This window comes from Diadema antillarum, unplaced genomic scaffold (genome assembly GCF_040938485.1).
Source record: "Diadema antillarum isolate AM-2024a unplaced genomic scaffold, OU_Dant_1.0 scf00000134, whole genome shotgun sequence".
NCBI classification, from domain to species: Eukaryota; Metazoa; Echinodermata; class Echinoidea; order Diadematoida; family Diadematidae; genus Diadema; species Diadema antillarum.
In genome coordinates, this window is record NW_027271023.1 from 3504131 (window position 1) to 3606446 (window position 102316).

Consider the following 102316-nt stretch of genomic DNA (forward strand, 5'->3'; position numbering starts at 1 on the left):
ACACGGCAGCACTATTCAGAGTACCGTCATTTGCTCCAGGCAAAAGAATGGATTCACGAGGAATATCTCGATCTCTTTCACTCTCCAAAGCAGCATATCATTGGATTATGAATTTTTATTGCATTGTGCTATAACGTGTTTTCATCTTTACAACTGATATGAATACCACTTCCATGCACGTGTATAAAATGACGAGGCAGTTCAGTTTCAGTTCGCCTGAAGGCGTCCAAAGGTTTTGTTTGTTTTCGATCTTGGATTAGAAGCGTAATCGTAAAACGTGTGATAGTGTCAATTGAACGGATCAATACTTGTAATTCTAAAAAGCTTCGGGAGACCTTTGTACGATCTCAACCTTACGTAGTCTCGATTAAAGGTAATGAATACATCGCATTTGACATCACATTGTTGCATTCTCAACCAAGTACTAAAGTCATTCCACACCGGAAACTATTGTCCTGTATTATGAAAGTCATTCACTCTATATTCGAAAGCCTACAAAATTAATGCTTAGCAAAATAATGGATGCTACTTTATGGGCAGCTATAAACATTTCGGAGTCCTTTCGCATCATGACATACCTTCAACAAACTGTACAATAATAAAGCAATCAAAATAACTTTGTTGCCGTTTTGAGGTTGGATATAATCACGTTATTAGAGAGGAACCTCATAACCCTTGTCTATAATACATTAAGAAGACTGCTGTCCGGTCTAGTCAAAGACATCAAGACATTGAACGGACGGTGCTACATTTTGCTTTTCCTTCTCTTCGTTTTCCTACTGGTACATTGCAATCTCTGAGCATCCATATACAAGTATTTCCCATATCGAATGATTATATCATAATACCACAACTGCAACCACGGCGGCAGATTCTAACAGTGCGTCGTTCGACATAATACAGACGACCGTGAATACATGAACTGGACTGGACTGATAGCCATAAGCATACATTCAAACAGTAAACACGCTGGAAAACATGCAAGCAGTTTACACATTACTCACAAACGACTATGTGCATGATATATCATACCTCCTGAAACGTCGTGTGGTTGACGAGTTCATTAAACATGTTAAAAAGAAAATGTGAATCGAAATTAGCAACGAAAAAAAAAGCTGAACAATGAAAAACGATAACCGTTTGTAATTGCACTCATTCAAATTACGTCATTAGGGTTGATTTCAGTGAATCAAAATGATCATATCGAAACTATTGTCATTCTGTCTTTATGATGGCGCCTCCACGTTTGTTTTTGTTAGTTAAAGCTTGTGATTTGTGGCATAGACCTACCAACAATACTATATTCGGTTGTTTTGACAAATTTTCTTTCACAGCCCTGGTCCATGTGACAAAAAGAAGGAATTAGAGAAGAAGGAAGAAGAGTGAGGAGGAGGATAAGGAGGAAGAAGAATGAGAAACAAACAAAGAACAAACATGGAGAGAGTCTCCACTCTCGGAAAATAGCATTCAACACAGACATTCAACACATACGTTCAACACAGACATAGCTTTAGTATGTCTGTATTGAATGCTATTTTCCGATTTTGCAGTACCAAGCATTTATTCAGTCTCCACTCTATTGCACTTCGTATTATTGATGATACCCCATTTTCAACTCACACTGGATGAAACTCAACCGAACGTTTCGTTGTTAGCTTTAATGAATGCAGTGAAAAAAAAAAAGAAATCGATAAAATGTTCACTCATTATATACTGATTTGCAATGATACTGTTAGAACAACTACACACAGAGAAATTAGGGTTCTTTTAGGGTTCTTATTTTCACCCTACGAGCAAATCTAACTACGTGGCACCTTATAGGGTTCGGGATGGATGTAGGGGTGCAAATCCGAACCCTAAAGGGAGCCAAGTCTTAAGGGTTCGAATTTGGAACCATTCCATAGTCTTTCCCGAAAGCTGACATGTGGGTGTTGAATGGTGTTTGCTTAAAATGCCACACTATTTTTGGATATTATCGTATATTTTTATTTGAAAATATAACTACACGTTGTTAAAGAGTAACAGTGTCATCAGTAATACCGTACTCAAAAAATTACTACTTGAATTAAACATTTGTTTTTTCTTCTCGCACCGGGATCAAGAATATCATTTCAATGACGTTATCATAGAGAGAAAGCAAACGAGTACAAGTACACGTATTATGCGTGCACGCGTGGACCATTGAGCACTTGGTCAATGGCAAAGCTAAAATTGCATGCGCACGCCACGCCGTAGGTCGCGCGGTATACGTACGTGCATACTACTGAAGTTCCTCGTTTGGAATGGACAGACGACCGTGAGGTTGGGGTGATGAATTAATCTTTTTGATGAGCCAAACGTTGTGAGTAGATAATTGTACTGTAATTCCGTTGAAAATATTTCACAGTAATCGATGATGATATGTGTGAATTATGCTCATAGAATGCTGAGTGGTGAAAACTGATGCGAAAGAGTTGTATCGAGGTACATGTGTACTAACATGTCAGAAGTGCGATCATACCTACAGTAAAGCATAGCGAATAAGTCAATGAAAGTTCACGGTAATACGGAAAGCCTCAACCAAGGTACTAACTACGACCAACAGCCCCATACGCATAGCGTAATTACGCTATGCGTATGGGGCTGCTGGACGCAGTTACCAAGGTATGTACGTAAATAGGTGACCGGATATAGTCGCATCATTTTCGTTAATGGGAATTATTACGTTTGAGCCGAGTTGAGGCTCAGTTGGATATTGGTTTCTGTGAAGTTGACAGAAAGAACGATGTATGCATGTATGATGTGCCTAATGAAGAAAAATAGTGTTCCTGGTTCATTTAGGAGAATTTAAGACATGTATGAAGATTGAAGTCAGAAAATTTAGGTTGGCCTTAACTCCTTGTTGTCTATCAATGAAACTAGAATGTGTGTTATAAATTAGCAATGCCATAGTCACAGAGCATAAGCAATGATACGCAATATGTGAATTTAGATAATATCCACTGGAGAAGTTGCATGTGCTAGACATGACATAAAATAAGTCACACAAACAAGGTATGTAATGTAAACGGTAAATCACTTCAGAAGTACAACCACTTGATCCCATACTTTAGCAGGTAGATACATGTAGGCCTATTCCAATATTGATTGTATGTTGAACTTTGTTTTATTCAATTACAGGTTGAACCTTGCTGATCCATGCTGATGCATGGTGTTAGCTTGGTCTCATACTGGGCCAAAGGAACCTGTGTTTGATTGATTATTTATCATCGAGTTCGCTATGCATCAAGTTCAATAATGGTCTTCAGGATGAGTGATGCAGGTCAACCTCGAGAGACTGGTGAGCCATATAGGATGCCAGAGCTGGAGATGGAAGATGTTCAGGATGTCAATCCTGGTTCCTCGTTGAGTCAGTGTGGAAGCCATGCCAGTTCTTCTGAGAGTGATGGCCTGAAGGGCATACTATTTGGCAGCTGAAGCAGCTGCTATAGAAACGCATCAAAAACTAGAGCTCGAGGAGTTTCGACTTATGCAGCGTAAGATGAGATTAGCTATGAGACCAAGCTGCAGGTTGCTGAAGCAGAGGAGCAGATATACCTTGACTACGAGAACAAGAAGTTGGGAGTCGGCTTTCCTGTGAAAGCAGAGGATGAAACCTTGCTGTATCCAACTGAATGCGCCAACCAACCAGTACACACGAGTACACCGATTTCCCTGACTAGAGAAGTAGCAAAAAAGTTATTTTCAAATTTTCTTTGACTTTTAGCAGATATAGTCCAAAAGCCAATTAGATCATCAGCATCATGTAGTATCCCTGAACCAGGTTTGATGAAAGCCCATCAATTTTTCCGTAGATACATCCGTACAGACCGGGAGACAGACAGGCAACCTGAAAACATATGCCTCCGGCACCATTCAGGGCGGAGGCATAATAATGAGACTCCTATAATATGTCATGTATGTTTAAACCATAATTTGAGACGGGTCACATTGAATCTCCCCCCTCCCCTCCCCCCCCCCCCCCCCCCCATTAGAATTGCTAAACACCACGGCTCTAGAAACATCTTTCCATTTTAATCCAGAAAGTAATCAACTCCCTGTTTTTAGCCGAGGGTGAGCATGAAGCCACTCCATGAAATGAAGATTAGCATTTTTTCTTTTGCAAAATATATGTGAAAATGTTTAATTTCATAGATAATGATAACTATTTATTCTGTCTTTTAAACTGTTGTCAGGTTATTCCCTTTCTTAGAATGCACTGGCCTTGAATATTTACAAGAATACTCTAAAGAAATATATAATAGAAAAATACAAGAGAACGAACTTAAGAGAACTTGACTTCTATTCACTTTTATCTTCTTCTTTTTTTAGGGGGGGGGGGAGGGTGGATTATGGATGAAAATATGAATCTGCTAATGGATATAAAATACTCAAAGTATGCTTTCCATTATATTTCATACTACATAGGGTTAGTTTGTATTGTTCATATTTTAGATATTTCTTCACCATCGATAGCCTCAGTGCTTCAACAACACCTGCACACTTTGAATTGATTGTTTAAGTAGAGAACAAAAAAAAAATAAATAAGTCGCCTGATGTTTTTTGTAGTAGACAGCCACACAATGTATGTCAATTTTGGGCAATCTCTGGCAATGCAATGTCATAAGTGGAGTAGCTTTGTGACACTTGACAAAAGCATGATTTTCTCACAAACCCTTTATGTATGATATAAGGATTGAAAAATAGAGTTTGTTCCAAAACCTGAGAAAACTCAACATATCATATCTACTTTTTTGCATATAAAAGAACACTGGACTTCACTTTTTAAGAAGGCAGAAACTATTATCATTGCCCTTACGTCAGTGACTTGTCGAGGAAATGTGCATGTTTTTCCTAAGAGAAAAGAAATGTGAAATTCTCTTTAGGTTTTCCTTGAATTGTTCTACGCATGCGACTGCACAAAGGATTTAAAGATTATTAACTTTTGAATTGAATGTCTGCTTTTCAATTTTTTTACTGATGTGTTCTAATCGTATAAGCCAGTTCGGGGTACCAGTTTGAGCATGTGCGAAAAAAAGGTTATTTGTACCGAGAGACAGGTTGTTTTTTTAATTTCACTGAGATAAGCATCTGTAATGCTAGGATTATTCATGGAATCCTTATAAATGGTGCCTGCCAGTACATCCACTTGACAGCAAGCCTGGTATTTGGCAATGTTAACACACAAAAAAGTTTGTTAACATATTCAAAACAGCACTTGATAAAATAGATGATTCCCTAAGTGTTGATTGACGAACCATACTGGTCACTTCATCTACACTGGTTAGGTTCATTCTTTCTTTGAATATGAGTTCCATAAATGGCTATGGTGGGCAAGCTGCTGCATTATGTCACTTTGAGTTGAGTGAAGTGCCTAACCAACTGAGAAAAATGAAAGGTCATTTGTACCTTTGTGCACATGAGCTATCTCCGGACTGGCTTATTGCAGCGCATTCACTCAATCCACATGTAGGTCTATATGAAGGTGGACTTGCCCTCTAACTCTGATTATGATTTTAAGCTTTCTTTAAGTAGGTTGTATAAAGTGCTGATATATTTGTGTAAGGTTTGGTGAAAATTAAGTGTTAAAATGATTGGAAGAGTTGTGAGACTGTATACATCAACACTTGAGGTATTTCTCATGCATGATCATAAATCTGTAAAATATTAATGGTAATAGTAATAATGATAATAATGATAATAATAATAATAATAATAGTAATAAAAATATATTTTGCTCCTGATCATTATGCTTGTGATGGTGCCAATACCAATACCTGCTTTATGAATGTGAAAAATCGACTGCTCTTTACAATATTTTGAATGTTGGAGCTAAACTGCATACATTGTGTAATTATATTTATGGTCTACTGAGTACAATGTGCTTCTTGTTTCCATCGCTTGAAAAAAAACCACAATGTATCAAAAAATTTGTTTTTAAACTTGTCTCACAAGACATATTCCTTCCTCTTTATGTCCAGTTTGTAATACCACTGATTGGTTAACCTTATTTTCCCTTTCTGAATTAACATTTTCTGTGGAATTGTTAATGTTAATGTGATGCAATGAAAAGTGTTTTCAGATGTGCTATTCTGCCCAAGATTTATAACTGGGACATATCTTTAGCTGTGTGCATAAAAAAGTAACCAAATTTAGATGTGCATTCTTCATTTTTTTAATTCTTTTTTTTCACCTTTCTTATCATTGGTGTAATTATATATGAAAAACAAAATGTGAAGTATACTAATTGTATAATGGGGCACATTTGCAAGCTCTCAAGCTTGGAATTGGATGGAATATGTCAGTACAAGTAGTGAGTTTCAAATATATATGACAGAACTTTGCCTTACCCTTCATTGTTTTGGCAATAACTTGTGTACCAGAAATCAGAGTTGACATATCGCTGTTAATGTCTAAGAGCGTCATAAAGGTGCTTTTGATTACCGTAAGATGTACCGGTAAATTCAAGGTGCATATCTATGATCCATTCTAGAAGTAGAAGGACAATGTGAAAGATATTTGTCACATAGTTTACTATTACTCTGCGCAAGCTTCAGGGATTTTTTGAGTAAAAAGAATTAGTGCTTTTTGTCAATGTGGTAACTTCCTTTAAAAGAAGAAAAGGTAATCATGTGATGGAAAGAACGAATATTATTTTTCTTATTCAATGCACTGACCAAATTTCATACATTTTTGATTTACATTGCCCTTTTTATGACAAAATATGCATCTGGTATTAGAATTTGTAGAAATACAATGTATATTTCATGTTCACTTTAAAGTAAACCATGAAAAAGAAAATCGCTGTTAACTTGTCCCTCTTCCATGAGACATATATTAAAATGTTAATAATCTATATGTAAGTATGCACTGTATTCATCATGTTTACGTTCTATTTGTTGTTGAATTGAAGTCTCTGACTTCAGTTTTCGAAAGATTGTGGATTTAATTGACTGAGAAACTGTGTGTAAATCTACTGTATGCATGCTATTTTGCTTCATGTCTGGAGTGTTACTTTAGTTAATTGTGAAGTCAGTGAAGGTATCCAGTAGACCTTAGGTAATTGTTTGTGAAGTTAGTGAAGGCATCCAGTATATGATTATTTTGGTTTTAACAAAAAGGTTATAATTTTCACCATATGGGGTGCAGAAAGGTAACTCTATATAGAGACGTGTGCAAATTGTATTGCATCCTATATTGCGGTGACTTTATCACCCCATAGGGTGCAAAATTACAACAATAACAATATGAACCATAATGGGTGCAGGTATGAGGTGCAGAAGAGGAACCCTGCATAGAGGTCTATATTTGCACCTTTTTGGGTGTTGAATATAGGGTGCTAAATAAGAACCCCCAAAAATAGAACCCTAAATGGAGCCGCTGGTGTTACAACGATATGAACCAGAAAGGGTGCAAATTTGCACCTGAATTTTTGTTCACCCTATGGGGTGCAGAAAGGGAACCCAATGGAGGGGTGCAAATATGCACCCCAAAAAATAGAACCCTAAATGGAGCCGCTGGTGTTACAACGATATGAACCCTATTGGGTGCAGAAGGGAACCCAATGGAGGGGTGCAAATATGCACCATATATGGTGTTAAATATAGGGTGCTAAATAAGCACCCCCAAAAATAGAACCCTAAATGGAGCCGCTGGTGTTACAACGATATGCACCCTCTAGGGTGCAAATTAGAACCGTAATTTCTCTGTGTGTAGCACCAGAATTCATTTTCTGTTCTTTTCTTTGTTATGTGAAATCACACTGGGACATTAGGTATGACAAACAATAGATCGCAAGAGCGGGGCATACAAAAACAAGTTGTACAAGTTGGACTTAATATTGGCATTTTGTACACATTCATCGACCAAGGCCACATCTTGATTGCTATATCTCCATTATGCTTTAACACATTGTCTCGGCATCCCTGCACACGATAGAGTGACGTCATCCCGCCATGAAGGAAAAATATGGCGCTCTCCGCACTAGACTGCAAACGTTGCCGTGGTTTGCTTTGAACTGCTTACGGACTGTTGAGAACTTGGTTCGGCCTTCTGACCGCCATCGGTCTACAAACAGGAAAAAAAAATGGAGGAAAGTTGTTATTACAATGATTTGATATAACTTTATTGCATGATACACTAAAGAATAGATGGGTCGTCAAAGATCAAGAGTAACAATCAAAATGTCTGAGAAGCATGTCGATAACGGTGTATTTATTCCTTAGTATTTCTTAGGTTCATTATTTTTGTTACAATCTGGGAGAAAAGAGGGGATATTGTGCAACTAGGCTAGTGCGAATTGTTGATTTCAATATTGAAGTACGTAAATGCCTATATGCTTGATAGTGCAACACTGCCATGGAAATGTCTTATTATGATACCTTGACTCCCTGGAGCTCCACGCCATTTTTTCCGTTGGGATCCTTGCTGGACCGCTTCCAGCTCAGTCCCTTGGCCGAGGCGCCGGCCTGCACCGCTTTCTCCGTGGGAGGAATGTTTTGCTCATTACGCTTCTTCTTCTTCGCCTCGGTGCTGCGCTGGCGAGCTAACCAGTTCTGGTTGATCTCCTCACACTTAGCCTGAAATAAAGAGAAACAGTCGTGAGAGAGCGGGGGGGGGGGGGGGGGGGAGGAGGAAGGAGAGAAATAGGGTGAGTTCAGTATCATAGGAGATGTGTTTGATTTCCCGGAATATTTCGATGGGTAGTTGATACGAGAAGACATAATGATTATGGTATAAACCTGGTTAAATTGTTGATAACTAAAGCGTTAATTTAGGCACTAAATTTCCGTGCTAAAGTCTGAATGTCATTATGATATCAAGCACTGGGCCGCCACGTGTTTGAGCAAAAACTTGTAGTGGCGATCCTTCCTCTGCACAATTTCTTAGTTAAGTCTTTACGTACCACGTTCTCATATCCGACTAAGACCATGGCTTGCTAATTTGTTTTATGACATAAATTTTAAAAGTGTAATTAATTACATTTATTTTCTTTCTTTGTATCTTGTACATTGTAATCCTAATCCTTTTGACATTTCCTGTTTTATACTGAAAATAAATTTGATAAAGTATGAGTTTATGTTGAAGAAAAATAAAGTCAAACAAGCAAACAAACAAATCAGAGAAAAAAAATATATTGTTGCATAACATTAATTTATGAAAAACCGGCAAACTGTCAGTACAATCTTGTATTACTATATAAAGAGGATAATCAAGAATGGAGACCTATGTTCTGATTTTTGCATGAGGTAGGAAAAATGAATTAAAAATGTGCTTGTGCTTACGTCATATTCTGCTGTTGCTTTCTCCATCCTTTTCCTGGCATTATTTTGCTGCAAATTGAAATGAGTGAATATCAACGACATTAATGGCTACAAGACTTAGTGTAAGGACATAGAAAATGAAAAAGGAGGGAAATTACAAAGTAAGACTTGATTTGGATCATAATGTCCGTTGACTGGCAAAATAACAACTCCACATTGAAGTACAATATTCGACGGAGTAACTTAATAAGTCAGTGTCCTTTTACCCATTTGAGCCATAAAAACATAGATTAATAAAAATGCGTTTTTTATTTCACTTTGTAAGACCGTGATAACAGATGTGTGGCCCTTTCATAAGCGGAAAATGATTCTGCAGACCTGAAAATTCATCAGTATCACTGTTCCACTACTTCATGCAATTTTAGTGCTAGTAAAACTTGCAGAACCATCGAAAGTTCACAATAGGGTTAAGATAACTTCAAATTTTCTTCATTATCATTATCTTATTATTGCTATCAACATTATAAATATCAATAACATCAATTACGAATTTACTCATGCAATCGAGGGTGCGTCTTTCTTTCCAGATGTTTGGATTACTTGTGAAAATAATTTGGTAAGGGTGAAGAGATTTTACCTTGACGAAGCTCGTGAGAATGAACCCGACTGTGATGTTGAACACCATACCAGCCAGGATGATGATTGAGATGAAGTCGAACCACTTGGCCCAGTCCTTGTCGGCATCGGGGTCGTTGAGCTCGACGACGGAGGAGAGGGCATTCTGACCGACGACCAGACAGTGGAAGATCAGACAGCAGAGTACGAACTTGTCCTGTATTGATATTTTGATTTGAATAATGATACTGAACGCTGAAAATGATATTTTCAGTTTTGTTTCTACAGGCGATGTTTATATGGCTACTACATGCATCCTGGGACTGTTTGCAATGGGACTCTCGCATACAGTGGCATATATCTATTCAGGTAGACTGTGTGCAATGTTTATGAATTAGTTTACATCCCAGTTATATTGGATTAGATTCAACGTTTTTACTTAGCATTTGAAAGTCCTATTCTTATAAAAGACTTAAAAGAATGCAAATGACAATAGCAATACACAAGAGCAGGCAGGACACAAATTCTCTCCGATTAATTCATTATCGCTTGTACTTCTTTTTTTTTCAATGAATCGATAGTGAAGTTTTGTACGGGCTCAGTAGTCGGCAACAGAGAAAAGAAGAGATTGATAAAGACTACAAAACGGAGGTGAATTTTTATCCTGTGTTGAGTTGGTCATTAATTCATCAGTCCCATGCGGGATTCCATTAAAAGTCAATGAGAAATACGAGGTGAACGTCAGAGGTGGGGGGGGGGGGGAATATCCGTGATGAGTGGACAGGGCAATTATTGTGACATTTACACTTTGTCTCTACCTGGATAAATATATGCGAGAGGAGACAATAGAATGGATCCTTTTTCACTGACAGAGGATAAAACCAAAGTCATACTTACTAGCAGCGTAAGATATGAGATGAGCGGAAGCGACTGGCTGACCACATACTTGAATGCCACAGCTGTGAGGAGCAGGGTGACCGTGACGCTGAGTCGATCAGCCGGGAGGGTGCGGTCCACGACGAAGGACGAAAACGTCAGGAGGACTATGAGCAGCTATACAGAAGAGAATAAAAACAGTGTGCAATACATTGCACTCCGTTATAACGAACGCGGTTATAACGATTTTCAAGTCACAACGAAATAAACATTCAGGCCGGTACATTATCGGCTGTATGTATTTTCATTGTTTATTTGTTTGGTCCTAACGAAATTTCGATGTAACGAAAGAAAAATGCCGGTCCCGAGGACTTCGTCATAACGGGAGTCCACTGCATATGAGAAATGAATACATGTCAGAAATAAACGGATTTTCAGGTCTTGACCATACGAGCTATAGCTCAATCATTCTAGTAAAACACTGATCGGAACAGGATCCCATTAGATAAAAAGCTGCAACTTTAAGCAAATTACCCAAATCAATAAGTTGCAAGAGTTCAGCTTTTGATACGTACTGCAGATCGAATACGCCATATAGGCAAAATCATATCCATGGTATCCACTATAAAAATATTAATTTTCTTGATAAGGGTGATGGCTGACTCTGAGAGATTATATAATTCAACCTTTATATTCTACCTCTATTCACATCCTGCTTAATACTGTAAAACTTGCACGTCTCTCCACTTACAAAAACAAAGACAATAACATTTACCTGCTGTGTAAGACGTAAAAAAGTTACCGTTGTAATTCACCAACGTTGATTTGTGTAGCAGTTCATGATTATGAAAAAGATTCATGTGAGCGTGATCTAATCATTCAATTTGTGGGATACCGAAACGTATGAAACAACTCTCACCCAGAACAACATTAACAACAACTCACCATTATGAGGGCAATGTTCCAGATGTAGAATCCAGGTTTCCGCTGGACGTGCGTCGTGATGTGGTAGATTGGATAGCTTCGGTGAGCGCCAACCAGCGACTTGTCTTCTTCGATAGGCTGGGCGATCACGTGTTTCCACAGCTTCCATTGTTGGTTTCCTGACAAGTTTTAGTCGGTTTAGATCAATCTATAATCTGACAGAATATCCACTATAGTTCTCACCGTCACGATCCCTCTATAGTGAATCTAACCACATGCATCACAAGGTTGCGAAGTCTGTTCTATTTGAAAAATCTCATGGGGGCGGGGGCGTAGGCTCTATAGGAGGGAATCAGGCAAACAGAAGTGATACAGGTTTCACCATACACAGATTAGAATTCTAGACAGATTTGTGTTTACATCTTCCTTTTGGTACTTTTCTACTTGACACTCATGAGACGAGGGACGCAAATATCAGACAATATTATAATATCATTTATGGTAAGTCACATTATAAGTTTCATACGATCAGCTTGTGGATCCAAAAAGGTTCATGTTTTCTCTTGTATTTTTGTATTTGTTTATTTGTTGGAACTGCACTGTATGAAAATGATGTAAAGTACATATTATGCTATTGATCCATAATGAGAACACTGATACTCAATAACACTCATGGATTTTTTTTTTTTACAAATAGTTGTGCTGCTGTATACAGCTTAGTCCAGTTTAGACACTGTCAGAAGGCAAAAACAAAATAGAAGTTAAATAATGTATAAAAAAACAATGAAAATTTCTCCTAAAGATGCATACAGAGATTAAATCATATCTAAACAATTACTTTGATAAGGTTCTGGAACTACAAACCAACCCTAAACTGACGAGTTATCTTATATGCTTTTAAGATATCTCTTGTGAATGTGAGTTTTCATAGTGAATTTGTAAAATGACCCAAGGTAGAGAGTGCAAAGATATGTTTTCAGTATATATTCCAACAGGCTGATGCATTAATAAAAAAAAAATGATATCGTAGGATCACATTTATGAATAACTTCTTTTGAAAAGGTAGAAAACAGACCATCAGTGATCTCTCCTGCGTGAGTGGGGAAAACACTTTTCCTCCTAGAAAAAAAAAACACCCCAAAACAACAAAAAAAGTCCTGCTTTAGACCGCACTCCTTGCACATTGACGTCATCAGACGAAAGGCCGGAAGCAGAACGAGATATCACTTTCAGCGAACCCTCAGTCTCTCTTTCCTCCTCAGACTTAAAGCTCAATTTCAAAATGAATGATGCGTTAAAATTCCTGGCTCGCACAAGGTCGATCCATTTACATCAATGTGCAGTATTTTGTTTAAAGACCATTTAAAAGGCCTTCACAGCCAGGGGTCCGTTTCAAGAAGTCATCGCATAAAAGTCTTTACACAAATCTCAATATGGCCAAAGTCGTCCGTAGCTATCACGAGAGACTTTTGAGGAGAAGTAAAAACAATTTCATGAAGTCTCTCATAAGACTTTCATGAAACGGACCCCAAGACTTACAGAGATTACATTACATCGGGGAATATTTGAGAGCTTCATACTTCTGTCATTATAATTGATGCTAGAATAGTCACGGAACTTCCTCTTTCCACTGTGAGAACAGGTGATCACGTGACATTAATGATAAAAAAAAAACGCTCGAAGTGTAGACTTAAGAGCAAAGTCATATCACCATTGACAATTCTATGTCACAGCTGATGAGTAAAAGTGAAGGAGAAAACAGTAATCAATTTGACTCCAGATATTTGCTGTGCGGATGACCACGAGCAGACGAGAATTATCGTTTGTCAACAGGGAACCTTTTCACGCAATATATTTTCATCATTGTATCGTTTGAAGAAATCTAAAGTAAGCCCACAGCTCCAGTGACCTGGTGACCGTCTTGATCATCATGTGCTGTCCGGTGAATAGTGTGTAATGCAATAATTTCAGTCTGCTCACCTGTAAATGTGTCAAGTCGGATGCTGTCCTTGATATTCATATCCTTAACAAATTCGACATCCTCAACTGGCCAGTCAGACATCAGTTTGATCGTCAATTCCTTTGAAAAAGAAATTCATGATTACCAATGATTACCATCATATGTATATATATGTATATATATATATATATATATATATATATATATATGTGTGTGTGTGTGTGTGTGTGTGTGTGTGTAAAACACATAGGCCTATTTATTTTTCAGCTGATGGTGTGACAAATGCGTATTATAGATGTATAGACATCTCTCACCAAAGCTAAGCTCTGCTTGTTGACTGTGGGCCCCTTGTGTATTCTTCTCCACATTGACATGATCTTTAAAATTCTTGGTCTTCTTTTTATCTATAATTTTGCAATTTCTAGAAAACAAACAATGTTATGAAATGGATTATGTTCAGGTTTTGAGTAGCATTACGTCTTATTTTGCCATTTGGTTGTCACTTTGTAGAAAAGGGGGCACTTCTCGTCAAATCGAGTCAAATTAAATCAAATTAAATCAAAGTGAATCAAATGAAATCATATCAGACGAAATGAAATCAAGGTCAAGCATTCCTCACCCCACCATCCGCTTTTCATAATATAGGCCTACCTGGTAGTCGAAGGGGAAATCCTTGAGCTCCATGCTACACTTGAAGGTGCCCTTCATCCGGATCGAGAGTCGGACGTCTGGGATGCCGCCAGCTTCGTCATCGTTGTTTGGGACGATGTAATGGTTGGTCTGCATCTTGTCGATGCTGACTGCGTTGAAGAAGTAGAATCGAGGGTCCCACATTTCCTCCCATTTTACTTCCTATAAAAGGGTGGAGCAAGAAAATCGAGGATTTTGAGGGGAATTTTTTTTTTGCTTTGTTTTACTTTTTAAGAAGATAAGAAATTACAAGTTTTTTAAGAAGATAAAAAGAAAAAAATGGATAAAAGGTGGCAATGTGAATGAGAGAAAGAGGTGATGAGTGTATCTCAAATGTTTGTAATCAACCGTGAAAGAGATGGGAAGGGTTGAGGGAAGACCTGAAGAGACATATACATTGTACGCGATACCTTATTTCTTTTTGTTCAAAATTACAGTTTCTCAGAGCTTTCAGCTCACTAACTGATACATGTTTCGTCAACCCAGATACTGTCTGTCTTTAATACTACTTTCCATGGCTTTTCACAGAAATACATGTCAATCAACCAGTGATTTAAGTGCTAAGGGTAATGTCATTCATATTTTTCTCGATGGCAATGCATCATAGAGCGAACTTGTCAACGACGTAAATCCATGGCTTTATAGGCACTGTTCATTCAAAGCTCGAAAAAGCCACATCTCCGCAAGTATAGTCCTGACACTGCTCTAAGATTCTCCTTTTAACTATTGTGATTCTGCAGATGCTTTTGTCGTTTTATTGTTGGCATTACAACTCACAGCATGGATGTTTGACATGTACTTATTAGATCCACATCCAAGCCAAATGACGATTCGGCGTAAGAAGTACCTTGGATTGCTTATACTACACCATGACCGTCGTCCATTATGTCATTAAACAAGGATGTCGATCGTGAGGTTGCAAGCTACTGATGAATTATAACATACCTCTCTTTTGAGACCTTTGACCTTTGGCTCCTTCCACGTGACACTGAGGTAGATCTCGGCAGTGAACTGTTGAGTCACCGTGTCGATGTCACCAACCGTGATTATGTTGCACCTTATCCGCGCGAAGACCTGCCGATTCGAAGTGTAACGGGGGAAGGAAAGAGAGACCCATCCCATCATTGCATGAAGTAAAAAGGGTATGCACAACAGTCATGATTTGTGATCGATTGAGTTAATCCCGTAGGACATTTTTATTGAATTACACGATCGGTTGTTGATGTGTTTTTAATGAATAAAAGGAACAAAAGTGAAATGTAGGCTTGAATACGCACTAGTTTAGTAGCCGATTGTATGAAAGCCAACTAATAATAAATGAACACAATTGCACTTGTGTAGTATATGGACTTGTATTCTTACTGATGCAGCAAAAATCACGCATTTTTAATCGGTATGATCATAGCCTTGCTCTCTTTATTTTCATATCCGTATCCATGTACTCCTCTAATTATTGCAATATACCAAGTGATTACCTTCGCAACTATACCCACTCTACCAGTATAATACCCTGCCACATATGCACTCTGTGCGTGCAACATTCATTGTATCGTATGTCATGAATTAATAGAGCCGTTCAGGATGTGAACTTTCATGAGGTCAGATTTTCTTCAAGGAAATAGGTAGGCGAGGTATCAGACTTCCTTTCTTCCTCTCGGCTGAGACAAAAAAAAAAAGAAAGAATAAGAAAGAGAAAAAGAGAGAATGAAATGACAGCTTTATGGGCTTAGCGCATGCTACTGTGACGAGTATAGACACGAACGGGTGTATATTTTGCCAAATTCGAGGATTCTAATTATCGAAGAGAGACTTCCCACCGTAAACTCGACTTCCGTTGATAGGACCTTTATGATTATGTAATCATGATAATCAGTTCATGATTTGTAAACAAACATGTTTATTGACATGAATATCGAGAGTAAACAAGGCCTAAAAAAACCGTATTGATAATGGTCCCTCGGTTCAATAGCTCATACTGTAGTTCGATCGCTATACTGGCTTTCGAAGTAAAAATTTAGGCCTAGGCATAATCATCTCGATTCACCATTACAAATTTATGAACTATAAATTACCTATTATCTGGATGTTCGTTCAGCTGTATGACGTATGGTCATAAACATTCATTTCCTTATTATTTGGTACATTTCGGTCACGCAGACTTCTTTGATGAACATATCAAACACGAATGCACACACACACAAACACACACACACACTATAGGAAATGACGCGAGGGCACACGTATATAATTCGTCTATCTGTCTCTCTATGTCTATCTATCTATCTATCTATCTATCTATCTATCTATCTCTATCTATCTATCTATCTATCTATCTATCCATTTATCTATCTATCTATCTATCTATCTATCTATCTATCTATCTATCTGTCTATCTATATCTATCTATCTAACCTTCTTCATACACACATGAACACTATCCCATAAGCAAATAGACCTACATAATCAACCTTCACATAACACTGCGTATATATGAATCTAATTGAGTGTATAACATCTGACTTTCAGAAAACACAGTTTGATACCTTTCAACAATTGCTGACATACAATGTGTTATTGTTATGCATTGTGACCCCATGTATACGGCCCGCCTTATAGGTATACGACCTAATTGAAATTAGTCGTAAAAGCCCTGCAGTCTTGCGGTCCTAGTATTTTACGTTTGATTGCAAATGCATCTGATAGAAGTTGCATTGTATATCAATCTCAGCCCGTACCCTGGATTCGTCACAAATCTGTCAACAGTTGCATTTGATTTCAAATCAATCACAAATTGTAACTTCCATGGAATTTTGAATAAAATGGTTCCAGTAAGTCATTATTTACATCAAAATTATTGATTTTGCGCGAGTTTTAAGCCCTCTAGATTAACGATTATTGCAGTGTACTATAAATATTTATACATTTTGTAATCTCACCTTTGATTTAGATTTTAAACCCTTGCTTTATAGAGTGTAGTATTGCCCGATTAAATCTGGTTGCGTACTTGCAACTGTATTTTGATTTGAGAAATCGGTATAATCCCGGCTTCGGGGACCAAATCAACCGACGGGGAATGCTCTGAAATGTGAAATTTAAGGAATAAAATAGGTGCATTTCAGGCTACTAGAAGGTCCCGTATTTGTGATCATTAATTATTGATGGGACCGCTCCATGGACAATTATTTACAAGTGTCTTTCATTTGGCTTACAAACGCAGGGCACCTGCTCTTTATTCAGTCATTTGGTTTGATGACGGATTTACAAAAGTAACAAAAGGCAAAACAAAACTGGAAGATTTTTCTCTTTAACAATTTGTACACAAATCCCTCACAAGCGGTGAGCAACCCCCAAAAGAGTTGGCAAGTATTTTGATCATGGATCCATATAGACTTTAATCGAATAAAGGCAGATACCGTACTATTAGTATCATATTGACGCAGCGGAAAATAACGAAAAATGCGACACATAAGGAAAAAACGATCTTGCTTGATAGCGTGCTTTAAAAGAATGAAATAAGAGAGGAAATTTTGTTCCCCAACGTTTCATTTAATACTCAAACTAAATAAAGATACTATCACAAGTTATCACCATAAGGATCACGTATCAAAATGATCAAGAATCAAATAAGCACACACATCGTTATTTTATTAACCATTAACGTAAAAAAACCCAGCATGGACAAATCTTACGCTGATTGCTAAAGTCCTTCAAATTTCCCTTGTCACATTTAGGGTCTAACCAAGATGGAAATCGTCCAAGGCAAAATTAGCGGTGACATCCTATAACATTGCAAACTCTCTCTCTCTCTCTCTCTCTCTCTCTCTCTCTCTCTCTCTCTCTCTTTCTGGGTGCTTGCCAGAACAGATAGATTGCGTGTGTGTGAAAGTCACATTCGCTCAAAGAATGAGAATGATAGAGAGATTAGAGAGACTTTTGAGTAAGGAGGAGTCATTTCTGCGTCCAATTCCTAGCCAGGTGAGACGCCAGTTAGCAAATGCTAGAACGCAAATACTGGCCGATTCTTGCTCACCATTTGTTCTTGGGCCAGTAATGCACTTTCGTTTGGTATATTTAAGAATACCGGTCTAATTCTGAAAAGCCAGATAGAATAGTACATTGAAGTATCGAAGCATGTATCATTATTTTATTTTGACATGATAAAGAAAGATGCAGAAATCAAAACTAACAATGAAAAGAGATGTCGATAAACAAATACGAAGCTGACTGGAAGTAACACTAGATGGAAATGGTGACAATAAGTTGCTCGTACATGAGAAGTGCCTGATTCTCAGCTATATTATAGGCACCAGAATATTCCAAAATGAAGACTACTGGATGATGGCTTGAAGTGGAAAGGTAGTCTTAGGACCTACATGTATTACACAATGGGAAAATATAGGTCATACACGGGTACACGAGGACAAATGCACATATACAAGCACAGGCGCCGGAAGTGGGGGGGGGCAGGGGGGGCGGCCGCCCGCCCAATCCAAAAAGTGGGGGGGCAAAACGCATTTTTGCCCCCCAAAAAGCCCCCCCCCCCAAAAAAAAAAAAATAATAATAATGATAATAAAAATAAATGAATAAACAAAGAAAATAAAATAAATATGTATATGAATAAAAGGGAAAAATTATGGCTACAAACGGCAGCTTTTGGACTGTAAAATGTCAAAATTTTCAAGCTCGCTCGCTTCGCTCGCTCGCATCCAGCAGTTGAGCCCGGTGCGTCTCCCCCTTAATTTCTAAAGCGATAAACATAGCTACGACGGCAGTTGTTGGACTCTAGAATGTCAAAATTTTCAAGCTCGCTCGCTTCGCTCGCTCACATTGAATCGTGATGCCATTCTCCTAATGTTGCTGATAGTAATTGCCAGTAGTTGCGCCCGATGCCCCCACCCCTTAATTTCCAAGGCGAAAGATAAATATAGCTACAAACGAGAGTTTGGGGACTGTAAAATGTCAAAATTTTCAAGCTCGCTCGCTTCGCTCGCTCGCATTGAATCGTTATGCCACTCTGCTAATGTTGCTGCCAGTAATTGCCAGCAGTTGCGTCCGATGCCCCCCTTAATTTCCAAAGCGAAAGATATAGCTACAAACGGGAGTTTTTGGACTGTAAAATGTCAAAATTCTCAAGCTCGCTCGCTTTGCTCGCTCGCATTGAATCGTTATGCCATTCTCCTAATGTTGCTGCCAGTAATTGCCAGCAGTTGCGCCCGATGCGCCGCCCCATTTATTTCCAAAGTGAAAGATAAAGCTAAACCCCAGTTTTGGGACTGTAGAATGTCAAAATTTTCAAGCTTGCTCGCTTCGCTCGCTCGCATTGAATCGTTATGCCATTCTCCTAGTGTTGCTGCCAATAACTGCCAGCAGTTGCGCCCGATGCGCCCCCATTTATTTCAAAGCGAGATATGTAGCTACAATTAAAACTCCAGTTTTGGAACTGTAGAATATCAAAATTTTCAAGCTCGCTCGCTTCGCTCGCTCGCATTTTATTGTTATGCCATTCACCTTATGTTGCTGACAGTATCTAATTTGTCGATCGTTTCACACCGTCATTCCATAATCCATGTAAGGAAAACTTACAATGTTCCTCAATGACTGCGTTGTTGAATGTATCACATTCCGTAATGTATTGTAGTCCCATTATTGCTCACGCACACACGCACAAGCATACAGACCGTCAAAATTACTTTATGGTTCCCCCCATGTTTCGACCCACCGTACGCCACTTTACATATATATATATATATATATATATATATATATATATATATAATAGATGTATGTGTGCGTGTGTGGGTGTGCGTGTGTGTGTGTGTATGTGTATATTGTGTAACATATGCATGGTCTAATCTTGAGCCCCCTCCAATGTTTGCCCCCCCCCCCCCCCCAATCCAAAACTGCTTCCGGCGCGCCTGTATACAAGAACGTGGTGAGTGCTCATCTTTCCAAAACACACACGCGCACACCAAAGGTGACGGAATGTAGTTATTATACAGCGTAAATGTGATCCATTGAAGACAATCCATAGCATGCACATCCAGGTCACGCACTTGATACAAGTTTACAAAGCTGCAAGTTGACCCATGCGTGTTATGCAGGACAATATACTATTATAACTTGTGTCCAATAAATCATGATTTTCACCCCACCTACTTTGCCGTATTGTTCAGCATTTTTCATCAACAACAAATGCCGCGGCAGCTTTCAAAATAGCGAGCACCATACATGTATCTACATACACGTCACCACTGACACGCAACCAGCCAGACAGGTTTGTGGCCACGCGCATAGAGTCTTCTGTGTTAGCACTGGAGAAATGTGTGCGGAAATACACTGGGGTACGAGAAGTGGGATCGTTTATCACCAAGAGGGTGCATGGAATGAGTAGTAAATCCAAGGAACTGAATCACTAGAGCCAAAAGGAGCCAACGCCTGCCCTTTTTTTAGATAATCATGTATTATATGAATGGATTTCACTGTCGTGATCGTGTTTGTCGTGTTATGACGTGTAAGGGCAACTGTTTACGAAGACTATGATGTGTTGATTGCATTTCTAATTTTCCCGACAAATGTGGATCTATCAACTCCTCAAGCTGCTGCTGTCATGACACGTCCATTTTTGTCTTTTCTTTTCTTTTATTTTGCTGTATCATTAGTACTCTACTGACGATGAACCTTATATTGACGATTACTAGCGTCATTCTTTTTGTGCTACAAACTTGTACTGATACTTGAAAAGTTAAAAAAAAAGAAATGTTAGGTATAGATAGATAGATTCAGACATCATACTATAGGTGAATCGATTAATTTCTTATCTAAATCTTGATCTTAATGGTTTCAGTTTTCAAGAGGCCATTACCATACCATAGACTTTTTTAGGTATAGAAAGTGTCCAAAGTCACTGGTCTAATGTACTCATACACAAGCATGATTACAGCCTTGCTCCTATCTACTTGTAAAATCTTACACAATTCCTCATGACATCATGTCAATGAACTATGGGGCAGCTTCAAACAGTCTTCGATAAATTAATACTAAAATAGTAAAACAAGAGCGCTACACAGCCGTACAAGTAGTCTTTGTATTTCTGTACCATCATTTGTAAACTCTAACATTTGGAAGATTCATGGTGTACAGCTATCCCGAAGAGCCAGACGAAACTCAAACGAATTATAACTACATGTGTATGTCACAAAGTAAAGCATATCATTCAAATCTAGTTTTCATTATCCATGGGTATCATTTTCGTTGTTTGATAGTACTGTTGCTTCATGACTATTTCCATGTTTTGTTTACTTCTAATGCATATTTGTTTCTTCTTCGAATGAAATGATAAACACACACACACGCACGCGAATATAAGAACCGTGGTTGTTTTATCAAGAATATTCCAACATTTTAGTTTAGTAAAGCGTTTCATATCGTATTTGTATACTCCTTGCATTTCCCGAACAAAATTACAGGAAATTACGATTAACGTTTCGTAAACCATGAGAATCTTTGGCTGTCTTTCTGGAGTATGAAGCAACATCTTCCGTTCTCCATCTACTTCCTGTGTTGACAGGTTACCACGCAAACATAACTACTAAAGGGAATTATTTGCGTCAAGCCGAAACTCACATGGGAAACTCACATACACTGACGTTATGATACGTGCGGAGTGGCATGTACTGAATGGAGACATGAATAGCATGCAAATTTTGATATTAACAGCCTTAAAGGGTGATGGATGGGAAGCAGGCATGGCACAAAAGCGAGCTACAATACCGAAAAAGATATTTGCAAGCTGCATATTTTGTGGCACTTTGAAAATTCATACTGTGTCAACAATAATGTTTTTTGTTCTGCTTGTTTGTTTGCCTGTTTGTTTGTTTGTTTCATTTTAATACTGTTTAAAGAAAAATCAACTGTACTATCGCCCTAGAAAATGGTAACGATAACAGTAGTTTCTCGCAACGAGGATAAATGCTTTGGCGTTACACACCTCTGCATTTACCATTGCCTTCCAATACCAGTTGAAAAAGCAAAGCTGTGGATCAAAACGAATGGAAAACATTTTGTGCAAGAACAGGAATCGAACCAATGATGATCCACCATTCCCGGAGTGCTCTCACCTGTGAAGAAGATTGTTGTATTATGCATATGGATTTCAAGACCATCTAGCCAAAATGCATCGACAGTGTTTCAGGAAGAATCCCACAAATATTGTATTCATATGGAATTATCATTCTAGAATCAGTGAGAATTATCAATCCTAGAATCATTGTATACGTATGAGCGATTTGGATGTATGTTGGCGTGCTTCAGTTTGAGATGTCAGGGTACTTTGCACCCACGGTATATATTCAAGTTTTGTTATGTTTGGTTACCTGAAATAAATCAGAGATGTTCTTACACGCAGTCAATATAAACAACCGATATGCTTGATATAGAAGGACAATTAGAAATCCTTCAAAGCTTCCTTTTTGATTACTTATAATGCTATTTAGTTCTTTTGGGGCGGGGGTCGTAAAGAGAAACACAATGGCAGCATCACACTCAATAGAATAAATGCCAGCTTCTGAAGTCGATTTTTTTTTCTTTTTAGGAGAGCAATCAAGTAAAGATATTTTTATATAGTTAAATTTCCATGATCTTACAAAATCAGATGCATTGTTAAAATTCCCTTAATTATACGTTTCCACAACTGTAACACCACAAGACCATAAAGGCTTTGGATATGAATTTGAACCCTTCTAAAATATTGAGTTGCCCCATGATTGGAGTTATAAGGTCCAACGCTCGACTTCACTCTTTGTAAGGTCTTATCTCAGTAGAATTCCAACTTGTAAGAGCATAATCATTTACAATGACGTCTTAGGAAAGTTAAAGAGTTACAAGATTTTCCATTGCAGTAATAATTTGCAATAAAACAAGTAAAAAACGGAACTTATTCACTCTGTTGGACTTTATCATAATACCACAAAATGACAGATGCAGCATCTTGATTATACGATGAAAGTGTCATATTTTATGACATTATGAAATGTATACTTTATCCAATTATTGTGTGACTGTTGCATGAATTATTAACAGTTATGGCAAAATACCACTGATACAAATTTTACTTTGCAAAGATACATTATGTTATCTCGTCATGATGGTACGAAAGTTGGTGACATCTTACCTGAATAGATCTGATCACCCGACAAACGAAAGTTTTTTTTTTTTTTATAATAGCATCATGTCATTTTCTTGCAAAAGACGGTACTCACGGAAACAACAAATGAGAGACAATAAAGAAAAAAATTATCAGCTAGGTGGTTATGATTTTTAGATCTCATCTTGCTATTTCTAAAGGCCCTTGGATGAGATTGCTGTCAAGCGCTGCTGTCAGGACCCCTCAGTTGAGACGCAGAATGTCGATCCATCAGCGCTTCCGTTTGAAAAACATCCTCTCCCTCCCACGCGGCTGGCAAGCGCAAATCTGATTGGCTGGCTGGAATTCAATTATCACCATTTCGTTGAGGGAAGAGGAGACGCTGGCATCCGTGCCTGTTTGTTTGCCACTTCTATTTCACTACGTTGAATGCAAAGCAACAACAAACAGAACACAACGACAACAAAAAAAAAAAAGGCCATTGATCATAGGTAACTATAATACACTGCAAAAGTTCCATGTCACCACATGCACTATAGTTCATTTCGGTTATCGGATCTTTGTTGCATTATTTGAGGATTGATTGCACAAAATAATAATAATAATAACAATAACAATAATAATAATAATAATAATAATAATGATAAGAACAATGATAATAATAGTAATAACAACCACAATAATAATAATAATAATGATAATAATAATAATAATAATAATAATAACGTAATCGCGAGAGAAAAAACTCGTTTATGCCCTTATGCATATTATATAGATCAATATTATTCTTCGGTCGTCCGGTCATTGCGTGACCCTACTGAAAAGGCCTATAGGAGTCGACAAACCTCTAAATACATGAAGTGGTTTTATCATTATCTGTAGTGTGTCGTATCAGCACGGTAATTAATATTATTAACCTATCCAACCTGCTGCGAGAATAAATTAAACGTCTCTGTCCATGTACAATTGGGCTACGACGGCACGAAACTTAACGACTACCCATCGCGATGTCTCTGTATGATCTGACCCAGCCCTATTCATCTAGTTATATACGCCGTCAGGAGTAATTTTAGGTCACGGTTTTGAAACGACACTTGGGTGTAGCAGCTCATTTCTCAATTCACTCTATACAGTCGGCTTGTTTTCCCGAGCACTAATTGTTTAATATTCACTCTCAGTGCAAGTCCCTTATTTTATATGTCCAACTGATTTACAGTACTCCGAGATGCTTTACATTGTGTCTCTTTGCAACTCTAAATGCTGCTGTACACATTTTTGTCGTTTGTCTTTACACACCTCTTCAACATTTTCGTTTTTTGTTTTTGTTTGTTTGTTTGTTTTTTTATCAGGTGTGGTCATAAAGATGGGTGCTTCTGGAATAGATGCAAAATAGGTTCAGAAATACTATGATATCCCATGAAATCAATTGGTTGCCAACTAAATTGATCGATTGGATCATAAATGAATCTGTAGTATCAACGGATGGTGTAATAACCTTTATTGTGGTGGAATTTCAAGGTGCTATCTTTTTTCTGATCAAAAGAATAGTCTCAGATTAAGGTCACCTTGATATCCACTCTTATAGTAATCGACTCTAGAGGAGGCCGTGTTATTGTTATAGCCATTGTTACTGATGCTTGAGGGCCTCGTTTATTTTTGTATATCAAGGTTCATTATCTAGAGTCAAATTAGCCACAATTGTGAAATTTTGAATTTGATTCTCTCATTGATAATGATCTAAATAGTGAAAGAAGAGAAGGCTTGATAAAAACACAGAAAACATCAAGGAAAAAAAATAGCAACAGATTCTTGAAATAAATAATCCTTTCCTTGGCATGTTACTGCCAGGAAATACTTGGCACCTTTTCACGCTTATGCAAAAATAAAAACATAAACTAAAGAGAAGCAAACCTGGAAAGGTCACCTAGGAATTCATTTTATCTAGGAAATCAATATCATAAAGATGGTTATCAAGATTTCCTGTAAAGAAAATGTTGATATCTATAGACCAAAATTTCGCTATTATTAAATAACACTTGGCAACGGCTTTGATATGAGTTGTCCATGAAAGGGCTGTACAATTTGGATCATTCCCAACTAATTACCTTTGTGAAAAAAATTGTGGGAAATCCTGTACTTCAGAATGGAAAAAAAGCAAGTCGCGCTAGCTATCTGTAACTATGACGCCTGTTGATTTGGTCCATTAATGTCTCTCATAACGAGGCTGTAGAACGCAGAATATCTGTTTACGTCATCTGAAGTAGCTTGCTGAGGAAATTCAGTGTTCGCCTGTGACATTCTCTTGCTCTTGTGTAACATATAGCAGACGTATATATATCATATAATTGTATAAATATACTGCAGTCAGAGGATGCCTCCAATACCAATTTTCTGTATTGACCAGCCATTCAGTTCCATTAACCGTTTTCAGGAATGTGTATATGTAGGCCTATAGGCCTTTTGAATGATAAATTATTCTTCTTTATCCACAGGTTAATGCAAAACTAAATCTCTGACTCGAGCCTTTTATACATTTGTGAGTTAATGGTCGTTTGTGAAAGTAAATAATCCAATATCTAGATGATGTGATAATGAACCACGCCCAACAAGAACAGATCCCAACAATTGAACTTTGTTGATTTGCAGGATGTTGGACTGTTTCAATGCTTGATGTTTTTCCTGTTTAATTATATGCAATGACCAAATCACAGTCACATTCCCTTGCAATCCGATGTCCGCACCTAGTTTCAGAATTACATCTAATGATTCTCTAGCAATCAGGAAATGATGGCAAATTTCCAATCGCTTTAACTTCGGAGGATGATAAGCATGCATTCTATTTCTGAGTTCTCTTCCCACATTTCGACGTCCCCTCCGACAATGTCTGAAGGACTTTGCAATGAGTTTGAACTGGTTGTCTGTGAGTACAACTAATGTTGCCGCTTGACTTGAACCAGGAACTGTTTAACAATGTTCAATATACTCTAACGGTTCTCTTGTAACGTTGTTTCACTGTCGTGCAGATCTATCGTGCAGATGTAGTGAATATTATGATATGACTTGTTTTTTCAATTGATTTCATTAATTGTGTTCATTCCTAGATGTCATTGTGCATCTCAAGCTGGACCCACGGCCAAGTAGACACCGATAAGTTTATTGCACCCCTTCATTTTCCCCTAGCTAATGATGGTTTTGATAGTGTAGTATCATTATCCTGCAGCTGTGATTTTACAAATAAACATAAATAAAAATAATGATAAACAGGCAAGCACAGCTCATCCCATTTGCATGTAGCAATCTTGAAACTTTAAGAATGTCCCATATCATGTGCTTTATTTTTTTGTTGGATTTCTATGAAACTTGAAATATTCCGTTTGTTTAAACTCATTGTAAACGACACATTCACTTATACAAGAAAATCTACAGGGGATGTTGTCGAAATAAAGTGTTGTAATAGAACACCTTACCAAATGGTTACGTCATGACAAAGAATACGAAATGACATCAGCTAGAGGAACGAACAGCCGTTGTATATGCCTACTCTCCGCTTTTTTGCATTTTTACTCGGCGACTATAAGATACAGTACTAGCTATCACGAAAGCATCGCGTCTGAAGAACTATTTGCACATCGCTAATGAAGAAAGAAAATATGTAGCTTCTCTACATTTTTTACTCTTAATATCTTTGATGGATGATCTTTCGCTAGCATTCACCCTACTTTTGGCAAAATTGCTTTGATATGATTACAGTCATTAAAAATGTAAACTATCGTTTGTTATTATTATTTTTTACCATCTTGAATGACTGAATTTGATGCGATTATAATGGGGATTTGAGAAAAATATTTTTATTTGACAAAGGGATTTCTAAACAAATAAAATTGTTTATCTATGGATCGGATAGGGATCAGGGGACATTGCTGCCTGTTCATTGTTCAGTCCATGAATTTTTTGTAATTTCTCATTAATGAAGATTCATCAAACACCAAATAGGCCCACGAGACAAATTATATTATGGTTTTTTCTGATGCATAAACGCAAAATTTGACAACGTGACGCAGTTTACTATGTTACAATCTTATACATCAAAAATTAGAATAATCATGATACAAACATCTTATTTTTTAACTATAGCATAAGTTGACAAGATGGTCATTGGCTCAGAAAATAGCAGGGTCCAATGATATGGTGGGGCCTTACAAAACGTAAAGTTTTATTTTCCTTGCAGTTTCCATTCAATCCGAGGTGTTTTTGAGGTATACGAAAATGGAAGAGTAATGACATCAAAGTACTAATAAATTCAAAATAAACTAATACAGTTAAGAACAGACATGAAAAGTACGCTTTCCGTAGTTGCTTAATACTAGTAGTCCTCATTTCAAATCTAATGTATTATTACATTTGTGAAGTATGTAAGCGCATCATAGCTCCTTGCCCGGGATACGCAAGGAATTATCCAACGCTGTCACTTCTTAAAGTACGACCTACATTAAGGACATTATTCTCATATCGCGCGATATCCTGTGTTGCACCCTGTGGTGTGTTGCATATCATGAGACTGTGCTGAAGCCATTGGTTGGTTATGAGATTATGGTTTATCATGCTGCACGAGTACCAGTTCTTTATGTCTTTGAAATGTACAACCGCAGCGAACATTATCATTCAATCTTCGAACAACTAGAAGACCAAATGCAACAACACCGACTTTACAATAACAACAATGATGACACGTTTACTGGTATAGGCACCATAATTATGCTGATACTGTTATTTCTATTTCAACCACTGCTGCTTGGTTATACAGGTATATACACTGTACTCCTGCTGCTATTGTTACTGCTACTGCAGTCGCCGCCAGAGCGGCTGCAGTGACCTGTTCTTTCGGCTAGGGATACTACTGCTGTACTGCCTTTGCAATACTTTCCTTCTTCTAAAATATTTATAGCGACGCTACGGAATAAATGACTGCAAACCTTGAAAACTAAAAGCCAACATGTAAGAAAAGAAAAAGATTTTGCTATCAATATTCCTCATAGTCGCATTCTCCCTGAAGGGTGCAAGCCCATGCAGACACAAAACAACATTAACCAAAAAACAACATCAGCAAGAACAAGAGTTATGGTTTCATCTTTCGCGCTTTTTTACGTCCTAGTAGTTCACTATCGAGTTATAATAAGCACAAAGTACCTACTAGTGCAATCCCTTGCATGAGGCTGAAGCTGAATTATTTCAAAAGAATGACACCGATACCTTCTGTTTGTCATCTCTTTGAACGTGAAAGTCCTCGGTCTCTCCCGGCCGTCCGTTGATCTCGATTTGTTTGAGTGTGTCCTCCACTCGCGACAAACTTTGCACCATAGCGTCCAACTTCTCAACATTCTTATCCCCCGCCATTTTCCCCGTCGTATACCGCCACACACGCAGCAACTCTCCGGAGAACTTAGTCGGAACAACGTCGGAAACCGAAGCGAGACCTGAACCCGTTGGTTGATTGGACGGACGTAGACGAGGTTGACGACGACAAAAGTTATCCCTAATAACATACGGCGGCGGGATGCGGGGTTGATACTGCGAAGCCAGCGAGCTCTGCTGCCTGCGTGGTGATGAAATAGAGTAGAAGTCCATGTAGACAGAGAACGCTAACTCAGCCAGGGACCTGGAACAAATTTCCCTAAATTCCTCTCTTCCCCCTCACGCGCGCGCTCCTAATTCGGCTCCACATTGAAAACATGGAGAGAAAGGGAGAAGGACAACCTCACTACCTACAGAGTAGATTTGTTGTGAAGAAACTATTCGCGTCACTCTTTATATTTTCCTTGTTTTATCTACTCTTCCTTCAGCTCGTTGCGTTGACGAAGATCAGTTAATTGGCAGAATCCGGCAACAGAAAGTCAAAGACTTTGCGGATCGGGAAGGGGTGCGGAACGAGGGTACGGGATGTGATGTCATAGCGTCCTGGCACAGAGACCCAACACACATAGCAGACGTGCGAAGGAGCTCCGCTGCTAAGGTTGCTTTGTATATGCGAATCACATACCTTACACTGTTCTCATGTTTCTGAGTCTCATTCTTAAACGGTCTTTGTTGTTGTTGTTGATGTTGTTGTCGTTGTTGTTGTTGTTGTTGCTTTGCTCCTTTCTGTTTCCTTCGTCTTTGCCAAAGGGAAGGGTCACCAAGAAAAAGAAATAAATAAATAAAATAAAGTCCGAGCTTCGCTCCACTCCTTTGAAAAGTCATGAGGAACAAATTATTGCACTATGATATTCGAAACATTTAACTCGGTTTGGGCATTCATAGATTGTTCTTTGCAAAATAATCCTAAGCGAAACAATTTGCATCTGTTACGTATTCTCGAAGTTATTTTCGTGGTACCTAACTCAACTTTTCGAAAGAATGAGTATTAGGAAAAATAGTATTCATTTTGCTATACATGGCGATGTAACACTCTTTACGCACCATATTATCCAGTATGATTGCTTCTTGCTAACATATACTCTAGAATTAAGGATTATCTTGAAAATCAACTCAAAATCTCCCTGTCTTTAATTTGCGTTTGAAATATATTTGCAAACATTAATCTTCATTTTTTAAAGAAAATAAAGATTTAAGTTATTTCATTTGTTCTCTATTATTTTGGTAACTGTTGTCCTAATGATCTCAGTTGCAGAAATGCAGAGAGATACCATGCAAAAAAAAAATGTCTAATTGTTGTGATCTCCATGCTTTCAATAATAAGATGTGAAATTAGTTCGATAGTGATTAGAGCACTAATGTGTTTCTTTGTGTTCGTTTTCACTTGTCGTGATAATTTATTTGTTTGGTTTTTTTTACTGAATTTTCAGGACACTGACTATCAAAGTCAATGTCAAACCAACCATGGCACTATATCAAGTCATATGACGTCATCTTTAGTCACGTGACTCAAGTTGGCCTACATTTCTACAACCATATATGAGCTGGGCTGAGCTGTGTACAAATTCTATGGACAGCTACTTGTGTATGTTGGATGGAACTACTCTCACTACAACGATTGGGTGAACAAACAAAGCATGAAAAGAAGCAAAGATGTTGACAAGCAATTTAGGCAGAGCGGCTGCATACACAAAGGGCCTATCTTGTCACGCAGCAGCTTTGTGTTTCCTTCTAAGATCCAAGTTTTTTATCCCCCTTTGCTTGTTTTCACCCATTCGTCTTGGGTTTGTGTGTTTTCTGGTTGTTGCTTTCTGGCAAAACTTGCCGAACTCAGAAGGAAGACTCGTTAGCTTCAAATGTGTCTCCACGGGGTCAGTGCCCTTTAAATGGTGTGTACAGTTCTGGTCGAGGTGAGGATTTAGCTTTTAACGTTTTGCGAGATATTCAGAAACCACTCTATGAGATGTCAAAGAGCATGCAATTCTAAGGGGTATCAAAAGTTTATTTGATGAAAATCGGTTTTGAAATGGCTGAGATATCCAAAAAACAAGGTGAAACAAAGAGATCCTAATAAAAGGCGTGGCATGCAGTCTTTTGTTATTATCACTTTTTTAGATATCTCAGCCATTTGAAAGCCAATTTTCATCAAATAAACGTTGAATCCTTCTTAAAATTACATGCTCTTTCATTATATTTCATAAGAGGTTTCTCATTATCTCACTTTCGAATGTAAAAAACATGAATCCCCACCTCAACCAGTACTGTACAGCCCCTTTAAGTTACTAATAGCATTATTCATAAACAAGGTAAAACTGCCTATTAGGCTAGTAACTACATGATAACTTTTACTTGGCCGCCGATGACAAACACGGGATGCTGAAATGCTCTAAATTTACACCCACCAGTGTGTACAAATTAGTTTTATATTTCATGTTGGAGAGTGGAAGTCACGCATGAACACTGGGCTGTGAAATCATACATGGTAAATGTTCCCAATACGATTTCTCCGTTAAATATGAATGATGTTGTTTGTTTTTGTTTGTTTGTTTTTTACAATAAAAGATTTCAGTCACGGGAGATATAATATTTGAATTATTTACATTGTATTTTGCATATATGATATATCATGTGCGTAATTGTATTTTGTTCATCTAAACATTTAGGTGCAATATTCAGGTGTATTCCTTGACAGGAGATACGTTTCGTATATTTATTTTGCACATAATCATCGTTCAAGTGGAATGTAGAGCAATAACTGAAATCGAAATAAATAAAATCATCGGAGAAAAAGTACGCGTAATGGACGACGGATAGAGCAGAGGAAAACGACACAGAGGATCCTCCTCTCCCAAAAAAGAGTGAATTGAAATTGAGACTTGACATTTTTTAAAACAAAAACAGTGATACTTGTCACAATCCATAATTCTTAATGGGAAATTACATGAGATAATGACGCCGTAGTCTATTAAGTCTCAAACTGCCCTGCGTACAATAACCTCTTCATCACTTATGATTATTAAAGACTCTTTACATGATTTGCAATATTGTATAAGCTTTCGCGCTTCATGTCCGATTGAAATAAATACTGTACTGCGTGTTTGTTTGATCTCAGTCTGCTCATTTCAGTCAAATTTACTAACGAGTGAAAGTTAACTCACTACAGTATGTCCCCCCCCCCATTAAAAAAAAAAAATACAATCGGATTTTCGCATTGAAACTCCAAATATGATTACACTGTCTAAATGCTACTTCAGGGTTTTAAAATATAACATCTTAGCTCTATTTTGCAGAAAACCTCATTCAATTTGGTTATGCGGTCACAGAGAAATGTGGCTTGTGGTGAAACATGTCATGAGTCTGGTTCTTCCAAGTTTAGCACTTGGATGCTCTTGGACTCTTAACACAATGGACAGAACATGGAGGGAAGAGATTCCTGACATGCTCTACAAAATTCCTCATTTCTCTTTAACCACTGAATCAAATCGAATGGGAATTTCTGTAAGATGTGGGCAATGAGTTATAGTTTCATACCGTGAAATTGTATTTGGATTGATTCACTATTTTTAAGTTATCATTGCGGAAGGTCCCGTTGTATTTTTTCATTTGTTTATTTATTTATTTATTTATTTTTTTTTTTGGGGGGGGGGACATACGGTACATTGAAGGCGGTGTATAAAGGCAACACACAAAGAATCAATCTATTCTTTTTGGTCAGTATATCAATAAGGCTGTAATAGTACTGATGTCATTTTATTTTCGGTATTACACCTTGCACCCTTTGTGAAATCAATCAACTGTGATGAACATAATGAATGATTCATGACGTTTGCACACTTTCAATCTTCAGTTATTCCGACTAAGTTTGCGGTATGTAGACTATATGAATAACTTTTATAGAAATAACGCAACAATAATGACAACGTTCACACATCTCTGTAATGTACCGTAGTATAATCCACCACACCTAACCACACCTACCGATACACACCTAACGATTCGTTAGCGCTATCTCGAGTTAATTAATGGATGAGGTGCACAGTGCATTTCGAATACGAAACGGAGGAAGAGTGAACAACAATGATTGAAAGATTACAGATTTTTTTTAAGTTACTTATACAAACAATGGTCACGGAAGGCCTTATCTAATACATGTCTAGAGTTGTATGGGGACTCTGTAAAACTGGTCGAGAGGTACAATTCCAACCGTCACGGTTATTATAAATCCTGCAAATCATGCATTATAATACACCAGGCCCGTAGCCAGGGAGGGGGGGGGGGGGGGGGTGCGTCGGGTGCGTACGCACGGCCCCAAATTCTGAAAGGTCCACTTTTTCATAATAACGGTTTTTAGCAATTCTCAAGATAACAATCCAAATAAATATAAAGACACATTATATGCTACGTAAATGTGGAAGAGTACGTTTAACAATGTTAAAAATAATTGTACGAAACCCTTTTGTTGTATGAACCATCGGATCGTCCCCATGCACACAAACACAAATGTTATGTATCAATTTGTGCGAGCTATTATTATATTGGCACTGCATGCCATGGCCCTTGGCGCGTGTGACCGGTGTTTTTTTTTTTTTTTTCCACTGGCCGCCCGAGTACGTGCGATTCGTGGATGACATTGAGGTTGACACTTGCATTTTTTCACAGGAACAGAGGTAAGTGGATGAAAATCTAATAGCCTCAAGTTTACATATATGATAAAAATTAAAGAAATTTCCTCGAAATTACTATAAATCGAAAACCAGTTCTCTTGTAACACTCATTGGGCCATTATGCATGCCTAACGAATTATAATAGCTGCTTTTTCTAGCCCTTTTGCTAGTACCAACATTCGAGAAAAGATCATCTATCAAGTAACTGTACGATCTCCGTGCATAATCTAATGCTTTTAAACACACTTGCCTACTCGCCTTCAGCTGGCATTTGCTTACGGTTCCAACAAAAGAATTCACCCGACCGTCACGCCTGTGCGAAAATGAACAAAGGCGCATTTCATGTGCGCGAAGGGAGCGATTTCTGGTGTTGCATGCTGTTGAGTGTAGTGGAAGGGCGGGTTAGTTATACCACTTTTTACTCAAGGTCACCTTGGGCCCAGGGGTTAAAACTTTGAAAAATGGTACCTAGTAAAAATTGAAGAACAACATACAGTGCGTATCAAAATAAAGGTAATCCATTTTTAGAGAGTAAGTATCCATAAGTCATAAATGATAGAGATTTATAAGTATATTAATAATAAAGAACAACTCTTTTTCCAACGATACCTCATTTGCATCACTGGTTTCATGCATTGCTAAGTACAATGCTCTTGAAGAGAACAATGTCCAATTATCTCTTTTCTAACTTACAGGTAGCAGATTTCTTTGCAGGCCAAATTCGGAAATGTACTGTTGATTATTACTTATACATTTTCTCATGTTGTGACAGTTCTATTGGTTCTCATTTTAAAGTGAGCCAAAACCTAAGAACATTCTCACTTATAATTTCCAAAGAGTATTATGCAGGCACGCAAACTCATTTTAGTTGTATTTCATTTAAATGTAATGGGTAAGAGGGTATGAGAGAGAATGGAAAGTGCTGAGCTATGAAGTAAAATGGTAAAGTAAAAAGTTTGTCAGATAGTATTACAAAAGCCTGAATATTGCAAGAGCTCCGGAGTAAAAACAGTCAGTGAAAAACCCTATGTATGATAGCATTGTGAGAGCGTTAGACTGCATTGTGACGCATCGTTATTTAATTTACATTCTTTATTGATATATTTTCATAAATATCTCAGGTAATGAGTCGGATTGGATTACAATTCTCACTTACAGATTTGTAGAAGTCTGAGTCAACAGTATCACACAGTACTTCAAGACGTATTATAGTACAAACGATTTCTTGAGCCTGCACCGTTTCAGGCTCTGTTCTGGATACGGCGGTAGAAACTCATTCTTTTTTGTTGTTTATTTTATCATTATTTACTAATCTCTTTTCTAACTTACAGGTAGCGGATTTCTTTGCAGGCCAAATTCGGAAATGTAGTGTTGATTATTACTTATACATTTTCTCATGTTGTGACAGTTCTATTGGTTCTCATTTTAAAGTGAGCCAAAACCTAAGAACATTTTCACTTATAATTTTCAAAAAGTATTATGCAGGCACGCAAACTCATTTTAGTTGTATTTCATTTAAATGTAATGGGTAAGAGGGTATGAGAGAGAATGGAAAGTGCTGAGCTATGAAGTAAAATGGTAAAGTAAAAAGTTTGTCAGATAGTATTACAAAAGAAACTCATTCTTTTTTGTTTGTTTATTTTATCATTATTTACTTATCTCTCTTCTAACTTAAAGGTAGTGGATCTCTTTGCAGCCCAAATTCGAAAATGCCTAGAGACAGCTAGTAACCAAATATGCTACTATAATTTGATAAATAAGAAATAACCATTCCAGTATGTATCTTAGTGTGCACAGTAAGACAGATCAAATCAAGTAGGAAAACATCTGAGCACTAAGCCTGAGGTCTGAATTTGCACTCAACTTCTTCCAATGGCTAACGGATGTTTAATTTTTGAATTTCACTGACCTCCAAATTTCACAAAGAAAACCTTCTCAGCATGATGGTTAATATGACATTTGACTGATATTGGAGATGTTTGCGAATCGGATCTACTACCTTTAATATTATTAAATCTAAAATGATTATTTGAAAGTTCGGAAATGCTGGAAATATCCTACCACAAGGAGGCAAAATATAAATGGTTCACATTTACAATTCATTTTGTTTTACAAATGTTCTTATTTATTTTCGTTTTTGACAAACTCGCATACCAACGGCTGATATACTGTATAGTAAAGTGAATGTTTCATCTTCCAAACAGCATCCAATGGGAAGGAAAACTCCAACTGAAAGGTGGACACCGTGACCATACTCGCTAAAGAAAACGCGTAATAGGGTCGTTTTTTCTCACGGATTAGATGGAAAGTGTGATGTACGAGCGTATATAATCAAAGGGTATCAAAAAGGCCGAAATTTGGGAAAATGGTATATTGTTCAATCATGATGAAGTACTTCTTTAGGGTGCATGAAACATTTAAGGAATACTTGTTTTCAAGGCCCGAAAAAATCATAATGATCATTACTCGTTTAGGGGCCATTTTGAAAGTCCATGTATGAGCATGGTGTCCACCTTTTAATTGTCGCTACCCCTTTCGGGACAGTATCAAAGGACCGTTTTGTTAATTAACGCAATCCCCCCTTCCTTTAAAAATCCTGGCTTCAGGCCTGCTAACGCGGGTATACAATAGAAAAAATAAAACTTAAAACAACACCAGGAAAATCACTATTCTCAATTTTGCGGCGCGCTACGCGCGCAGAGTCTCGAACACAATAATTGTGTTAATTAATTAATTATTAAACTTTGCAACTTCCTGGCAAAATGAGTTTTTACTATTTCCTAGATGAAATACCGTAACGCGATTGCATGCAACAGACAAAAATACAAATTTCCTCGAGACTTTAAAACGTCATTAAAACAGTCAAAATTCACAATTTGCGGCGCGCTTCGCGCGCAAATTCTTATACACGTGTACAACTTTTGTAGTTCGGTCGTCCAAAGAATATATATATATATATATATATATATATATATAATTGTGTGTGTGTGTGTGTGTGTGTGTGTGTGTGTCATCATTGGTATTGGTACCGAAGGTCCGTTTTTTTTAGTGACCGCACCCCCCCCCCCCCCCCCCCCCCCCCTTGAAAAATCCTGGCTACGGGCCTGTACACACATATGAGCTTTTCATCATAGGCTAAGATATTAACTTTGAAAATAATAAGATACGGGTGCACTTTGATTTCTCTCACGCCTGGACAGACAAGGTCTTCGATGATAAAAAAAAAAGGTGTTAATTGAATACAAACATAAAATATTGTATAAAATTTGTCCCTGTCTTGACATAATTATGTACCAAAGAATAAATGCGTGAAGTAATATTCATCGTTGGTTGAAAGAGAGTAGTAAGTAGTTGACAAATTCAAGAATGTAAAGAACAGACATGACGAAAGTTAATGAGTGATGTTGTACAGTAACTCATCCCTGTATTAGACGCAACGATAATTGTGATGGCTTGACTACTTTTGCATCAGACAAAATGATTGATCTGAAGTCAGTTTATAGGTGCCTGTTAGCCGAGAGAATCTATAAATTACCATATTCTTGGAATTTCCATTATATTTTACAAAAAGAGATTATAAGGACGGCAAACGCACATGTATAAACCTATTAATATACTGAAAGTACTGACAGAAGCAGGATTACCTTCGCTATACGCCGCTAATCTTAATCGTTATTGCAGCGTAATGAAATACACATGAAAATGAATCTGTGGAAAGAAGTCAGCAAAATGTATATGACAGTACGCTTACATGTTTATGAACAATGGCATATCATCCCCAAGCTTAACACAGTGGACTAACGTTGCATAAAATTTCAAGTCAAATGCAATATCATATGTTACTTCATTAAAATTATCAATCTATAATATACAATTTGTATTTGTCTTGACATGAATCGCATGCGTTGGACGATTAAGTCATCAAACATCAAACGCGTGCGTGAAGGACTCTGGATCAGCACTTACTTTATAGTATGACACACTCATCCAAAGAGAGCACTATTATTCAACGTGGTGACATACCATAGCAAAGTAATGAATGCCATGTATTAAGGACGCGTAGTACAGAGGCACCTGACGCACTGTGACAGCGTAGATCCGCTGTAGTCTCGCATCCTCCTATTCGTTTCTAATTTTCAGATCAATTAATCGACAACATGGCGTCATCAAACGATCTCTGACTATCGTTGCGCCCGAAGTTCTCGCGGGCGGACTCGTCGTCGTCGATATCGCCCCGTCGTCCTTCGTCTTCGTTGAAGAGTTCCTCTGGCGCGACCTCGAGGCCGGCCACGGAGCGAAAGTATGCCACCATTCGCTTCTGTCGCTTCAGCAAGGCGAGGAGGATAACCAGAACCACGAGGAACACAACTCCGCCCAAGGTGGCACCGACAACCAAACCAATGTTGATATCAGCGCCTGTACAACGTCATTTACAAAGAATATCATTGTTATTATAATGCTGACACTTCAAAAAAAAAAAAAAGGTTTCATAGCAACAGAGGAATTTACATGACAATGCAATCGTACAACTAGGAATGTTTAAGAGTTCAGTGTAGAAACTGTGCCCTTTGGCGTGGAGTTTACCAATTAGCGGTTGATAATAGTACGCAAAATGCTCTTGGACATATTACTGCTAAAGCGATGTTTCTATTTCTGTTAAGTTTGCTGTTCAGAATATTTCAGAAAAACATGTAGACGATGAACGAAAAACTCATGTGCTTATGATCTGAAAGCTTTTCCAAAGGTAAACTTGAGATTGATAACAGAAAAATACTGAATGAAATGAACAAATGAAGATGCTTAAGAATGTGAATGATTTACAATATTATTCCAACGATTGTTTTAAGTAAGTTGTATTCTTTATTTTTTTTAGGTAGGCTGTCTATTTTCTGACGACTGCATGTGAATTACCACACTCCTTAATCGTGTATTCCACCGTCACATACAAAATGAAAATAAAATTGAACTAACCTGGGTTATCCCTTCCATCTGGAGTAGTTCCAGGGCGAAGACCATAGACTGTGCAAAAAATGGAAATTGATGACAATGACCAAGATAATCCAGAGGAAGAGATGTCATACTTGTGGACTGCACCTGTATAGCCCACCATCTACACACATGAACGTTTCTTCGACGGTGCGTGGCAATGTTGCAGTGGACACTCTGGATGGATTGACTGTCGATTACATTTTAAAGGCAGAGAAGTTGGCTCTGCTGCCTCCAACGTTGGTTGTGATGATCTAGATGTAATCTTGTCGTACAATAGATCGGTTCTTTAATGTATTCTGATTGTATGCATGCTTTGTTCACAAAATTTGCTATCACCGACTACAGAGCTTCCCCGACATAGCAACCACTTCAATAGTGAGATCCTGCCTACGGAATTTTAGGGAGGGGGCAGAAGAATGAACTATTTCGTTACTAGACTGTAGGAAAAGAAGCATCCATAGATTTTACAATAGATTACAGAAACGGTATAATATTATATCTACCTCATGTTAACATTATAATTAGCTATTTAAAAATGTAATAATTCTGACTAGAAAGTGATGTCATCTGATCTGGCATAATGTAGTCTGCAATGTATAAAATATAGTCATCAACCTTACTGTTCTATTTGCCTGTTGTCAGACGGGTATCACTTTATTTACGCCACCTGGACGCGTCATAATTTTACCAGTCAGTCATGTCAGTTGGACATAATCAGTGGTTGAGTGTTGTAATATCATAGACAACAGGCAGTGCGAATATGATTTGACATAACACACGAAACGCACGTTACAAGCTATTCTGATTATGTTCTTGATAAAACTTATATTTCACCTGACGATAAAAAAATATAAAAACAACAGTCAATCCCTCAAGAAATAATCATTATGTGCCAAAGGGTAAACCAGAGCTGTATTTTGGTAAAATATTTGGGAAAGTGTTTGAAGCTGTGTCCTCATTGACATCCAATCTTATCACCGTTTCGATTAGGACGTACTTTCAACTAATGACACTGATATGGTATAATCTTCCATTATATAATCCTTTTAAGATCGGTGTGTCAGATTAGTGCCCCGACATTTTAATTCGAGTTATTTTGATTCTTCATTTCATAAATACTCGCGCGATCTCTTTTCGCGTATCGTAAAACTTCCCGTGAGTCTTTGCCATCATGTATAAATTACGGCTCATCTTTTGTGAATAGGGATGGCAAAAAGTAATTACCACAATTAAGACTTAATACATTCTTTAGAGAAAGGCTCGTCGTTATAATTATAATGAGACATGAATCAATTGTCTTCCAATCTGTGTGGCAGATCCAGTTTGTACATATATGTTCAAAGGGAATTAGATTGTTAATCTTTCATCCGCTTAATATCGTTTTTGTAAATTGCACAATAAATCAATAATTGTGTAATCAAAGTGGACAATCATTAAAAAAAAGAGAAAAATACCTGTGTACTTGCAAACATAGGGAAGTTTCTCGTAGCAGTTGAGATCATTCCACTGGCCTGCACTGTCCCCTCTGGTGTACATCTGGGTGCATTCCTCCTCCTGGCTGTCCCCGCCGGTACCGCTGGGCTCACCGGGGGCCCACATGATGTACTCAAATGGGCTGTTGTCCTCCCATTCAAATGCTGTCATTTTGTTTGTTTGTTTGTTTGTTTGTTTGTTTTGTTGTTGTTTGTTTTGTTGTTGTTTGTTTTTGGTGGGAGGGAAGATTTGACACTGATGAATCATGTTGTACTTAAAGTGCAATTCTTCACTATGCTCCAACTGCCTTGAATATTATTATGGAGTAATATGAGAAATTAGGCCATGTCAATCTACTTATTTTATTGAGGCCGACCTGGACATGGTGTGAGGGTGCAGTAACGTTAAAGAATAAAAACAAAATCAAATCAAATCAAATCAAATCGATCGCCCATGGTACGAACCAAATGGACATTTATATAGTATAGGCGTTTACATAATAGGCCTATACCGTATGCTCTCAAGAAACCTTCCTTACGAGAAATAAAATATGAAAACTCCATTACACTATGCAAGATATACTTGTTTCCGCATTGGTATCAAGAAATAAACACATTTCATACTGATATGCGTGTGCAACTATATGATTTTATGTGAATTGTACCATAATATTGTTTGAAACAGAAATAAGGCTTCTGCGTAGAACGAATAAACGGAGTATATGACAATGGGCCGAATGCATAAAACTGACTAGCAATTGCTTCTAGCAAAAGCACAAGATCGTGTAGCAAAAGATCTAGCTCAAGAAATTGCTTAAATCCATATGCATATTTGCTTGTGCTTATACCTTTTGCTTGTCCCGCACAAGCAATTGCTTGCGTTTTCAACAAAAGGGACTTCACGCCTAAGGCGGGTGTGACAGCATGTATTTGAAAGTGCGTGTGTATGCGGAAACATTTCCTGACATAGCAAAGGAGCTCGACGAAATGACACTCATAAATGCACACACACAGACGCACACACACATCTATACAGACACACGTACTGGGTAATTCCCATCACTGCTTACGCTAGCCCGGATCTGCCAGGTCGCACGTGGAGAGAGGTCTCCTTGCTCCCCACCGAAGTCAGACATCCTACCTGTTTCTCATCATATTTTGCGTGCTAACCACTGGGCATTCATGTTGTTGAAACGAAAAATTTTCTTACACTACGTAAGAGTTACTTCTTGTAGATTTATACAAGTCCTGCACAAGCTTTGCTTTCTTTTATGAATATGAAAATGATACTTTAAAGGGAACGTCCAAGTTAAGCAGAAGCTCAAGCTCATTTTACAGAGCTCGGAAAATCGTAAGCAATTGCTAGCAAGAACAAGCAAAAGGTATGTTTTATGCATACGTTTTTAAGCAAAGGCTTGGTCTCGAAGCAATTGCTTTCGGGCAGCAAGCAGTTGCTTCTACTTGCTAGCAAAAGGTTTTATTCGCAATAAATTGCTTGTGTTTATGCATACGGATTCAAGTAAAAGGCTAGCACAAGCAATTGCTAGCTTTTATGCATCCGGCCCAATGATTCTTCGGCAATTCCCCTCACCCATGCCTTCGATGCGGTTGAGGCCGATCCAGATGCTGTAGATGCCATCTGGGATCAGAGAGAGGACGAAATCGACTTCCTCGTCGCTATGGAGACTGACCATGTGTGAGTCGTAGGTGGGGCAGGCATACTCGGCCCCCGCCCAGCGAACCCATTGATCGTCGTTGAAGAAACCCCGGTAGCACGCGCCTCCGAACGGCACCCATTCTTCGCTGGGACAGTCCTCCGGAGATACAGTTGGCTGCACTGGTCTAGTGTCTGTTTGGCAAACAAATCGTGACATTGTTTGCCATCATAATGTATAGAAAATGACAATAGAAGTGCCCTGCAGAATTCGGAATATGGCTTCCTCCATGTTCCCCAGATTTGTAAGTTTTGTAGATAACATGCAGAGATTGATTTTACTTTGTGTGTATGTGTGTGTGTGTGTGTGTGTGTGTGTGTGTGTGTGTGTGTTGGGGGATGGTGTGATTCCACAGATACCAATGAAACAACGGTTACTTTGACATAAAGAAACCTCGTGTTTCACGTATCTGCTACCTGAACGCTAAACTCAAGAACAGCAATGAAAAATTTCACGTCGGAAGACAATTCATATCCCGCTGTTCTATACATCTGCACTGATACAACTAATAGACAAGGTGACTGGAGTAAGAAAATGGACGATAACACAAGTATTATAATGAATTGCTTCGAAAATTGAGTTCATATATGCAATGCTTCAAGAGAGTTTTTGGAAGAGAATAGTTAGCCAGTAAAACAAACAAACAAACAAAACAATAACTGAAGAAAAAAAAAACCCAAAACATGGACAAACATGCCAGCTGCAAACTGTTATATCATCCTTAACACCAAGGAAAAATTCGTCTAGATTAAAATGACGAGATCTGAAGTAATTATTGGAATACATGAATGGAAGCCATTGTCACTGCCAAATCTCACAAGCAGTTTGCTTTCAAATTTGACATCATGACTGCTATTTTGAGAGGAAATATTTATATGGATGATATCCTAATAGAACACGGAGATCGTGTGAAACTAAACTGCATAAATTATTGAGCTTATCTGCATTAATATGCCGAGTTATTTCATTTATTCAAAATCTGTGGCAGACTTCGATTATTTGTAGCCTATTTTCATTCCAAACCAAACTTTAGCTTTTGTTCTTCGGTCATCAGCTCTCATTATACAACGTCCAAGTAGATCCTTAATTTGATTGGGATTGTTCGTGACGTGATATTCAATAAGTACTCCATTCAACGCGCCGTGCAATTTTGGTTCTATTTTTGCGTGCAACTTGGTTCTATTTTTTCGTTCTATTCCACAGTTCGAGAAATTGTACGGTACTGCATGTACTGTGTGTTGCATATTATTGAGGATCGCATGCAGCGAGCGCAGTGTACGTGTGCGGTCATGCATGCGCGTCTGTAGGCCTACGTAGTGCTAGTGTATGTGTATGAGCGACCTGTATCTTCACTGATTGCACAAGCCAGCCAGAAAGAGAATCGAAGTGGATCCACATGTAAGTATGGCTATATTTTTCATACATACATAGACTTCTAGGCCTACTTAGACCTACCCAACAATCCTGATCCTCCAACCAAAAAGATCTTCTTAAGTACTTGGACGTTGTATAAAACAAATAGTGTATGGTCTTTACTCGTGCAAGATTTCATACCATTGCACTCGTGACCATTCACTATTTGTATAAAAATCAATCGTTTACTGACTGCCTCAACCTCTCCCGGAATTCGCCTATCACCTTCACTTGTCATGTCTCTTGTAGAGATTTCAAGCAGGTGCGCATTCCGAAGTCATTGTTTATAACGATCATCTGTTTGAGACGAACTTGTTATGGAGAAACAGGTGTAATCAATACGAATTAGCCAATCAACTGGCTGTTACCATTCAAACAGCTGTCAGCTGAGTTTGCTATTGATACGCAAAGAAAGTGCATTTGTGCCTGTGATGTTCGCTGTATAGCCGCCATCTGTCTGAGCAATCTGAAGATTTTGTTTTTAGCTCTAATATAACATCGGGAAAATGGAACAAAAGTTACTCCTGTCCAGATGTAGCGGCAAAAGTCAGAACTCCATATATGTTGTAAAAGTTTTTGAAACTGAACCCTCCAGTAAAACCTACTTTATCCCTTTCCCACTTAGTGATATATGTCAGATTAGTGCCCGGACATTCATAGTCGAGCAATTTTGATCTCTGTTTCATCAATATTTGCGCAATTTCTACAAGCACATCTCATTATGATTTTTTACCATGGCTACTACTAAAACACTGATCAATTCAGTGGTTATTTACGTCGATGTAGGGCAATTTGTCAATCAGTTGCAAAGAAAACATCTCGACGGAAGAAATTCATGAATTTGAACACATCTCATTAGCATCCCAAAGCATTGTCCTTACAATTATAGATAGACCTACTGCTCATTTTTTTGCAAGTAGTGATGACGGAACGTACAGGGTAATCACCGTCATAAAGACATACTATTACAGGTAATTATTTTCCTTAGAGAGTGGCTTGTCATTATGCAATGAGACATGAATATTATCTTTACGTGCATGGCCGGTACGTGAGGCAGATCCAGTTTGATATATACTTCAGATATTTCATTCATTTATCTATGTATTTTTGTTATCATTATATTTAGTTGCGGCATCGAATATGGGTTCAAAGGGAATAAGACAGTTATTGTAACACCAATCTCTTGAACCTCTTTGTTTTTTCTCAACCTCGCAGTTGCAAAAACTTCAACATGTTCAAGGTCTTGATCATTACCGAACGTGAACTTGCAGACGGCACCGTGCGTTTCGTTGCACATGACATCGCTCCAGCGGTCGGTGGCAGGGTCCAGAATGGTGCAGGTCTCGAGCGGGCCCAAGCTTGGCTCGCCGTGGCCCCAGTTAGTGTAGGACACAGGCCAACCGTCATCCCAGCTAAATCTATGATCAGCCTGCATTCAGTGTGCGATCAGGGAAGTATGGATCTGTATTATTATTATTCTTATCATTATTATTATCATTGTAATTATAATAATAATAATAATAATAATAATAATAATAATAATTATTATTATTATTATTATTATTTTCATTATTATTATTATAATTATTATTATTATTACAATTATTATTAATATTATTATAATTTTTTATTATTATTATTATTATCATCATCATCATTTTTAGTAGTAGTAGTAGTAGTAGTAGTATTTATTCGACCAGGTAAAGAATATAGGATACAAATCATAAACATTACAAACATGAAACAAAAACCAGAATTAACATTACAAAGGATACACTGCACCGTATACGTTACACAAAATGAAAATGAAATGAATGGAGGCTACAAGGGGTCAGGGCACACAAAAGTAAATACATGTACTATTGCCCGTAGGCATGCAAACCCACACACGTTGCCCCTAAGAAACATTTAACAATCATTCAAAAGTAAAAAAAAAAAAAAAATATCACTTAACTCCTGATCCCAACCCCTTAACGCCATGGCCCACATCAAACTTCAAAACATGAAAAACACACAATGCAATTCCAATAATCGTCCAACCATTAACTATTAAAGGGATGATACAGTTTTGCTTGAGATGGGGATTCAGGTTTTATCTTTCTGCATGTTGATTAGAAACCATTAATTATGAAATATTAATGAGCATACAAATATAAAAGGAATCAAAAGTTTATTTGATTAAAATTGGTTTTGAAAAGGCTGAGATATCCCAAAACAAAGACGTCCAATAAAAGGTGGGTCCTACGTTTATTAAGACCATGTTGTTTTACTTTATTTTGGATATCTCAGCTATTCAAAAACCGATTTTCATCAAATAAGACTACAACCATGACAATCTATGCCTCTGAAAGCATACGTACTACTATTATAGACCTAAAGATTATCTATCACGTGGTTTTTTTTCGCAGTATCGTTGGTCCTCACACTTTCACGAATACCTACATAATATACTTATGCATTTACTAATGTGAGATACATTCGTTTTACTAATTCACTTGTTTGTGGTACATCAAAAGGTAGGTTGGTCTCGTTTTCAAGCCATGCCACTGTATCTTCTGAAGATTTACAATGGTTGATAGACTGCATTAGTAGCTGTCACTCATGGATAAAAGAAACTTGTTTCCATGAAGTTGTTTCTTGTTATTCTGTATAACATGGCGTTTGTTTGTTTGTTGTTTTTTCATACCACTGCTACAAATGACAAAAGTCGTAACAGCAAAACTTAACTACCGGATATTTACATTGTTAATTCGTGAAGAATACCAGTAAAACAAACAAACAAACAAACTAAAAACTAGATGGCAAACTCTGTCATTTACAATGAAAATAATAACATTTCACTGTAAACATTATCTTTATTTTTTTCCATAGAGAAAAAATATATATTTCATCAATCACTTCTGATGCAAGGTCCAAACAATACTCGAGAAATACTTTCTTCGATAGACTTTGGGTTACATTTTTCTGTTAAAAATGAAGCCCTGAAATAAAATCGATCAATCCTAGTCGACAGTTTGGAATATAATTGACAGGAGGACTTTCATTTTATTAAGTGGATCTATGTGTGTACGTCTGTTGAAGGGCGAAGGATCTAAAGTGGAACCTTGGAAGCTAATGAGTGTTTCATTATTATTGTACAAGCTGCAATATTTCAGAATAATAATGATAATTTGCTTTCAGATATGTTTTGTGCCTTTCATGTTTGAAAGTATGTATCACATTGAGCTTACTTTTTAACTGTAAATAGAAAATATACATATAAATACATATTTTTCCATTTTCAAAGTATAAATGTGTGAGTGTGTGTGTATGTATGTTGTGTGTTGAAGGCGGGGGGGGGGGTATGTCCCAACCCCACCCTTTTCAGCGACAAAGAAGCAGAGGAATACGAATTTATAGAAATGATTGAATACTTACGAAGGTGAGCCCAATGTACATGGGGGAGGTGATACCTTCAGAAGCCATCATGAGGAGAATATTTTCGTGCTCATAGACGGAGTTTATTGAAGCAAGTGTGCTGTCAAGCCCATCCGATACGCATAGTCTATCAAAATGGGCAGGATTTGCAACAGATTATCTAATTGTTGGTAACACTTTTCCAGAAGTTTAAATATATTTCTACTCTAGCAATCTGGTGAATTTTTTTCTTTCTGTTTTCACGCAAATAAAATAAATTTGAATATTTATCATCTACTTTTTCTCCACCATACGACACGGAGTAAAATGCGGTTGCCGATGCGATGACTACCTAGGGTTAATTTTTGCAGGAAAAAGACCCCAAACTTGTCTGGTAAAAGTGCAGCTGACATTTTGTGCAATGCCTTCTAGAGCAGAGTTATGTTTAATATTAGAAATTATGTTATATCATAACCTGTCAGAAACAGAGCACGAAACTCGATAGCTTTGCAATACTTTTTTTTGTCTTAAAAAAAAAAAACAACGAGACAGTTGACGGGGAAAAACAAACCTTCTGGTTAACTTTCAATAAAAGAGGCAAGTTTGTTATGCAAAACGCTAAAACAAAGCGAAGTCTTGAAATATAATTTCGTTCAGAGGAGTAGCATAATTTGAAAGAAATTTTAAAATTTAGAAATAAAAAAAATAGAAAAGACATAGCAGAAACTTTTTCATGACACACATATCAATTATAGGGAAAACAACATTTGAATGATAATTAAAAGAGGAAAGACATGGAGAGAGAGAGCGTAAGAGGAGCCCGGAGGGGGGAATTGAGAGGAAAAAGGAGTAGGAGAGATGAAGGAAAGGGACTCACGCCTCAGCTTCATCCCGTGTGTACGATCCGTTGTGGAGTTTAAAGCACGAGTTGCCATAGTGATAGTAACTTTGGCACAGTGACAACGTTGGTGCCACGGGAGTGCCATCAGGATCTGAGTGGTATAATCAGCAGGGGATACAAAATATCAAAACTACGTTGATATTCAATGATATTGATTATGATATTTAAGGCGCCATATCTAACCTTGTTAAGAAAGAAAAAAGAATAAGTCACGTAATATTAAATTATACCATCGTGTATCATCCATCACAGCGTTAGTGCTCCCCGATTACCAGCGACATACCAAATACGTGTTGCGGCGTCAACATAGTACGTACATTGTACATGTTGTATACTATGCTATGAAGACGCATAAAGCGTGAAAAAAATACAAGAGAACGAGATCTGATTATTCATCTGAGTATACGAGTATACGGTATAGGCCTTAAAGAAAACCTGAGTTGGAAAATTTGAATGTGGAAAAAATCTTTATATGGAAAAGGGGAAAAACGACAATAAAGTATATTGGAATGTGAGCATACAAGTTGTTCCCATGGTGACGCTTGTTTTTTTGTTTTTTGTTTTTCATCGCCTGATGCATTCACCAGTGAGATTTCTTTTTAGGACAGAATACTTCATATTCACTGTACATTATCTGAATTTCTGTCTGTCTGTTTCGTCGTATTATATTGTCTTTTAGTTCTGCAGTTTAATCCGTGGCTACCTAACATACACTCATCCCGTTTTCGTTCAGGAAAATCTATTTTAACTTATTCCTTCAATTACCTGTGATCCCTAAAATAATACGGTTTTCTTTATCCAGGGTAGTCGATTCTTCAGTGTTACCACTGCTCTGCCAACGAGCCCTGCCTTTATCACTCTAGCGTTCCCAGGTACACATTTATACACCTGGGTCGAGAGGGACATGGTGGGAAAAAACATCTTGTCCAAGTATGTAGGCTACTGGACGGGATTCGAACTCGGTCATCAGATTAAAAGTCGATAGTCTTATCCACTATGCCAGCCTGTAAAGTGTTAATAACTTCCCATAAGCGGTGTTTGAATGTTTGTGACGTATACAATGCTGATGGTATAAAGCAGTCTAGCATTTAAGTTCAATGCTTACCTCGAGGACGTTGGCACAAAGCATAGTACTGCTGTATCTATAACACACAAACACACACTCGACAACACACACGACACACACTACACACACAACTGCATGAGCAAGAGTATGAACAAGGAGCTTCAAACAGAGTAACTGATGACCGATATCATCACTGGTGCTGTGAGACCGGGGGAGGGGGGGAACTATGTGCATACACACACCAAATACAAACGCATTACTGCATATTCCTAAAATCCATAGAGGGAAAGAAAGTATTCTTATATTAAAACAAGGCTCTATATTAGCGTTGGCTCGGTGGCGACCAAGTTTCAAAAGGCTATCTTTTTGTGGCTCGATTAATAGGCGCTTGTGAATTAATTTTGAACGTATGAATGAAGGTTTACTCACGCCACCCCAGTTGTTAGGCTCGTTAGTAGCCCAGTTGGTGTGGAAGACCGGCGAGCCGTCAGACCACGTGAACAAGCCCTCGTGGTCACGGTCATTCAGGCCGAGCCAGACGGGTCCCGCGATGTTTTCGAGGAGGGACACGGCGAGCGCTTTACAACATCAACCAAAAGGGCAGGGAAGGTACATTGGTGAAACCAGCATAAACAGAAATATTTGTAAATATGGGTCTTTTGCTCCTTCTAGTAGTTACATTTAGTCGATAAAAAATGTCAGTAATACATGTAGGTATGATTATTTTTTTCCTCGTTTCGTTTTTCTTAACACCGTCTGTGTGCAATACGCGTAGACCGTAATATCTTTCAATTGCTGCTCCATCGACAAAACGAAATATCAAAGAATTTTGTCGCTATCTGCTTTCATTAACAGCATTCCAGATGCTGGAGCAATGTCTAACCGCACCCCACCCCCCGCCTCCGCCACCCCCACTCTATACCATTTGTCAAGATACATAGATTTGAAAAACGGAATGCTTTCGCATAGCATACCTCCGTTGCGGTCCAGAATAATGTGGCATACAGGGGGTTTACACGGTGGCGCATAAAGTACAAAGTGTTAAGTAACCAATCAAAAATTACAATCTCATTAAGCCTACGTACTTGTATTTTTTTTTTTACTTATTCAATGCATTTGCAGGCATTGTAGACCTTTTTTTTTTTAATTCTCAGGAGTCCAAAGAGGAAGACAGATCAAAATCTCTGAAATACCCATAAAGACAGCCAGGGGGTCCTTCTTCAAATTCGTGAGGTTGGATTTCGTGGCGCGGAAAGTACGAACCTCTTTACCGGAGATTTAGGGAACACGCACGAGGTCTTGTCTTTCCATATAACGATAGGTCTCGTTCTAAACACGACCAAGTTGTCAAGACCTATATTCTTTCTTTGGGAACATATTATGCTATACCTTCTTCTTTGTCATCACGTATGGAGGCCAGGTCTCCCCCAAGGACCATACAGTGGTTCCTAGCCGAAGTCCAGGAGTCCAAGTGGTCCTGGACCTGTAGGCACTTGTTGCCCCACGTCACCCACCCCTTCGGGCAGTATCCGGCGGCGCGCTCGGTCGGAGCAGGAGTCACCGACCCTCCTCCAAGGTTCTTTTTACACATGAACGACATTGTCTCTCCGCAGTCTTTTAGCTTCCAGCCACCTGTAACAAAGAACGGAAAAAAACAAGAACAAAATGTTTAAGAACACACATGTGGAGAATAATATATACTTGCTGAGCGCCACATGTATGAATTGCTATCAGCAGCTCGGTCCTCTTGGATGTGAGTGGAGGGGAAATTGGAAATTGGAAGTAATTTACTCTCAACTAATAATTTCACTTGGTATTAACGAAATTTAAACCAAGTTACTTTAGCCTTCATGTGTCCATATAGCAGGCACTGTACTTGCTAAATCTTTATAGTCAGCATTGAGTAATTCCTCCATGCCTGATCTACTTTAACGTTAAAAAGCCCACTCGTATGTAGTAATATGTGCATAAGTACGAGAGAAATTGGCCACGGTCATACGATAGGGATTAGATCTGGATTGGATAATCTCTAATCATTATTCAACCGATTAGTTCCAGATATCTGTGTAAGTTATTGGTATGGTTAGGGTTGGGTTAGCAAATTTCTAGCAAGCTAATTTGCAACCTACTTTATGAGAGTTACGTTGTATACATATTTGTGAAAAAAATATCTGAATACTTATTCAATAAAAAAATAAGATAACTATTTTCCTGCTTACCCGTCTCAGAGTCCATGGAAATGCAGGACGTCACACTGTTACCAGGTTCGTTGGCGTCCCATTTGAAATAGTTGGCAGGTGATTCGTCTGTCCATCTAATTTTCACGGAAATTGCCAAAAAAGAAGAAGAGGAAGAAGAGGAAAAAGAAAAAGAAAAGATGAATAGCTAGAAAATGGTAAAAAATGAATATAAACTCAACATTACAAGTGAATTTTAAAACTGAATATATAATTAGAACTAGAATTAATGATAAGAATCCATTTTAATGTATACCACACACAAAGCATAGAAAATTATATAAAACAGAAACACACATGCATGACATGATAATCTGTTGTCTATAATTAGGCGCATGGTATAAATGTTATTGATATCTTTGTTCATACTTAAATCTACTCTCAGATATATATATACTCATTTTAAGAGTTAACCTTTCTGATGGCGCTGAAATCACGATCCGGGAATATGTGCTTGCCATTACATTCCATATTTGATCATTTTTTTTTTTTTTTTTAGTTTGTCTCTTCTCAGTAACTAGTTACTTGTTATTCGTCATCACAAAAGCCATTATAATGTCCAGAAAATATATTTCTGGTTTTTGGCAAATAATGCAGATATGTATTTGTTAGATGCTAAGCTTCAAATTTATATATACTTTGCCCTACTTCATTACAAGAAAATATTCCAGAATTAAAAATTAGAAAATTTTAAAAGAATATACTTAGTAACGCCAAAGTCGGCTTTGCGTGCTTTTTTCTTCCTTTTATGACCTTCGTCTGTACACGGGCAACATGATGACGCGGAGCATTGTTAACATCTGCGTCAAGAACCATAATTTATATGGAATTACAATGAAATGCTGAGTCATGTAAACCAAATCTTGCGGATCAGATTGTGCGTTTGAAGGATTATGCAAGGAACACACTTAACGGTATGGAATAATGAGTGAACATTTCAAGCCATGTGACTGGATTGAAGGTAAGCCGAACATGGTAACCGCTGAAAATTTAAAGGGGATGGCTACTGATCAGTGGGAATCAGTGGGAATGCTGGGGATGATTGTTCCAATCCTTGTGGAATTCATTTAAGAGTACATTATATATCTATTGTTGTGTGAAAATGGTTTGCTTCAGAATGGTCTTATATTCAAGTAATGTACAGTTTAATGTTTCCAGGTTAGCATGCCTGTAGAGTGACGGGGCATTTGCACATTACCTGAATATGAGACCGTTCTGAAGCAAATAATTTTCACTCAAGAATATATATATATATATATATATAATTTATATATATATATATATATATATATATATAATGTACTCTTAAATGAATCCCACAAGAATTGGAACTATCATCCCCAGTATTCCCACCGATTACCATTAATCAGTTACTAGTCATCCCCTTTAACCCTAAAAAGACTGGGCTATTTTGGTAAGACGGGGGGGGGGGGGGGGCTAAAGGGCCCCCCATAAGATCTCGGTCGTGGATCGCGCGATCGCCGCGGAAATTTGCACAGTGGTAGTGTGCGATGTAATCCACAAGATGGTATATTCAAATTTTCGAAAATTGCCTTTTTTTTATTTTATTTTGATTAATTATGCTAATTTATGCGAGAAATCAGACTCTTTGATCTAAATCAGTAAATAAAGCTCCAAAAGTGCTCATTTCTGGTGTATTTATTCTTTGTGGCATTCTTAGCAAATGTACTTGAAAAAAAAATCGGTATCAAAATTAATTTCTTACTTATTTTATTGTTTCATGAATTTCTTATGTATTTCTCTGTTTTTTCGACCTTTTGTTTTTGTTGTTTTTTTACAAAATTTGTGGCAGACACTTTTTGAAGCATGATACTCCTAAAACAAGTTAATTTTAGCCATTGAGAGTAAAATTAAGCATATTATATGGACCATGTGACAAAAACTCAATTTGCATTGACTTTGTACACAAAATCACATTTTTGAGCCATTTTCGGCCTCACGTGCATGTACAAAAAGTTATGTAACTTCAGAACCGTACCCCCGGGCGTCACAAATTTGGTGTCAAAATGTGCGGGAAACTCGAAAGAAAAAAGTCACAGAGCATCGCGGCGAGAGCATTGCGTGTTGCAGAGTAATCGCGCGAAATGCCGAAGGGGGGGGGGGCCCAGTCTTTTTAGGGTTAAACAAGAAGTAACTTACTGAAATCCTCCATGTGTCTCTTGATCGTACATTCCAAGCCACATCACAGTGACCCCATTCGTCTTAACCTATTAAAGTGAAAGATGTAGAGGATAGGAATTTTAAGAGTTACGGTACAATATTAGGCGAGGCGAACGGTTCGTGTGTGTGTGTGTGTGTGTGTGTGTGTGTGTCTGTCTGTCTGTCTGTCTGTCTGTCTCCCTCTCTTGAACCGCTATCTAAACTTGTCGCAGCTCCAAAGTATGACAAAAAAAGTTCGACATAGTGTGCGTCTCAACTTTTGAAATGGGAGCTGTTTTTCAATGCCTAGGAGAAACTAAATCTCAAGGTCATTCCGATACTGAAAACTATGCCTATAAGTGACAATATATATATATATATATATATATATATATATATACACATGTACATGGATAAAATTTGGGGTTCTTATGAAAAATCTTTCTACCACTTTGTGGAACACTATTTGGAAATATATCTTGACCTCGGCCAAAACGTTCGAACTCTATACTTCACTTCATTTTGCTAGGATGAATTCTTGCCAAGCTGCCCAATTCAACCACTATTACTACTACTACTACTATTACTGATGATGATGATAATGATAATACAATAATGATCATAATAACAATGATAATGATAATAGTAATAATAATAAGAAGAAGAAGGAAAAAAACAATATCAATAATGATACAATACATTTATTAGACACTTCATACGGATGTTTCGCAGAGTTTACCAGAAATTAGATTATACTTTAATCAACCACTATTATGTCAACTTTCAGTAATTTCTGACTACATCTGTCGTTAATGTTGTTCATATTAACTTGTGCTTTACAAATCTGTTTTTAGATGATAAGACTCACCAATTCCTGGACGAAGTAATTTTCGTCCTTGCTGTGCACAGACACCATGTTCGATTGCTCCGCGGAGCAGCGAGAGAGGGCGTCGAACCACGTAACGCGGTTGGCCGAATCACTACCCATGAATAGGTAACACGTGTCGAGATCCGCATTGTAGTCCCAGCGTTGCCAATTTCCGCCCTCCTCGCACCGCTCGGCTATAAAAAGAAGAAAGAAAAAAATAAAAAGATTGGCACAAATGCAAATGAAAAAAAAAAAGACAACGTAATTCAAATAGTGAACATGCAAGTTGGAATAAATAGCGAAATGTTGACTCTCGGACAAACCTGACAATAGTACGTTGAATACGAGATCAATGTTGTCTTGTTCTTGTTGTTGTTGTGTTGTTGTTGTTGTTTTTTATCGGGGGCGCGGTTTGGTTATTTTTGTTGTTGTTGTTGTTGTTTATTTTGCCCCTCTATAGTAGGAGGGTTTTATACAATTATTTCATAGTAAACGGGCGTAAATATGTAAAGTCATCAGTATTATCACAATTGCACATGTCAACACAATGTTCTACGTTGTCGGAAAGTATTCAACAGAATGTTCAATGTATCAATCCATTACATCACATGTCTACTATCTACAAGACACTAATACGTCTATCAAATATTATTCAGTTCAATGACTCTGCCACTATGTGAAGTGGATAAGAAAAAAATGATAACTTTGCAAAAATAGCAGTTCACACAACATCGTCTTGAGTGAGTGCTGCCGAACTCCATTCTATAGACTCACATTTTCCTGGCGAAACAGGGGGCATCGTTGTGTACATCTCTGAACCTGCACAGATAAGACAAAATACATTGAAAATAATCGTAGTCATTCTCATCGTTAATCTAATACCATACTTATATACCTAAAAATTTCCATTCAACATTTCAGTGTACTAGTATTCTGCATCTTTTCAAGATAAAGTAAAGATTATAACTTTCTGAAAGTCGGCATCGCAACGCGATCAAAATCCGTAACGGTACGATTATAGATATTCCCCTCGATTTCATGCCATAAAGATATAGAATTGTAGAAGAGATTTGAGCGGTAGTCAACGAGAGACACGTCAGGACATCAAATTATTATTTGTTTTTTATCATCAGAATTACGAAGTTTGTTATACTAGTAACACTTTTGCGAAAATATGTGACCTTGCATCATTGAACCAATTGAAAGTAACACGCTCCGATTCTATGCCAATGACCATTTATTCGGATGCTTATTTCAAAGTGAAAAAAAAATATTTAAAAAAAATGGTCACTCAATGTGAATTCACAAAAAGAAAAGAAAATTATCATGACAGGGAAACTTAAACGTCAGTTTTCTAAAACGATAAAGTCAGGCTAAGAACCAGTCTTAGGTTAATCTTATTGAATAAGAGGATTTTGAAAATTCTGCAACCATCACAATTAAACGTGATCAACTAGGACTTACTTTTTTTCTTAACTCCACCATATACATACAATTTCAAACTACATAAAAGAGAAAAAATAATAAACTTTATACAACAACAAATCACAGGTATTAGGACCCGAGTGGTTTCTGAGAGTAGGGGGGATAGCAGACGACGTCACCTTTTGGCGCTTTACATATCCAGCTCCTCTTGGATTCCATAGGTATGAATTGCCAACCATTGTCTATATTTGCGGGGTACATCACAGCCGCTAGATACTGTCCGTCCTCTAAATCGTCCGGTACACCAGGTCCCCAGTTCACATAGTTCAGCTCACTGCCATCGTACCACTGGAAATCTGCAATGGGCAAGACAGACAACACAGGTTTCACAGAAAACCACAAGAGTGCTGGCAAGTGGAGCAAGGCAATTTCGAGATTTTTGTATCGTTCACTTGCTTGCAAGACAAATACACAGCACAACATGATACGGACCCTTTATTTAAGTGTATTTCCGGCCAGGTGAACACTTTGTTTTGATCTTATTAATAAATAAAGGTTGAAAAGTCATTTGCCGCAAGCGTCTTAAGCCCATGGAAAAAAGAGTATTATTTTGCGACCGACGACGAAAAGCAGACAAATTAATGCTTCTTTCATTTCATTCAGTTTCCTTCATTCTTTTTTTTTTTCATTCATTCATTTAATTCACCTTGCTTGATGTGCAATTTGTTGAGCTTTATCCTCTACAAACTGTACAGTATGTAGTTCGTAAGAATTTTTAAAAACATTTTAATATCGTCTCCTTAATGTTATGTACTTAAAGCCATTCTATTCGTGATGTAAATAGTCTGAAGAAAGACTGCACGATAACTTCCATCATGATCGCGTGGTGATTCATAATTTCGTCACTAATTATAATGGTATCTATAGATTTAAACGTCAAATAGCACATACACCCTCCGCCATATTCTGTGAGACCAAGCCAGAATTCTTCCTCCACGTTAACCCTAAAAGAAACCAAAATGAAACAAAATGAGATAAGAAGGTAGTTATCTCATACTTGAAACAAATACACAGAAGTACAAAACATTTTCATATATTGCAACTGATTGACAAATTGCCCTACATCGACGTAAATAAACACTGAATTGATCAGTGTTTTAGTAGTAGCCACGATAAAATCATGGGCGTACGTACTCGAGCATAATTCGAACCTACGACCTCCTGATCTCCGGACAGGCGTCATCTCCACTAGACCGCCGAGCTTTCGCCCGACAGCAAGTGTTGGTTCTAATCCTTATAGCATGCAGTGGGTACTGCGTAATTATTCAAATTCATGAAAATCTTCCGTCGAGATGTTTTCATTGCAAATGATAGACAAATTGCCCTATATCGACGTGAAGAAGCACTGAATTGATCAGTGTTTTAGTAGTAGCCATGATAAGCCATGATATGGATTTGAATTTTCATACATATTCTTAAACCCAAAAAGCAATAGGGATTTGCGGCATATACTTAGCGTCAAACTATGCATAACATGTATTTCGAATTGAATTAAGAGAGACATGGATATTGTGATAATGATGGTTGTACAAATAAAAAAAAAGCTACATGTATCGCGCCAACTCCAAGCAAGACGCTCAGGGTGCCTGTACGATATCTGTACAGAAAGAAAATATTCTTCCACATCCTCCTCATCAACGCAAATTCTTCCCTTTAGTATACCTTTTTTTTGAATGTTTACGCTAGGACTAATACAACTAAAGACAAACTAACAACTGGCATAAGATTTATTTAGAATTGAGGTAGTCATACTTTACTGCTACTCAAAGCAATTGTAAGACTTGAAGCCAAAACATAGTTCTCGTATGCAAGCATAACTGTTGATTATTGTTCTTAAATGTATGCTTATACATAAGAAATGTGTGAAATAACGTTGTAATAAGCCTACATGTACACGATTTCAGTTGGGTTACGCCCAAAATGCGAAATATTGACACACACAAAAAAAAAAGTGCCGCAAGTCAACAATCTTAGAGGTTACCCCATAGTGGTTGCTACTTTTTTTTTGTCATTATCGATTATTTTAGTAATTGACAAATTAGGCCACAACGATATCCATTGATCTTCCACGCTAGATTGAATACTATTATGCAGCTTGTTGGAAAATAAGACAGCAAGGGCATGCGATCGATCACCACGTTAACGTTCTAGGCTGAACGGGAGGTTTACGGGGAGGGCTCTTCTGTAGTAAAAGTCGTGTTCTGCGATCGAAATTATTCTACACTTTTATAAATCTCGAAACGCTAAACAAATCATCATCGTGGCAGATCGCGTCAGCCAGGTTCCTGGTAGACCCCTTCGATGTACTGAAAGGAAATTTCAAACGATGAATTTTGAGCCCTTCCGAGAACTATGTTTTGACTTTAAGTATTCTGACAAAATAATTGGGCTGAGCAGTACTCTGGTGTCAGTGCTTGGACTTGCTCCTGTATAAACAGCTCTTCCCTATGGCTGTGAAGGCTGGCCAAGTATGAGGACCAGTCAGAGGTGCGATAAAAGCAGTCGTAGAGGGCGTTGATGAAAGAAAGACGGTTGGTCTCATTTTGCTCCCGCTGAATCTAGTGATAGGTTTGAAGCGGAGATTTAAAATAGGTTTAGTACTGAAACTTTCGAGTATACCCTTCGTGATATTTTTTTTTTAATAACACATCATATCGAGAAGACGTTATTTTATGTTTTATGTAATTGTTTATCATTTACTTACATTTGCGGCCCAGTTTGAGCATGACTTAAGTTTACTTATTCATCGACTGACATACACTCAACACATATGAGTTTGATGGTAATATTGGCCATGCCCCATTTTCAAACATGCATCATTAGATGCAAATTAAACATTTCTAGTCCTACCCTTTGGTAAAAAAACATGCATATACATAATATTCCTGGAGTCGTAATCAAACATATTCCACACTTTCTTTTTTTTCCAGCAAGTTTAATCGGAAATATCTCAATTTAACAAGAATGTAACTAAAAATGTTAATCAAAATTATTTATCAAATGTTTTCAGGGTTGTTTCTGCCAATGAAAAAAGAAGTAACATAAATGGTATGTTGTAAAAAAGTTAAAGAAATGTTGTTATTGTAATTATGTACAAGTGCAGTAGGCCACTTTTTGTCGATGACTGAATTATTATTCTGTTTTGTATTAAAAAAATATTTGTAAATGTCACTTTCTGAATATGTGTATAAATAAAACACCCTGTGGAAGGGGAAAAAAAGAATGTAATTAACTTCTCTCTCTCTCTCTCTCCCTCTCTCTCTCTTGGAAAGAACACAGTGTCCCACAGAATGGAACAATGTGAAACACAGTGTGAACACGATGTGAACACATTGTGAACACGATGTGAAACACAGTGTGAACACGATGTGAAACACAGTGTCAACATGATGTGAAAACATTGTGAACACGATGTGAAACACAGTGTGAACACGATGTGAAACACAGTGTGAACACGATGTGAACACAGTATGAACACGATGTGAAACACAGTGTGAACACGATGTGAAACACAGTATGAACACGATGTGAACACATTGTGAACACGATGTGAAACACAGTATGAACACGATGTGAACACATTGTGAACGCGATGTGAAACACAGTGTGAACACGATGTGAACACATTGTGAACACAGTGCAGTGTGAACTGTCTTTGAGTCTTTCTTTAACATTGTGAACACATTGTGAATCATCATTCAGAGAGTGAAATCATCATTACACTGTTAAATTCGAATGTTTATTCTCACGTTTGGTACCTAAGTGTTTGTATGCGAATAATTACCCACGCCGATGAAAATCGGCAGGGGGTTATGTAAAGGGTTCCGTATGTTTGTTTGTTTGTTTGTTTGTTTGTTTGTTTGTTTTTTTTTTGTTTGTTTGTTTGTTTGTTTGTTTGTTTGTTTGTGTACAAGATAACAAGAGAACGGGTAAACGGATTTGCACGAAATGTTCAGGGAATGTTTGGATAATGACAGGAAAGAATCGATTAGATTTTGGTGATAATCGGTTGACCCTTGCAAATTCTGTGTGACCTTGAAGTTTTGACCCCATGGTATAGTGACCATTCCGAAAATTTCCCGTTTCTCACTTTGCGATTTTCCGCTACCATACGAAGACATAAACTCCCCAACGATCCGACTTCGCTGCTCAAATGTTCGTAAGAATTCCGAAATTTACGTTTAGGCCTATTTGAGGGACTATGTCCTTCTAGATTTATGAAAGTTCGTTCTCCGTCATCACAAACTGGCCCGTATTTTGATGATTTTTCAAATTAACATTGATTGTTTTTTTCGTTGGAGGAGCATTTTGCTCGGTCGCAGTCACACTGCACGATATGCGTGCTCAATGTCAATGCGTGTGCAAGGCCGCTGAAAATGCATCGCGCTCTACACTGTTGGTGCAAAATTGCACCGGGGACGTTGCGGCGCTCGTTGGTGGCCGAATACTGGTGCAGTAGACATTTGCATTCAACCTTTGCATTGAATAATTCCCGTAGACACTAATCATAGGGGTAATTGCCTAGGGGTACGTAAATTTTGTTTTTCTTTTTTGCTTTTGTGGATACCATCAAAGATCGTACACTCATACGACCTTTGATATTTGATGATTTTTCAAATTAACATTGATTGTTTTTTTCGTTGGAGGAGCATTTTGCTCGGTCGCAGTCACACTGCACGATATGCGTGCTCAATGTCAATGCGTGTGCAAGGCCGCTGAAAATGCATCGCGCTCTACACTGTTGGTGCAAAATTGCACCGGGGACGTTGCGGCGCTCGTTGGTGGCCGAATACTGGTGCAGTAGACATTTGCATTCAACCCTTGCATTGAATAATTCCCGTAGACACTAATCATAGGGGTAATTGCCTAGGGGGTACGTAAATTTTGTTTTTCTTTTTTGCTTTTGTGGATACCATCAAAGATCGTACACTCATACGACCTTTGATATCATCACACTCTCGGCTTGCTATAATCAAAATATCCCGCAAGAAAACGGCGTATTTCTCGATTTTTAGCGCTTTTTCCGCGACCCGTCGCGTAGACAATACTCTTAAAACTGGACTTAATTCGCGCGCGCTTGGAAAAGTTCCGATTCTGCACTTTTGACGGTGGAATTTGGGATTTTCGATGGATTTTTGGAGGAGACTTAAGGACTTTCCTGTACGTGAATGAGTGTTAATACCGTATGTGTAATTATGTGATTTGCGTGTGATGTGACTGTAGAACCAAAGATCGTACACTTCAGTGTACGATCTTTGGTAGAACTCACTGGCTGGTGATAAAGCACACTGGCAATTAAGTGGCCGAATTCTGGTAGATGACCGAATGCACATTATGTTTACCCCGACTTTGTACTTAGGCGTGGGTCTGCCGCCTTTGACGGCCCCTCTCTAGTTTTTTTTTGTGTGTGTGCGTGTGTGTGAAGAAAAAGAATGATAACAAATCGTTATGCAATCAAATTCTCAAATTTTTTCGTGTCACTGTTTGTGTATTGTTTTTCTTCTGAACTTTATACTTTCTATAGTTCGTAACGTACAGTATATTGGTTGGTATCTTACCAAGTAGCAATAAGACTCGTAGCCCACCCAGCCAGGTGCGCAAGACCCGTCTGGTGAGGGTGTTGGTGGGTACTCTGGGACGTAGTCATCACGTCGTGGTTTCTGACATATGGCGGAATACCTGCTGTCACACGATTGGTCGTCCCACCTACCATTGCTGTCCTCCCCTGCACTCACAGCTACACACGGATGCTGGTCATTGCCTACCATGTGAAGAAGACAGAGGGAAAGAAAGTTTCATGTCTCCTTCAGCCCTGGGCGTTATTTGGTAAATATTCCTCTTACATAATGTTTCTAACTTGTTAGTAATGGGCGTCATTTACTACTTTACACTACCGCCAAGTTGCTGTGTAGGTGTGGAGATCAAATATCCATAAATGTTTACTCTCGACTATTGTGACTCACAGACAGTAAATTCTAGGATATTTATTGATATCATCAGAGCTCCTTTCCGAATACATATACATAGAAAATTTCAAAAAAAAAAAAAAAAACCAAACACACGATTTGCTGAACCTTTCGTGGTAAGGGTTCACGCTTCCATATTCCATATATCAATATGCATAAAGTTATAAAACACATTTTCTATAATTTCAAAGGCCATATGCCTATACATACATTCATACATACATACATACATACATACATACATATATACATTTCTAGACATCACACTGGTTGTGTGTGCATGTGTGTGCATGTGTGTGTGTGTGTGTGTGTGTATGTGTGTGTGTGTGTGTGTATGTGTGTGTGTGTGTGTGTGAATTCTAGATCCCTTACCTGGCTGTCTGGTGTCCCAGTAAGTGTGCGTCACGGGTTGTCCGCCTTCCCAGTGGTAAGTTCCTTCCCGATTCGGATCGTGAAGTCCAATCCAGTACAGGCCGTTCTTACCAGACAGAGCGTCCATGATTGCAATTTCCTCTTCACTTTAATATGCGAAAGAAAGGCCAGAAAGACAGAATTTTCTCACCCCATCACTGCTTCTACTCTTCAAATACCATAAACTGTCATAATGATGTCATTGTTGAGAGCAATATCAACGAGACAATGAAAAAAATAGGAATAGAGAAACAATGTAACTATGAACTAAGATAAAAGTACGCTTAACAACAATTTGGGCTTTAAACAACCTCAGATTGAGCCAAAGACAGTTGTGTGAAATGAAGTTATGAAAAGGTTTGCAAGCCGAATGTAAGCAAGTCCTGATCACTCCAACAAGCAACATATTAGAACTCGATTTACCTGTTGGGAATGTAGGCTATGGTTGTGTTGGTAGATTTGCCGTGATCCGTGTAGGACTTGCACTCTGCCACGGCATCTTCCCAGCTCAGCTGTGTCTCTAGGAGCAGGTAACAGAACGTGTCGCTGCCGAACCAACCCTGTAGGACGAGAGAAGTTTAGACGTTATTAAGGTATGGAACATGAGTGCGTAATCACCCATACGTTCTATCTTCGTTCTGTGGTAAAATAACCGGTTGAACAACCTGTTTTGATACACTGCTGTGCGTCCGTTTACATGATGTGAGCAATTCTAACTTCTAGATTGCTCGCCATCTTAGCGTTTGAATCACGTTGTTTCGATCCTAATAGACTACTTATTTTCGGTCTTTGCACAGACCGGTAGACCTGTTCAACATTTTAGGCTGGGTGTGTAAATGCATCAAACAGTCCAGGTCCTATTTCGAATCCCCCTTTTCTTCATTTTCATTCTATTTTACGTGTCCTGTATAGTCTGGTGAAAGATTGCTGTGTGGTGTTTTTCCCATGAATTACCATTGGACAGTCAAATTCTGGTGGTGGAATCTCGGATGGACCAAAGGCAGATGCCGTTTTCTTGCACACGTAGCCGAAATCTTCGTCATCGCACTGGTAGTCTGCCCACTTACCGGCATAGTACTTCCGTCCTGTGCTCTCTTTGCCATTCTGAGGGGGCAAAGAAACGGACAGAAAATGTCATCACTTGAATGGATGAGGGTATCAAAACAATGGACGAAAACTATTCTGCGAAGGCTGACAAAATAGCAAAAGCTTGCTTTCTTGAATCAGTTGTACGAAAATATGACCAAATATTCCGTCACTGCTTTGTTTTCCATGGTTGCACCGATACTTCTTTTATTTCATCCATCGATCCATGCTCAGCAGTCTGATGTTTGCAGATCAATTCAATTCAATTCAATTCAAATTTCATTTTATCTTTAGAAAAGAACATAGACATTTCACTTTCGTTGGTTACAGAGAATAAAGCAAAACAAAGTAAACTGAGAGCACATGAATATGAATGGTAGATGAAGTGGTTTTACATTACTACCCGATCTGCAAACATGAATCTATTGTTTTCAGAATTGCACTTGCGACCTTGTAGGGCGTGTCATTATGACTTTAGTACATTCATTTTGAAGAACTGATAATATCCCTCAGCATCTGGCCCCTCAATAAAGGCCTGGCGGAAAAAGGCCCCCTCACACTGTTATTCTCAGACCTAAGAGTGGAGAAATAGTGAAGAATCCCGAACTACAGCGTACCTGAGAGTACGTGAAGATGCAGTCCTGAGCCTCGGCGAAATCGTCCGGTTCGCCCGAGTTCCAGTTGGTGTATGTGACTTCTGAACCATCAACCCATTCATACGTCATCTGGTGCATGCGATCGTTCAACCCAAGCCAGGCTCCTTTGCTGGTCAAAACTTACGATTACAGAAAGAAAAAAGAAAAGAGAAAGCAAAACAAATGATCTAACGGGTAAATAATTTCGTCCGCGTATTGTTTTCCTTCCCTTGAGAATGCCTATACATCTTAAAGGGACTGTACAGTACTGGTTGAGGTGGGGATTCATGTTTTGAACATTCCTAATTGAGATAATGAGAAACCTCTTATGAAATATGAAAGAGCATGTTATCTTAAGAAGGATTCAACGTTTATTTGATGAAAATCGGTTTTGAAATGGCTGAGATATCAAAAAAAAAAGTGACAATAATAAAGGTGACAGGCCACGCCTTTTATTAGGATCTCTTTGTTTCATCTTGCTTTTTAATATCTCAGACATTCCAAAACCGATTATCATCAAATAAACTTTTGATACCCCTTAGAATTGCACGCTCTTTGACATCCCATAGAGCGGTTTCTGAATTTCTCACAAAACATTAAATGCTGAATCCTCACCTCGACCAGAACTGTACACACCCTTTAAGGTTCAACTTAAACACAGCATACACACGCAGATGGCATTAACAACTATACATAGATATGTCATAACTTGGCAAATGAAAAAAAAAAAAATATATATATGTAATATATATATATATATATATATATATATATATATATATATATATATAGAGAGAGAGAGAGAGAGAGAGAGAGAGAGAGAGAGAGGGGTGTGTTTTCAGTTGCCAAACCCCTGGGCCGTCGCATCTTAATAGTGTACGTGTAGGTGAGAATAATGAAGAAGGGGTAGACGTAGCTTTTGAATCCTCATAATATGATAAAATCATATTGTTGGCTTCAAAAGCTACATCCACCGCCTCTTCATTATTCTCACCTATATATATATATATATATATATATATATAAAGATATAGTATAACATTCATTGGTCATGGGGGGGCAGGAGCGCTTCAATGTGACATCATATGTGACGTCATAGTCAAGTTCCAAAGGCGGTCATGTCGAGATGTCTATTGGACATCAACTGAAATCATCTTAAATCACCACAGTACATAATTATAATGCAGCTCTGGTGACCTCACCCAGGTTGACTGAATGGGAAAGAGTATTTGTTTTTGTTTTTGTTTTGCTCTGCCCCGTATTGGTTTGTTCGTATGTTTGTGTTGCCTTTAAGACAACTTGTAATACTTGGAAGAAAAAAAAAAGAAAAAAAAAACCCTATGACCGGGTAATAGTTTAAGCTGCTCCCGAAAAGAGCGGCAAAGCTATGCATCGCAAGTTACCGTCAATGACAGTTCTACATGAGCCAGAGTATAAAGTATCGTATTTGTCTTCTTTTCTTTCTTTCGTTTCCTTACGCTTCTCCTTGTTGTCATAAAGCATGTAGTTGATGGTCCTCTGGTCATAAGAAGAGAGTACTTGAGCGAGGCGGCCCTGTCTCTTCTGGCAGTCAGCGTTAGCCTCTGCCCAAGTCAGCGCCTCGTTGACAACAGTAAAGGTTCGATCTGAAACAAGAAGACACCATTGAATTTAATCAATATGGATCATGAGTTGTTTTACGTCGTCCCCTGCCGAGGACTGAACGATGAGGATACATGTTTAACGTGCCTTGCCTATTGGCACAACTACAATGTACGAGACCGTCGGCTCTATAATTGATAATCTTTGGTCTTGTTCATCGAGCCAAGTCTGAACAGCTCCTCAAACATGTACTCCGATATGCTGTGATGTCACTACAGTGATACTAAAAAGAGAGCTGTCGACTTCATCAGACAGGAGACTTCTTTATTAGGCTTTGGGATGTTATTCATCACAATTCGCTCTTGAAAATTTAGCAAGCTAACGCTGGGAAAGCATCCTCGAATACAAAGACTTAATAATAGTGATAATGATAATGATAATAATAATAATAATAATACTAATACTAATAATAATAATAATAATAATAATAATAGATGTTTTCTTACATAGCGCATTTCACACTTGTTTAGTATCTCAATGAGCTTTATAGATAATATTACCCAGGTCACTGGATACATTATTTCCGACCATTACTGACAGTGCTCACTCTCCACTCTCCAGAATCGACTTTATCGAATAAGACATATGTATGTTCACTCAACATGTTTCCAACGGAAATGGTCGATTCTATCCAATATCCTAAAATTCTTCTTAAATTAAAGTAAAAAAGGTTTTCAAATCGTAAGAATTCTAGGACTTATATCTTATCTCGTAATACCTTAATCATCGACCTTTCGGACAATTATCAGATATATTTGTCAACCGCAAGGCAAGACCTGGGCCCCGTTTCATAAAACTTGTTATCAGTGACAAGTTGTCTGAGTTGTTATAAGCTACTGAAATCCTTGCATATGACAAGTATGATTGGTCAAGAACAAATTTGTCACAGAAATGTGGCGGTTGTCACTGATAACAAGTTTTATGAAACGGGACCCTGGACTCATGTTCTATGTGTTGCCATTTTTCTTCTTTTTATGTGTGTTTTAACCTAATCATGATAGAGTAATAACGGGAAAAAGGGGGGATTTTACATTGAGTTCATGGCAGAGACTTGTGCGTACCATTATCTCCAGTGTACTGGCTCTCCGGGTCAATGTTCTCGCAGATGTAGCGTTCTGCATTCCCGCAACCCCAGTCATACCATTCGAATTGCTCATTGTCCGAATCAGAATCATCCTGTGGACTTTAGAAAACAAGACAATGAAGGGATAGAGCATGAGTTCATGTATGAAAGGAACACACAGGCAAGACCGGCTTATAATAACATCTAGTGGTTAATGTCCACAAGCAACTACGAATTCTCCAGAATCACATAGCCTGAGAAATGCACGTATATTGATAGAACCATACAAGGAGCATCATGGACCCCTTGAACGTTAATGAATCACAGAGCAACGCCTGGCAATAATGATCATGCTTACAACGATTTCTGCAGAATAACTTCGTAAAGAAGTGGCAAAAACTTGCTTTATTACCTTAAGTTAGTTTACAGTTTACTGTTTCGCATTTTCCCACGAAGTAAACACTTGATGTTGCAGTCTTCATGGGGGAAAAAAATGTTATAATAATTATGATCTACACGCAGTCTGGCTATGAGAACTGTTCAGTTAGACACCACAGTTAGACACCACAGTTAGACACCACAGTTAGACACCACACTACTTCAAAAAAAAAGAAAATCTTGAATGGATATACAACGTGGAATTATCTACTAGTAGACGTCTTGCGAACCTTTCCGATCCCTTTTCTGAAGGTACATTATGTACCAAAATAGCACATGTATCTATTTTCAAAGTCAAATTATTGTTTGAGGAATCTTACAAGCAAGCACATGTAAACAATGGTGTACTGGTTTGAAATAGAATTAAAAATGCAGTTTTATGATAATACGACTGACATGGATGAAGTGAAACGAGTCTGCCAAGTTTTGTTGGGATAAAAAAAAAAAACTTCCGGGACAACTCTGTTTCGGAGTTTACCATAAAGATATAGCATTTATTTGTATCTCTGTTAACAATTACCTGTGCCTTTATTACATGTTATTTTGTTCATTATATTGTTGTACTGATTTTGTAAAATCATTTGTATACTCAATATTTCATTGTATCCAAAATTTGTTGGAGATAAAATAAAACAAATTTACATTGAATTATAATATCATAAACATGGATAGACGTTGTGTTATGCCATCCAAATCATGGCAGTCGAATACAAAGATTAAGTATAGCCTATTCCATGTCTCCTTAATGACTTTATGCTGTGATACCAAAAAAAAAAAAGCCGCCCACATTCAAGGAAAAAAAAAATATGAAGAAAAAAACCAGACATGAGTGCATTGCAACTGGCTTTATAATGGAATGAAAATCTTACGCCATCATGCCGCAGCGTTCACCATCTGTTTTATAGTTGTTCGGCTCGCCAGCGTGCCAGTCCGTGTATGTCTGTGGCGTCTTACTATCCGGGTCACCTCCCGTCACCCAGGAATTCTCGGACTTGATGTCATTCACACCCAGCCAGAAGATGTCGGGATCTTAAATGAAAAGGTGCAGGAAAGAGAACGAGAAAGGGAAAGACAGAGACAGGCATACAAGCAGAGAGTAGATAAATAATTACCATGAATCTGACGGTATTCATGTTCTGTCTTCGTGCTTTAATCGTCAGTGCATTGCTTTTCTCCTAATACACTAAATAGATTTATTAGGAGACTTACAGGAAATTGGTGTTTACGCCGCCCCCCCCCCCCCCCAAAAAATGATTATATTTTGTTGATGTATTCAAGTACTTGTAAGATTATTTTGTAATATGCACGTCGGCGTGGTGAAGTGTCATGTAATGATGTCATTTGAAGCTCTGCATGTGCTTAGTTACTTCGTCTCAGCTGTCAGTAACCCGAGGCAAGTTCGTTCTCGCCCCTATGTTTTTGCCGACCTAGTTTAAGTAGTCATGTCACACTGCCATCTCCCGGCTAAACAACCACGCCGATTGCAACAGAAATCTGTCGAGCATGTGCCAACTGGTATAGAGTCGACGTGCTCACTGCCACGGTCCCCTGGACGAGAACCACGTCTTTGTCTCATCAATCTTTCCAAGCTTATTGCTCGGATTCTCACAGATGTCCGTCTTTAATCAACTGATGACGTCAAGTCCGAATAGACTGGATAATAGTACATCAAATATCATGCATCCCCGTTAGATATGAAAACGCTTGCTAATGACTACCGGTTAGCTAGTCCAAATGTTGCCCAACAGAGCTTTGTGGTACGAGTGATGCATGGAAAGCGGATTCACAGTATTCAAATGTGTCTTAAAGAGCAGTTCCTTAAAACGAACGAACAGGGGCCCGTTTCATAAAACTTGTCATAAGTGACAACTGCCACATTTCTATGACAAATTTTCTCTCAGCCAATCAGACAACTTGTCACTGATGACAAGTTTTATGAAACGGGCCCAGGATCGATCAGTAAGACCTTCATGGAGAACCATGAGAGAGGAAAAAAGAGAAAACGTGTAGTCCATCAGATGTAAGGCCAATTTGACAACTAATGTTGTTTAACAAGATCTCTGCCTCGACTTACAGAAAGGGTCGTAGAAAGCATTCAGCAGTTCTTTCATCGTGTCTCGGTCGTCATCATTCAGCATGGTGGCCATCGTGCCATCGTACTTCTTGCAGTGGTCCTGAGCTTCTGCGAAGGTCATGGACTCTCGGTGAGCCGTGTAGCGGCCGAGCTGCATGTCGCCAGAGTTGTTCTCGTCCTCACAGACCACCTGGTACCGCGACTCGCAGTCTGCATCGTTCCACTGCCAGTTCCACGAGTACCTTTCGGGGAAGACGGGCAGTGAGAAACCACGTGAATAAGGGAATAGGTTATGTTGTGATGTCTCCTCTCCATCACTCTCTTTTTTTGTCGTTTTCTCTCTCCATCTCCATCTCTCTTGAGATCACCCAGTGAGAATGCTAAAATGAAAACAATCGTCTTTCAGAAAACAAAAATAAGTCGACTCACTTTTTTTTTCATTGCGTGAACTGATTAATAGCCTTAGATTCAGCGTGGGTCATGACACTATTAGAAATCGTATGACGTCAAATGGGTCGTAGTACTTATCGTTACCCTTCCCTTTCTTGTCACGAATCCATCTCGTACAAACACAACAATGACGCACCCTTGTACGAGCATTCGCCTCTAGTGTTTCAAACTAACTCACACGCATATGCACGGACAAACATAAACACAGCTCTACCTCAAAACCTCATCACAGGCCAGAAAATTTCAGCGTGCATGATGAAATAATTAATGATTAATGATTACTATTTAAACGCGCGTACGGTCAATAACTTACAACATGGCAACACAATCTTCGCCGTCAGCTCCGAAATTGTCGGGCTGTCCGTCCGCCCAGTTGGTGTAGCTGATTGGTGTTTCTCCCGTCCCGTTTCCAAAGACCCACTGATCTTGGTTAGTGATGCTGTTCGCTCCAAAGAAATAATACTCTCTGCCGGCTGTAACGTCCAAAAACGAACAAAACAACAGCACGAAAAGACGATATATGTTATCAGAACATGGAAAAGATTTATATATCTTACTAAAAAACACCAAGGGCCCTCAATCACCTGTCAAACTTGATGGCTCTGGATCAACTCCGCCGCTTGTTTATAACTTTGTAAAGGCTAACCTGACAAAGACTTCGAAGAGGACTATCAGTTGCTGCTTTCCTATGGTTTCAATCTCATTGTCCGGACTGACCAACGTTGAATTACAACCTATGGTCATTCTATGTCCCGAGAAATAATTATTATTATCTTTGCTAGCACGGCCATATTTAACTAAACGCACCCTGCATTTCAATGTGACTCCTGTTGTATACGTTGTATCCCATTTCTGCTCAGCGCATCATTGACAAGATACTTACAAAGTTTGAGAGTAAGTCTTCAGTTTCAAGAACATGAAGATTTTCCCCTAACCTTCTTCAAGCTTGCTGACGATGTGTTTCATCTCTTCGTCACTGTGCACTGAGGCCAGCGAGGAGTCCAGGTCTTCACACGCCCTGGAAGCGGTGTACCAATCCGTCTGGTCCTGCTGAACCAGGTAGCAGTGCGAGCCGTAGCGAGACCAGTCCGTTGGGCAACGAATACCAGGGGCTAGTAAGGTATAAAAATAATGATAACAACAGCAAAACAATAATAAACAGAGCATCTGCCATGATAACCGGGGATAATGCATGTATATGATGCATACAACCTTTCTTTCAATCCCATAATAAATTTCCAAGCTTTCACTACATAATTATGTTTCTGCCCATAACACGTATAAGACATAAGTCTGGACTTCTAGGTTGATCATATTCCTTGAGCACTGAACATATTCCCTAAGAACTGGTAACAAGTGGTTGGAGGACAATATCGCATAACCGATTAAAATCAGGCATTAGGCGTTTTCACATCAGCCCGATAAAAATCCAAGCTCGAGTTATTTTCCAATTTCCCAAGTCAGAAAATAGCGCGCTATTTCGAAACATCGAGCTGATGTGAAAACGACTATTGATTACGTCCTCTCATAAATAACTTTTCCTGCATTTCAGTTTGCTCTAATACACACTGTGGCTGGAACTGGGTCTTGAGAATGGGAAGTTACAAGGAACAGACATGGAATTTTAGTGAAGGCTGTAATGAACGTATATAATAATATTCTTGGTCACATTTTCTACTCTACGTGGAAAAGTTGAAGGTGTATTAAACAAATTTTAATTTCAAATTTTAAGCAAAACCGAGAGAGAGGGAGAGAGAGAGAGAGAGAGAGAGAGCAAGAAGAAGACAAAGAAATGTACAAAAACTAACCAGTGAAACTGAATTTTCGACAAGCTAAACGAATATCATCAAATCAAGATAACGGAAAAACATTAAAAAAATAAGAGGAGGGATTCATTGCCATAAATACATACCAGGAACGTACAATCCATCCAAACAGATGAATGGGATTAATCAGATGACTCAACCACACAAAAAAGATGTTATTTTCTCACTTTACCCCTTCAATGTCAATGGTTAATGCAGTTGTAGAACGGATACTAGTGCCGAATTAAACACTGTATCCTATAGTGTCTTCCGTTCTGATTTAGTATGCCTTCTGTTTTTTGCCTCATGTATAGTACTTTTTGCCTCATGCGTAGTCCTCTTTGTTTACCTAGCGTTGTTGGTTCCATGGTTGTGAACGGTTTGTCGCCTGGATAAGGGAAGAAAATAGGAGAAGAACATGACAGCATCTCTTTAATCACTTTGGTTGCGAATGTAAGAGTTAACTGAGTACTATGATTACGGTAAGTGTTAATGTTGGGAGCTATCAGTCTTAACTGCAAGAACCTGTATCACCTAGTGAAGGCACATATCGAGAGCATGCAAGTTCATATGGCAGTAATATTGTTTTGTATACATTATGGGCGAAAGATGTTCGTTTAGACATATTCAAGGCGCGACAAATGACAATATTTTGAGGCATCATTTGTCGGCAAGATGAGTTGACAGACAGATTAATGGCCATAAAAGAAGATGGAAAGGTAGACGTAAGCTGCAAGGATTGGTAAATATGATAGAATAAACTGTCACGTGGGCATAAAGGTAGAGATGAGTCAATTTACACAAACGGTGAGATAAAGCTATAAAGTAGATAGCTGGGTTTTTATCGATGTAGATTTTGATTCATCCATAGCGTGTAAATCAAATCTGTACCCGCCAGCTAGACAGAGCTGAAGAAGTGACTCGGACGAGTCACGAAACTGTTCTCTCCGTGATTTTCACAAGTAAGTCCAGTCAAACAGATTTAAACTACACGCTTTTTGATAGCTGGGTTGCTTTCTAATCGCGAGTCTTAGGTTCAACGTCCAGTGAAACCAGCAGAGATGAGGGATAGATATGCCATGTCCCTGTACAGGGGATCCGCCTTTTATACAACTACATTAGCAAATCGATGCTGTCCTTTGGCAATAGTTTGCCAAGAAGTCAAGTCACTCATCATAATATTAATATGTGTGGATGATGCATGGGTAAGTAATTATTGACCCTTTTTGACTGGATATTAACTGCTCTTACTTCGCTTCTTGCAGATGTGTGAGAAAGTCAAATCGCAGTCCTCGTCAGTCCACTTGCCGTCGATGCCTGACATCAAAGCACAGGCCTCGGTCCCGTGCACATTGTCTGGCTGACCTGAGGGAAACGGAGATGGCGCTCATAAGTATTTATAACAAAATTTTGTCCCCTTACCTACCTATATTGTTGAATATCCTAAACCAATACTAGCACTAACTATATCCGAGGATCAGAAATCCTACTCGAATCAAACTAAGACAAGAAAACGTATGTTGATATGTATTGATGTTCAGCTAGTTAGCTATTTAGATCTACACTGTTCTTAAAGGGGATGGTAAGTAACTGATCAGAGGGAATCAGAGGAAATGCTGGGGGATGATTGTTCCAATTCTTGTGGGATTCATTCAAGAGTACATTATATATCTATTGTTTTGTGAAAATTATTTGCTTCAGAATGGTCTCATATTCAAGTAATGTGCAGTTTAATGTTTCCAGGTTAGCATGCCCGTACAGTGACGGGGCATTAAACTGCACATTACTTGAATACGAGACTGTTCTGAAGCAAATAATTTTCACACAACAATAGATATATAATATACTCTTAAATGAATCTCACAAGAATTGGAGCCATCATCCCCCAGCATTCCCACTGATTCCCAATGATCAGTTACTAGCCATCCCCTTTAAATTTATTGAAGTTTTCGTTTGAACAGGGAAACAAGATGGAAGAAAGTGCAATACAGTGTAGTTGAAATTGAAGTTTTAAAGGCATCAATTGTTACTTTCATAACTCACAAAGACCTGCATGCATTTGGTTTGTCCATCACCATATATCACGTGTACTTGTTTTTTTTTTCGTTGAAAAGACAAGTGTATTACATCCCCCCTCCCTAGAACAGTAAGACATTCAACATACACATGGTGGACTGATAACAAAATTAATCATATTTCGATTTCACGTTTTCAAAATAGATAATGTGATAGTCATGGTCGCGGTGCTTAGGATGATTGTTATCTATAGTAATTATCCTGACTACGTCTTCATTGACAGAAGTATTTCAATCACTGGTATTTTTCTATCACTTCCATTGATATTGCTATATCTAATGTCAGTGTGATCTCGTCGTGGTCATCGCCATCATCATCATCATCACCCTCACCACCACCACCACCACCATCATCATCATCATCATCATCATCACAACAATCATTACCATCATTGTCTCAATCTGACTTTTTCATACAATTTCTATCATGTTTATTTACCCGGCCCCCAGTGAAGGTAGGCAAACGGACTTCCGTCCGTCCACTCCCACCCGGCCTCCTGCTGTATGTCCGTGGCCCCGATCCAGAACCCAAGCTGATTCAGATCTTGCACCATGCCTGTGTTTGAGATAGAAACAGAAGTACATGTAGCATATCTGGCCATCGAAAGTACTTTCTCTTGTACATCCTCTTCATGCATTCCAGAAGCTATTTATAGCCTATCTAGAAAAGTGATATACATACTTGTAAAAACATGGCTAGAACTCAAATAGGTTTTTAAAGTTTTCAGTTAATAAGTAGACGTCTTCACTGTGACTTCACTGTACAATATCCTTTAGTGAAATTTCCTGCCAAAGATGAAAGAAATCGTTACAAACTTCAAAACGCCACTATAGTGATAGTAGTAATAATAATGTCTTATTTATCCAGGGTAGCCTCTTCAGCGTTGCCACTGCTCTACCAGAGGGCCCTGCTATTATTATTACCCTAGCGTTGCCAGGTACCCATTCATACACCTGGGTCGAGAAGGACAGTGGGTAAAATCATTTTGTCCATTTTTATCCAATATTCCATAGCGCCCCCACTGTCATTAAAATGAAAACAAATAGCTAGATATTCAAACAAATTATTAGATAAACTAATGGTTCAATGAGATAAACCAAAGGTGCAGAGACAAGGTCATAAAACGGCAGGAGAGGCTGCGGCAGTCTGCGGCGGATTACCGAAGAGAAACGTGGACTCGGATTCCGACGTGATGCTGGTGAGTGAAGCGCTCTCAGCGGCACACTTCTCCTGTGCTTCCTCGAAGGTTTGTTGGGTGTTTGTGTCCACCTTGTAGCACCATTCCTCCGTCGGGCCCACCATCCAGTCGTCACCGGCACATAGTTCTATCAGGATAACATAGGCAGACCCAAGACATGGATTATAGACTGACTTTTCACTATTGTGGTGGATCAGCTTCAGAAAGTTTTTAACTCTACAGTGTGATCTTCACAACAACCTAGAGAACATACAAAAAAGGTTTGAGCATTATGCTGTCATATCATCGGTTTTAACAACTTATCAATAAACCATCTTTCACCAAATAAGTATGATTATGTCTAAACTTTTGTTTCTGCAGTCAAAGTAGTCCTTTCACTATCTTTCACCAAGGAGTATCCATAACCGTAAATTCCCTTCTCTTTTTGTTATTGCAAGTGAAGTGTAGCACCCAATTCTAAAGACTTAGGTATTACTATTTCCCCATTTAATAGTCCCCAACTATCAGTGGAGGGGGCTCACTTTCCAGTTCCCCCAAAGAGAGTCAGAAAACAAAGAGAACAAACAAGAAAAATCAGACCGAATCTAATCAACCGCCGCAAAGAGTGGAGACATATCCAACTTTTTGGAGTGAAAGGGGCAATGGGACGACCTCAAAGCTTCCCTTACCCTCAACCTCACACTCTGGAATGTCACAGTACTCTGCCACGATACCGGACGTTCCCTTGTAGTAACAGAAGGGAGCATATCTGAAGAAAGTCGGATTTCGGCAATAATTCTCTTCAAGACCTGTGCCATGGAAAGATTAAGAGATATGGTAAAACAAAATAAAACAAAGCACACATATATACACACATACAGAGCAATTCATCAATTAAACACTGAACAAAAATAGAAAGATAAGATTGTATAGATTGATTATGATCGACTGTATGTATGTGTATTCAGCAAAGGTACCCCAGCTCCTTCACACGGTATAGAATTAGAGGGATCGTATAGTTTTGGTTGAGACCTAAATTCAGGTTTTATAACATTTTTTGGTGAGATAATGAGAAACCTCTTCTGAAATATGAAAAAACATGTAATTCTATGAGGAATTCAACGTTTATTTGATGAAAATTGGTTTTGAAATGGCTGAGATATCCAAGAAAGAGCGGTTCTAATAGTGTGGGAGTCACACTATATTGCGATCGCTTTGTTTTACTTTGTTTTTGGATGTTTCAGTCATTCCAAACCCGATTTTCATCAAATAAACTTTGAATTCCTCTTAAAATGGTATGCTCTGTACTACATGTATGTCATAAGTGTTTTCTTGGTATCCCGCAAAAGTTAAAAGCCAAATTCTCATTTCCACCAATACTGTACCAATGTGTCCATCCCTTTAACCGTTGACCAACTTAATCGTTTGAATGTATCATGTTATCGTCTAATCGTGTTATCACTTATTGTGCAAATAGGGACTGTTCGCTCAGTTGACATGATCAAACATAGTTACTCGAATGTCTCCTTCTCGGTTACTGTTGTAATATGAGGATATATTTTGGGACGATTGGATAGTTTTCGGGGGGGGGGGGGCAAACATCTTCACAATGAAACAAGTTATACTGCGCAAACTTGAAGATTATTACTGTTGTTGTCACAGTTATTTCTCCATGAGAGATTAAAAGATGAATCCTTGTTTTTAATTAATTGTTCTTGTTGTTGTTATTGTTCTCTGTGATTCAAGCTTATCCATATACATAGTCTTGATAAAACATCGCAGCATTGAGATACACTGACAAAACGAGCGAATCGTTCCTCAACGGAAAATATTTCCCCTCGCTCTCTAAATACTTCTCCTGTGAAATGTTTTTCTCTTTGGGGGTAAATACTGAATTTATCATGAGCTGTGATGACTGTATGGATATATTTTGGTCATGAAACAGACGCTGCTTTTACCTGAATTAGGATATCTGTCCGGTGTGTAAAAAGTGTCCTTCCACTCCAAACAGACATGACCTGACGCAGTGGTACGGGCCGCACCCCGGTAAGAAGCCCCATCATCCAGAGCGTTGTAACAGCCAACGTCCTGGGCTAAATTGTCACGTACCAAAAAGACAAACACAAAACATTTTATCCCATTGCACCGTCAAATTCTTGTGACCACATGCACCTGGTAAATCTTGTAAAAATACATTATGGACATTTGCATAACAATAGAATACAATGTGTAGCAGCTTAGTCATTGTTTGTGGGAATTCTGAAATCAACAGTATTACTTTTGGCCCTGATAAACATTATTGCAGCGCATAATGCATACAGGGAACATTTCAATACAAAAGAAAACTAGGTATTGGGAAACAGCAATGTTTCACAAATCAAGTCAATAGCCGGGTTCACACGTACAAAATTAGCGGGATGACGATCGCGATGCAAATCTCGAGATTTGTATCCCGCTAATTGATGTACGTGTGAACCCGGCTATTGAAGTGATGTTTAAGATCTCACACTCATCTATCATTACACCGAGAAGAGTTAATGTTGTGAAACAGAAAATGTATTCAAAGTGCAGGGAAAAATACTTTACCGAATGTAGAGCATATTAAATCTTTGACAATGTCAGATTGCATTATACGGAAGATTACATGAAAACATTTTACTTTCTGTCTGTTTGTTTTGTTTTCTTACGATTGCATTCTGGTACGCCGCAGTAGCCCCAGTCCGTCCTGTTATTTCGGGGATCGTGGAAATAGCACCACGGTGCGGCGGCATCGCTCGGGTTTCTGCAGTAGTTTTCCTCAAGACCTGTTGGTTATCGTTGGGCATGGAACATAGATTATGTAAAACCACTGAGACATCAAAGAACAGCAACAATGTGTAGCTTCATCGACCTTGACTACAGAAAACTATACAGTATGTCCCCAAAAAAATTACAATCGGATTTTCGCATTGATAACACCCAATATAATTAAAGTGTCTAAATGCTACTTCAGGATCTTAAAATATGAAATCCTAGCTATATTTTGCAGAAAGCCCCATTCAATTTGGTTAAGCGGTCACAGAGAAATGTGGATTGTTGTAAAGCACGTCATGAGTCTGATTCGTCCAAGTTTAGCACTTAGATGATCTTGGAAGCGCAAATTAATGTGTGAACACAATAGACAGAACTTGGAGTGAAGAGATTCCTGACATGATCTACAAAATTGTTCCTCATTTCTCTTTGACCATTAAAGCAAATCAAATGGCTTTTCTGTAAGATGTGGGCACTGAGTTATAGCTTCATACCCTGAAATCGTATTTGGATTAATTCACTATTTTCAAAGTTATCGTTGCGGAGGGTATCATTGTAATTTTGGGGGGACAAACGGTAGATGAATCCGACTTCAGGGCATTGTAACTTATGGCGGCCGTTACTGGGAATCTTCCTACGAAGATCAAAAACACTGTCAATGGGTTATTCAATGAGCCAGGTGCGTTTCTTTGTCAGTGCATGAACTATCTTTTGTTAGGCATACCTGAAGTCCCTCAGTTAGAAATTACCATAAAAACAGTCCCCAAACCGAATTGGTCTACAATCAGCAGTATGAGCAGACATTTATTTTCTCAGAGAAAAGATAGCTCCGGTTTGTTAGGACGGACGTCCACTTGGGCGCGGAAATTTTTCTCTCTCCCGAAGGTGCGGAAACGCCCGGACATGTTTAGGACAGTGAGCGGACACGTTCAGGACCGTGCGCACAGGTTGCCGAAGGAGTGCGGAATACCAAATTTGCATTCCGGGTCTTGTCCGGGTCTTGTCCGCGCCCTAGTGGACGCCTGGTCTTATCCGAAAGAGTGAACGCAGCAAACTCTAACTTCTTAATTCCAAGTAAAGGGTTATTTAGGATATCTATGAATTCACGAAGTGAAAAAGAAATATCTTTGTAATTTCGACATCTCAGACCTCTTCAAGTGAAAAAGCATGGATCAGAAGTAGAAGTCAAGAATTTCAGGGGAAAAGAAAAACTGTCGAATTGCAAAAACAAAACTCGGAGATGGACAAACGCAGATTCAAAAGCTAAACAAGGCGGGCGATGAATCTAGAATAACGTTGCATGGTTTTCTACAGCCCGCTAAAATGAATAACACACTGACCGTAAGTCATGTTGCGCTGATAGTAGTCGGTGTGGCCATCTGGTATGATGTCGCCGTCCTGGTCGTTGTACTGACTCAGTGAGCAGAGCGACTGGGTGCCGGAAGAGCCCGAGTAGTAGTTGAACGACTTGCAGAAGTGCGAGTGGTCGTGCAGGCACTCGTACGCGCACTGGCTGAGAGAGATGTCTTCGATGACCTCGGAGACGTCACGGATGGAGTGGAAGGTAGTCACGGCGAACTCTTTCTCGGGTACTTTATGAGAAGTTATGAAAAGTGGTTGCTCTTTCTCATTGCAGACGTTCGCATGAACAATAACAACAACAACAACAACAACAACAACAACAGCAACAACAACAACGGCAGCGACAACACCATAGATAACTCTCTTCCCATGGTGAAGGCATAAAAAGTAATACTTTGTCTGGTATGATTAGAATGGCATTAAAATAATGCTGCATGATATGACATATAATCATAATTGTGTCATGGCCGGCTAACACGCACTCTTTCTTCACGTCACGTATGGAATACACTCTAATGCACAAAGAAGGTCAATAGTAAAACGTTGTCTCCACATGTTTGAAATGATATAAACAAATAACATATACATACATTTTTTTTTCTTATTTGCCAAGAATATTATTAGAAACGACCTACATTATCTGAAGTGTTATGACTTATTTTTCTGTTCGGGAAAGATACTTTTGACATATTCGCAGGTAAGTAACGAGTGTTAAGACTCACCTGGATAGAACTCGTCAATGAAATCAACCCAGTCTAAGCAACTCCGACCAATAGTTACGTAGTTGGCCTCTCCACGATAGGTCGAACCCCCGACCAACGTAACATCCAACGTCATCTGCAACGAGATTGATCGCAACATTTGAAAGCAAGGGCTTCAATGTCAATGACAACTTAAACATCAGAAGTGATTTTCCTGTGATGTATTGGACACTGTTGGATGTGGGCTTCAGATTCTTAACCCTTGGTGCACTTTAAGTGCCAACGGGCATAGAGAAGCCCATCGGGTCACTTTGGCCCGAATTCAAGAAGGTGGTACAATTGAAACCATGGTTTAAAACCGAGGACAAATTGTATGGAGCGCCAAGTGTCGTATGGCCTATTTCGTTACGAAATCAGTCATCTCGTCGACGAAATGACCATTTTGTAACGAAATGACAACATTTCGTCGACGAAATGAAATGACTGATTTCATAACGAAATAGCCCATGCGACACTTGGCGCTCCATACAAATTGTCCATAGTTTAAACCATGGTTTAAACCATGGTTTCAATCGCACCATATTCGTGAATTCGGGTCTTTAAGTTTGTTTTGGTTTGGTTTGGTTTTATTGTCCCATACTCTACATTTCACAAATTGAAAATAGACATATCAATAATTAAATGTGCAAATTGACACCAACAAATGCGAGAATGAATCCAAGTGAAATATGAGGAATCTACACAAAAGCATTATAGGCCAACTTGTGTGGCGTGGAATTCTAGTCGAAGTTGCTATAAAAAAAAAATGAGTTGCAACAAGGAATTATCAGCTGTCGAACACAATGCTCAACGTCCAGGGCACTGAGAGGGTTAAAGAGGAGATTCTGGGTTCGAACTCTCCTCTTATACGACTAATTCTTATCACATGACAATAATTATTACTAGAGCGAACGTCTATCTAAAACACGATTTTTCTTATGACAGGGCCTTATCGGAGCAGAATGTCTAAAACGTCTAAAACAGACCACAAATACAAACAAAAACCACATCAAGACGGACAAGAAATGCTAAGAAAGAATCAAGAGTTCTGAGTTCACCCACTCGAACAGTGTGGCACGTCGCACATTTCTTGCACCAGTTTTAAATCAACGTCGACATAGCACCACGGCTCGTCATCTCCGCTAGGATTCCGGCAGTAGTTCTCGTCCAGTCCTGTGACAAACGTGAATAGTGCAGGTCATTCTTGTTAACATACTTCTCGACGAATATAGATAATAGCCCTTTGTTGACATAATATGTCAACAAAGGGCTATTATCTATATTCGTCAGAAATCAAAACATCATTCTGATTTATATTCATTATATACATAACTGAATCAGAAGAATGACACATCACATGGACGCATTATTGATTCAGAACAATTCAAGGGGGACATGTAGACATTTCAAACGACGATCCTTCCTTCGGTGAAAGCAAACTGGGACGATAAGTTCTATGGGGCGCCAAGTGTCTCATGGTCGCGATTTTGGAACGAGATCCCCGTCTAAACGTAACAAATGGAGCAAGAGAGGGAGAGGGAGAGAGAGAGAGAGAGAGATTAAGGGTTATATTAGTAAGCATAATAGGTCTACCTTGTGGATTTTGGCTTTTCAATACTACTATAAATCTAAGTGTAAGCCCACATCAGGTCATTGCGCATGCGTGCACCTGCCTTAACCTTTTCCCACTGTACTTCTGAAGTTGTGCTCCAGGAAATTATACCGACAAATTACCTGAATTGTTGTATGTTGTCGGGTTATACGGCATGGACGTAGCTTGATCCCAAGGCACACAGTCGCTGCCATCTGCTGCTGTGTTGAACGTTCCGCGGTAGTTGCGACCATTTCCTTCGTAACATCCGGTTGCTACACGCGGAAATGAATGGAGTTGGAAAGAGAAGGAGAGAGGAAAAAGTAAAGTTCAAATAGAATGAATTGGTAGACTGTTTTGAAGAGGTTGTATTGTAGTTCCTTGCTTGATTTAATTTTATTTGTAATTATGTCACAGATGTATGTGTAATGAAAGTTACTGAAATTCTAGAAATATTTGAACATAATGTTTTATTATATTGCTAAAAAAAAAGGTTGTAAATGATGCCATACAGAGAATAAATCACATTAATCACACTAAAATCAAATTAAATCAAATTTCCTCCGGTTACAGAGCATATCTGAAGAGATAGTCTGACTCACTTCGTCAAGGAAATATATCATTTGAATATGTCAGATGATTTGGCGCGAATTCACGAACGTGGTGCGATTGAAACCATGGTTTAAACCATGGACAAATTGTATGGAGCGCCAAGAGTCGCATGGCCTATTTCGTTACGAAATCAGTCATTTCGTCAATGAAATGATCATTGCGTCAACGAAATGACAACATTTCGTTGATGTGATGATTATTTCGTTAACGAAATGGCCATTGTGTCGACAACGTGACTGATTTCGTAACGAAATAGGCCATGCGACACTTGGCGCTCCATACAATATGTCCATGGTTGAAACCATGGTTTTAATTGTACCACCTTCGTGAATTCGGGCCATTAAATCTGTAGAAAACTCATGCAGTGAATACAAACGATTGATGATACTGATCAACAATTCCATTGATGCCATCCAACGTTATTCAGTGTATTACTTTTGTGTAAAACAAACATGCCCACGTCTGTTGCATTTTTCGTACGATATAAATCCTTGTATCAAGCTAATGTTACACGTGCAAACTAAACGAAGTGAAATGAATAAGAACTGTCTTCTCATGTAGGGCGAAAAAAAAATAATGGGTGTCGATAAACAGACATTTTGCGTTTGGATGAATGAGGTGGAAACTGCACACTCACTGTTGCATTTCTCTATGCCGCAGGAACTCGACATATACCCGAAAATCATTTCGCTGTAATAACACCAGGGGCCATAGGAAGAGCCGCTAGGGTTTCGACAATAGTTTTCCTCAAGACCTGGCAATATGGAGGGAAAATACAAGGGGAAAATCCCAAATAAGTGGAAATGAAGGAGAGTAATGAGAGAGAAAGAGACAGAAGGGGAGAGAGGAGAGGGAGGAGAGAGAGAAGAGAGAGAGAGAGAGAGGAAGGGGAAGGTAGGAAAATATCACTCTATGTCCAAGTTTATAGGAAACACAAAGTTAAACAAACAAGAAGACATAATTATTTCTTTGAAATGGGACCTCCTAATATGCAGGATGTCAATAACTCAGGAACGCTCAATCCAATTTCAACAAGGCGAAATACAAGAAATGACATACATTATAACGGAGTCTAGTTAATGAAGGCCACCGGTTAAAAGAAACGAAACAAACAATTCCAAACGTTGTGCATAATAACAGGCACAAACTTACAACAAAGGGATATATCCTACAAGGTCTAGGACCAAGTGTTACTTATATATATGCATATATATATATATATATACTTATAGATATATAGAGAGAGAGAGAAGAGAGAGAGAGAGAGAGAGAGAGAGGGGGGGGGGGTGGGAGGCAGATAGCTAAAAGAAGTGGAAGTGGGAGTAGAGATAAAGCTAACTCGTTTCATTTTGGTATTCCTAAATCCCTACAAAGTCTTTGTGACATCACTAATTTGGTTTCTGCATGCAAAGGATTAGATCTATCTGAAATAAACGAGCTGGAGATGTGACATGCAAGTAAACTGTTCATCAACCTTCTTCCGGGAAAGTCTCCGGCCTGTAGTAAGCTCGGTTGTCCAGAGAGGACCAGGGGAGGACACTTGTTCCCGCCGGAAGTCTCCGCTGCTTTTCCTCTGTACAGGTAGCCGTCACCCTCATAGCAATCAGTAGGAGCTAAACGAGAGACAATGACAGAGTGCGAGCCTGTCTAATAATCAAACATTAGAAATGACTTCCAGTACTCGAGTGGTTACATTTTACAATGCACTCCCGTCATAACGAACACGGTTATAACGAAATAACGTTGTAACGAAATAAAGATTCTGTTACCAAAGTTATCATCTTCCCTTGCCTTAGATTTTTGATATTGCAGGATAGAACGCTGAAATACGATCGTAAAAAAAAACATCTTTGGAAACGCCGACACAGTACAGACCACATACAGGTTACGTATTACTGCGCATCATTCTAAAACTGAAACCAAGACGTGTGTGCTGCTTTACACATTAATTTTGCTTTTATCATTGACATCTTCTTTCTCTCTTTCTCTCTCTCCCTCCCTCTCTCTCTCTCTCTCTCACACACACACACACAAACACACACGCACACACAAAGATTGTGTCTATAGAGTGTATAGGTTGTGTGTAACAGTGTACACTCTGTGAAGGTGTTTTTTTTTAATTGATATTGTAAACCTTTAAAGGGAGAGATAAGTAATTAAATTTGATATGATGTTACCGTTGCACTGAGGAACGTCACACTCCTTCCAGTCAATGTCCTCATCAGCGACATAGCACCATGGTCTGGGACCGTAGGCAGGATTGCGACAATAGTTGCCGTCCAGATCTGAGTAAAACAAAACCACAAAAGAGCAAGAAAAATATGAGTGTGCTTGTAAACATTGCAAAGCAAGTGCGATTCTCTTTTTTTTTGTTTCTTTTTAAGAAATCGAAAACAAAGTTCTTTATACCAGGCTATCAATAGTCCAGTCAAAATATGAAATGATCCCCAACTAATTGCAACAGAAACGATTCCACTTGCATTTGAACTGGAAGGGCAACTAAAATAACATATTAAAAGTTCCCTAAAATTCGAGTGGTGGATCAGTGTCTAATTTGCATAAATTCAAAATGGCCGCCATACAACCTATTTATGCCCATATCTCGGGATATATAACCCACAGAAAGTAAATTCCGGTGTCTAAACCTATGTTTTTTAGGTCAAGGAATACAATTTTGTTATCTGTAGCAACTTTCAAGCATCCCTTTATATAGTTTTTGCATATATTTGCATATAATTACATGCAAAATGGCCGCCGAATTGCCTTTGCAAGCCCGTATCTTCGTATACCATTAATGTAGTACACTCAGGAATAAGTCGCTATATATCTGGACATAAAACCCGCAGAAAATAGATTCTGGTGTCTAAACCTATGTTTTTTAGGTCGGGGAATACAATTTTGATATAAGCAGTAAATTTCAAACTTCCCTTTATACATTTTTTGCATATATTTGCATTCAATTAAATGCAAAATGGCCGCCATAATGCCACTACATCTTATATTTCTATCTGTAAAAGGTACCTAGTGATGGTGTCTGTGGTCTTAATTTTACTGCTGAGAATCACTGATGTAGAATATGTTCCACTCAGGAATAAATACCTATATTTCACAAAAAAAAATTGCATATATTTATACACAAAATCTATTCAAATGCTACCGAGAATATAATTTCAGATATACGAATATGAGCTGCAGAACGTTAATTGTACTGTAATGTATACATCCAAGATTTCAAGGGAAAATTGTTATGATACCATTCACAACCTTGATGATTATCCTTGCACCTAGTGTTTATATTCTTGCATTGATTAAAAGTATTATATTACATTGTACTCACATTTTCTTGACATAAAGCCTCAGAACAGAAAACAACTGTAAGTAGCATCGAATAGAACATCTTTATTTAACTGTAATCTCAACGTAGCTTCCAAAGTGTGCTCAATAGGTAAACAAATGTTAAAGTCTCAAATTATGTAGTAGGAATCGTTAAAATATTTCATGTATATTCAATGTAGTATATTTTGTAATTTGCCCTCATGTTTACTGCTTATAATTGTGTCTATGTTGCAATTCATTATTCATTCCTTTTTTGTTGCCAAAGGGGGGGGGGGGGGGAGGGGGGCATGTCATCAAGTTCATGATTATCAATAAGCTACTCTACAAAAGTTTCATGAGTTTGGACATATCTCATATAGCTTTCAAAGTGTGCGATGATTTGTATCCATGTTTAGTCGATACTTGTGTCTTTTGTTGCAAAACTTTCGGTAAAGGCATGTTTATCTATGTGCAACATATGACAGTGATAATTTGTATGGAAGTGGATTTTGTCATATTTTTGCGCGGTTTCACCAGGTGACCCAGTGACTTACTGAAAATGTAAAACATTGTGATTTACAGCCAGATTAAAAAAAAAGAAAAAAAGGAAATGCCTTAACATTTCTATCACTATTACTCTGGATTCATCAGTCAATTAATACAAACAGCATCCTTCTCATCGGCTTCAAGCTCGTACAACACGTATGAATTCTTATAAATCTTACTTTTACCATTTTTCGCGTTGTACGTGTATCTCCAGCTTTATTAAAAGAAATGTTTCCTATTGCATTGAGGCTTCGCACTAATAGCATTTTCATCAACACACTGGCTTTTTTTTTTTTCGTTAATGCGAGCAGCATGAAGACTGAATTCAATTTGCTGGCAAAAAAGCAGTCTTAAGTCAGATTAAAAACAAAACAAAATACATAACATCATTTTCTGTTCCTGTTCCAAAAGGTCCCTTCCCTCCACTTCAGCAGCAGCTTTTCTTCATGTTAAACAGCGGAAAGGAAATGACATACAGTTGTACAATCATTGGAATTTGGACGATTTGAGGAACATGTTTAATCAAAAATATGTTCTGATCACTACAGACAAAGCTGCAGCTATTAAGGAACTCCTGAAGGAAGTCTGATGCAATTGCAAGACAGGCTTTTAGCGACTGGCAGTGTATAGTTGCAGGGCAAACAGATTTGACTGCACACAACCCATACCAGTGGCAGATGTGGGCCATTATATATCAGACACTTGTAATGTTGTGTTTCTTAAATATGTGAGGAGTCAGATGATGCTGTTCTAATTGGTGACTAGGAATAAGAAGCATTCTCAAAAGACATCGACACAGTTTACAACAAACGTGAGACTTACCACGCTTCAGTATGAAATGGAGCCGAGATCCTGTTTGCTTTAAAGTTAATCAACTGCAATTTCACACTATCCTAGTCCAGAATTTGTGGTAAACGCATAGAACACTGTGAGTGTAAGCGAGTTTTGTGTGCTTGTTTTACACTTTTATCATTGATCTATATTTTCAGTGATCACATTACATACCTTGAGTATCTGTATTATCACAAGGTAGAAAATGAAAATAATGTACTGGAAACGAAAGAAAGTTTTCTTGAAATTAAGTGACTTTGATTCATGAGATTTTAAATTTATCTTAGCCAAAGGTTCAAGACAGCAAAACAAAGGTTCAAGCTAATATTGCAAATAGTCATCATTTATCTTCTGCCGTCCGGTCGTCAGTCATGCATACATTTTCAAAAATCATTTTCAGATTCTCTTTAAAAACCCCATGTAATGACAGATTTTCAACAAACTAGGCGAGTAGCATCCCAAGGATGATAGACTTTCAAGGTGTTCAAATAGACACCATGTCCAAAAGGTCCCAGAACCCCGAAATTAAGGAATCTATCATTAAAAAAAAAAAATCTCCCCTCACACACACACACACACAAACACACACACACACAAAGTAGAACCAGGTGTAACAGAGCTAGGTATAATGTACAAGGTTGAATATCTTGGAGACTGCATATAGTTTTAAGTTTACTTTCGCAATTTCATCTTCTTTTCGAAATATTACACATTATATATATATATATATATATATATATATATATATATATATATACTGTATATATATGATACTTGTAGTCTGCGTGTTGGTACCAGTACAGAAAAGATGACGAAGTAGAGTGGTAATGCATTTCAGTCCAACAGTGCTCTTTAGCCAGACCAAATTTTCGACGATCTTTCTTCACAATTGTCATTGTCTACCCTGAGGAAGAGGAATGTATCCGTCGAAAATTTGATCTGAATAAATAGCACTCTTGGACTAAAATGCATTACCACCCTACTTCGTGTTATATATACATATTATATATATATATATATATATATATATATATATATATAATATATTACGTGTGGGCACTATGTCCCCCTCTGAATTTAGAGTTGCTTCTTTTATAAAACTAGAAGAGCATTGAGTAAATACATCAGTGAGTGTATAAGCATACTTTCAATATACTCATACTTGGGGCTAGAGCCAAATAGAAACCAATTTTCACACGTTCATCTTCACAAAAGGTGTGTTCGATTTGTTACCAAACTTGGCTAGTAGAATATTGGTAAAATGGGTACCATCTACCCCCCCCCCCCCCAAGACCACAGGATGCCCAAAGGCACCTAAAATCTGATCTAGGTGCGGCAGCCTTGAGGCTGGGACCAAATTATTGGGGACCAATTTTGATTTTTGATCCTCTTTTTGAAAACACATGGTCAACAAACTAGTATTGTAGGTGCATTTATCGCTAGTGTCATGTATATCATGAACATCATGCCTCCCTGGGCCCTGGAAGTCCCTAAAGGCTTCCAGATATGGCCCTAGGGGTTCCCAAAGTCTTCAAATTTCCTCTCTCCCAAGTAATAGTTTGTAAGAATGCATGGAAGGTGAACTTGAGATACTCGGGTGAGGGATGGACCCCTGGGTCCTTTATTCAGAAAGTGAGTGAGTGACATGGTACCCTGATATGACAAGAACATTCTGTAAACAAAATGTCCAAACTCATGAAACTTTTGTAGAGTAGCTGCTTATGGATATAAGCTACTCTTAATTTGAATAGATTTATGTATAAATACATTATGCAAATGTTTAGTGAAATATAGGTAATTATTCCTGATTGGAACGTATTCTATATCAGTGATTCTCAGCAGTAAAATTAAGACCACAGACACCGTCACAGGGTACCTTTTACAGATAGAGATATAAGCCTGTAGAGGCATGATGGCGGCCATTTTGCATTTAAATAAATGCAAATATATGCAAAGAAATGTATAAAGGGAAGCTTGAAAGTTATTGTTTATATCATAATTCTATTCCCTGACCTAAAAAAAAGGTTTAGACACCAGAATCTATTTTCTGCGGGTTTAATGTCCAGATATAGGGTCTTATTCCTGAGTGTATATCAATGATATACGAAGATACGGCTATCACAGGCAATATGGCGGCCATTTTGCATGTAATTATATGCAAACATATGCAAAAACTATCAAAAGGGTGCTTGAAAGTTGCTACAGATAACATAATTGTATTGCTTGACCTAAAAAACATAGGATTAGACACCGGAATTTACTTTCTGTGGGTTACATATCCCGAGATATAGGCACAAATAGGTTGTATGGCGGCCATTTTGAATTTATGCAAATTAGACACTGATCCACTACTCGAATTTTAGGGAACTTTTAATATGTTATTTTAATAGCTCTTCCGGTTCAGATGCAAGTGGAATCGTTTCTGTTGCAATTAGTTGTGGGTTAACCCCCTTTTTGTCGTATTTTGACTGGACTACAAGTACCACGTTTTGATTTAAGCAAACTCAAAGCTCTCTATACATTACATTCTTTTTTCTTTTCTTTTTTTTCGGGGGGGGGGGTAAAACTATAATACATGTATTATGTGTAATGATTACCCCTGTCTGTTAACGCATATCAAATCAACACAGCAAAAAGTGTGTATGTCTACTATCATGAATATGCAACATGCAAATTCGTGTAATACCTTATTATGAATGAACCACATGGTATAACTTCTAGAGAGAGATATCGCAGACATGGCACTCGAGGAATAAGGTCAGAGGCATCTTTCTTTCCTAGAGGGTTACGATTGATCTTACGCTCGATTCATTACGCGTAACTCGTTGAATCGAGCGTCGGTTTAATATCGAGTGTAAGTCATGTTTCATAAAGAGACTTACATTTGATTTCAAGAAAAAATCAAGCGTAATTTTCAGTAGATTTAGCGTTACTTGCGATCAGTCGCAGAGTTGTTTATGAAACGCAATTAGCGACTGATTGCAACTTAAAGGGGATGGCTAATAAGTGATCAGTGGGAATGCTGGGGACCATTGTTCCAATCCTTGTGGGATTCATTTAAGAGTGCATTATACAACTATTGTTGTGTGAAAATTATTTGCTTCAAAATGGTCTCATATTCAAGTATTGCGCAGATCAATGTTTCCAGGTTAGCATGCCTGTACAGTGGTGGGGCGATCGTTAACGGGCCCGTTAACGTAAGTCTGTTCCATAAAGATTCTTACGCTTGATTTAGAGCACAAAATCAATAGCAGATAGATCGATTCATTTTTTTTTTTATCCCATCAATCGCAATATCAATCTTGCGATCAATCCTTGTGAAACAGGTCCCTGGTATAAGTGAATTACTGTCTTGAATAATTCTTACGAGCGTCCGGGTAGTCAGTAGGATTGTAACGGCGGTTGGCGTCCTTCCAGTTCAGGCAGGCATCACCGTCAACGGTCACCTGTGCGTTGCCGAGATACGTCGAGTAGGGCTCGTAACAACTGACATCGGCTAGAAAGCAGGGAGTGGATGACCACAAGGAGGAGTTAAGTTTTTGTCAATAGTTACTTCGAGAAAAAAAGCAACATAATGACATACTACTAACCTCACAACTGCCATAACGCGATGCTTATAGAGCTTTATTTCAAAGAAAAATATACTCGTAATGGTAAGGTCCTTTTTCTTCACTTCACTTGTATCGCATTTTTTGACAGATTATCAAGATTGAATAAAAAAAAAAGGAAAATTTAATTTCCAGTGCTTTTCGTATCTCTTTGGTAAGTTATTGTTTTTTTTTTTCCGGTTTTTGTTTTGATGTTGTCTAACATCATGTAATGAATTGATTTTAGAAATGAAGGACTCGTCAAGATGTTCCGCATCATTTTTTTTTTGTGTGTGTGTGGATGCGCTTTTGACTTTTAACATAAGAAAACAGAAAAAAAGAAGTATTGTCATTGAAAATTATGCCTATGAAATGTTCGTTTACTTACGTGGATTTGTTGGAGGAACCGGCGTTGTTGTTGCTGCAGCAAGAGAAGAAAAAAAAGTTAAGGTGTTTGTGACAGTGATACAAGTATATCATGTGTGTATACATTACATTCATCTCGCAGGAGCAATGATTATAATGGCAGGCCTACTTGTCCTGCCACTACACCACTAACTACTTCTACTGCTGCTACTTCCACTTCTACTATAGTAGTATAGTTGTAGTAGTAGTGGTGGTGGTAATGATAGAAGTAGTAGTAGTAGTAGTCATGGTAGTAGTAGTTGTTGTAGTAATAGATAGTAGTAGCAGCAGTAGCAGCGACAGTAGTAGTGATAGGGTAGAAGGAGAATCAGCAGCTACAGTCGTGGTACCGAAAGAGTAAAACTTTATTTGAAGGCTTCCGTGGTGGTAGAACGTTGGGTGGTAGAAGGCTTCGAGGTGCACCACGTATTCTTTCTGGAGTTTGTGAGTGGCCCTGAAAAGGGCCTACCCAATCCCAACGTTTCGGCAAGCATGTTCTCGCGGTTCTCAAGGGAATGAACGGCGAGAACATGCTTGCCGAAACGTCGGGATTGGGTAGGCCCTTTTCAGGGCCACTCACATACTCCAGAAAAAAATACGTGGTGTACCTTGAAGCCTTCTACCATCCAGTAAAACTTTAGTTATAAAGATAAGCCAATAGAAATATCACGTATCGTAAAAATTGTACAAAACCGCTCCTGTTGAGACCGCTTTTATTTCTTTTTCAATCCAGTTATTCAACCAATATTGTCACAGGACCTTGAGATCATTTTCAACATCAACAATTGCCTTGCTCAGTGTGGCTATATGCTTCATAAACCCTATTTTGTAATCGCAGGATTTAATTGAGACGAACATACATTATCAACACAAACTCGTTGAATATTAACAAAGAGTGATCGATAAATGGCAGGTATAAATGTCTACTGCCCGTTGACTTGAGCAGCATAATTATCTTACCAGCCGCTTTCTTGCAGATGAATGAATACTGCGCGTCGCAGCTGATGTCATTCCAAACTCCAGAGGGCGTGACGTAAGGTCCCCTGACGTGTACGCATTCCTCGGTGCCTCCTCTATCATTGGGCTCATTCAGGTCCCAATTCCTGTAATCAAACTGAATACATGCGGTTTTCGTCAATGTTTCGAAATGCTATTCTTTGCTAATAGTATGCTTGAAAGTGAAGAAACAATGTGAGTATTTCGGGTGAGAGGACCAATATAGACGTGTGCTAACAGGTCAAAATAGTTTAAAAGGAGATCATGCTTTGACATTTTAATAACTGAGACATTTAACATTTAATCTGTCAATCGCGTCTTTTCATCACTTGTTCTTAGTCCCCCCCCCAAAAAAAAAAATAAATAAATAAATAAATAAGTAAATAAATACATAAATAAATAAATAAAATAAAATAAAATAAAAAATGGAGTGTCGTTGTTATGTGTTTTTTCCCCACTACTATCACACGTAATTTTCGGGGGAATGGTCGACCACACACAAAAAAAAATAACAACAAATTAACATTGCAACTAGCCATGATAAAAAATCATGGGCTTGCAATGTCATACTCGAGCAGGATTCGAACCTACGACCTCCTGATCTCCGGACAGGCGTCATCTCCACTAGACCACCGAGCTATCGCCCGACATCAAGTGTTGGGACTAATCCTAAAACACTGATCAATTCAGTGCTTATGGGCGTCAATGCAGGGCACTTTGACAATCAGTTGCAATGAATACATCTCAAAAGAATAATTCCATGAATTTGAACAAATTAACAATACCTTCTGTTATTATCTTTTAAGTTATGGCCTTTTCACTTCGGACAGCAGCACATTGCAGGATTATGATGGTGAGAGCAGCATGCACATTATGATAGTTATGCATAAACTTTGTGAAACGGTCAAAATCATTATTCTATCATGTAGGGCCAACTCACCGGAGTACCGTCAGTCCATGTGTAGACACCTTCAGTATCACGATCTCCTAGGCCGATGTAGTAGTCTCGCTCGCTCAGTCGTACTGACAGAGAGAGAGAGAGAGAGAGAGAGAGAGAGAGAAATAATGTTACGCAGAACGGTTCTCTCGGACTTAACAGGACATGTTAATGAAGGTTAGATCAGAGTAAGTTGTTTACCTGTTTATTTGATGATTAAGAGAAAAAAAAAAACACGATTGTGTTTGTCAGTGCCAGCACGCTTCATTCGTGATATCTGTATTAAAGAGTTCGATTTCATCGAAAGGCACGAAACATAAGGTTTCAAAATTATGGATGCCCTAGTTCCGTCAGATTGAGTTCAAACACTTCATAGAAAATTTCCGCTATAAAAAAAAATGATTTGCTATTTCAGATTCAACCGGTCTATTCTCGTGGCGGTATTGTTCATCATCGTCTTTGAAAGAGGAAAAATGACGACTACATTTTAAAACTGTATATACAAAAACAACACAAAAAACAAACAAATGAAAACAAACCGATATTGATTATTATCCCTGTAAAACTAACATTTTCACCATGGCTACTTACATTCAATAAAGGACATTTCTCCGCCACTGTGTATGCTGGCCAAATGTCCACCGTAGTTGACGCAGATTTGCTCGGCTTCGTCAAACGTTATTCCGGTATTGTTGATGTAGTAACAGTTGCTCTCGTAGTGATACCAGTGTTCAGGGCAGTAACCAGTGGCTGAGCAGGCATGAAGAGGGGATGATTGGCGGTAAGAGAAAAAACAAACAAACAAATGATAAGTTGTTGTTGTTGTTGTTGTTTTTATTGTTATTTTTGTCTGATCAGAGGCACACCATGGATACGAAATATGAACGAAACAAACAGCGCACCATATCACTCTAAAAAATCGGTGCTGACCCGAAAAGGTCCGTTGGGGTCACACCCCGTTCCGGGTGAAAAAAAAAAAAAAAACACTTGGAATTTGGTCATGAAGACCCGGAATGGGGTCATCCTGACCCAATTCATGACTCTGAATGGGGTCGTATCTGACCCCATTCCTTGTCATTTCTGGTGTGACCCCAACGGACCCTTTCCGGGTCAATTCTGACCCGGATGTTTTAGGAGGGCAAGCCCATCACTTTGGAGCTTTGACTTTGGTATCGTTTATGCCGTCGGATGGATCCACATTGAATGCCTGACAACTGAAAACTGTATCAAAAACAATCACAAAAAAAGAAGACACAGGCAACACATGCTAAAGGAACAAAATTCAACCACAGTATACGGTGGTTTTGTATACATTTAGGTCTGTAAAGAGTAGAATCTGATGGCCAGTAAGATAGACAGATAGATAGGTAGATTGATGGATAGATAAATAGATAGATGGAATGACAGATAGATAGATAGATAGATACATACATACATACATACATATATACATACATATATACATACAAATTGTATACATTTATATGATACACACAAACACACATAATACACAAGTACATAGATATCTATACATGGACAGAGAGACGAATAAAAATTGGAAGGATATACAGGAAGATGAATAAATAGTTGGAAAGGTGGATGGACAGACAGAAAAAGAAATAGAAGCTATTACAAACTTTTTATAGGAAGGACAAGGCAACTGTAACTTACGAACGTCAGGGTCAACTGGTTTGACAGCGGATCCTATATTGGGAGAGAAAGAGTGCGAGACACTGCATCACAAAACACCAAAGAGTCGCCAAAATCGGCAGATTCTTAAAGAGCAGACTTTGAGCTTTAAAATGATGTACAACTTCATCCAAATGGACTCTCCTAACCTACCTAAATATTGAAAGAAAGCACACACACTGAGGCTCTGAAGTAAAGGGCCTATTTAAGCCATGCTCAGTGCAAGTGAAAGGAAAAAACAGAATGTAAACCTCATTTATAGCAGCAACAACGAAGGGATTATCAAATTAGGTTGAAATTCATTATTTTCTATGCAAACATTCTATCCATGTCTGATACTAACTTTTAGAGATGGATCATTATCCTTTCAAAAGTGATTAAAATTCAAAGTGAAGAGTGTGTAAAAGATTTTTCAGAAAGGAAAGGGGACTCGCTTAAGACACACCTAAGCACATTATTTCACAAAAAGTGTTCCAGAAAAAAAAAAAACTGCTAAAAAACACAATTTCTCTTTTGAATGTCTTTGTGGTATATATGCTATAGGTTCCTCCTTAAGAACATTATAAATGTATAACGATAATTTTTCATTATGCCCCATAATTATGTAGGGGACATTAATATGTGAAACATGTTGATGTGACTGGCGTACCTTCCCTAATCTTGCAGGCAAAGCTGTATTCGTTGATGCAGTCTCCGTAATCCCACTGACCGTTAGAAGATTCTGTACGAAAAGAGTACATCCAGATAAGAAATTTTGTATCGATTAAAACTTTTTACCTGAATATATCATTCTTTTAAATTTCTTCGCATTTCTATTTACAGAAGGGCACAGATTGCACATCATAGTCATGCAAAAGCTGCACTTCATAAACTGTTGCTGTTAGTTTTCTTTTGCATACAATCATGATCGTGGCTCGCAATTTTATATTACCTGAACTTTGATTCAATACGTTTTTTACATTATTACTTGTTCTCTATTTCATGTAAAGACTACCGTGAGCTAATATTTGCTCTTGAACCATATCATTCATTGCAGACATTGGTCTCCTGTACTCTCACGTATAGGAGAGGAGATAGTACGTTGCATAGGATTTATTTTGGTGAATGCTGTCACCGACGTTAAAAGTTTGCCTGCGGCTATGCACATGACTTCCTATGTAAATATGAATAAAATGTGCTTCTAGAAGTTTATTGGTGAATGGCTCGTGATTAATAAACAGTAACAATGAACTCAATTTATATCAATTGAGATGGATATCACATTCTTAAACTGTCTTCTTTGCTTATTCCCGACAAGATGAATTTCTGGTGGCATTTTCCAATCATTTATGTAGTCATCTCGACAGGTGCTTGATTGAGACAGCTTTCACGACGAAGAGTTAAAGCAAAAAGTACTGTACTGTACACTCCTCTTAGATTTGCACTGGTCTTAAAATGTTGGATTTTTAACCCATCAAGATACAGTGAGAGAAGTGGAGATCGGTGATTGGTTTGCTGTGTGCTGAGTTACCCGTATAAATGGAGCCGCATTGGTTTTCGTCTTCCCTGTTGACTGGTGTCGTGTGTGACGCCCAGTTTTGGTAGTCATCCGGTGCCAGATTCGTGCCGTCAGCCCATTGGATCGTCCCATCGTGTTCAACATCTGGGAAGTTTTGTTGGTTTATTTGTTTGTTGTTGTTGTTGTGTTTGTTAGTTAGGATTGATTTGAAGAAGAAGTTCAAGAAGAAGAAGAAAAGAAAACCATATGGCGTTATACCATAATTATACCAAGCAATTAAATGCCAAGGGTAGTGAATACATTCATACAACACTATAATAAACATGGTAATGACCAGTTCGAACAATACGAAAAGGATTTTTTAAAAGCTGTGTTATCCTCAACTTGCAACACTTACAATGAGCTAGAAGTGAGTTCACTCAATACGTTTGTAACTAACTGAGGATGGATTTCGATAAAATTATTGTAGTTTGCCCTCGATGATTTATTAATTCCTTAAAATTCACGGCAATGATTATTAATGCATATGTTTAAAAAATATTCGTTAGTGTAACACTGTTCATTGCTTGATGAGGGTCATAACCATGGTTATAATTTGACAAGATAAAGTATTGCGTGGACAAAATCATATCAGCTCTCTTTGTCTATACACACAATACACAATAGAATGAATTCAATTCAATTCAATTCATTTATTTTCATTCTTCTTTTTCCAACAAAACATTATATAAGATAAATTAGGAATTGCATCATAAACACAACATTTGCCTTTGCAATAGATAAATGAATTCATAAATACACAATACAATGAATGTACAAAACATAACTATACTACTATGCATCAGAGTCATACCACAAGGGCTACATACCTGATATTCCAAACCATAGATTTTCAATTCCTGATTGTGACAAGCTCGACAGTTGTTGATTGATAAACTCCTGCTCTACTTCGCTAAAAACAAACAAAATAAAAAAGAAACGAGAGAATAATGTAAATCGTGACGGATAATACACAGTCGTAACAACCCCCAAGTTAATGAAACAATGGTTACTTAATTGTCTGGTTGTTGTCGTTGTTTTTTCAATATCTGAAATGTATATTCTTTATAGTAATTCACGATTTCACCATAGAACAATTAATAATCACATTATTGCAATTAATTTTCTTTCCTTCTTTTTGTCGAGTACCGTACATACCTCTTTATAGTGAGGAGAACAGCGCCCTCTTTCTCGCAGTACTCCTTGGCATACATCCACGTGGTTGGCTCATTAGCAGACAGCTGATAACAGAAGCCATTGTGCATCTTCCAGCCGGGATAACACATGCCTTTGTCACAACAACACAAATACTTATTTCCGTTTTAATATGTACTTTACTTCCATCCTACAAAAGGTAATACAAAATATACAATTTTGACAAATCATATTGTCTTGATTTCTAAGGAGTAGGCCCACAAGTCATAAGGGAAAATGCAAAAAAAAAAAAAATAATAATAATGTACGAATGAATGTGGTATCAAGAGAAAGAAAATGCAAACTTTGCAAGGAAATGTATATGTTCTTTTCGACAAATGAGATAAAATTTGAATTGAATTGAATTCGAACAATCAGTCGTAAGTATGTGCTGGAATTTCCTTTGATGTGTCAGCCAACCTGCCAATACATATCCAATAAAAAGGCCCAATTCTTCCAAAGATGAAAAGCAAGTACAAATAAAAAAACGGAAGGTTTAAGACAAAGGAAATCATTGTGATACCTTGGGGCTTTTCGCAGATAAACCTCAGCCAGTCATTGCAATTGCCGGTACTCCAGTTTCCAGTTAAGGTGCTGGCACTTTCAACCCAGGTGCACATTTGAAGATTACTGACATGGAATTTGGATGAAAGAAACGTTTTGTTAGTCACTGTTTCATACTCCCTGGTAACAAACAATTTCCGAACAGATGTGGCGCAGATTATGTACATTATTCGAAGTTAGTTTACTTTAATTTTGGGCATTCTAGAATTGCCGTACTTTCTATTAGCTATAATCAGGGGCCAGAAACTCTTGTTCACACATGTATATTTGCAAGACTGACGGAAGCCAGCCATCAATGGCAGCTAATAACAGTATACAGTACATCTGCGGTTTATTTTGTGGTTGGTTTTCTTTTTTTAAAACTTTAGGCTTTGAGACATTGACATAATTATCAAGGAGTCTTGTCATTACGTTTGAATTAAAATCATATATAAATTTATTGGATTAATTTCATTATTACGGAAGCAGAAGACTTACTCTCCTGGCTCGTTTGGCCCCCATTTCTGATAGTTCCACGTAGCTCCTGACGTCCACGCGAAGTTGTTCTTCCCATTCTGGAAGATGTCACATGTGAGAGATGATTTTTCAAAACTTAATTCAGTTTTGCTTTGCCTTTGTTGTTTTATCCAGTTTTATCGCTTGAAATTTGTGGCCGTTGAGCAGATTAGCATTAAAACAACCCCATTGTCAATTACAGATGTATAAAAGCCGTTTTTTTGGCCTACCATGTCATCAAGCATGCGCAAATTCTTTAAACTTACATCTTATGTATGTTATATAGATTACAGATGACGAATTATCAAACATCAATTTGATTGTTCAAATTCATGAAATTCAGGATCAGCAGGATCAGGAGGTCGTAGGTTCGAATCCTGCTCGAGTATTTCGCCCATGATTTCTTTGACCATGGCTACTCCTAAGGCACTGATCAATTCAGTGCTTATTTACGTCGATAGGGCAATTAGTCAATCAGTTGCAATCAAGTTGGTTGTGTGTTATTTTACTTTATCACTTGATTCAGAAAGTTACACATGTTGTCATTTTCTCTAAATTGTCAAAAAGTTTCGAAAAAATTAAGCGGTAACTAAAACGACTCGACAAAATCGAAATCTGCAAAGATAAAATATAATTCACTATTAGGTCATTATAGTCAAGACATCCCCTGCACTTGATTGCTACAGATTATTACTCACATCGGTGCGGTAACCGATCCAGGAGTCGAGCCCCGCTTCAATGACGAGATCAACCAGCAACGCCTGCTCATCTTCGTCTTTGACGTCCATTAGGTTGGCGTCGAACTGCTCGCAGTAGGTCTGTGGAAAGAGAGGGAGAGAGAGAGAGGGGGCGGTGCAAAGAGGGAGATTAGTGAGGGCGATAAAAATAAGTAAATACAAATTTGGTTTGATAAGTTAGAGAGAGGGAGAGAAGGAAAGCGAGAGATTGAATGGAAATGATAATAGTTAAGCTTCGGGAAAGTTATTAACAAGGGAGCAGAGAAAAACAATGTTCTGCCTTTTTCTGTGTTCCTTTTTTTTTCAGGCAATCTGCCTCAATTTCTTTAGTTCAGTACAAACTATAATTAAATATTGTTCATGAGGGGACTACAAGTAACAAGAAACGCTTTTCTGCAGTCCCCTCTCTTTCCCACAGATCTTCTGTCATACTATAAATTCCACAGTACAATGTATGTGACTATACTATGTCGTTACACTAAAGTTTCCCTTGTCACGATAAACCAGCCTCTTTGACTTGTGATAACTATGTGTATCAGCAAATATTATAGTTATCATGTTGTATTCATACTTTGTTGGAAATGAAATAAATGAAATGACAATGAAATCAACGAAAAATGGAAGGGAGAAAATGGGATTATAAAGATAAATAGAAACAGAAATGTCAAGTTTTGTTTTTTTTCCGTCACGTCTTCGAGCAAAATTTTGAATCTGATTATTTAGATTATAGAAGCAACGAATATTGTTAGAGGACGATACTGAATGATTTTTAAGATGTAGATTACATGTAAAGATTAAACAAACAATCAGAAGATGAGGAAAGAAGTAGATGTGAATGTGATAGAAACATACGCACAAAAAAGGAGATAATAATCGGTGACGATAAAAATTGGCCAAACACATAAGCCTACCTGAGCATCGTCAAAATTCCTCCAGACGTCTGAGAGGTAGTAGCAGTTCCCTGACATGGACTGCCACCCGTTCGCTTCATCACAAAGAATGGAGGTTGCTGGAAACAAAAGATTTGAAATATCAAATAGGGAACAAGAAATCACAGTGAATTCAAATGTGCAGGGTACAAGAAATGTGCAGGAAATTAGATGTGCAGGTTCAGGATCATCGCCTACGATACATAGTTTGACGTGGTCTGATAATTCTGCAGTGAGCAAAGCAAGCGTACACACGCATCATCGCATCATTTCATGTATTTGGTTGCAGTTATCGATTTATTTTTCAGTCAACTATCTGAGACGCACAATACAAACCATTCTCCCCCTTTCTCTCTCCCTCTCTCTTTCTATTCCCTCTCTTTATCAATATGATTAATGTGTATATTATATTATATTATGTTATATTATATTATGTTATATCATATTATATTACATTATATTTTATTATATTATATCATGTTATATATGGTGCATGTGGTATATTGTACCACATGCATTTATGTGCATCGTAGAAAGACATACATGGATATGAACATGATTATAACATGACGATGTAAACAATGTTTTGTTCCATGCCTTCTTCAATATTGTACATGCAAAACATGTAACTCAAAGATTAAACAATAAAAATGCAAAGTAAACACGAACATGCCATAAATTGAGCCATGAATTTATATCCGCATCTGGTATCACTTCGGCAATAAATGCCAACAACTCTGTGGTTAACTATTAGTATCAGAGTCAAACTCACACAACGACCGTTCGCAGACGAATGCTTTTGCCGGGCCGCAGTCCGAGTCCACCCACTGCCAGTTGTCACGAGCCGACATTCTGACGCACGTCCTCGCACCTTTCCCATGACTCGGTTGCCCACTTGCCCAAGATCTAACAAAACAGACATGTACAGAGCACATCCATAACCTCACTTTGCTTGCTTGCTGTTGTGTTGTTGTTGTTGTTGTTGTTGTTGTTGTTATTGTTGTTGTTGTTGTTGTTGTTTGTTCTTTTTAACTCATGTCCCTTCATTCAATTGTTTGGCTAAATAATGTTTGTACAAAACAAACGATTAAGAAAGAGCCACTGGTTAAGGTATTGTTCAAGTAATGTTCAGCAATATGTTCAGCAATGACGATATGTTGCACCTTTCACTTACTTTTCGGGACTCGTTATTTTGTTTTCAGTTAAAAATTTGTGAGATGTTACATTTTTACACTTATTCCCTTTCACTAGCACTGACTTGTCTAGTAACACTAGTTTTGTCAACAAATGAGATTTGATCGCCATGAGAAATGTTTGTCTCGGAGAAATTGAAAGGAAAGGTTATACACACAAACTAAACACTGATCTGATAGATAGATGAATAGACTCTGACAAGAAGTCAAGGAGAACAAAAGGAGTTTTGCTTCTTTGCAGCAATCAGTCAGATGAATAAGAATTACACTATCGGAGTCCCATACAGGGGCCAAATGGCCAGTCAAACTATAGGTCACTGTCGCTCAGACAATACCGTAGGTGAGTGACCAAATACATTGTACTGCCAAATTCCAAAAGATAAAAGTAATGTGATCAGCTTGCATAGACAATGAAAGAACAGATCGGATCTATACTTACGAAGTATATAGTCATGGTAATATTAGGATCTAAATAATCATCTCTTTATGAAAACATTCTTTTTTAATCAAGCGGAGATCTGAAACCTAGGAAATAACTTTGATGGTATTACTGTTAAAAAGTTCCACCCGAAGTATACGTGTTTGCTGCAACAATCGGTAGTCTTTTTTCTCTCCCTCTAGCTTTTTCTTTTCTGAATGGCAGGAGATTCTCTTACGCAGTGGAAGGGTCATACACCGATCCATCACTCCAGGAGTATTGAAGAAGACCGTCATTATCAACCAATCCAATCCAGTAATCCTGGTTTCCAGAGATCTGTGAAATCACCCATTCCTGCAAGCAAAAGATGAAAAAAAAGACAACTGGAATGTTTCATTCAGAGATCAATTCAGCACTAAATGTTAGACCGGAGAAAACGAAGGCAAATAAACAAACAAGCAAACAAAAACAAACAAACAGAACATGCGACATGTATGCTTTGATATCATATCTCTGGACTTTACACACCAACACATGATTTTACAAAACACACTCACAAAAAGCACGTTGTTATATCACCGGTCTGCATGTGCCACCATCGTGATAGTTGAAAATGTGCAAATTATAACCTAAGATGACCCCATCCCTGAAGTAGAGAGTTGTTTGCCAATACTCACATATTGCATAACATGTATTCTTTGTTCTTTCTTTAAGAAACAAAATTGAAATATGCATACCATTTCATGTCATTTTCAAATTGTTTCGCCGAAGCGAACTTTGGTAAAAGGCTTTATGTATTCATAACAGATTTTGATTCAAACAGTTTTCCTATCACTTGCCAGGTTTTCCCTTCATACATTACATGCCTCTAGGTTTGCAAAACCTTGACATCGCCGTTAGATTTGAAAGTAAGCTATATCGAAGAGATGTCATTAGTCTGAATAATTAAAAGATATGGTTAATTTGCTCCATAAAAACAATATCAATTGTGGTGTTCTATCATCACTTATAAGGGGATGTATTTCGAAGTATTACGAAATGTTTCAGAGTAGTTTTACTCATGGAATCTTCGATCCGCGATAATAATTCCAATCACATTAAATCAACGTCTGATCTTCTGACATAATCTTTCATGATCTTTGAGTACTCGTAGGCTTGGCCCCTAAATCTATAATGCACAATTACTTGAATAAATTTGACCTGAAGTTTTATTATGGTAATCATGATTTCACTTATTTTCATATGAGATCTAACATAAACATTACTGATACAGCGGACTTGACAGAGTTGTTACGTTTTGAATGTTGTTGTTCAACTGTCTATTATAAAGTAGTGTCAAATGCATACACATGTACAAACTTATTGTATTTGCACGACTGATTTGTAAAGCATAATCATTTTAAAACATTTACACTCTTACGCCTATTCAGTTCCAGGTTTGACAGCAATAAGACATCAATCAATAACAAATGAATGAATGGAGGGAGGAGTGAACTGGTGAATGGAAACATACGTTTTCTCCAGGCTCGTTCAGGGATACCAGACTGCCTTCGTAAATGCCGCAGTAGGCCCGTGCTCCGTCCCACGATTGGGTATCGGTCACAAACTGGTAGCACTCGTACTCGTCCGGCCTCTTGATCCATCCACTGGGGCACGACGCACCTTCCACTGTAAGAAAGGTGAAGTTAAGGAGAAAGGGGATGAGGTGAAATTGTTCTGATCTCATCCTATAAATGATCCTGGAATAAAAAGGAAATTG

General features: G+C 38.1%; 3 protein-coding genes and 1 non-coding gene across 4 annotated transcripts; all 4 read right to left on the bottom strand.

Annotated features, from left to right (window-relative positions):
- Positions 1-8001: 8001 nt before the first annotated feature.
- Positions 8002-29114, bottom strand: LOC139720846 (uncharacterized). The gene is made up of 10 exons (XM_071632182.1): positions 28740-29114; positions 15292-15420; positions 14308-14508; positions 13677-13776; positions 11718-11875; positions 10794-10949; positions 9919-10113; positions 9303-9350; positions 8400-8597; positions 8002-8085 (listed from the first exon to the last, which is right to left on the bottom strand). Exons 1-10 carry the CDS (start codon positions 29112-29114, stop codon positions 8002-8004), a joined length of 1644 nt encoding a protein of 547 aa, XP_071488283.1.
- An 18309-nt stretch (positions 29115-47423) lies between these two features.
- LOC139720847 (macrophage mannose receptor 1-like) lies at positions 47424-78229 on the bottom strand. Its single transcript, XM_071632183.1, has 29 exons — positions 78220-78229; positions 76777-76893; positions 76048-76182; positions 74779-74898; positions 74073-74237; positions 73351-73467; positions 72088-72201; positions 71186-71224; positions 69967-70143; positions 69345-69504; positions 68582-68823; positions 67377-67536; positions 66068-66189; positions 64844-64990; positions 63348-63505; positions 62599-62748; positions 62068-62204; positions 61606-61751; positions 60826-61028; positions 57668-57825; positions 56159-56211; positions 55444-55563; positions 54557-54601; positions 53783-53976; positions 52915-52982; positions 50737-50831; positions 49907-50149; positions 48943-49095; positions 47424-47542 (listed from the first exon to the last, which is right to left on the bottom strand). The coding sequence occupies exons 1-29, from the start codon at positions 78227-78229 to the stop codon at positions 47424-47426; spliced, it is 3867 nt and encodes a 1288-aa protein (XP_071488284.1).
- Positions 78230-81931: 3702 nt separating this feature from the next.
- On the bottom strand, positions 81932-98985 carry LOC139720848 (macrophage mannose receptor 1-like). The gene is made up of 16 exons (XM_071632184.1): positions 98929-98985; positions 97979-98098; positions 97263-97339; positions 96745-96851; positions 96186-96315; positions 95858-95940; positions 94140-94211; positions 93473-93505; positions 92393-92551; positions 91805-91887; positions 90829-90982; positions 89852-89884; positions 89244-89372; positions 83362-83469; positions 82659-82797; positions 81932-81938 (listed from the first exon to the last, which is right to left on the bottom strand). The coding sequence occupies exons 1-16, from the start codon at positions 98983-98985 to the stop codon at positions 81932-81934; spliced, it is 1491 nt and encodes a 496-aa protein (XP_071488285.1).
- On the bottom strand, positions 91431-91503 carry Trnas-gga (transfer RNA serine (anticodon GGA)). The gene has a single exon. It is a non-coding gene; the product is annotated as a tRNA-Ser (tRNA).
- Positions 98986-102316: the final 3331 nt, after the last annotated feature.

What these genes read in the sequence shown, in the direction of transcription:
- LOC139720848 (XM_071632184.1), bottom strand. Translation starts at nt 98,985, where the DNA reads ATGTCAGGGAACTGCTACTACCTCTCAGACGTCTGGAGGAATTTTGAC. An exon ending in GGATCGGTTACCGCACCGAT is followed by an intron (nt 97,340 to 97,978) that starts GTGAGTAATAAT and finishes GACATCTTCCAG; the next exon opens with AATGGGAAGAACAACTTCGC. An exon ending in ACCAGTTGACCCTGACGTTC is followed by an intron (nt 92,552 to 93,472) that starts GTAAGTTACAGT and finishes ATGCCTGCTCAG; the next exon opens with CCACTGGTTACTGCCCTGAA.
- LOC139720846 (XM_071632182.1), bottom strand. Translation starts at nt 29,114, where the DNA reads ATGGACTTCTACTCTATTTCATCACCACGCAGGCAGCAGAGCTCGCTG. An exon ending in ATTTCCCCTTCGACTACCAG is followed by an intron (nt 13,777 to 14,307) that starts GTAGGCCTATAT and finishes TCTTTTTCAAAG; the next exon opens with GAATTGACGATCAAACTGAT. An exon ending in CCGACTTGACACATTTACAG is followed by an intron (nt 11,876 to 13,676) that starts GTGAGCAGACTG and finishes AAAACTTGTCAG; the next exon opens with GAAACCAACAATGGAAGCTG.
- LOC139720847 (XM_071632183.1), bottom strand. An exon ending in CGGCGTACCAGAATGCAATC is followed by an intron (nt 76,183 to 76,776) that starts GTAAGAAAACAA and finishes GTGACAATTTAG; the next exon opens with CCCAGGACGTTGGCTGTTAC. An exon ending in ACACATCTGCAAGAAGCGAA is followed by an intron (nt 71,225 to 72,087) that starts GTAAGAGCAGTT and finishes TCCCTTATCCAG; the next exon opens with GCGACAAACCGTTCACAACC.